Here is a 144,179-nt window from a genome sequence, read left to right as displayed (position 1 = left end):
CTATTACAGTGTCTAATTCATAAGAATTTATTGTGAGAGAGACAGAGACAGCATGAGCAAGGGAGGGGTAGAGAGAGGGGGAGATAGAGAATCCTAAGCAGGCTCTGCACTGTCAACACAGAGCCCAATTTGGGGGTAGAACTCTTGAAATCATGAAATCATGACCTGAGCTGAAACTGAGAGTCAGACGCTTAACTAACTGAGCCACCCAGGTGCCCCCATTCATACTTTTTAAAAATGTTTATTTATTTATTTTGAGAGAGAAAGCACAAGCAGGGTGGGGGCGGAAAGAGAGGGAGAGAGAGTGAGTCCCAATCAGGCTTCGTGCTACCAGTGCAGAGCCTGTTGCGGGGCTTGAACCCATGAACTATGAGTTCATGACTTGAGCTGAAACCAAGAGTCCGATTCTTAACTGACTGAGCCACCCAGGTGTCCCAAATGTTCATACTCTTTTTTTTTAATGTTTATTTATTTTAGAGAGAGAGAGAGGAGAGCAGTGAAAGTGAGAGACATAGAATCTGAAGCAGGCTTCAGGCTACAAGGTGTCAGCCTTGGCCATCGAGACCCTGATGCGAGCCCAAACCCATGAACCACGAGACCATTACCTGGGCAGAAGTCATATGCTCAACCAGTTGAGCCTGCCCCATGTTCATACTCTTAATAGAAGAAAATAGTTGTGGTTTTAAGCGATAGAGAAGGTCCTCTCTCTTTCTTAAGATCCTCTTTTCAGAGATTTTGCAAAACATTTAGCTCATTTTTCTCTGTAAGGAGGAGAAGAAGTCATAGTACATGAGAGCTTTAATGGATGTCTGAAATCATTTAAACTGCTCATTTTAGAAACAAAGCAACAGGGGCCGAGATTGGCTTTCATACTATTGGATTGGATCAGAGGTAATATCTGGACCTATGTTTCCTGATTCTTATCCTGACATTCAAATATGTGTTCTTTTATATAATTATAACATTAGTTATTCTAGAATATTTTTAAGATCTAGATAAGAATAAACACTGATAATCTCACCACTTAGAAGCAAATATGATTTATGTTAACATTTGGCTTATATTGTAATCATTTAAGATTAGTGTTAGAGTTTTTGTTGATGCAACAACAAAAGGGTAAAACATGGGAGCAGGTTGGGTATTAAAGAAGGATATAAAGAAAAATTAAGAGAGACTCTCATCATACCCTTCCTCAGTGATATCTTACCTGTTTGTAGTTGGGATATATTCCTTTCTATACCTTTTTCTATGCATCTGTGCATGTGTATGTGTTTATGGTTGGAGAAGATGGAGCAGACAGTCAGAAGCAAGCACAAAGCAAGCATATCCTAATGGTCCTGATTGAATACTGGCTTAGGCCATCTTGCTTACCAAGTTCAGATCAATCAAGTCTTCATCCTTGTCTGTTGGGAGCATGTACAGACCATTCCTAACACCTTCCTAACTGTTTATGGTGAAGTGAAGGTGAAGTGGAGGTGAATTAGACCTTCATTTGGATTTCTAGTAGGATTCTCGAATTTAATATATCTAAGACCCATCTCCTGATGGATTTTCCTGATCTCCATGAGTAACAGTTTCATTTGTTCACCTGCTTGGGCCTGAAAACTTGTATTTATCCCTGACTTGCCTACGTACTGCACACGCCACATAGAGTTTCTCAGTGAATCCTTTTGGCTTTATTTTCAAACTCTATGTAAAAAGTATCCATTTCTCATCATCTTTGCTTCTGTCCCTCTAATCCAAGCCCTCATCATTTTTCCTTGGATTATTGTACTACCATTCTAACTAATCCCTCATTTTCACTCTTACATCACTAATCTTTTCTCCACGAAGCAACTTGAGTGAAATGAAGTAATAATGATAGCACACACTTATGTAGCATTGCTATGTGCCAGGTGCTGATTAAACCCATCATGTATATTAATTTACTGAGTCCTAACATTCATTCCTTCCTTCCTTCATTCATTCTTCTCTAATGATTACTTATTTAAGTTTATTTACTTACTAAGTTATAAACTTAAGTTTTTTTTTTTTAATGTTTTATTTATTTCTAGGAGAGAGAGAGAGACAGTGTGAGCAGGGGAGGGTCAGAGAGACAGCAAGTCACAGACTGAAACAGGCTCCAGGCTCTGAGCTGGCTGTCAGCACAGAGCCCGACGCGGGGCTCGAACCCATGAACCGCGAGATCATGACCTAAGCGAAAGTCGGACGCTCAACCGACTAAGCCACCCAGGCACCCCAAAACTTAAGTTTTTAATTTATTACCTCATTTAGTCCTCACAATGATTTCTATTCTTCTTCTGAGGCTGTATCAATCACATACAAACCACATCCACCTCTTAATAAAAAGTAAAAAGAATTCTTTTTGCTTAGTAAAAAGTAAATTAGAAAAAAAGTTTATCACATCTTAGTAAAAAAAGAATTCTTTTATTATTTTCTAGCTTCTCTTTTGTTCTTTATATTTTTCAGAAATGTATATATATTAGCTGTCTTTCCAGAGAACCAACTTTTAATTTTTTTAACTCTAATGTTTTTCTTTTTAATACCTGCTTTTAGTGTGTGTGTGTGTGTGTGTGTGTGTGGTTTCTTGAGATGACTTCTTAATTGACTTATTTTCTTAGTCTACTATGCATGCCTGTAAAACTACTTAATTTTTTTCAAATGGATCTTTGGCCAAATGTCACAGGTTTTGATAAGTAACATTCTTTCATTTCTAGTACTGTGTAATTAAAACATTCATTGTCTCTTTAATGCATGCATCATTTAGAAAAAATTTTGGGGGGTGCCTGGGTGGCTCGGTTGGGCATCTGACTTTGGCTCAGGTCACGAACTCACAGTTGGTGGGTTTGAGCCCTGCATTGGACTCTGGGCTGACAGCTCAGAGCCTAGAACCTGCTTCGGATTCTGTGTCTCCCCCTCTCTACCCCTTCCCCACTTGTGCTCCTGTTCTGTCTCTCTCTCCCTCTCTCTGAAAACTTAAAAAGTTCTCTTAAAAAACTTAAAAAGTTTTTTGTTTTCAATGTTATGATTTATCTTACCCAATGTGATTAACTTCAAGTTTCATTTCATTGTTACCAGGATATATATATATATATTAAAAACACACATATGTGTGAATATATATTTTATCTGATATTAATAATGGGACACTTGCTTTCTTTGTGTAAGTTCACATTTGGTAAATATTTTTCTAGCTTTTAATTTCACATCTTGTATTTAGTTGTTTATTTTGCAAAAAGCCTGTAGCTTCCTTCCATCTTTCTACTCAGTCCTAGATTTTTAAAGAATCTAATTTTTAAGACATAATAAATTTAGTAGATAGGTCAGCCTATTCAGGTTTGTTGTAATTCATACTGGTTATATTTATTTATTCTTTCTCTCTTTATTGTTTAATTTTTATGTTTTTTTCCCTGCTTTTCCCTCATGTCTTCCACACTGTCGTTTTTTTCCCCTTTTTTTATTGATTGAGATCTTTGTATGGTGGTTATATCTTTTTTCCTTTACTGAATTTCAAGATTCACTTCCCATTGCTATTTTCCAGTGGCAACCCTTAAAATTTTATAAAATATATGTGTTCATATTTTATGTCAATGTCTAGATTTAATTGGTTAATACTAATACTTTCTCTTGCACAAACCTTCATCCTTAGGATATTTTCCCTTTCTGTATCCTCTCTTTATATATAATTGGGTGTTACATTGGGATTGTCATTATTTTCAAATGTTGCAGCAGGTACTTTTTAGGTGTAAACATACGTTGTCTGTTTTCTTTGCTTCCTCCTGTTTCATGTTGTCCATGTCTTTCTCAAGTTATTTTTAATTTTGTTTTGTTTTGGTGAATCAGTAATTTTTTTCAGGGAATGCCTGAAGTTCTTAAATTTGTGAGCAATTTGATATGCAGAAATGTCTTTTTACATTTGAATGATCTTTTGATAGGTTTAGAATGTAAAAATTTTAATGTTTTTCTATGGACCTGTGAAGAGTTTTGTTTTAGCACATAGCGTTAGTAAAGATGGGATATCAATAACAATCTAATTCCCATTTATTTGTAAGTACCTGATTTATGTCTCTGAGATATTTAAAAATTTGTTCCTTCTTGGAGTATTGAGATTTAATCACAATTTATCTAAGGGAAGGTCATGTTAGTCTTCTGTGCTCAAGAGGAATTTTCAGTCTAAAGATGTATGCCTTTTCCTTCAGCTTGAAAATGTACCTGTTCTCTTGTTTGAGTATTTCCTCTCATCAAATCCATTTTGTACTTTTTAATATATTAATAGACAAATGTTGAAATTCCTATGTGTGTCTTAACTTTTGTACTCTCCATTTATTTATCTATTCTATAATCCGGGACAATCTCGGGCACCAAAATTGTAGCTTATGAAGGCTTTTTTTCATTATTACAAAATTTTATTTAAATGTTTGAGAGAGTGAAAGTAGGGGAAAAGGAGAGGGAGGGAGGGAGGCAGTTGGAGGGGTAGGGGAGAGAGAGACTGAAACTCCCAAGCAGGCTCCACGCAGATCCCTCAGACCATGATCTGAGTCAAAATCAAGTAGGTTGCTGGGGCGCCTGGGTGGCTCAGTCGGTTAAGTATCTGGCTTCAGCTCAGGTCATGATCTCACGGTTTGTGGGTTTGAGCCCTGTGTCAGGCTCTGTGCTGACAGCCAGCTCAGAGCCCGGAGCCTGTTTCAGATTCTGTGTCTCCCTCTCTCTCTGACCCTCCCCAGCTCACGCCGTGTGTGTGTCTCTCAGAAATAAATAAAACATTAAAAAAAAAAAATCAAGTATATCGCTTAACTGACTGAGCCACCCAGGTGCCCCTCATGAAGTCTTTACCAGTCACTATCTACTACTTATTCTATTTATAATTTTATTTTATTTTTAGGGTGATTATATTTTTAATGTTTCTTCTTTTTTTTTTTTTTTTAAATACCAACCTCTTTTTCCTATGGATGTGGGATCTTACTGAATCCCTTAAGGTGGCTAATTGCTTCACTTTCAACATTTTCTTCTACTTCTTTTATTAATATGAGTGCTTTTTTTTTTCTGCTGTTGGGTTCGTGTGGCAGAGATAAGTCACGTGTCTTGAAACACCATTTCATTTCTCTGCTGCGGTCTATCCTGTAGTTGAATAGGCTGGACTGGATTTTGGCCAGTAAAATGAGAAAAAAAGTCATTTATACCATTTTTGGGCCTTACTCCTAAAATACTCTCCAGGGAGGATGTGAAGAAGAGACCGTGCGCCTTCGCCATGTTCCCATCACTTGATTTCTGGCAGGAGATGAAGACTCCAGTGGAAGACTCTGAGTCATAGATGTTGGCAGAGCTGGTAGGTGGAGGATACTGGATCTCTGAGTGACTGCGGACAAAATCTCGCATTCTGTCTCCCCTCCCACCAGCCTGCAATGGACTGTGGTGTATGTGAAAAAGAAACTTTACTAAGCCATTAATAGGTTTATGTTATGTGTTCTAAGAATTAGCGTATTCTGGGGCACCTGGGTGGCTCGGTGGGTTAGGTGTCTGATTTCAGCTCAGGGCATGATCTCGCACTTTGTGGGTTCGAGCCCTGGGTCAGGCTCTGTGCTGACAGCTCGGAGCCTGGAACCTGCTTCGCATTCTCTGTCTCCTTCTCTTTCTGCCTGTCCCCCATTTGTGTTCTCCCTTTCTCTCAACCATAATAAATATAAAAAAAAAAAAAAGATTTAGCCTATTCCGAGTAATATGTTTGTTTCCTTCACTTTCTTGCTATTATTATTAATCATCTATTTGTTGGTATATTGATTTCTGTTTATATTTGTTATTAAGGGTCTAAATAGCACTTTGTTTTTATTATTTTAATATTCCTACTTATGCATCTGCCTCTTGTGATTGAAGAGAATGGGCAGGAGATTTAGCCAGGTGATGTGTATAAAAAGCATGCCTTCAGGATTTGAGGGTGTTGAAATGCTCTACTTTCTTTAAATTTTTTAAAAATGTTTTATTTATTCTTGAGAGAGAGACGGAGAGAGAGAGACAGAGCATGAGCTAGAGAGGTGCAGAGCAAGAGAGAGGAACACAGAATCCATAGTAGACTCCAGGCTCCAAGCTGTCAGCACAGAGCCTGATGCGGAACTCAAACTCACAAACCGTGAGATCATGACCTGAGCCGAAGTCAGATGCCCAACCGACTGAGCCACCCAGGCACCCCTCTACTTTGTTTGTTGTTTTTTAATCTCACTGATCTTTTCTAGAATTTTCTGAAGTCAGAACTCTCCATCCACCACTTCTGCCTTTGACTTCAGCCTCATGACTCTAGCTGCCCATTTAGTACCATCCGGGTCATGACAGAGCCCAAACAGAACTCCTACCACAGGGCAGGTCTGCTCCCTTTCTTCAGACCTCATGTCAGAGATGATGATACCATTCATCTGTAGCTCATACTAATCTCACATTCATCTTTGTTCTTCCCTTTCTCCCACATTCTACACCCAGTGCAGGAGCATTTCTGCCACATCTTACCTCTACCTTCAGACAGGGTATGTGAGAACCTGTCACCAATCCCCAGTTCCATCCCTAACCCAGGTCACCATCATCATTCACCTTTCCTAGTGCAGTAGCCTCCAGAATGGTCTCCTACTTTCCATTCTTGCCACTATGTTTATTAACTCCTCAGCAGGCTGAGAGAATCCTTTAGAATATAAGTCGTGTCATTCCTGCAAAATGACACAACCAAACGATTCTAATATACTGATAGTAAAATCCAAACTCTTTAGCCTTACCAGAATGATTCTACATTGTCAAGCTGTCTTGATTTTCTGTCATTTCTGTTTTTGACCACAGTGTTCCAGTCATACTGGCCTTCTTGTTTTGGGAGGTTAAGTTCCCACCTCAGAGCTTTTATACTTTGTTGCTTCAGCCTCTGTCTTTAGGTATCACTTTCATTGGGTGTCACACCAAAGAGAGGAATTCCTCCTTATGGAATTATCATCCACTGTCACTCTTTTTCCTCTTTCCCATCCCTGTTGTTGTTATTTTTTTTTCATAGCACATAACACTGCCTGGTGTTCAGTATAGGCTGGTTTGTTTGTTTTCATTCTTCCTCACCAGAATGGAAACATGACTAGGGTAGGAACTTGACCACTTCCTCATCAGAGTATCTCCCGAGGAGGCTGAATCATATTTGTTAACCAGTGGGTGCAGAGGAAATACTTGTTGCATGAGGCAGTATATCTAAGGATTACATGAAGGTTTTGCTTTCCTGTGAATGTTGGCAACAGATAATTCTTTTCTTTATTTCTCCTCTGTTGTCTTTGGGAGACTCTGGACGTTTCAAGCTCTATGGTGACTCTCTCTCTATTCTGGCTAGGAGCCTTCCTGAGGCAGATGGTTGACTTTATTTAGAAAGTGGGTTTCAGGACTTTATTCTAGTGATGAATACTGTGGCTGCTAGTCACAGAATAAACAAAGGCATGGGAGAAGGCATCAAACTTCCCCAGCTGTTCATACCATAGTCCTTTCATAATTATCCTGGTCACTGCTTCTTGCGTCTGTGGATTGGTTGACTCTTAGAGAGGGATGTCTCTTGTAGAGCTTCATCTGGAGTTTCTTTAAAGAGATTTGATCTTTCTTATAGATTTCTCCTACCAAAGTTTGGGCTTTGATTTCCTCTGTTTCTTCATTATTTAATCTTATCTGCTTCAAGAATGCTTTTTTTTGGTTCAAATTTCTTACCTTCTGATGAAAATTTTCCAACAATGGTGGAAATGAACTTGTTACAAAACATGATTTTTCCTAATTTCCATGAGAGTTGGGAGAGGAGAGGAAATAGATGCATATGTTCAGTCTACCATTTAAATTCTGTCTCTTCTGGCTGTCCTGCATGTTATTGATCTCTTGTTTTGGGGGCGTTATAGTAAGCATAGCTAGAGACCCATCTCTTATTCAGTATTCTGATTTTACTGTATTTGTTCTATTCTGTCTTATATTTTATAGTATATGAGAAATGTGCACCATGGCCCTGATCAGAATATTATCATATGAATAGGTTTGAGGGTGGAATGAGTTTACCAAGAGAAGAGACTTTGCAATTTAACAAAAGAGCTATAAATGTTCTTAGTACTGAGATGACATACACATTAATTAGACTGCTAGGTAGTAGTCCTGATGGCCTGCTTTTCTTACCATATTAATCTATATTTTGAATAAGTACTTCAAACTGTGTGTTATTAGCAGGATCTAATATCCTTCTCTCCCTACAGCTATTTCTCTAAGCTCTGGTCATTTTTGCTACTTTGGAATCTAAAATTGTTTCATGACTTCCTAGATAGAAATAGATTATGTGGGAGCTTAGAGTATCACATACTCCCCATATATAACAGCTGTGAAATTTCAAGCTTGAGAATGGATTATAGGTTATTTTTGAACCTTGATAGAATGTAGGATTAGTCGCTTAAATATGGAGTATTAAAGATCGCAAATGTTTAAAAGGCTTGATCTTAGAATTCATGAGAAAAACAAAAATGAATACGGTTTTAGGGGTTAGTGTGCATGAAGGTCACCTGGAGGACTTTTAAAAATACAAATTGCTTAGAGTTTCTGATAGACTACGTCTGGGTGGAGCCTGAGAATCTATACTAAAAGTTGGATGACACTTGCAGAACTGCTGGACCAAGTGGTCTCCTGGTAGAGATTTCTAGGGACAGCTTAGTGATCCTTTCTTGCTCTGAAACCCGATTAGCCAGTTTGTGAAGTTTCCAGACTTTTATTTTCTCCTTCCCTCTCTTTCCCCCTCCCATATACTCTTTTCTTCCTCCCTTCTCTCCACCCCTTTTCCTTCCCTCCTTCATCTTTTTTTTCTGTTCTTTCTCACTCTTGGTGCCTTGCCTTTTAAGCATTGTACTGTTTCAGACTGTCAATTCGAGTTCAGAAGGAGAACAACGGGCAAGGTAGTGGAATGAAATCCAGACCTTAAGAGGCTGAAATTTGCCACTGAATTGGGCATAGCAATGATATATTTATCCGTGGTGCCATTACTTTGATTATCAAAAATTCTTGAAAATTAATAGAATAGCATGCTTATTTTCAAATTGGACAGGACCTTTGAGGTCAGCTGATATAAACTCTATTGATAAGGACTGAAGCAAGAACATGAAAAAGATCAGAACCTACTATTTCCTTCTCCAAGTTCTTTTCACTTTCTGCTGCCCACAGCTGTCCCTCATGGCTATACATTATGTTGTCATTTATATTTTGATTACTTCCATACATATTTGTCATCATTGTTTAAATTGTTGTTACTATACATTTTGCGTACAAGCATGTATGAGCATGGCCAGTTCTTCATAAGAATTAGAGGCTACCTTGTATTAAAACAGTATACACACTTTTTACTTCTCAATGAATGCTCTAAGTCACTCTGTATTACATGATTTTTATTTTTTTTTCGAAAAATTTTTTTTAATGTTTTATTTATTTCTAGGGGAGAGAGAGAGAGAGAGAGAGAGACAGCGTGAGCAGGGGAGGGTCAGAGAGAGAGGGAGTCACAAACTGAAACAGGCTCCAGGCTCTGAGCTGGCAGTCAGCACAGAGCCCGACGCGGGGCTCGAACCCATGAACCGCGAGATCATGACCTAAGCAAAAGTCGGATGCTTGACCGACTAAGCTACCCAGGCGCCCCATGATTTTTATTTTCTGACAAGAAACTGCTGTACATGATGAAAGAGTGTGTTGCCACTTTTATCACTGACTATGCTGCTGGGATTTGCCTAACTCCTTCAGCCCTGTTATTTCATTTAAATCTTACAGCAGTTCCTCAAATGAATGATCACCATTACTCCTCATCTCCCCTTTTATACATTAATAAACCGTTTCAGAGAGGTTGTCAGTTCCCAACGTTTACATACTGGTAAAAGGCAAAGTTTGGGTTTTGTACTCAGATCTTAATCTGAGAATGTTTTTAGCCTCATGGAGTTTTATATAAATGCAAATTGTAAAATGTATCTGGAGCTAATTAATATGGCCTGGAATATACCTGGCATGCACGTGGCCTTACCGAGCATCTGTGGACTCATTCTAGTTGTAGACATCTTCCTGACACAGTGATCCTACAGACTGTACTCTGTACTCGCTCTCTGCCCCCTCGCTGCATGGAGTAGAGTGCCCCCTCTCCCCCTGCCCATGTCTTGATTGTGGTGGGCAGCAGTAGTCAGATGGTCCCTCTCCAGCCCTGGTCCCTTTGCTGGCTGTTTGACCTTGGCAAAGTCACTAAAAGCTCTCCAGACCTCAGTTATTCAACTGTGAAAAAGCATTATTGGAAGGGAGAAACCAACCACTTTGTAGATCTGTAGGGAGAGCTAAATAATATAATCCATGTAAAAGCATGTAGCATAGTGTTTGGCACATAGTATGTATTCATTAAATATTAGCTATTAGAGTCAGATCAATGCATCCATCATAAAATATTTTGTTATTTTGAATGTTTATTAGGAATATTACATAGTAGTATTTAGCTCTGGCTGAGTTTTCCCTTATAATTAATAAATGATACCTTTGGGACAAGTATATACTGTGTTTCCTAAGTATTTCTTCTGTATTTAATGTTTCTATTTATTGGCAACGTTTCCTTTTTTAAAAAAATGTTTTTAACATTTATTTATTTTTGAGAGCACAAGTGGGACAGGGGCAGAGAGAGACAGACAGATAGACAGACAGAATCTAAAGCAGGCTCCAGGCTCTGAGCTGTCAGCATACAGCCAATGGAGGACTCAAACCCATGAATCATGGGATTCTGACCTGAGCCGGAGTTGGATGCTTAACCAACTGAGCCACCCAGGTGCCCCTATTGGCAACATTTCTTAAGGTCTATTTGCATGGGAGTAAAATTCACAATATAGTAGTTATCAACAGAGCCAATTTCTCCAGCTCTGCCCCTCTCAAACAGTACCCTCTGCAAGTCTCTTCTCTTGAATTATCCCTGGACCCCCAGATATTAAAAAAGAAAAGAAATTTTCCATTCTTCCTATCCTGGATCCTCATTTTCACATCTGCTGTGGAGGGTTTCATACCCTGGACTAGAGTACTCCTGTGCTTGATCTGGTTTTGATACCTGCAAAATGTGCATGTTTCGTTTTGATGCACTCATGCTACTACTTCCTGTTACTTTTGAAGCCTCAGTGCCTGTGATAGTTTGTGTTTAGTAAAGGAACAGCACCTGGTTTTATCTGTCATTCTGTAGCCCCCTTTCCCTCAGACTTAGGCTTGAGCACCTGCACCTGGGCCAACAGTGGGTCCCTCTATCAAGGGAACCACTTGTCCTTAGCCCTGGCTCCTTTTTTCTGTGTCACACTTCTTTGTCTCTATTTGCTCTTCTTGAGTGACCACCCTACTCACTGATCCTCCGTCACGACCAAGTTGCTAGAGTCCTAGCATCATTAATATTTAGATATTAAGATTAAATCTCTGTATTTCCTCCTCTCTTTCCCTCTCCTTATTAAGTACCTTTAGGAAAATAGAAAAGGTCTCAACTTAAAAAAAAAATTACGTACATAGGCATTTCTGTATTATAACCATAACCATAACTGAGGAGTCCTTACATGTTTTACATTTGTATCTTTCTCTAAAAGTTTTAAAAAAATAATATGGAACCTATTTGTCCTCTGTATCCTTACTTTGTGAACTAGACAAAGTGTGGTTATTAAAATTCTAAACTTTGGGAAGTTTAAATGATTTTCCCAAACCAAGACAGCTAATAAGGAGGAGAATCGGGACCAGAATTGGTGTCTTCTGGCTCTCTTTGACTTCCGAAGCTTGTAATGTTCAGCTAGGACATCCTAGGAAGAAATGCCAAACGAATGACGTTGCTGCTTCTGCCCCAAACACAAAGCTCTGTTAGGTGTTTCATTGACATTCTTCCTGACAGCTATAAAAATTCATATTTATTATTCACCTGCCGATGATTTGAATGTTATATAAATTAAGTCCCAAAAGGTAGAAGGTAAGTGATACATATATTTAATTAACTTTTTTCTGTGAAAAAATAAAAACACTAGATACAAAATCAGAATGTCCCTTGTTAGAAAATATTCTGTAAGAGCTACTTGTTATGTAGTTCTGTCTTTTGGGACGATGTATCTCTGAGCAGTGCTTGGATTAAGTCTCCTTCAAAGAAGACATTGCTTCCCCAAGTTTTTAAGAACGCGGCAAATGTTGTTGAACAAAATGAGGACAACGAAACTGTGGGAGGGATTCTGTGTTAGGGACGTGTAAGAATGTTCTCTGTAGCAACTCAGCACTTCCCCCTCCCCCTCAGGGAAACAAGACTTTTGTTGCCTTCTGTCATTCGCTGCTGTCTCACAAAGGCTTGTAATGGAGTGCTGGGCTGTGCTGTAGACATCAGAAGGTGAGTCAGTCAGTGGGTGATGGACCAGGCGCATTCTGCTGACATTACTGATTAGGAGGATGAGAAGAGCTTTGTTACATGCTCCTGGTTTTCTCCTAGCTTCTGAAATTAAAGAATCAGGCCCACTGGTAGGGTCACTAAGCTATCTCTTGTAATATTTATTACACATGCAAAATCAGAACATATGGAGAACATTTGCATTTGAATGAGGGAAAACATGCTGTTAGATAGATTAGAAAATCTTCTCTATATTTGCATTTTTTCTTTCCTTAAAAGAAATCAATATGTGATGTATGAGAGCCAGGAACATCCCTCGTGCCAGTTGATTCTTCATTCTTTGTTTAAATATCCTCAGAACGGAAGCTTGTGATGAAAAATGGAGCTAGTTTCCTAATACAAATAAAAACACTATGCATCCTTCAAGCAAAAAGTTAAGTTGCATTGTATGTAAATTTGACATGTTTTAAATTTGGATAAACTCATTTTCTTGAATATCAGTCTCATCATCTGAAATTCCTTTTGTAAGATATTGCAGAGAACACTTACATAAATCTTGTGTATTCATTCCTTAGAGAATCACCCTTATGCACAAATATGTAATATTTTTAATCAATTTCAGTAGACCTACTTCTTTCTTTTACACATCAGGTTGAAACATTTTTTGAGGGAGAGAGGTAATCTTACGGAAGGACCAATGATTTTAGTGTTACTGTTTTTGTGCCTACAAATAACTAATTCCCATGGATGCTACTAGAAAGGTATTTATCAAGCCTGTCTCAAAATAAAAAGCGCAAGGAGGGGGGAAGAAAAATAAAGAAACATAAGGTCAATTTGTATAAATTCTGAAGTCTACCCATGACATTGAGGAAGAGCACTCAATGTCAGCTTTGTAATTCACTAATTAGTACATATTTATAGCCAGGTGCTGGGTCAAGTTAAATTGGGATGATTTTTTTGACATGATTCATCTGATTTCATATTAAAACAATTTTTTCTATTTTAAGCTGTTTTCTGTCAAGTAGGCTTTATGGCTCTGTGCACCTACTATGTGAAGAAAGCAATACCCTAACATTTTATCTGCTATTATATGATCTGTATGTTATTAAATTTTTTGTCAGGAATTCTGTGATGATTTGTTTTTATTAAGTTTATTTATTTTGGGGGTGGGAAAGGGAGTCTATGTGTGCACAAGTGGGGGAGGGGCAGAGAAGAAGGGTGAGAGAGAGAATCTGTGTACCATTAGCACAGAGCCCAACATGGAGATCGATCCCATGAACTTGTGAGGTCGTGACCTGAACTAAAATCAAGAGCTGGAAGCTTAACCACTTTAAGCTACCCAGGTACCCTTCTGTGATGATTTAAATACAAAATAAAATCTATTAGATATTTCTGGAAAATGTGTTGTAACGTTTATTTAATGGCAGCTGAACTCCTAGGCTCAGGATAGTATAGGAGTTAAATGAAATAACTTGGCCTATACCTCCAATTTTGGATATGTGCTTTGTGCTTTTTCTTTAAAATAGTGTATATTTTAGATAATTTTCACTTTGCATTTATTATTGACCAGATCCTTCTAATGAAAGTAACTTCTTCCCCTGAGCTTTAGCCAGTTGTTCGTATTTTCAACGTCCTACATAATTGTTAGATCCTGAATTTGGCAGTGAGTTATCAATGAAAAAAACCTCACTGTATACAATGGCTAATTTCTTTCTTTTTTCTTTCAAATCTTAGTAATGTTTTTTAAAGAAAATGATAATAAATTAAGTGATTAGAACAAATTTCTTTCCTCTGACAATGGAAAAACTCAATCTAGCCTCATGAAAGCTGACATTTCCTAACGAGCCTCTTAACTGCTCTTGTGATACAGGGTTTAAATGACAGGATTGTTAGATAATAAAACCTATAGGAAAAACCTCAAGATCATACTGGATCCTTCACAGTTGCATGTAGTATTTTATCATTTTCAATTCCCTATCTCTACACCACTCTTAACCAGTTCTCTGCGACATGTCCAATAAACTGTGCTTTCAAGATAACTGGACAGGAAGGTGGAGATGCCTTTAGGAGCCATAAGTGATAGTTGATTTGTGTGATGAGTGGTGTTAAGTTTATATATGTTGTCATATGTTATTTTTTTAAGTTTGTTTGAGAGAGAAAGCACAAGCACATGTACACGAGCGGGGGAGGGGCAGAGAGAAAGCGAGAGGGAGAGACAGAATCCCAAGCAGGCTGCATGCCATCAGTGCAAAGTCTAATGCAGGGCTCAAACCCGTGAACCATGAGATCAGGACCTGAGCTGAGATCAAGAGTAGGAAGCTTAACCTCCTGAGTCACCCAGGTGCCCCTGTAGTCCTATGTTATTAGGAACTATGAGATTTCTGGATCACAGAATAGATTGTTGATTCCCCACAGAACATCTGAGTCCTTCTTCTCCAAGCCCCTGTTCCGGTGGAGTGATCTGATAAGAGGCCAGATGTGTAGCCATGTTGTATCACAAGAGAGGAATCCTAAAATTATGACCCTTGGTGCTTACATAAGGAAGCTGGCACTTCTGCCCTTCCTTACCTCCACAAAGAGAAAGACTTTTATTCTGGAATGTAAGCAAATTACTCTAGGGGAGAGTGGAAAGATATCTTTAGGATTTATTTCATGAGCAAATGGCTCCAGGGAAAATACATCTCTAAATCTTTCCAGGACAATTATCTGTTTCTAACTTTCAGGACTTATTTGCCTTTAGCCAAACTTGCAAAGCTCTTTGCTAAAAAAACCCCAGATCATACCAAAATATGAAAATAGTCCTATAGAATGGTCTCTCAGTAAATGGTACCTGGTATAGTATTACGTACTGTGTTACAAATGGTTGGTAGGGATCGAACTCATGACCTTGAATTATGAACATTTGGCACTGATGTAAACCAGTTAGCAGTGGAAAATTCATACACTTTATGAGAAAAATAAGTCTGTAGGTTAACGATTAGATGCAAGACATGAATATCCCAAGTCATTTGGGGTTTTTATATTTTGTGTAACTTAGAACATAGATTCTAGTTCATATTGTCTAGGTATACAAGTAGTCATTAGGCCTTCTAAAAGCAAAATCAAGCTCAATGTGAGAGAAGAGTAGTATGTGATGGTTTAACAAATATTTAATATTCCCATGTGATTGGATTTATACCTTTGTAATATGGTTGTGGTTCTCACCTCCTTAATGCAGTGAAAGATGTGCTGTGTAATTCCATGCCAGAGCTAGCTCTTTAACTCCAGGCTCTGGAATGAGAGCCACATTCTGATAATTTCTGATGACTGTCATGGAATTATAAGCATCATGGCTATTAGCAATTCCTGAATAGTTCTACTCCCACTATGGTGAAGTGAAGTCTATGGTGGAGTTTTAGGTCTTTTTTGTTGTTGTTGTTGTTGCTGTTTTTGTTTATCTAATTTTCAAAGACAGTTAAAGGAGCACTGGAAAAGCATATGCGAGGCATATACCAACTTAGCAGGAGCACTTTTGGGCCCTTTGTTCTTTTTGCAAGTTTTCTAAACTAATGCCCAGAATGGTTTTGCTTTTTTTAATACTTGTCTTATTCTCTCCTTACAGGAAAATGCAGTGCTTGTCAGGTTTTTCAGGGGGTAGTGTGATGAGTCTGATGTACTTGAAAAAATACTCAGCGGGAATCCAAATACACTTACGTCATTTTTATGTGTTAGAGAGAAACTAGGAAGCATGAATTGCCACTTTTCTTAAAGCCTTTGCAGTGTCAAAGGGATGTTGTTAAGAAGGGTTGTGGGGAATCTTTGTTTTGAAGTGCATCCAGAATTAGAAACTTGGCTTATGTGTGCTATCTTGCCTCCCAGTCTGAGCTGATTTTTTATATTTATTCCAAGTTTTTAAAAATTTCCTCTTCTATTTTATAAATCTGCAGTATATGCTTTGGCTGATGTGAAGCTTCATTTCCACTGACCAATGGGGGGGAATTTCCATTACTTTTAATGAGACTTGGGGCATAATGTGTTCTTTCAAGCCTCCGATTGGACATGTTAAGCAGAGCTTGAACCAGATCATGATCATCTAAAATATTCCCAAGCAACTTTCCCTTGTAAGAGAATATTGTATCGAATATTTACCCGAACTCTGATTACCCTGGATTGGGTATAACTCATCAGAACTTCCTGTTACAAGAGCTAAGAGCACAGAAGACACAGGGTAATTATTGCAGTTACATTTGGCTCTCTTTAAATGTATGCTCAAATACATTTTTTTCCCTCTAACCAACAAGTTCTCACTTTGTTGAGTGTTTGGCGAAATGGTTACATTAATGAACATATATTGTGATTTGAAGGCTCCTCGTACCCCTCCTCTCACGTCCCTGTTCCAGATGTGACACTGCTATGGTTATTGATCTACATGCAGAGACTTAGCTGTGGAATTGGAAGGATCCCAGGAAGGAAAGGAAATCCCATTAACCCATCAACTCAAATTTGTTCATAAGTTTAATTCATCAATACACAAAGGGGAGTTTGGATGCAGACAGAGACCGTGGACATTGGGTACATAAAGTACTTCTAAGGAAGGAAGAGGCCTTTGGACTTCAACCTATAGCTCTAAGGCCCTAGGCCTTCAATGGGGGTGAAGGTGGCCTCACAGAAATGTGACTTACAAATAGGTACAGTCTTAGAGACTAAAACATACAGATATGTTAGTATTAGAATACAAAATGATCAATTATTTGTTATCTTTAGCTTTGGAGGCATAACATAATTATTCAGATTAAAATAGAGAAGATTAGATTTTTGGCTAACAGTGCCTTTGGGATCACTTATTAAATCCTTGTTTCTTTGTGGAATGATTTTGATTCTATTTTTGATTCTATTTTTTTTTTCCTAGGTAGAGATCTTTGGAGAGGATGTTAACAGATCTCTGTTTAAAGGAACTATTATAGAGCCCTTATTTAATAACTATATTGAACTTAAAGGAAGCCAGGCATTATGCATTGCTTCATTGATTCTTTGTAAGAAAACTAGTACCCCATTCGATAGATGAGGAAGATAGGAGTTAAGGAAATTGTCCAAGGTCACACAGGGAAGTGAAAGTCAGTACCTCGACTTACATTACTTGAATAGAGAGCCTTAATTTTTTTTTTACTGTTTTTTTTAAATTTATTTCTGAGAGAGAGAGAGAGAGAGAGAGAGAGAGAGAGAGAGAGAGAGCGTGAGCAGTGGAGGATCAGAGAGAGAGGGAGGCACAGAATCTGAAGCAGGCTCCAGGCTCTGAGCTAGCCATCAGCACAGATCCCTATGCGGGGCTCGAATCCACAAACCGTGAGATCATGAACTGAGCTGAAGAGCCAACCAGGGGCCCCAATATATTTTCCTTAATTATGTGCAAGTTTTGATAGGCTAGGTTTTGGCTGTGGTAACAAATGTCCTTCACATCTCAGTGGCTTGCACAAATAAAGAATTCTCTGAGTCCATTGGGCATCATCTAGCTTTGCCTCTTGTGAACTGCACTCTGAGACCCAGCCTGGCTTAGTGTTCGTGATCTTAAACACTGCTGGCCTTGTGTCAGAGGAAGAGATGGTCACTGCGAGAGTCCTGAAGCTTCTATCCAGAAGTGACATGGGCCACTGCTCCCATTCTGTTGACCTAAACAACTCCATTGGCAAACAACAACAACAACAGCAACAACTTGACGTCTATAGGTTGAGGAAATAGAACTCTTCCCTAGGGAGGGGTAGTGAATATTTGTGAACAGTAATATGAAAATAGCCTCTGTCCTGCCAATCATATTAGAGCTTTCTGAAAGGCAAAGGATTTTTCGTTCATTTTATGTAAGAGGTTGGCATTTAAAGCAAAAGACAGGCCCTGCTTTCACGGACATGAAATAATAATTTCATATTGGAACCAAAAACAAACTCAGAATTCTACATTCTTGTTCCTATAGTTTTATTTTGGAAGTCTGGATTTCGGTTTTATCCGCAGACGCGTTTGAAGAAGGTGTCTTGTTTTGCAAATAGAAACCATCTCAGGAGACAAAGAACAATGGCATGAGAAATTTATGAAGTTTATTTTTAGTAGCAATCTCAGGCAAGGTTTTACTGTCAATATTTTCCTTGGTACCCAAGAAGCCAACAGAGGGGGCCATGTTTTATGAATTGATGCAGCTACAAATATTAGCCCTGACATTTTAAAGTGAACAATTGCAAAAAAGATATAGAAACAAATAAATGTAGAGTCTCTGACAACCAGGAAAGATGAAACCCTTTCTAACAATTATGACCAAAGGTGTTTCATGGCAGCTTTGTTTACATTTGTTTGACTGCTTGCTTTCCTTCTCTCTCTCTCTTTCTCTTTCCTAGCTTTAACACCAAGTGACTGATTGCTTCCTCCAAAACAATGCCAGCAGGATAAGGATGTATTGGCAGAGTCTCCTTTAATTCAGTACCCCATACTGATCCTTGACCTAATTAACAGTCTGCTATAGGTATCTTGCAGTTTACTGCTAATGCTACCCCCAAATCGTAAAATCTTGGTTACAGGAAATTTAAGGGGTGTCCCATGCAATTCATTACAAATTCAATTTTATTATAATAAAATTGTATACACTATAGCTGACTAGCAGCCTGAATACTACATTGTTTTATTTTGTGAAACTTTTACTGGAAAATTTGGTTTGTTTTTAAACTAATTTCAGCACTGCTAGTCTTGTGGCATATTTAACATCTTGTCAGGGCAGTTCAGTCATTGGAAATGTGTTAATTTTGGAAAAGTGTAGAGCAGATTTTGTCATTTGCCTTTGGATATAAGGATACACCATTGTCCACAATAAATGTAACTAACCTGAAGAAAAAAATCCTCAAAAAAGCAGAACAAAAACCAAAACAAAACAAACTTTCCTAGTCCTTTGAAGACTATAGCATAATGACCAAATGTATACCATAATTGTACTTTCTACTGATGCAAAGAAAAATAATTTGTGGTTATTGCAATTAGGGCCAGGAATTTTCACTTCTTTTATCTGATACGTAATTTTCATGAAAATCTTCATGTGGTGGCTTATCATGATTCCCATTTTAAATTGGGGAACAGAGGAGCAAAACATGAAAAAACTTCAAGACCATCTGGAGAAGGCAGAATCTCCGAATACAACATCCATCTAATTCCAGAAACAATTCCTTCAAGACCTTGTGCTGTAGACATTGTGTGTAGTTGCAAGGGTTTTAGTGGTTTCTCTTTTACCTCTAGAAAAGATGCAGAAACTGCTTTGAATTCCTGACAGGCCTTTGAGGTAAAAGAAATACACTGGAAATAACTTTTATCATTTCCAAATGGCTTTTCTGGATCAGATGTGGAAGTGGTCTCTTCGTGTCTGTGCCTGATGCATTATATCAGTGGCAACTTACTGCCAGGTAAGTCATGATCAATAAATCCCAGCAGTTTAAAACAACAAAAAAAGTGACTTTACATGTCTTATTTCCTGATTCCTGTTGGATGTTTTCTCAAGAGATGACTAAAGTAAATTTATCTGTTTCTGTAGATGTGTGTAAAGCAAATTGCTTTTATTAAGAAAATAATTAATGAAGGGGAATTATGTTCAATAAGGGGCCAGGAAGGATACCACTAGCTAAATATTAGTGTCAGGCAGTTGTTGAGCTTGTGGTGAGTTTCAGTGCACACACATGCACACACCATATGTGAACATCAGGGAGATTGATTTTTTCAAGATCCCTTTCTACCTCACATAAATATTTTTTTACTGAGGGTCAGTGATGCGCAGAAGAAAAAATAAACACTAACCACATGAAAGGAAAAAAAAATAAATTTACTTAATACTGTATATTTTATGTGTTCATTATTTTTATTAAGTGCAGCCATGTAGATAAAAGTCACTTGATTTAAAAATTAATAGCTGGGGTGCAGACTGTCAGTGCATACAACAAATGGTTTTCTCCCAATGTTCCCCACTTATTTTCTCATAGCTGCTAATATAAGGGAGGTAAAAATAAATTGAAAGAACAGGGAAGGGAGAGTAGCTGAGCAGAGGAATTAAAAAAATACCTAACACCATATTAACACATCTATCCTCACAACAACCTTAGGTCAAGGCTATTGTTATCCCCATCTTCTGGATGAAGAAGTTAAGGCACAGAGTAGTTAAGTAACTCGTCCAGGATATGAAAGAGATAGAAAGAAACTGTCACAAAAAGGTAAGAAACATGAAAAGAGAGAGGAGATAAGACACACACATATACATACACACATGCAAGGGGAGAGGGAGAGACTGAGCTAGCATTTTGGAGGGCAAGTCAACTTCTATATTTTTGAGATTCAAGTTACCCTATAACTATCTTTGCTACATTTAGAGGCATCCTCTCTGACATAGAACCATAGAATGATGGTTCACTCTCACTATCCCCCCTCTGTGTTTTTTCTAGAAACAGAATTCTCAGGGTATCTGGGTGGCTCATTTGGCTCAGCTTCCAACTTTGGCTCAGGTTATGATATAGTGGTTTGTTGGTTCAAGCCCTGCATTGGGCTCTGTGCTCACAGCTCAGAGCCTGAGCCTGGTTCGGATTCTGTGTCTCCATCTCTCTCTGCCCCTACCCCACTCAGACTCTGTCTCTCTCTCAAAAAACTAAATTAAAAAAAAAATTATTTGTTTTAATTGTGTCCCCTGCCACATGGGATAAAAGGCTACCTGGTCTATTCTTATAGCCAGGTAAAACCGTGGAAGTGTTCAATGAGTAGGATGTTTCTCTGGGTCTTCAGGGATATCTCCCTGGGTGGGGGGGAGCGGTAACTGGAAACTGGAATGCGGTGCAGTTTGCCTGTCTACCTTTTCTCCATCTGGCTTGATAGAACCTTCTGGTTATTGCATCCCTTTCAGTGGAGGTTCAGCGACAGTTTAGGGCCATACGGCAGCCCTGAGGACGGAAGCCAGCGCTTGGGTGTGGAGTAGGAAAATGGAAGGGGCTTGAGACCCTGCTGATATGGTGGTCCCATAGTAGCCTTGGACCCCCTCTGCCTGGATGTCTTTCATATGAAACACTGTCAATCATGCTTCAGTTACGTTCCCCTCGCCCCCCAGTTACATGATGCTAAACCTAATCCTAACCAATACATCCTCTAAATAGGATAATTTTAGAAACACACTGGAAGGAAAATTGCTCCCCAGCTGCAGCAGTGACCTGAAAGCTAGGTGAAACGGAGCCACGGAAGCCATTGGCCTGTGCATTTGCTGGCTCCGTGCAAGAATCATGTTTTGGTTCTTCTGGTTCAGAGTATCACAATAGGAAGTGGGAATTTGCATTTTTCATGGTACTAATTGCTTTTGTAATTTAAATATCTTGCTAGTGAACACAGCAGGGCTGTACAGCGGCTTTCGTGTTTTTGGTGTTGCAGATATTTTACATGAAAATAAGAAAGGCATGGGGGAGTTTTCCCTGATATTTGGGTAGTCTTGGTTCAAACTGCTGCAAGTATGCAAGCCACTTGTCACAAAAGAGTAATGGCCCTATGAGTAAGACTTTCCATATGGTATTCCACAGTCGCTGGGAGAAAATGGGCCCGTATTTTTTCTTCTTCTTTGAGGTGATCTTCTTTCTTCACAAAATAACATGGAGTTTGGTATGAATTTTAATGAATGAATAATAGTAGTACGTTTGTATAACCAGTTGGACAAGATAAACATAAGCAACATAGTTAAAAATCTTTACATCAAAGGCTGGGTTGCTGTAGTATGATTTTTAGGTGCCGAACTACCAAGAAGTTGGATTTGAATGCCAGCTATCTTAAATATCATCTTTCTTTGGTAACTGTTGGGTAGGCTTCCTAGGCAGATTTCACTCAACAAAAAAATAAATTATTTCCTCTTCCATTTTTAGTTTCATTCCTCTTCTCCCCTTTTCATTTTGATTGTTTGCTTTGATAGGGTGGCTTTCATTGCTTCTTTACCCACAATCACGTATCCTTTCCCAAAGAGATTGCATGTTTGTGGTCAGCTGTGTAGACATCCTTCTGCATAAGCTGGTCTACATTTTAGCATACCAAGGACATAGCTTTATATCCATTGAATCTGGCCAGGAAATTAGTCTTAGTTTAGGGCTTAAAGAAATTAGGTGATGTCCCAAAGGAATCTGTGGGCAGCAGGAAATTTAATTTTAAAAACTTGAAGAATATAAAATAATCTAAGCATAGAATGATTTGAGCCTGTAAAGGCTGCTTCTGCCAAATGCATTGTCAGAGAGTTGGTAAGGCCAGGAAAAGTCCAAATTTTATTTGAATTCTTGGATATTTTGGAAGACTCCTGCAGGTGTTTTTGATATGGTTCCATTTCAGAATCCCGTTGTATGTGATGTGTATTTATGACCTTCCATACTTGATATGTTCTATGGAATTTCCATGACAAAAACTACTCTCGCCAATAATCGATGATGAGTGTTCATCTTTGCAAAATAGCCGTGGCTGCTTGTTGCTTTGTTACTTGCTTCAGTATAATTCCTGCTCTTTGATGACAATTGACTGAGCTGGCGCCTGCAAAAGTAACTGTAGTTGATTTAGTTACATTAAAGGGTCAAAATTATGGCTGCATGGAGCTAAGGTCATGACAGGACCAAAGAGCTTTGGGCACAAATCTTCCTTTCATGCTTGGCTGGGTCCAATAATCCCCCGAGGCTCAGGTCTCTGATTGCGTTTCCAGATGGTCTCCTCTGGTGTAAACACCACTTGTGCTCTGTCCAACAGCATCAGCTGCCCTGGCAGTAAGCAAAACAGCAGGTCAACTGGGAATTACATAGTGGGTGGCACCTGTTGCCAGATTTTGACCTCCCCCACCCCGTACGTTATTTACCCATGCTATTTTCAACTTACTCCTTTGCCTTTGTACTTGTAGGTCAAACTCTCTAGTTGTGTGTGTGTGTGTGTGTGTGTGTGTGTGTGTGTGTGTGTGTGTTTAGCGTGAACTCAGCTTCACCAACACCCTTTACTTTCAGCATGTATTCTTAGAGCCAGTACCTGGATTTCCTGACAGTCTTGCCGATGAATTCTGAGTCTACTAGTCAGTAGAATTTGCTATTTACTTATTCATTGATTCAGCAAATGCCTATTGACCATTAGTCATTTATGTGACATTTACTGAATAATTAAGTAACAGTTACTATGTTTGTTACTGGACATAGTGGTGAGCCAAAAGAGACAGGGTCTCTCTGAAGATGTAGTCTTTCCTCTCCATGAATGCTATTCTTAGGCTTTCCAGCCAAACCCTTCTACTTTGAGGAAACAATGGAAAGCTCATCTCCTTCACTGAAAACAGTTCTCTGATTAACCCCTCTCACCTCTGAGTGTTGTTCTTTTCTAGAATCGTCTTAACATATATATTTGTAGTCACCTGTAGCCCTGTTCACCTGATCTTCTTTCATGTAGGTGTTTTGAATTTTTCATGGTCTTTTTTTGGTTTGTCTCTCATAGGGAAACCCCTCGAGCGAGATGTCACTGTTCTTGGCACCTTTAGTTTTGCTGCTCACTTCTTCCAGTACACTGCTGGGCACATAATTTGGGTTCAGTAAACTTGGTGAATTCATTCATTCAACCCCAATTTTTTGCACCTGTTATACTCTCAAGCTGTAAGTGGAGAGCACTATCCTAACCACGCATCACATGGCAGTGCAGAATAGCAAACCAACAGACCGTATCTGTGACGTACCATGGGTGAAACTGATAATTTTCATTAAAATTTCATCCATTGCCTAATGTTGTATGGCTGTAGCTTAACTTATAAATTTGGATATTTCCATAATTAATTTTGGAATTTTGTTTGTTAAAAAGGTAGGAGCAGTGTTCTTTGAAGCTTTTTGAAGGGCATTTGATAAGATGGGAAACCATGGTGGTCCTAGAATTTGTGACTGCTGAGGACGGGGGGGATGTTGCCTGTCAGCCAGTGGAGCACCCCTGCACAATCGGATGTGTCTGTGCACATCTGTATGTATCTGCCTGCTTCGCTGTAGATGTGGCTCTTTTTTAAATGGAAACTGGCCAGACTAGCAGGTGACAAGGTCATAGATGGGGTGGCCACAGGATGCAGCTAGGGCAGCATGAGATGTGGCCCCATCATATTCTTGTCTAGTGAATATCTTCTGTAAACTGGATCGAATACTGTTGCATACCTCCATTTGTCACTAGATACTGAGAAGGTGTGTTCCGGCACAGTTCAGTCCAAATCCGACAAATCCAAGGGGTGCCTGGATGACTGGCTCAGTCAGTAGAGCATGCATCTCTTGATTTCAGTGTCATGGATTCAAGCCTCACACTGGGCATGGAGCCTACTTAAAAAAAAAATCTGATAGATCCAAACTTATCTTTCTGATAGTTTGACCCTTTTCAGGATTTCCATCTCGTATAAGAATATCATAATCTCAATCTTTTCTAAGATAAAGTGAATGGCAGTTACCAAAACATCAAAATCAAAATCAAAAGTGTAGTTACTAAGGCAGGGAAGAAAGATTTCTTGGCTTGTCCCCATTGAGTCATTTAAAAAAACTTTAATTTTTGAACCGGTGCATTTATTTCCTTATTACCTTCCTACCAATCCGGTCTTGGTTTCAGTTCATTATTAAATGCTGGGATTAGCTGGGACACGTTCAGTTGCAGGTTACAGAAAAATGCCAAATGGACCTAACCAGTGAAGATGAATGGTCCATGAAGGTGGAGCTAATGTGTTAAGGCTTGCTTTGGCAGTTGCAGTGTTGGGGTCAAGATCTGCTTTCTTTCCATTCCAGTCTCGTTCCTTGGCTTTGGTTCTGTACTCAGCACATTTTGTCTTCATGCTCTTAAACTGGCTGTTATCTCATTCCTTATTCAAATACAACAGGGAAGGATATACTTCTTCCTCTAATCTTTGAAAATAATTTCTGGGGCTCAATCTGATTGGGCCATCTGAGATCCTGTGTCTGTTACTGCACTGATCACTATGGCTAGTGATGAGATTGTGCTGGTTAGTTCCCGCCTAAGCACCAGACTCCCACCCCTTAGGCTCCCATCCCTTACAGCTGGAGTTTGAGTCTACTTCCCCTGAAACACCGTGGGGAAGTTCATGCTAAATGATGACTTGGGTGTCATTACTGAGAGAAAGGGGGACTAAATGCAAGACAGTCAAAAACTCAACCGTCCTCGGGGCACCTGGGTGGCTTAGTCGGTTAAGCGTCCGACTTTGGCTTAGGTCATGATCTCGCGGTTCGTGGGTTTGAGCCCCACGTCGGGCTCTGTGCTGACTGCCAGCTCAGAGCCTGGAGCCTGTTTCAGTCTGTGACTCCCTCTCTCTCTGACCCTCCCCTGCTCACGCTGTCTCTCTCTCTCTCTTTCTCCTAGAAATAAATAAAAAGCGTTAAAAAAAATAAAAAGCTCAACCGTCCTCTATAAGGATTCATTTTAAAAATAGTTTATAGTTTGCACATTATTCTCAGAAATTGAGATTTCCAGGGAAGTTACAGAGCACTTAGCTTTGTGCTGTATTCAGAATGTCATAGAGCTTCAAACAGTTCTCAAGGCAGATGTGGAACAGTTTTAAGATTTCTGAGAAATGATTGATTTATCATTATAATAACGTGTGAAACCTTGCCTGCTAATGACATGAAGGAACACATAGGACTAGTGACAGGGTTAATTTTGAGCCTCTTCTCTGTAGAAAGGACCAGTTCTTCTGAGATTGATGCTGGCAGTTTGGAATCTTTTCTAGGCGGGAAGGAAGACTCCCAAATAGTAGCTGGGATTGCCTCTTCGCTGATAAGAAAGCTTCAGCTTTATCACAGCTCTCCGTGGCAAGGTCATTTTGAGATCTGTATACAAACTCTGTGCTTTAGTAATGGTTCCACTCAGAGGACACATGTACACTGACCAGTGTCATGTAGGAGGTGGCTCTTACCTGAGTACTCTCTGCTGATACGGTTTACAAAGGGTGACAATGATGATCATATTTTTAATCTGTTGTTTAAGATTAATCGTATTTTGAATCTGTTGCAAATCACCTCTCCTCTTACTTGCTCTTCTCCCTAACACATCTCTAATGACTTGTCTCTGTTAGAGCTTTAACGACAGCCCTGAGATGCGGCTTCAGATGTGATTTACTGCATATCCCATTGCAAATAAGGTCTAAGGATTATTTTTTAGTGAGATTTTGCTTTCAATTTAAAAATAAGTTTGTGGTGGGGGGCACCTGTGTGGCTCAGTGGGTTAAGAGTCTGACTCTTGAACCCAGCTCAGATCATGACATCATGATCTCATGGTTTGTGAGTTCGAGCCCCATGTTGGGCTCTGCGCTGATGGCTTGGGGCCTTTTGATTCTGTCTTTCCTTCTCTTTGCCCCTCCCCTGGTGGTGCATGTGCACGCTCCCTTGCTCTCGCTCCCTTGCTGTCTCCAAAGTAAGAGTAAAAGTAAGTTGTGATGGGAGATAAACTAGCCATGAAATGCCCTAGATTTTATTTATGATATCAGAGAATGGCTTCCATTTTATGTTTTTTATTAGTTCCTGACTCACCCATTTCTTGCATAAACTTTTGTACCTTATGTTAGGTAATGTCATCTTACTTCCTCCCAGAATAAAAATTAGAGAGATTAGAGATTCCTGAGTGGGCCCTCTTTATTAGAATGAAATCTTGGCCGTGCTCCACATGTGAACAATTAAGTTGTAGTTCCCTATTGTTTTGTAACTTTTTAAATTAAAATTGCCAACAGTCCAAATTGTATCATTTCTTATGCACTTTTTCTGGGAATCAATTTACCTCTTTTAGATGTTATCAGAGAGATTTGACTGCAAATGAGCATTCTTTAAAATGCTGGCTTTGCAAAGCTGTGGCACAAGCATCTTCTAATAAAGGTTAAAAACCACCTGGAAACCCCACTGTAACTTACCTCCCACCTATTACCTTTAGAAGCAGATAACTTAGCCAGTGACTGGTGAGAACATTGTTGGAAACAACATTATAATGAAAGGCACATGGTGCAGAAGGGTAGGAGATTAGCAAAGGTAAAAGGAGGTTTTGTTTTGTTTTGCTGGTTTATACACTGGCTATGCATATATTCATATTCAACAGATCAGTTTCTTCTGTTCAGGCTTGGCTCAGAAAAGCATATGATCATCTTTCTTAAAGCAGCTGATGCCTAACACTTAGGGATCCCATGGTGAAACCCTAACACTGGCTGTGGAAATTTCATAGCCTGAAGTGATTGTGACTTCCAGAAAGAACATCTTTGGCAAATTGATTTTTAGGGTAGGCCCACAGAACTGTGAATTCACTCAGGGAGTTATATCATTGGATAGCCTACTCAGATGCTTTGTTCCTTGAATATCAATAATTGCTCAATATATTTTTTACTAAAATGAAAAAGGAAAGAAACTTATCATTGGCTAAAGTTACCAAGTAATTATTGGCTTGGGCATACTCTCTGTTGTTTGAGTTCTTCAGTGTCCTCCATAACAGAAAATGTTGTGCCATTTAAAATTTTTTTAAATTTTAATTCGAGTATAGTTAACATACTGGGTTATATTAATTTAAGGTGTGCAATATAGTGATTCAACAGTTGTGTGATCATCAAGATGAGTGTGCTTTTAATCCCCTCACCTATCTCACTCATCCCCTCAACTACCTCCCCTGGGTAATCATCAGTTTGCTCTCTATTGTTATAAGTTTGTGTTTGGTTTGTCTCTTTTGTTCTTTGTTCATTTGTTTCTTAACTTCAATATATGAGTGAAATCATATGGTATTTGTCTTTCTCTGATGGATTTATTTCACTTAGCATTTTACTGTCTAGATCCATCCATGTTGTTGCAAATGGTAAGACGTCATTCTTTTTTTCTGGATGAATAATATATATACTGCATCTTCTTTATCCATGGACACTTGGGCTGTTGCCATCATTTGGCTGTTGGAAGCAGTCCTGCAGTAAACATACGAGTGGATATGTCTTTTCGAATTAGAGTTTTCATATTGCTTGGGTAAATACTCACCAGTGTGATTACTGGATCATCCGGTAGTTCTGTTTTAATTTTGTGAGGAACCTGCAAATGCTGCATCAGTTTGCATACAGACCAACTAAAAATTTTCATGGTTCTCTTTCCTAAATTGTGCTCCATGACTATGTGTGAATATAAGAAATTTGATAAAACCCTATGGCTCATGCCATAACAAGTACATGTGGATTAACTCTATAAGGAAACTAACTTAGATATTAGGAGAGGTTTCTCTATGCTTCAAGGCAAAGACTTTCCCAGCAGTGGAGAATTTAGACATTTTTGGCAAGTCAGTAGGGGAGAGATTTTCAACCAGCATGACTCTATTTGGCTCAGGTAAAAGTAAGCCCTCCCGGGCTGGCTTGCAGGTGGGTTCTTGAAATCTGGACATATTTCAGAAACTCTTGCCTGTTCTTAATAAGTGCATTGACGTGAGGCGCCATAGGCAAGCATGATTTAAACCTGTCCTAGCAGTAATTTTACTCATGAGCTCTTGGCAAATATGTTTGTTGTCTGCTATCTCCCTCTTAAGGTTGCCAGTTAGCTAAACATCAGCCAACCATATGACACTGGGTCTACAACATTAATCTGATTTGGTAGAGCCATTCATTTTCAGAAGAAACTGGAAAAAGAAAATCACACATACAAACACAACACCCAGCAGGTTTATCTTTTAATGAAATGGGGGCAGAACCCAGCTGTCTTGCCTGAAGAGTTAATCTGTAGAAGATAGTACATATATTTTACATATATAAACCAGAAACCAAAATTGTTTAATATCCCCAGTAGATCTTATTGTTCGGTGGTTTGAGGATTCTTTCTTTGTTTTAGCCACACCCATTGCCAGTGCTTGTACCAGATTTGTTTCCAGGAGCACGCTGTCTACTCAGGCGTATGTCATTGTATATTTAGCTTTTTTAGCACCTGCCTGACCTTCCCCCCCAGCCTTTGAAGGTGTCACAGAGTGTGTTTTCTATCTTGTAAATTGTCTAAAGTTAACATTAATAGCATGCTACTATTAGTAATTGATGTTGATGCCATGAGGGTCAGAGAACCATTTAAAAGAACACATTTTATGGAATTTTTAAATAGTACCATTTAATGAGTACTTACTATATGCCACTGCACTAATTCTTAAATATATTTATCTCTTTTCCCCCAGATCTGTGAGGTAGGAACTATTAATACATTTTATAAAACACACTCTGGTTACATCACTTGCCAAGTCACAGAGGTATTGAGTAGTAGAATCAGAATTTGAATTCAGGGGTACCTAACCCCAGTGTCTACAGCTGATGGTTATGGCTTATGTAAAATACGTGTGCCCTCTAGAATCTCATCATTTAGAAAAGAACACCCTTTTGATGATTAGTTGGCATGTTCCCTGGTTTGATAATATGTAGTTTATCTATGTCCTAGACTAATAATCACAGTTAGCCTTATAATATTTGGTAAGCTAAAAGTAACAGGATATGGCTATAGTGTAGAAGGGGTTTGATATTTCAGTGCTGATAATGATGGATAATAATGCAGTTTCACAGCGTGGGTTATCAGACCCAGGTGAGTGGATAAGTGGATTCGGATTTATCAAAGTCACCAGGCCTAGCTTGTGGTCTTTGTTTCACAAACCCCCTAGGCTTTATGTTGCCCTTTAATAGCATATTTTTCCCATTATAGTTGCCCTTGATATTCATTTCAACCACATTTACCGGCATACAAATGCACCAGGAGGAGGGCAGGTGCCCTTCCCTTCTGTGTAACTCTCTTGTATCAAATAATATTATGTATTAAACTATTATCTCAATTTATAAAGTCTAGAACAGCACTGCCCAATGGAAATTTCCGTGATGATGGAAATGTTCCATGTCTGCTCTGTCTAGTGTGGGGGCCACCAGCCACATGTGGTTATTGAGCACTTGAAATGTAGCAAGCAAAACGGAGCAATAGATTGTTTTAGTTTACTTAATTTTAATCAACTTAAATTTTAAATAGCCACATTGCTAGAGGTGACCTTCTAGGACAGCACAGGTCTAGAACATTAGCCCTGAATGGAAAGTTAGAGTTCATCGCCTGCAACATGTTCATTTTATTTTAGAGGAATCCAGGGTGACAACATGGAAAGTGGTAAACTTAATCCTGGAACCCTCACCTCTCAACCTCTAATCCATTGTTCCTTCCATTAAAATTTTTAAAAGTTTTTCTGTAATGTGTTCATTAGTGTTTTTAAGACTATTTTGGTAGGGTCGTTTTGATGTATTTATTTTCAAATTTTAAATTCTGAAATAGGTCATATATACCAGGATCAAAAGGTTTAAAGTAAAGTTTTCTTCCCATTCTTGTTTCCTAGCCATCAACTTTCCTCTCCAAAAGGAATGGTCAGTTTCTTCATGTATCTTCTCAGGTATAAAACTATATCTTTTTCTGTCTTCTTTTTAAACAAATAGTAGGATATCATGTATAGAGCTCTGAACATTATATTTTTTTCTTTCACTAAACAATGTATCTTGGAGATCTTTCCACATGAGAACAAAAAGTTTACTATTAAACAGATACATAGAATTTTGTTGCATATCTCAACCTGTTTATTTATGAATACCCTACATACGGGCATTTACCTCCTTTCCAATGTTTTCTCTTAAAAGCAATGCTACAGTAATAACCATGCAAGTTTATAATTTATTTTTTAAAATGTTTATTTATTTTGAGAGAGATAGTATAAGCAGGGGAGGGGCAGAAAGAGAAAGGGGGGGGAGAAAGAGAGAGGGGATACAGAGAATCTCACACAGGTTCTGCGTTGTTAACACAGAGCCGGATGTGGGGCTTGATCTCACTTTATGAGATCATGACCTGAGCTGAAATCAAGAATCAGATGCTTAACTGACTGAGCCACCCACATTCCCTACATTTATGATTGCTATGTGTACAAATACATCCCTAGGACAATCCCTAGAAATAAATGCACTAGGGCAAATTGTATGTATGTATTTGGAGTTTTGATAGTGGAAGTAGCTGTTCACAGAGGCCACATGACCGTATCTTCTCACTAGCACTCTATAATCCCTATTATAACACATCCTTATTATAATCCCTCTATAACACATCAACCCAGTGTGTTATCAAACTGGTCAGTCCTTACCGTTTTTACAGGTGAAAAAAATATTAGAGTAGTTTTAATCTACATTTTTAAAATTATGAACATTAACATGTTCTTTATGCATAAAGCTGTATTTTATTTTATTTAAAATTATGAACGTTATCATGTTCTACATGCGTAAAGCTATATTTTATTTATTGTACTTTATTTTCTGTGAAATGTGTTTGTATATTTTGCCCCATTTTCCATCAGTTTCCTTTTTGTTAGTGATTTATAGGAAACTTTACATAGTAGGAAATATGAAACTTGTCACACACAGAATGCAAATATTTTCTTCAGTTTGTTGTTTGTCTTTTTCACTTTGCTTTTAGTGGGGTTTACCACAGAGAATTTTACATTTTTATGTAAATAATTCCGTCAATATAGCTTCTGGTTTTGAGTCATAACTTAAAAGACCTTCCTTATTCTGAGAGTAGACAATAACAATTTTAATTTGAAATTTATCCTAGAGATGTAAGGTATGACTTAGTTTTTGTTTCTTAAATGACAGCCAGTTGTCTCAATATCTGTGTATTAAGTAATCCATTTTTCTCCACTTATTTGATCTCTACTTTTATTGCATACCAAATGTCAATTCATATTTGAATCTATATCTTACTTTTAATCTGTCCCATGGAATCTATTCTTGTGAGTACCACTTGTTTTAATTATATTATAATTTTGCTATGTTTTAATAGATTCTATTTTCACTTCATTACATTTCTGTGTCAGATTCTTCCTCACCATTCCTGTTTATTTTTCCTTATAAAATTGAGACTTGACTCATCTATTTGCGAAACAAATTTCTCTTGGTATTTTTATTAAGACGACATTAAAGATTGGAGATATCTAAATGGTGTTGAGTATTTCTATCTGAGAATCTGGTATGCCTTTCCATTTAAGTATTCTTTTGGATCCTCAGTGTTTTATAGTTTCCCCCCAATAGATCTTCCACAATTGATTGTTTAGTTTATTCCCACATTATACTTTTTATGCCCTTGAAGTGGGGTCTTTGCTTGTACATATGAAAGCTATTGACTTGTGTATATTAACTTTGGACCTTGCTGGATTATCTCACTTTTATGACATTTTAACAATTGATCATTTTGCTTTCTAAGGATCCCAGCATAAATCTATAAATGATGTTAATTTTATTTCTTTTCAATTTTTATATCTTTGTCTGGCCTAAGTGCATTTAATATTTTCTATAAGACCAGTTAAACTATAGAAGAAAGTTTGGGCAATTTTTTACTTCTTATTTCGGTTGGAAAGAGTTCATACTTTTCCCTTGAAACATAATGCTGGTGGGGCGCCTGAGTGGCTTAGTCAGTTAAGCGTCCGACTTTCGCTTAGGTCATGATCTCGTGGTTCGTGGGTTCGAGCCCCGCGTCGGGCTCTGTGCTGACTGCCAGCTCAGAGCCTGGAGCCTGTTTCAGTCTGTGACTCCCTCTCTCTCTGACCCTCCTCTGCTCACGCTGTCTCTCTCTCTCTCTCTCCTAAAAATAAATAAAACATTAAAAAAATTAAAAAAGAAACATAATTCTGGCTTTGAGATTGAGATAGAAATATTTTATTAAATGTTTTTTTTTATCAAGAGTCAGTTTGAATTTTACCAAGTGACGTTTCAACCTCTATGATAATGATTTTATGATCTCCATGGGGTTATTAATAGGATAAGTTAAGTACATTACTTTATCTTTATAATTTTAATAGCTTTATCATTTTTAAGTTTTATTGCCTGTTCATCCTTTGTTCACTCTTCCTGCCCTGTTCTTGTTCTGTGCCACAATCCCAGGGGTCCCTGTTGTGAATTCAGTGGTAATTGCTTCTTTTCCCTGAGTCAAAGCAAATGTGCACATCAAAAGAGCAAAGTGTCAAATGATAATAGTTGGAAATTCAGACAAAAAGAAATAAAAAAATTTTTTCTTTGTTGCTATTTGTATGTTTGTGCTTCTTTTTCAAAATATTGGACCATTATTCCTCATTTTGGTGGGATTCTCTATTGTGGGATTCTCTTGTGATGGAAAAGAAGAATAATGTCTAGCCATATAAAATGCTTAAACCTGCTGGCATGCAAGTCAAGGATATCTTTTTCTGTGCCCAAACAGGAAAGCGTTTTCCCTTCAAACTCTCTTATTTTTGAGCAAGATGTTTTATGTTACAGACTAGCCTACTCTCTCTTTTCAACTGTTTATGCCCAAATTACATTTTATATTCCAGTCAGTCATAAAATGCAAACACAAAATGTATTTCAGGAAAGGCAAAAAATGTCAGTGTCTAAAACATAGAAACACTTAGTAAAACACTTTCAACTTTCTTCTTAGCTCTGCCTCTGGCTAGTCATTGTCACTTGCTGTGCTTGGGTCTCTCTCGTGAGCAAAGCGGGGGTGACTGGGCGTATCCTGAGAAGTTGCAGGCATGGGATTGTGGCCCTCTGCAGAGGGGACTGAGAGGATTGGGTACCCAAGAGTTGATTTCCAGGATGGGAGCAAATTCCTAAGGCCAATGTGAAGAACTCCGAAGCCAAATGTCCTGAGTGCCCCTGTAAGCAGAGCAAATGAGCACATACTGTGTTCATGTGGGAAAGGACGTATGGCTATACAAATGGAGTAATAAACAGTTTAAGAAAATATATGTGGCCTAAATTTAGTATCAAGGTGATGGGAAAAATGACTTATGCCAATTTGTGATGGCCCTGTTGCAAATGCGATGACAAAGCCAGCCAGTAAACTGTGGTCACAACATATTGCAGACGCATCAACGGAGATGGCCCAAGTGCCGGGTATTTAAGTAAGATAAATCATCTGTGAAGAAGGAGAAGGTCAAATGTGATATCCTCTCTTTCTTTATTTGAATAAAATGGAAACATTACAGTTCCTTCCAAGAAAAGAAATATCAGCACATAAAACAATGCAGTCTGCTCCTTACCCAGCCAACTCTGACTACATTCCACCTGAGCGGTGCCTTGGTCTTTCTTGTTTTCATCCGAGTACAATTTGGCTACTTTGTAGCAAATGGGAATTCTTATTCTGACTTCACACCATTTAGTCATGCTTGGTACTTGATCCTTTATCTTATGCCCCAATGGCATAGAAGATTGGTTTTCTCAAATGTCAAATAGAAAAGCATGCGTGCACATCTCTCTCTCTCTCTCTCTCTCTCTCTCTCTCTCAAATATTTTTACTGATCCACTTTTGTTAACATTAAGGTGGTTGCTTACTTGATGTCAGTAGGCATCCTTCATTTATTGATGTCTGTGGAGTGCCTTACACGTTTGTATCTCTCTAAGTTTGTTCACTTGATGCTGTGTAGGTTATAAGCAGGAAGAGAGCAGAGGACCCTGTAGTCTTGTTGAGAGATGGCCTTTCAGTTTACACATGGCTATGTTTCTTTGAAGTTTGATCTGTGATTATTTTTTTTTTACAATTTGGTTTAGTATTTATTTATTCATTCATATTGATACTTGTATTCATATTGATACTTGTATTCATTCATATTGATACTTATGCGCCCCATAAGTTGGCTATTTTAAGAGTACAGTTAACCCCCAGATATAAGGCAGACCTGGAGAGTAGACCAGAAAAGAAAGGCAACTTATGATTTGGGTAACATTTAAGGAAAAATGGACCTTCACCAGTAATAAATTAAGAAGCTGGCCCTGGGGCGCCTGGGTGGCTTAGTCGGTTAAGCGTCCGACTTTTGCTTAGGTCATGATCTCACGGTTTGAGGGTTCGACCCCGCGTCGGGCTCTGTGCTGGCTTCCAGCTCAGAGCCTTGAGCCTGTTTCAGTCTGTGACTCCCTCTCTCTCTGACCCTCCCCTGCTTATGCTGTCTCTTTCTCTCTCTCTCTCCTAGAAATAAATAAAAAACATTAAAAAAAAAAAGAAGCTGGCCCTACATCTTTTTAATTTCATGAATGAAAGGAATATTTTATTTTACCAAATATATCAACTCCTGATGTAAAAAAAAAAATATGCTAATACCAAATGCCAAATTCCAGGAATCATTACTTTTATTTGTAAGATTTAGAGAGCAGCCTGTATGCCTAGATGATACCAGAGCTTCAGAGGATTTCAGAGACCATGTACTCAGTGATTTTTAAGAAAAGCTTGCTCTCCGTGTCCTTCGGCAAAGGTTCCCTAACATCTCTGGTGTGATATCAAGAGACACAGGTGGACCTGGGGCCACACCCCTGCTCTTCCTCCTCCCTCCCTGTCAGCTCTGGATTACAGTTGAGCAGTTTGAAAACCTCCCCATTTCAGAGTGGGTATAGTGAGGCTTGCACACCTGGAAGTGATTGATTTACCCAAAGACACATGACTAAACAGCTGGTTAAAGGTAGAAAAAGGGTTCCCATGGCCCCTGACAATTAGACAAATGCTATTACCAGTTTTGAGTAACCTGAATTTTATCTGGCATCTCAATAAAGATTATTCTTTCATAGGATCACTTGGGGATGTACAGCTACTTGTACGTTCATGTATGTCTACCATGGCTCCTTGACTTAAGTGTTCTATAGAAAAACCTGTTTTAGGTTAATGTGGTCATTACCTACTATTGCTGTTGCAAAGTGCTTGTTTTCTTCCTCCCTCTGAATCTAAATTAATATGCAACTGACTTGATGGCTTCAGATTATTATACCTACTGCTGTCATTTCTTCCCTTATACACATCTTTCCCTTTGAGCCTTGAGTGGTTTAGTTCAGTTGAATTTAAGCCTCAAGACTATGGATTGGTAATCTCTTTCAAGGATCATCCTTTGACCATTAGGTTCCAGCTACCCCTGCGCACACCCACTCCTTTGTGTACCTTTATCCTAATACATGTGACTTTATGTGATAAATTCTAGTTTGTTGTCTTCCTCAATTAAACAGAGTGCTTCCTGAGGCTAGGAAACACACCTTTTTATTCATAGCACTAAGGATAATACCCGATACGAAGTAGATACTTAATAAAGTTTGCTTAATGAATAATTTGATACATTGATAAAGATACGCCTGTAATCTTGTCAAGAAGACAAAAGGCATGAATAAATTTTCTCTTTTTTGTTTGGTTTCTCTTTCTGCAAGGCAAGTCAGGGCAAGTTTACCCTCTAACTATGAGTGGGCAAGTAGCTGCCTTCGGTGACAATCTCCCCAAACCCTGGACTTCTTAGGATGTTTCAGACAATGAGAAAAGGCTTCAAGATGAAAAATTATATATTAAAACAATCTACTAATCATACATATTAACACAGCTATAGCAAACTCTGAAAGCTATTTATTTCTAAATAAGCATTCAGAAATAGACTTTGGACATGGCATGGTATCTCTGTTCTTGCTGCCATTAAGAATGAAACAAACCAAAAAACCCTTTTATACTAAATTTCAGCAAACCTTGCAGCCGATTTCTATCCCTTTAGTTTTCATATACATGAACAATGTGGCATGATTACTGGCCAGCAACAGAGGCAGCAATTTTATAAATCTTCTGTCATAGTGGCTGCGAGGGACAGAGTTCTGTTTTCACTGTTGTGAGTTCTCTTTCCCGACTTCACCTCTGCAGTGGGTGGTTTGCTTTCTCAGCTCCCAAGTGAACACAGAAATATATGTAGCGTCACTAAATGTTATGTGGGTTCATATTTCTCCAAATCTCAGAAACCCTGCTAAGAAATTATTTATTTTTTCTTACACTGTCATGGCTTATACCTTCCCTAAGACTGTCTTTAATGAGAGAAGTTGACCACACTTCGTTATTTGTAGAGATGTACCGATGCCTGTGTTTTGGGCTGAGGTGGCTGTTGAATCCTCCTGTTTGGTTTGGGGGAGGGGGTGACCAAGTCTCATAAACAAGAGTCAGATCAAATTGTTAATAACCGGATTGTGTGTACAACATTAATTAAGGATCTGTTACTGACCTCCAGTTTCTCTGCCTGTTTTCCTTCTGTTGATACCATTGCGATATGGTTTAAATTTTTATTCTAAAAGGAAACATCTACTCTTGCTTGGTGTGTGTCTGAACAGCCTATGGGGAGGAGGTTTTCTTATTTTGGTTTTGGTTTTAGTTCTGTACTTCTTATAGGTCACTGTCAATGTGGCAGATGTACTCTGTTGTTGAATGATCAAATAGTAGGGCTTCATATTCAGTATCTTTTACAGAAACAATAAACATCAGTAATAATTAATATTTAGAGCACTCACTGGTCAGGTAGTGTTGGAAAAAATTTTACGTGTATTAACTATTAGATGCTCTCGACTGTATGAGGCCAGTGTTGTTATTTCCGATGGAGCCACTTGGGCACAAAGAGATGAGGTACCTTGCTCAGTGTTACAGAGTCAGGAGGTGGCAACCAGGACAGAAGCCTGTCAGTCTGGCTCCCTGTGTCAGGCTCTGCTCCATGATGGTGTGCTGCCCATGGGTGGAATGAGATGGGTGCTAAGCTGGCGCTGTTGGTACTGTTTTGAAACCTGCTCATCTCAGAAACTAGGAGAGCAGCATTGTGCTAACGGGCTCAGTCAGCAGTCTTCTTGGTGTGGAATCTCCTTTGACCTGACCTTATGCCTGTGATGGGTGGCTTCTGAGTTTTCTGATGTCTCTTACTGGATGAGGGGGAAGATGGAAGAGTCATCCCCCCCCCCCAATCTGCTGTTTTCATATATGATCCCCATTTCCATTTTGCTTGTAGGCGTAAGGTTTTGGAACTCAAATGGTAGGTGATGATGGTAAGATTTTCCTGCCAAAAATGAGGTATGCAAGCAAGATGAAATAGTTGTGTTTGGCATGGAAAGTGTCTTTAAAGCGAGCTTCATGGAATACATTACCTAGGATTTACTTCCATCTTCACTATTTTTCTGCTACTCCTTTGAGCTTCAACGTAATAATCGGTAAGTGGAGATAATAACACCTACCTTGTAAAGGTTGTAGAGAGGATTAAACGATCGAATATTTTTTTAAAAAGTTTATTTATTTTGTGAAAGAAAGAATTGAGCAGGGGAGGAGCAGAGAGAGAAGGAGAGAGAGCATCCCAAGCAGGCTCCTCACTGTCAACACAGAGCCCATCATGGGTCCTGATCTCACCAAGCGTGAGATCAATGCCTGAGCCGAAATCAGGAGTTGGACGTTTAACCTTTATATTCCTCAAGACTACAACTGAGCCTTCTAGGTGTCCCCAAATGATAGAATATTTTGTAAAAGGACATCTGTAGGGTCTGAAACATTTTGGGGGACTAATGAATGTATTTTTCCTTTTCCTTTCCTTAAGGGGTTTCTGAAAAAAAAAGGGAGTTTTAGAGATCTTCAAGAAGGTTAAAAAAAGCAATGCTTAGGTTCTCCCCTTAGGTTCTCTGGAAGTCTTTTATTCAGGGCTACTTTTATTTTATAGTTGTATAAACGTATTAAACACTGGCATGTTAGACTATAAGATGGTTAGATGGTATATTAGATGCAGTTCATCAATATCGCCAGGGCTCACAAGCTGTTAGGGAAAATCCTCACCTACAGAGGCTCCTTTTATCTGTTCTTTTTCAACTTATTTCCCTGGTGAATCATTAAAATGGATCCTCTTTCCATTATAGGTTGTCTTCTAAGTGAGGGATGTTTTAGTAATCATTGTTACAGTTCAGTTCATCCTAACTGTTTGGGATTTCATTGATGATTTCATGTTTCTAAATCCTGAAATTTTAGAGTAGGTTTTTGAAAGCAGTTGTAGCTTGGTTTTAAAGAAAGGAGAAAATGGTCAATTTGATGACCCCAGATCAGCAGAGGTGAATAGAGTCTGATAGAGATTGATATTTTTTTCCTTTTGCCAAGCAGATCACTTTGCTCCTAATTAGAACATTAGACTCTGCTTAATTGCATTCTGACCAAAGACTTTGGGGGTCCATGTACGCAAGTCACCGTATGTTGCGTTTGAATTAATACATTTGAGAAAGCAATTTCCTTAACAGTGCTAATATTGATGGAGCAGAAAAGACACAGACTTGAGTATACTTTTTATTTCCTTATTTTACTGTCAAACTTCTCTTCTCAAATTGATTTTGTATGCAACAATATTCATTTAATTTATTATCTGTGTATAAGACCTCATTGTACCATGTTGTCTGTAGAGCAGAGTTCACAATAAGGGAAATCTATCTTGGATCTCATTCCAATGAGTGTTGTTTTTTTTTTTTAATCCTGATGTATCACAAAGGGTTTATTATACTATGCTGACTTCCACAGCCGAGAGTCCCAGATTCATCCTCATGGCAAGGCTTTAAACATGAGGTTTGAACCCCATAAAGGTCTTGTACAGTGAGCAACCCCTTCAACTGACAGTGCCTTCTCACGAATGTTCACTCATCTCCACCTAGACATGGGCAGGCCATTCTCAAGCAGGTCACTTCTAAACTTCTAACTAGATTTCAATATACGGTAATACAGAGTGAGCAGAAGTCACTGAAGATGCTGTTTGGCCCTTGGCTAAATTGACAAAATGATGAATTTCCTTTAAGCTGAATTCAGGCTAGACACCAGGAGGCAGTTCATTCCAGCATTATTCTCGCTATTTGTATTTTGGTTCATTACCAACACTCCTCTTAGTATTTACATTTGTACCATGTTGTGCTTAGTTTATATTAACTGTCTTAGAACTTGAACATTGGACAAATATTTGTTAATACTTAATGTGTGCAAAGCAATATGAGATATGTTTCTTTGGGTTTTAAAGAGAACTCACCTTGCAGTTTTGGACTGAAGGGGCTTCCAGGGAAATAGACAAATCTTGTTTGCACATTAACTGTAACATAAGGTAAAAGGACACGTGTCAGAAAGGGGATGCATGGGAGTTCTGAGGATTAACTGTTGTCTTATAGTCACTCTTATTTGCCTCTCTCTGAAAATAAATCAAAGACTATAAAAATTCCACAACTGTTGGAAAAATGATGACTGTGGAACAGTACACACGAGAATTGGTGAGGCTGGAAAAGTTGCATCCATGTTTTCATGAAGTGAATATTTATTGTCTGCCTTTTCAGTGTCAGGCACCGAGGGCAGATATGTTGTACCTATCCCAAGAAGTTCACAGACTAGGAATAAAGGAGTGTCTCTATATTTCACAAATATTTGCTGAATGAATGAACTTACTACATTTTATTCCTTTAGGGGAATCCTAGGTAAATTGTACTACCTAAAAGAAGGCACTCATGGAGTCTGAGGTTTGGGATGGGACCCAAGCCAATGCATTAGTGGGTCTCCTTTTCCTTTGCTTTTTTAAAAACACAAATATATTTTTACCTATCCTTAATAATTTGCATTTTGTTGGTTTTTATACCACATTTCTGGATCTTCAAGATGACTTTTAACATATACCAACCAACATATTAAATATCTTTTCTAACTATGGGACATATCACATATTTTTTTTTTTTTTTTACAAATAGTTTATTGTCAAATTAGTTTCCACATAACACTCAGTGCTCATCCCCACAAGTGTCCTCCTCCATGCCCGTCCCCCCCTCCCCCCCACATCCATCAGTCCTCAGTTTTTGTCAGCATTCAAGAGTCTCTCATGGTTTGCCTCTCTCCCTTTCCCCCACCATTTCCCCCCTTCTTCTCCCCCTTGTTCCTCAGTTAAGTTCCTCCTAATCCTCCTATACGTGCAAACATATGATATTTGTCCTTCTCTGCCTGACTTATTTCGCTCAGCATAACACCCTCAAGGTCCATCCATGTTGCTACACATGGCCAGATTTCATTGTTTCTCATTGCCATGTAGTATTCCATGGTACAGATAAACCACATCTTCTTGATCCATTCATCTGTTGATGGACTCTTAGGCTCTTTCCATGTTTTAGCTATTGTGGAGAGTGCTGCTATGAACATTGGGGTTCATGTGCTCCTATGCCTCAGCATTTCTGTATCCCTTGGGTAAATTCCTAGCAGTGCTATTGCTGGGTCATAAGGGAGTTCTATTGTTAGTTTCCTGAGGAACCTCCACACTGTTTTCCAGAGGGGCTGTACCCGTTTACATTCCCACCAACAGTGTAGGAGGGTGCCCATTTCTCCACATCCTCGCCAGCATCTAGAGTTCTCTGATTTGCTCATTTTAGCCACTCTGACTGGCGTGAGGTGGTATCTCAGTGTGGTTTTGATTTGTATTTCCCTGATGAGGAGGGATGCTGAGCATCGTTTCATGTGTCTGTTGGCCATCTGGATGTCCTCTTTGGTGAAGTGTCTGTTCATATCTTCTGCCCATTTCTTCTCTGAGTTGTTTGTTTTTCGGGCGACATATCACATATTCTACAGAGCCAAAAACAGAGCTTCTGTTTCCCCACCTTGACATTTGCCCGCTAATTAACACACTTTCATTCATTCAACAGATATTTATTGAGCAAAAAACCATAATCATTGTCATTGTCACAGCATTAGGATGAGCCATGCAAGGTGCTGGACATTAGTCACACAATGATGAATGAAAGCCCCTCAGGGAGTTTACTGTCTACAAAATAGAGTGAATGTGTAGTAGTTCAATCGGCGAAGAATCTTTGTAACCACTCTACTACTCAACATGAATGTCTTCCTCAAATTGGTCCCATCTTCTCCTGCCAGTGTTTTCCTTAGGCTACTTCTTGGAATAAACTCTCTGTTTTCGTCTTATACATTTGCGGGAGACCACATGTGTTATCAGTCCAACAAGTCTGGTCCCCGTCCATGAATTTCATTAACATGTGACACTATGTTAAGTTGCTCATCACTCACTGATTTCCACTGTCTTTGTTTGTGAACCTCTCTTATTTCCCTATAAGTTCATGCTCTCCTTTCAAACACAAATGAGGCCTTTCACATCTTTGTATCAACCTATACCATTGAGTATAATTTCCTATTCAGTGAGAGTGACTAGACCTTTTCTGTACTAAAATAAGAAAGATATTTGGTAAGAGTAAATAAAGGCTTTACATTCCTTGGGAACTGGTTAGCATCAGGGAGACATGAACGTGACTTCAAGCTTCCTAAATACTTTGAAACTTCCAGGAGTGCTTTTGTTTTGTTTTAAATTTATTTTTTGTTTTATTTTATTTTATTTTTTTTGAGCTTCCCCTTGTAGACAGTTTTAACATTGGATACACTGGAGAACATAAATATACTCAATTATAAATGAGATTTGGGGCATCTGCCTAGTAATTCATGAAATTGTCAGATCTGAATAATGAAATGTAAGATAGTTCTCATCTATTTGTATACTCTGATTTCTAGCATTCTGGGAGATAACCCTTCAGATTCCTAAACACTGGTTAGGCCTTTCAAGGGTTCAAAGATACGTAACTGGATGACTATTCTAAAATCACAAAAGGTTTTCTGGAATGCATAATAATGTTTTTTTTCCTCTTGAAGGGAAAGTCACATGGCTGGCCAACATTTTCACTCCCTAAGGATCCATGGAACTATGATAGATTAGCCTCATCAGTCACCCAGGTTCATATCCCTGTGAATCAGGTAATGTTGATCACAGAGCAAATGTACTTCCTTTAGAAATCCCAGGGCAGAGTCTTCCAGTGTGATTAATATGTAAACCTTTCCTTTTAAAACAGGATCCATAGAGATGGAAGGGAGGGAATTGATGGCAGTGTGAGGGCCCATTTCATGCCAGGCAGGCATAGAGCTGTGTACGTCACATATATCATCACATTTAGCCAACAGGTCTGCATGCTGTAGCTAATACACACTGAATTGAGAAGAGCTAAGCCACTTGCCAAGATCACATAGTTAGTAAGCGACAGAAACTGGATTCACATGCAGGGTTTCGATCCTTAAACTGGCCCTCAGTCCTCTACAGCACAGTGAATTTATTTATGTGAATGTATTTATGAAAATGTCGAGGTATCATGAGGAGATACCTGTATCTGAAGCTTCTCTGATAAAACTCTGTTACTCTTGGTCAACTTCATGTCCACTAGATAGGCATTACGTAGTATTTTGTCTCTTTGTCTTATTTCTTCTGAGAAAATCACAGTAGACCTCTTTTTCTTCCTAAAATTTCATCCCTAAGGGGAAATATAGTGCCTCAAAAGGGTCTTGTCCTATCTTTGACATTTCCATCACAGGATGACAGTGGGATATTTGTTCTTTCACACCTACCTGTGCTTTTACAGATGTTTTCCTGAAGTGCAGGAATGTGAATTCCCTGTTTAGGAACACTTTGCTTTTCCCCCACAAATAATGTGGTAGTTATGTCATCTATTGCTAATGTACTTCTGTCAATTTTCTTTTGAACTTCTTGTTTGAGAAACCTAGCAGAGGGACATTTTGGTTGAATGTGTTTTCAAAAAGATGAGAAAATAATAAAGAATAATGATGCTGAGATAACCTAATAGAAAAGTGAGTACAGAATTGTTCCAAAATTTCTGTTCTCCCTGTATGACTTTTGTTTCCCTAACAGGTGTTTTATTAGACTTATTTCCCCACATCCATTGAACTCCGCTTTTCCCCTGCTGATCACTTTTCCTTACCTTTCCCTTCTGCCCACGGTTAATGGAAAACCAGAGCGGGGCAGAAATTAAAGCAGGAGAAAGATTTTATTCACTATGATCACAATAGGGAAGTAGAGACCTCAGTATAAATCTGGACTCCATTCTGAATACATGGCCATATTGGGGATTTACAGCCAAGGAGCGAGGTGACAGTCGGTGGGTGGAAACTTATTGAGAGGACACATCGGGTTAAGAGAGTTTCTGGTTACACAGATCCGACAGGGTTCTAGCTTAAAGCAGGGAGGGGGACCAGATTTCAAGAGTGGGGGTTGGTGAAGAATTTGATCAGATGTTAAAGACGTGGAGCTCTCTTTGAACTGACTTATAGCAAGGTTATTGCTACAACTGGGTAATGCAGGCCCGACATGAATGGACACAAAGGTCGAGGCTTAGAGGGTGTAGGGGAGCCTGACTAAAGTCTGGCCAAGCAGGGTGTCTTATCACTACTGTCTTGCCTTCTGGCCCCTCTTGCCTCCCTTCTCAGCCAGGACTCACAGGGATGTATTTCGTTGTTTCTTCTCAATTGTTTCTGGACTAATATCCAGGCTTAAGTTCCCTGGTTACCTCCCTCTCTTCCCTGACAATCCATCTTCCTCGCAGCTTCGTGACCAAAGGTTTTTAAAGAGAGCGTGCACCTTTTGTCACCTATTTTACTGTTACCTGCTCTCTTTTTCACCACCTATGCCTGTTCAGTTCAACAGAAGCTGCTTTATCAGGGACCCACATGCAACTCCTAGTCACAAAATCAGATCATCACTTATTATTTTCCATTGGATTTGCCGTTGCAGACACCCCTTCCCCTCCCCAGCCTGTAGGCACTCTACCAAACTTGGTTGTGGTATTGTCCACACTACAGGATATGTGAGTAGAAATGGAATGTTTCAAAAATGGAGTGATTCAGAGAGAGGTAGGCCAGACCATGCTGGGTCAGTTTCTGAGAATGAGTAAACTTGGTGCTTTATCACTTATTATGTTGACAAAGGAGAGGAAAGGAAACACCAAAATCTTTAGTCCAAACTGCTAATTAATAGATAGATTACTCTTTTTAACTTGTTAAAGGATTTTAGTCAATGTGTGTGACACTGCCTTGAGAGCAGCCCTACACTCAGAGTGTCTGCCTTTGGGAAGGTGGTTGCCATTGTTCAGTGTTATTAAGAGTAAAAATTGGACACCATTTCTTAAAAGGATTATGTGAGTATTCTGGATGCCTCCTTGGCGAAAGCCATCTTACCTTGAACTATTTGAAATTAATTTAAAAATGTTTTCAATTGTATCCTCTCTATTTGGATATAACCAGAAGTGTCAACTTTGGAAATGTATTGAATGACAAATACTTTGTTATTAATATTGTTTCATTTGAAAAGCAAATTGCAAAATTGCAAAGAGAAGGCCCATATTAACCGAAATAAAGATATCAGATGCATTTTGGTACTCAGCCAAGTACTATGAAGCTATGAAACAGAAAGCAACAAGCTGCACTAACATCGATTTCATTTCATTATTATTATAGCTCCTAGGTCCATCATAATCGTGTTCTTCTTTTCCAGCAGAGTGTGCGATGCACTTTTTTTTTTTTTTTTTTTGTGAAGGCTGTTATTTTTATAATGGTGCAGTCCACATCAAATGATTTACTGCCACTTCTGAAACTCATCCACAAACCATTGGTCTAATTAACATAGAAAATATTGAAGACACTTGGTAACTGAATAGCTATAATGGTGTCTTAAATTATAAATTACTTTTTACAATTTGCTTTATTACAGATGGTTTATACATAACTGTCAGAGAATTTAACATCCACAATGGCACAAGGTGAGAAATATCCTCACACAGAGGGCTCGAGCAGTGACAGAAGGCATGGTTGATAATCTGTTGTGCATTCTACTATTAAAAAATGGTTCTCTAAGGTCACCTGAACTTTATTGGGTTCTTGTTTTATCTTTCAGCAAATGAAGATGCCACTTATCTTTAATCTGACCTTTTATAGCATGACCTTAGCTCTTTAAAGTCAGAAGGAATCTGGGCATTTTAACTTTAGCTTCATTGCAAATTTTTTTCCCTTGGCCATTTCCCCTATGATAGGTGGTTATGTGTCTAAATTTGGGCTGTATACCCATGTGCTTAATTCTTTCTCCAGATCAATACTTAGAAATGGAAATAACATTTCCTCCTCCTCCCCGCTAAACTGTGCCTAGGAAAGCAAAGTATTCAGCTAGCTAGCTTTCAGGGTTATTCATGAGCAAGACGTGGATAGCTGTGTTGTGGCAGGGAGATAAATAAATAGATCAGAGTGAATCCCAATTTGTTCACAAAGGAAAGAACATTGGATGAGAGGGAGCTTTGATAAACAGTCAAAGGCATTCCCAAGTTTTCTTTGTGGTAAAGGCTCAAAATACATATTATAATGATTAATTTTAAGTTCTATAAATGCTATAACAATGACAGGGTGCAGTTCAAAGTCAAAGATGTGTATGGTGATGTTTTTAACTGTAAAACTCATAATGCTGAAGCATAGTAAGGGACATTTTGAATAGAGCACTCTTGTGCAGTAAAATAGTTGTGGGGAGCAGAATTAGATCAAGAAAAGATTGTATGGTGGGCATTTATCATGAAAATACAAATCATTGCTCTGAATGATTGCTGTGAATCAGCTTTGAAACATGTTAGATGTGTCATTTAACCAGGCAGCATATGCCTGTTGTTTTTTTATCATGAAAAACAATTGCCATATGTTCCATAGTTACTGAATTGTGACTAGCAGGTGTGTGGCACAATAATAATAATGATGACAATAATATCTTCAGCTTTGACCCTTTCTCCATAAGTTAGGGCAAAGAGGAAAAGAAAACATCAATGATTATTCTGTGTAGTTGAGTAAAGCAAAAGCCTGGGCTAGGTAATTTAAAAGAGATCATTTTATTCAATAGCCAGAGTTATCCTTTTTTTTTTTCTGTCATTCACATAATTGTCTCAGAGTTCCATTTTGCTCCACCTACATTAACCAAATGAGATTTCAGCTCACTTTAAAATTTTTTTTTTTTAATTTATTTCTGAGAGAGAGAGACAGCATGAGCACGGGGAGGGTCGGAGAGAGGGAGACACAGAATCTGAAACAGGCTCCAGGCTCTGAGCTGTCAGCACAGAGCCCGACGTGGGGCTCGAACCCACTAACTGTGAGATCATGACCTGAGCCGAAGTCGGACGCTTAACCGACTGACCTACCCAGGTGCCCCTCAGTTCACTTTAATGGTTCTGTTCCTGTGTATTGATGACGGGGTCCTGAAAAAGTTTCAAAAATGCTTTCACTTATTTTATTGCTTGACCTCCCCATAACAACTGTTTTGAGTTGGTAGGATAGAAACATTGTTTCCTGTTTTCTGTTTAAAACACTGAGAGGCAGAGGGGTGAAGTGACTTTCCACTCTACAGAAAGAAGAATCTCTTGACTTTTTCTCTGATAATCCTAGAACCTTAATGATATTAAAATGATCATTTTTAATGTAAAAATATTTTTAATGTTTATTTATTGTGAGGGAGGCAGAGAGAGAGAGAAAGAGAGAGAGAGAGAGAGAGAGAGAGAGAGAGAGATCGATCATGAGTAGAGTAGTAGCAGAGAGAAGACAGAGAATCCCAAGCATGCTCCATGCTGTCAGCACAGAGCCTGAAACTGGGCTCCAACTTGCAAATCTTGAGATCATGATCTGAGTTGAAACCTAGAGTCAGATGCTTAAGCAACTGAGCCACCCAGGTGCCCTGACCATTCTAATATAGTGTTACATTTGTATCATTGTCAATTATTACTATGTTGGAAAATATATTGTGACTGGAGATCAAGGGGAGGAAGAGAAAGACACAGATTAACTAAATAATGGTTGTGCTACCAAAAGAACACACAGAATCATGGCCATCAGAGTCTAGAACATTCCTTTCCTCCTTAGCTCGGTACCTCAATGCTGTGTGGATTACAGTGCTCATGTGGAAAGAAGACTAGTGCTATCCTATTCATTTAAAATAAAAAGTTGTTGGTATGATACAGATGGGTTTGCATAATTAATATCATGTTCTCTTCCTGCCAACAAGGGAATACATATACTTTTCTAGTGGAGACAGTGGTCAAGATTGATAACCAGCTTTTTAAAAAAAATTTTATTGTTTATTGTTGATAGAGAGGGACACAGTGTGAGTGTGGGAGGGTCAGAGAGAGAGACACACACAGAACGTGAAGCAGGCTCCAGGTTCTGAGCTGTCAGCACAGAGCCTGATGCAGGGCTCAAACTCACGGACTGTGAGTTGATGATCTGAGCTGAAGTCGGACACTTAATTGACTGAGCCACCCAAGTGCCCCATATAACCAGCTTTTTTAATGATACAAAAAAGTTTTCCCTAGTTAGAACCTACACTAACTGTATATGGTTTAAAAAAATTAAAGTTGAAGAGCAAAAATCCAAATAATGAAATAACAGAATTCTTTTCTAATTCTCTCGGGAATTGTTGCCTCCCACATGGCAACCTTTGCAACTGTGCAACCACTGCAGTGCAGTCGGTGACGATCGGAGTTTTCTATGAATATGAGGATATGATGTTAGACAGGAGGCACAGGCAAGGCCTGGGTTTAAGAGAAACCTCAAATGAGACATTTGAGACCCAGAGCCTTCTTGCCTTCCTCTTCACTTGATGGATCAAAGCTTTTTCCAAATCATCTTTGTAAAAAAGTCCTATACCCATGTTGAGTCTGCAAGGAGTACATCACCTCATCTACTACTTCTTCTTCTGCTATTAATGGGGTAATCATTTCAGGTGATAGATTTTACCAGAAGAGTCTGACGATTGACCCTGCCATTTGAAGAAGAAAAATCCAGTACCTTTTGTTTTGTAAGGATGTGAGAGCCAGGATGACAGCAGTCAGTTATCAGACTTGGCATTTCTGAAGCTGAGTAGAGCCCACATGATCACCATAATGTCATGCTGGAATTGTGTTTCAGTTCGTGATTAAGTTTAGAATGTAAACAACCTTAATATGGTGCTTTAGAGGGATAGAAATCTTTGGAAATGTTTAGTTTTTGAAATATAGGTTTAATGTTTTTTCTTTTTAATTTAATGTTTGTTTATTTTTGGGAGAGAGACACAGACAGAAAGACAAAGAAACAGAGACAGAGTGTGAGCACGGGAGGAGCAGAGAGAGAGGGAGATACAGAATCCAAAGCAGGCTCCAGGCTCTGAGCTGCTAACACAGAGCCCAGTGCCGACCTTGAACTCACAAACTGAGATCATGACCTGAGCTGAAGTCAGACACTTAACTGACTGAGCCACCCAGGCACCCTAATATATAGATTTCAGAACGCAAACATATGTTCTAATTTACAACAGATAGAAACATTAGCCATAAGCTGTCACTTTGTGTAAAGAGAAAAGTTGTGAGAGGGGTAAGGAAATGTTTTAAATTGTATATCCATTTATTTTTAGGCCAGATAAAATCTCCCAAGGTTTCTTTTAAACTGCAAAATACTTGTAAAACTTCGGTTTGATAATTATTGCAAAGAAAGGGAAGATATGAAAATATTCGTTCTGATAATGTAGTGGGTGACATTCTGTATGGCCTCATACTAGATGGTGGCAGATTCTCTAACATTCAGCCTTAGGTTTTGATATTTGTACTTTTTCTTGTAAACTATTTGTTTAGAGGCAAAAGTCATTGGTTTTGAACTTAAGTTGATTTAGGGAACTAAATGATATACCTAAACACATGCGTTAGCCCTACCATGACTTTTTAATGACTTTTCCGTTTAATTTGGTTTTGGGAATTGATTTGCCCTTTAAGAATAATATCAGCATTTAGAGTAATTTTACTTGCTTTTTGTCTGCACAGTAACTGATTTTTCTCCCTAAGAGAATGACTGTACAAAATGTGAAAACTGCTGTGTGTCAGCTAGAAATGGCAACTCTGATAACAAGAATGAGTGAATGCGGTCCTGAGCTGAGACTGAAAGAAAGAGTCCACCGAAAGTCAACTTTGTCATCTAGATTTGCAGGTGCTGTTGGGGTATAGGGAATGATCTATTGCCTTCCACATTCTGCTGAGCTCTGTTGGCTATAAAGTTGCCTATTATTTCTGCAGGGTTGTTCCTTGGCTCCTTTGTTCTTGCCTTCATATCTCCTTCCATGTGGTCAGTATCAGCTCCGGCCATAGGGGTTTGGGTAGAAGTGGAGTTGAAGGGTTTAAAAGTGGGACTCCAGAGTTCATTGGTCTCTCTCATCTTTTCATTGGTTCTTATTCTATCAATCTGCTCATAAGCACATTCATCCCACTCAGTGTCTTTGGTCCGTCCAACCACAGTGATGATACTGAAATATGTGCTCAGATTAATAACTTGAAGCATATAAATGAGCTTTCAGACTTCTTAGGAACTTAAAGTGGTGAACGTTCTCATGGCTATAGCATTAATTTTTTTGAAGATGTTGGCAGGTGTCTGTCCCTGACTCCAGTTGTTCATCTTTAAAATAGAACCACAGTTCTTCAAAGTTTCTGTGAAAATAGCAGTAAAGTTTTATTTTATTTTATTATTTTATATTTTATTGGTGTCTCAATTTTTCATTTAATGATAAAAAACATTTATATAAGCCCGAAGTAAAATCTTTCAAGATCGTATACTCAGAGGAGGCTCCAATGAATTCCTGCCCACTTCCCCTCCCTCCATAGATTACCTTTTTTTTTTTTTAGTATAGTTTATTGTCAAGTTGGTTTCCATATAACACCCAGTGCTCATTCCCACAAGTGCCCTCCTCCATGCCCATCACGCATTTTCCCCTCTCCCCCACACCCCATCAACCCTCAATTTGTTCTTCGTATTTAAGAGTCTCTTATGGTTTGTCTCCCTTCCTCTCCTTAACTATTTTTCCCCTTCCCCTCCCCTATGGTCCTCTGTTAAGTTTCTCCTGTTCCACAGATGAGTGAAAACATATGGTATCTGACTTATTTCACTCAGCATAATACCCTTGAGTTCCACCCACATTCCTGCAAATGGCCAGATTTCATTCTTTCTCATTGCCATGTAGTATTCCATTATATATATAAACCACATCTTCTTGATCCACTTGTCAGTTGATGGACATTTAGGCCCTTTCCATGATTTGGCTATTGTTGAGAGTGCTGCTATGAACACTAGGGTACATGTGCCCCTATGCATCCGCACCCCTGTATCCCTTGGGTAAGTTCCTAGCAGTGCATCCACTCTGGAGAATAGTGTCAAGGTTCCTTGAAAAGCAGTAAGTTTTATAGGGAGAAGGAGAATGATCATAATCATCTAAATTATTGTTTTCATTATTTTTTAATTTTTTTCAATGTTTATTTTTGAGACAGAGACAGAGCATGAGCAGAGGAAAGGCAGAGAGAGAGAGGGAGATATAGAATCCAGAGCAGACTTCAGAGCCTGATGCAGGGCTTGAACTCACGGAGCGTGAGATCATGACCTGAGCTGAAGTTGGTTGCTCATCCAATTGAGCCACCCAGGCATCCCCTAAAATTGTTGTTTTTAATGTCACTTGCCACAATATGTATCTAATTGCGTGCCATGGCTGCCACCAGCCCTGACCTTTGAGCATCGCTGCATCTGTGTCCTAGTGTTAATGATAGACGTGTCATGGCTTCAGATCCTTCAGATGCATCAGGCTGGCAAAGGTTAGATCCAAGAGGGATAAGAAACACCTGTGGGTTTATCAGCTGGGCTAAACTGCTTGAATCCAGCTACATGCATCTACTGGCACTATTTGGAAAATAAAAAAATCCCCCTTTACCTCCTTACATAGTGCATCAGGTCTTAGAAAGCCCTTCCAACTCCCCTGAAGCCTGAAACCTCCTCCAGAGTTCCTGACCGCAGATGAGAGGAGTTTGAGGGGAGATGTCGCCCATCTGTAGGGATTGTGCAGACTCCGTCATTGCTGTCTGAGTTAAAAAATAAAGGAAATGATTTATTAAAGGTTAGGCAGCAAGAGAGTGCCAAAGCCAGAAAACAGATCTTTACTGATGTTTTTGCTATTAAAAGCTCTTTGAGGAGGAAGGGTAGGGATACTACTTGTTGGCTTTCATTGGTCCATTTGGGCAAAGAAAGAGAAGCAGAGAATAAGGACTGATTAGGAGCCTAAATGCTACTTATTTTCCCATGTAACAGTGGAAGTTGAAAATGCTCTCATAATATGCTATAAATGCAGGTTTATTGGAGAATTTATTTTGTATATTTTATGAATATAGTGTAATTTCTTATGTAATGGTAGTACAATTCTTGGCTCTTGTTCTGTGTGAGAGCTAAAACGATCTGATGTTGATGTTATCAAGATGGGAGCAAACTTCATAAAATATAGCAGTATCTATGCATACATAGGAGAGTAGCTTTTAAAATATTAGTTCATTCCATTTTTCAACTTGTAATGTGAAGTGATTTTTTAAAGTATAGTAGAAGTGAATTTTTATGTTTCATTTGCAGTTATTGAATTGTGTAGGTAATGCATTTTTGGTGGGTACAGTTCCTAAACTTAGAAAAGCAGTTTTTCAGTGACACGGTAGTTTTTACCTTTTTGTTTTTATTACGTAACAATCTTAAGATGTCAGGTTTTGGGTGTCTACTTTAAACTTGTTTGGTTGAATTGACATTTAAATTCAGTCCCATCCCAGTGTTATATGAATGGACCTAGTCTTCTAACACTTCTTTTCTTCTTGTTCATTGGAGACTAGCACAGAGAACACCATCACTTAATAAGAAAGACGTTTCCTACTTTGTTTCCTTTTATCCAACTCAGAACTGCCTGCGGGAAAATATTGCTTTCTTTTTGAATGTGGTAAGCCAAAAAATGGAAAATGTACACATGAACATTTGTGCCTCTGTCCTATTAACCTTGAGAAGAGAGGGCAAGAATGTGTGAATAATATTGTTAGATATTTAAATACACTTATTAAGTTGGTTTAAGGGTTTCACCTAACAGGTAACTTAATTTATATATTTCAAAACTGTTTGAATTTTTTTTCTCCAAAATGTATTCATCTTTCTGAAATCCTTTTTGAGATTTACATTATTCTAGTTTCAATTTTGGTCATTTTTGTGTCTGCCAGTCATGAGTGGTTTAATCTATGATAAGTTTATCCTATAAAACCACATGATACAAGATGAGCCCTTTAGTATAATTCCTTTGTACTTTTTGGAAACTTAAACTATAAGCAGTAATTCACATCCTGAATTAGGAATGTTCAGATATTACCAAGTATTAGATTGTCAGAAAAATATTCATTGGAATAATTTTGTAAATTTTATATATATTATAGAATATTTCATATTAAAAATACATTCTATATTTTTATAAAAACAAATTAGAAGCTGAAACAGGTAAATTTTGCTGGTTTCAGATCACTTAGGGGAATGACTTTTGTTTCTAATTCCTAGCTTAATAAGTATATTTGACTTCAATAGGAGGATAAATTCAAATTTTCAGTTTTAAACTAAGGCTTTAGGCAAGTTAGGGAATTGAGAAATCCAGATTTGTATCTGATAGCTATCTATCAAAATACATATGTCACTGAGTGTGTATTATAAAAAATAATTTCACCAATTGTATTGGACCAACTGCTCTTGAACTCTTTAAGTGCATTGGTTGAAGGTATAGCCTGGAATGATGGTTGGCTTGTGGTCTCTTCCTTTCAGGGTCGAGATGACAGTGTGCTGAATGGTGATTCAGCCAGCCAGTTCTACATGGCTCTGAGCAGTTGTAAACCACCATCCTGGAAACATGTGCACAGAGTTTTGAGCTAGGCCTTAGACACTGATGGTAGGAGATCTGGAATTTAGAACCAGGAACCCCTAAGGCACCTGGTTTTATATCAGGGGTCAGTAAATAGGCATGAAGTCATCAGCTCAGGGAAATTCTCTAGGGAAACGACTAATGGAAATGGTAGTCCAACCTTCTCAGATATTTATTTTTACCGTTACAGACCAATCATGAGTTTGACTGGATAAAACAAGTAAGCCCAACTGTGATTGTATGTTAATTCACCCATTCTTCTCCATTCAGAGGATCTATGCCAAACACAAGACCTGCATTCGCCAGTGAATTGACAGTCTTATTGCCCCACACAAGCGTGTAATCAGGCCAGTCTGTGTACACTCCTTGTGACCTTGTCATTATGCTTTGGTCTTTATTCTCTTTCAAATTTATTCCTCTTTCTTTATCATCCTGAAGCTATAGCTCTTTTAGTAACCTCACCTTCCACTAACACCCGCTAATCTTAAGTGATCTCTTACCATGCACTGTCCTTTACCTTACTGAGTCCTCACATTAATTCCATGACATAAGTGTTATTAGCATCGTTGACATTTTATACATAAGGGAACCAAGGTTTAGAGGGATTATGTTCCTTGCTGAAGGTCACACTGCTAATTACCAGTAAAGACAGGAGTCAACTAAGCCCTGGGTGATTTTGTGGTCTGTACTTAGCTGTGATGCATGCGTGACACCTCTAAAATGGGTATTAGTTCATAGGTATTTTTGAGTCTTGAAAGAGGGCAAGGGAAACTCCTGTGAAATGAGCTAAAACTTGAGTTTTTAGTATTATGTGGTGATTGTGGTGAAGCAGTTATCAACTCCTGTTACATGAGCTGAAAGTGATGGGAACAAATATGCACCTTTGATGATAAGGCTGTGATGGAGGTCTCATTAATGTTGGGTCAGCCTTAGATGTTTAACCTTATCCTGAAGGCTTATGCTGCTTGTGAAGTCTGCATCTGACACTCTAATCTCTTCCCAGCAGATACAGGTGTCCTTCTCTGCCCAACATCAAAGCAAGCCGAGGCGGATAGTTCCCGGAGAACATTGTGTCTCTGTAGACTCACTGACTTTATAGACATTAGTTTTTACCCCTGCCACTGGTGCCCGTACATGAGCTTCTGTCTTGGTGCAACCACATAGGTATCTATTTCTAGATTTGGAGCTGTCCCAAACAGACTTGAAGTTCACCACCAGCATGACACTCTCTGAACTGGGGAATAAGAGTGGATCATACATTGACATATATTCTGTCCAACTTACTTCATATTAGGACCTCATTCTTTAAATAATCCTTGGTTAAAGAGAGGCTTTGTTATCTACTCCATAGTCTCTATGGAAAGAGAAGTCTGGTCTACATTAATTGCCTGTTTTGTTTTTGTCTTTCTGGTATTATTTCTGCTCTGCATTAGATTTGAATTTTAGATTAGGTGCATGGGAAGAATCTACCTGAAGATCTCTGATTTTCAGCCAGTTTGAAACATAAATCTAAAAGCTAAAGTGTTCATTAAAGGACAGGTATCTTAAACCCTCATAGGGTGTTACCCAAATCCCATGAAGGTAGCACTGAAATCTAAATACCTTTAAGGATGAACGGAACATGTGAGTCTACTGGAAAACAGTATGATTCAAAGTGCAAGGAGTGACTTTATTGGATTCATAGTACCTTTGGGAATTTTCAAATTAGGATAAGTGTCCAGGAATCACTAGTTAGCAGTAATACGATCAAGAAAAATAACCAGAGAGTTTCAGTATTTTGCTGCCACAAATTAGTAAGAAAACAATGTGTGACAAAATAATTTAAGATTCCAGGAATTCTGTTGTTTTGAGCTGAGGGCAAGGAGACAAAATTTTTTTTAAGTTGTAGAAAAAAGCGGGGTATTATATTGTGGTTACTGGTTTTTCCTTAGTTTCTAAGAACAAAGGAGGATGTTTTAGAAAGAAAACTGAGGCCTGTTTGCAGAGGCAAGATAAGAGGACAGAAGGGTTGGGAAGATCATGGTGAAGTGAAAATATTAGAATTTAGTCGGTTGGTAAATTGAGGATAATTATATTCAGGGACAGTGTAAAGTAATTAGGGGGTAAGGAGCCCAATTATGAGATAGTCTTGATAATATAGATGGCTCAATAAAATACAACAATAGAAAGATAAAAATAGAATACTTTTATATAAATTCTGGAGGAGTTTAAAAATGAGTGTTTAAGATAAAAACTTAGAAGGAAAGTCACTAAAATTTGATGAGGTATGTTTTGAAGGAAATAAAAGCCTCATTTTCTGTACTGAGTTAAGAAATATCTCTTTCTCTGATTTAACACCATTTTATAAGTGCTGCTGGATTTTAGAATTCTGACTGTCGAGAAGGGGTTTTGGGAAAAAGCAAAAATTCTATAAAACCAATCATTTAGCTGTGGTTGGATTGTTCCTTTTATTTTACTTTGTTTCCTAAAGGCCATTTTTGGAGTTATTTGAAAGAGAAGCTTGAAGGTTAAAATGTTTTTCTGGTTAAAGTTAGTGATTTGTTTGTTGGAAACCTTTGTTAAGGGTTGTCAGGCCTTTTTCTAAGAATTTTAGATGCCCCTGCTGTGCAAAGGGCTGCTTGAGTCCGTTCCTACAGAAACAGTGTTCGGCTCAGTGGTTAAATTCTACATCTCCTGTGCGATGCCCAGTACTGACAGGAGATGAAAATTAAAGTCCATTCTCTGGGTGGGATGATCGTTTGGGAGTTAAGACTCAAAAAAGGAGTGCTTCTTTGACTTCCTTGTGTTCTCAGCTCCAGGCTCACATTTTTCGTTCATGAAGAACGCAAAAAAAAAAAAAAATCCCCGTGCATTTTTTTGGCAAGTTCAAGGGCATGGTAGATATAGAAGGGCTTGGACTCAATCCCAGCCCTGGTGCTTCGTTCTGTGGAGGTAGAAAGAAAGCATTTCGTAAAATGGGGTGTCCTGCTATTGTCCAGTATTCCCAGGAAATAACTCCCAGCAAGGAGCATATTGCATTGAACTTTGCTCAGTGCTTCCTGATTTCAGGGCTTCTCATTTCCTGTGAGCATGTCACTCTACTGTATGACATTCTCCTAGGAGGGTAAGAAAGGTGTCAAGAGTCAGCCGTGAACTGTCAGCGTTTTCTTTATTCTTGAAACTTCCACTAAGAAATTGTGATTCTTACTTAAAAAACAGAATAAAACAAATGAAAACCTTACAATAAAAGCAAAACCACTAAACAAACACTCTTAACTCTTAAGAACTTCTCCCCTTTCCACGCACATCCAGTTCCTTAAAACAAAAACAAAAATCAAAAACAGGGAATTAATTTGATTGTATTCCTATTGGCTCTGGATACACTATGATTAATTCTTTTTCCTCTGTGAAAAATGAGTTGCTTTTACTCTGGGAAACTATGGCAGAAAAGAGTCTATTCAAGAGGAAGAGGAAGGTGAATTCAAAAGGCTAATGATGTTTTTTTTTACCTGATCCTGTTTTATGCATTGTTAACTGAGGACAACATTTGTCCGGTCATTGACGATTAAGGCCACCGTTAAGGACGCATTGAACATCAAGCAGATGTCCTTGCTCTCCCTGGATGGCAGATCAAGATTGAAGCATGTTTAAAAATGGCCCTGTGCACAGGGCATAATGTCCACCATTGTGGGCTCTCATTCAGTAGCTCTGAGCACTTACATTTGCAGAAATTCTTGAATACAGTGGGAATGGGGAATGAGCTTTTTAATTACATGCCTGTTGTTTTCTATCACCAGGAACTAAATTAATGGAAAATTAATTCACAAGGTTACTTACACATTTCCCTATTTACGAGAGGACTCTTTCCCATAACCTTTTCATTTATGTCCTTTCAGCATTTTTTCTCCTCGGTGCTGAAATACCCTCTCTCTTATTTAAATGACATTGGCAACATTCAGTAGACCTAGCGCCCTGTGGAAGTCTGACAATTACTTCCTTATGGCTGCTTTGTTTCAAAACTAAGTCCAGAATAAATAAGAATTTTTCATGTCTCAGTCATTTTTCCTGGTGACATCTGTTAGTTTTCAACATTGCCCAGAAAAAGCAGTATTATTACTATCTTATATTACTGCGGGATATAGGAAAACACCAACCATTATATGTTCTTTTAGGGGAGACATGAAATAAATGGCTATCGAGGACTCTCTTAATAAGCTCTTTCTATCTGCACCTGAAAAGTCAACTATTAAGAAAGAAGATGGCAGAGGTGGGGAATGCATAGTGGATCAGCTCAATTTACTCAGTCTTCTACTCTTGTTCACTATAAGGGTAATAATGCAGAGACTGGAAAACAATGTTCATCTTACTAAACACCAGTTAATATGAAAGCATTTTGAAAACAATGCTGCAGAAACACTGGATGATAATAATAAAGTTAACACTTCTCATTGGTTGTGCATTTTCACATGTGTGAATGTGTTTAAGCAAGGCCATTCGTTGGTCTGTAAACCAAAGCCAGATCTTTGAGTTCTCCTGCTTTCCTGTCCCCAGGTACAGGTATGTGTACTTTTATATAAACATCGCATATGTAATTTTGAATTTTCAGAACTGATCACGAAAGAATAGGTTTTCAAATTTTTGTTTTTTACTTTTCAGGACCAGAGACTTCAGGCTTAAGATTTTACATCAGGTTTAGCAAAGAGTGCAGCTGCAGTTAACCTCAATTATACACTGTAAATATTTAGACTAGAGGCAGGAAAGTAGTTTGGGGAGCTTTAAGAATGGTATAGAAAGGATTCTTTTTGTATAGACATTTAGTTGGGGTTTATGGATTGGCATTTCACTGATAGAAGGAAAAGTTAAAATCAGGATGAGAAAAAGGAGAGAAATCAGAGGGGATTTCAATAGAAAGAGAAGCTGAGAAGGACCTCAAGAATGCTTACATTTCTTTTGTGACATGTAGGCATGACTGTCCACAGAAGACCAGCATGTACACATACATGCATACTATTACCGCTTGGCAGCGAAAGTGTGGGGACAGGATGGTGTTAAATTTGTGAAGGTGTTGATTAGAAAAGTAGTCCAGTGAGTCCAGGAGATTGTGTGTTTCAAAACAGGCTCAATGTAGCACAGTATTACTGAAGTCCTGTTCGTTTTTTTTTTTTTTTTCTGAGTTTATTTACTTTTGAGAGAGTTAGCGAGAAAGAGGGAAGGAGCAGAGAGAGAGAGACAGAGGATCCCAGGCAGGCTTCATGCTCTCAGTGCTGAACCTGACACGGGGCTCCATCTCATGAATCTGAATGGAAATCAAGAGTCGGATGTTTAATAGACTGAGCCACCCAGGTGCCTCTATTGAAGCAGCTTTCAAGCAGGTTTAAAACAATAGGATGGTCTACATATGTTAAGATGATCATTTCCATTTAAAATTACATTCTTTAAATAAGAGTTTTGTTCTTTTGTTAAGGCAGAGGGAATTTGCTTTGTATTTTACTGCCACTTACAGGTGCTCTTTGAACCATTAAAGTGTGATTTCCTTTTGGAGTTCTTGATAAACATATAAAGCTTTTTCATTGGATCATTAGGCTGAAAGGGACATTGGATGGTCATATTGTTTAATTGAATCATGCCTGTGTTTTTGGCACAAATATCATTTTATGAAAGAAACACGAGATTTCTCATGATCTTTCACAGTTCTACAAATCCAGGTGAGCAAATGAGTCCTTAGAGTCTGGTTGGGGGATTTAAGTGGCTTGATATTTGTTCAGCAAAGACATGTAACAAATAAGAGACCTAATCAATTGGCATGTTCTTTCTTTATGTTAATGCTGATGTTTAATGTGATGGGTGAACTAGATTTTATCTACATGCCTTGACTTTTGAGAAATCAGGAGATTAGAGACACAGTGTTTCATAGCAGAAATGTCATTGATTTTTCTAAAGTGTCTCCCCTGTTTCAGCACAAAAGTGACTCACTGGAGGAACAAAGAGGGAAATCCTTTGTGATGAATCAGATGTCACTCTGAGTCAGGGTTCCTTAAACTTTTGTGTCTCTTTAAGACCATTGTTGCCCTTCTAAATCAATACCAAGCAAACAATAATCAAAAATCAACACACATAAAAGTGACAGGGAGTCCCAGAGTTATAGTTGTCATTTTCATGGTTCCCAGCACCTTTTTCCAGGACAACAAAGAGCTTAGCCAGTGGCCACGTAAGTGATGCCCCTGAGGGGTGAAATGGAATTGGAAACTCTGCTCTCCCCTGCCCCGTTTTTGGAGAGCCTAATGCTTGGGGAGAACTCCTGTCTCTGGGAATCCAGTGTTGGAAGCCCTATACCCCTTCCCTGCTGTTTCTTTAGGTGATGAAATGTACAAAAGCAACACTGTTGCCAAAAGACATGTCTGGAGTCTCTTTGCCTCAGCCTGGGCATCTGTGTTCTCAGAATTGAGTCCATTCACATTTTCTTCTTCAAGAAGTACTACCTTTATCTAGATTGGAGAGATCGGCTCTCGGGAGAAGTAGCACTCTTAAGAAGGAAATCATATGTCCTCCTCTAATAAACAGGGGCCACTTCATAATGCATTTTTTTTTTTTACCATCATGAACACTTTTAAGATCTAGACTGTTGCCTTGTACTTAAGAGCTGAGAAACCTTCTTGATGAATTACTGAGGCTTAAGCACAGCAAAACACAGGTCATCCTTGTCACCTCAAAGCGAGGTGATGTCAGAATGCCCCTTGTGGGCTTTCCTCCTTTCCCTTTGTACCACGATCTTGTTGCCAGAGTAGGGGCCTTTGTAGGAGGAGTTTTAGCAAGAACCAGAGATTGATATCCCCTGATTTCTGGATTGTGTTTGTGCAACTTCTAATCTTTCCTATGACTTTGGGATGATAATTCCTGCTGCTGTTTTGCTACTGTTATCCTTTCTTTCTCTAGGTTTTAATCCGAGGGCAAGTAACTCATGTCTCTACAATGAAATTCCCTTGAGGAATTAGGGATAAGCATGCATTCTCAATAAAACTATCCTAGAAGAAATTTCTGAGCTTCCAGGGGAAGCAGATGGCAGTTCATCTATTGTTAGAGACCTAAATTTGTGCTCTAGGCATCTGCAATTCATGGTAGTAGGGGGACACATTCAGATCTGCCAGAGGTAGGAAGCTGACTTTCTGAGAACTCTATCCTAAACAAAGCCATACCGAAAGCAAATCTTGACAATAATGAATTGATCACAGAAACATCTAGAACCAGGGATAATGAAAAATGAGTTTGTTCATATACCCTATTTGAAGATTTCTCCACAATCTGGACCTATTGCTTAAGACTCCCAAGTTTGTAGTGAAACAAGCATGGATTAGGATCTACCTTAAAAATACTTACTAGGTAGGGGCACCTGGGTGGCTCAGTAGGTTAAGCATCAGACTCTGAATAAGCATCAGACTCTGGAATCTCAGCTCGGATCATGATCTCTAGGTTCTTGAGTTTGAGCCCCATATTGGGCTCTCTGCTGATGGCAAGGAGGCTGCTTGGGATTCTGTGTCTGCCTCTCCCCATCATTTTCACATGCTTTCTCTCAAAATAAATAAGCTTAAAAAAAGAATACTAAATGTTTAGGCTTGTTAAAGTTACTTGAAATTTCTGAACCTTCATTTCTCCAACTAAAAATGTGGAGGGCAACAATTTCAGTTATGCAATTGGTTATAATAAGCATTCAGTAAGTTAAGCAGTTACTGTTTGGGAGAGGGAACTCTTTCCAAAGCTTTTTCTTCATCTGAGGAATAAGCAAAACATTCTGATTTAATGCTTTCATATGTTTGAGCCTTTTTGATTTATAATAGTCAATATTTAACCTATAATAGTGAATAAAAATTTTCCAGTTGAAAGGGTGAAATGAATGGGTGAATGGAAGAGTAAACAAATGATGTCAACAACCCTCTTAGTTATTGGTTGGATATTTACAAGGACAGTGGGTCTGAGAAAATTTAAAAAGAATTCAAGAGGGAAGAGTTTTTCTACATTAGAAATATTGCTTGGCAGGCTGATGATTATAAAGACAGATGTTTTGCATTCAGTATTGGTGCCCCATAATTCACTTCTCTCTGCATTCTCCCACTCTTTTAAAGGACAGTATGTTAATGATGCTGGACAATTCTCATAGAAGCAGCTAGGGCTTGACAAGAGTGTAGTTCTGACACTTGATTAAAAATATATATACAAAGTCAACAGTCTAACTGCATTACCCTCTCTAATAAAAATGAAAGTGTATGCATGCTTTCTTAACCACAGGCTGAAACAACATATATTAAGTTTCTGTTCCATACATTGACATTCTTGTAATTTCTAATGGTTTGGAGAATGGCAAGAGCAAAGGAAAGAACAGCCTAATACTATTCAAGAGACCTGGTCAAATTCCATGAAGAAATGAAGACTTTGGTCTTGTATTGTTTGTGAGAAAAGAATATCAAATACGAATGTAACGTCAATGATCACACTGTTATCTTTAATCACCTGCTTGGGGGCGCCTAGTTGGTTAAGGTGGCTCAGTTGGTTAAGCGTCCGACTTCGGCTCAGGTCATGATCTCATGGTTCGTGGGTTTGAGCCCTGCATCGGGCTCTGTGCTGACAGCTAGTTCAGAGCCTGGAGCCTGCTTCAGATTCTGTGTCTCCCTCTCTCCCTCCCCTGCTCCTGCTGTGTGTCTGTCTGTCTGTCTCTCTCAGAAATAAATAAATAAATAAGTAAGTAAGTAAAAATTACCTGCTTTGTAGAAAAACAAAGAAGGCATGAGTTAAAAGTTGATGATGGCCTTGTCATAGATGTAAACAAATTAAGTCTTAAAATTTTTTTAAGTTTATTTATCTTGAGAGAGAGAAGGAGGGAGAATCTTAAGCAGGCTCCATACTGTCAGCCAAGAGTCCAATGCAGAGCTTGAACTCACCAACTGTGAGATCATGCCCTGAGTCAAAACCAAGAGTCAGATGCTTAACCAAGTGAGCTACCCAGGTGGCCCAGAAACTAAATCTTTTTAGAAACCCATGTTAAACTTTAAAGATAACAGCAACATTTTTATTGATGAATTGTTTAGTACTATAACAAGCAACTAATTTTTATGTCATATTTATAATCTGTTATAGACTGGCAGGTATATAATCTGTATGATATAGATAGATAGATAAGAGATATACCTATATCTTAGGCATGGAAAGAAACTTAAAAGTTATCTACAGACTATCTGAAATGTGTTTATTGTTTTTTTTGTATCAAATAGATCACCAGGCTTCTTTTGGTTATCTGTATCATATTTTCCCTTTTTCTACAAATGTGTGTGTGTGTGTGTGTGTGTGTGTGTGTGTGTGTTTGTGTGTGTATAAGTTGACTTGTAATGAAAGTTTACTATTATGGAGCATTCTAGAGGTTTAAATCTGTAGCTTGTTTTGTGATATGGTCAATCATATGTATATTTTTTTAATTAAATCTTGGTTAGGAGCCTGCTTACACTTTGAGTACTTGGTATTCCTTAACAGGGGTAATGTTCCATCCTAGAAGTTTTATATTTGTTTCAAGATTTGATTTTATTCTGACAATGATTGGCAAAGGCAGGGATGCTAGATTCTCTGCAGTGCACTGGAAAGTCTTGTCCAGGAAAGAATCATCTTGCCTCTCAAAAAGTATACAGTGTGTGTGTGTGTATGTGTGTGTGATTTCAGCAAAGAATTAATTTCATCTTACTTATAAGCACAAGGCACTAGTCCCACAATTTTAACATACTCTCAATGTTCCAGGAAGACAATTAAGGTAAATTGACAATATTTTACTTCATTTATTCAGAACTTTTATAAGAGATGCTCAACATTTAATAAAATGATAGGTTCCGGAACAATACTGCTTATGGTGTGTGAGTTAAGAATATAAGGGGTGCCTGCGTGGCTCAGTTGGTTAAGCGTCTGACTTCGGCTCATGTCATGATCTCACGGTTCATGGGTTCAAGCCCCACATCAGGCTCTTTGCTGACAGGTATCTCATAGCCTGGAGTCTGTTTCAGATTCTGTATCTCCCTCTCTCTCTGACCCTCCCCTGCTCACACTGTCTCTCTCTCTCTCAGAAATAAATAAAACATTAAAAAAATTTTTTTAATTAAAAAAAGAATATAAAGCAGACTAAAATCCTTCATGTAAGCTGTAGCAGTTGCCATTACCATGATCCTAAATGGATACAAGAATCCAGGTACTTTATGGGATTGTGTGTGTGTGTGTGTGTGTGTGTGTCTAATGATTTAAGTGATACTCTCTTAGCAAATTCCAATTACACAATGCAGTATTATCAGCTGTTATTGTCACTATTAGATCCTCAGACCTTATTCATCTTATAATTGAAAGTTTGCACTTTCTACCAACCTCTCCATATTTCCCCTGCCCTCTAGACTCTGGCAATCACTTTTCCACTTTTTGTCTCTGTGAGTTCAACTGTTTTTACATTCCACATATAAGTGATGCCATACAGTATTTGTCTCTCTGTGTCTGGCTTATTTCACTTAGCATAATGCTCTCCAGGTCCATTTATATTGTTGCAAATGACATAATTTTCTTCTTTTTTAAAAGGCTGACTAATATTCTTGTGTGTGTGTGTATGTGTGTGTTATATGTATATATCACATCTAATAAACATCCAAACAGGTGTAAGGTGATGTCTTCTTGTGTTTTTTGATTTGCATATCTCTGAAGATTAGTGATGTTAAGAACCTTCCATGTACTTGTTGGCCATTTGTATGTTTTTGGAAAAATATTTATTCAGATACTTTGCCCACTTAAAAAAATTATATATTTTTGCTATTGAGTTGTATAACTTCCTTAAATATTTTGGATATTTGATGTGTGGATTGAAAATATTTTCTCCCATTCCATAGGTTGTCTTTTCATTTTGTTGATGGTTTTCTTTTTAGTTTGATGTCGTACCACTTGTTTATTTATTATTATTATTATCATTATTATTTTTGCCTTTGCTTTTGTCAGATAAAAAAAAAAAAACTCATTGTCAAGACCAATGCCAAGGAGCTTTTTCCCTATGTTTTCTTCTAGGAGTTTATGGTTTCAGATCTTGTGTTCACGTTTTAATTTCTTTTGAGTTGATTTTTGTGTGCCATGTTAGACAGGGGTCCAGTTTGATTCATTTTCATTTGGCTCTATAGTTTTCCCAGCATCACTTATGAAAGACACTATCCTTCACCCAGTGTATACTCTTGACTTAATTTGTAGTAAGTTATTTGATCTTACATGAGCAAGTTTCATTTTGGACTCTCATTCTGTTCCATTGACTCTGTGTCTGTTTTCATGCTAATATCATACTGTCTTGATTAGTATAGCTTTGTAGTACAGTTTGAAATCAGGAAATATGTCTCAAGCTGGATTCTTTTTCCTCAAGATCATTTTCACTATTGGGGGTCTTTTGTGACTTCATACAAATTTGAAATCTTTTTCTGTGTCTGTGGAAATGCCATTAGGAGTTTGATAGGGAGTATATAGAATCTGTAGGTCGCACCAGTTAGTATGGGCTTTTTAACCTATTAACCCTTTCAATTCATGGGTATAGAATATCGTTTCCATTTGCATCTTCTTCAATTTTTTTTTCATCAAAATCTTACAGTTTTCGGTATATAGGTCCTTTATCTCCTTGTTAAAATGCATTTTTGAGTATTTTCTTGATGCCATTATAAATTGGCTGTTTTCTTAATTTCAGTTTCTGATAGTGTATGGAAAAGCAACTGATTTTTGTATATTGATTTTATGTTCTATATTTTTACTGAAATTGTTTATTAGTTCCAACAGTTTTTGGTGAAATCTTTAGGGTTTTCTATATATAGTATCCTGTCACCTGTAAAAAGAGGCAATTTTACTTTTTCCTTTCAATTTAGGTCCTCTTTTTCTTTTTTTTGCCTAATTGTTCTGGCTGGGACTTCCAGTACTCTGTTCGATAAAAGTGGTGAGAGTGGTTATTCTTATTTTGTTCCTGATCTTAGACGAAAAGCTTTCACCTTTTCATTGGTTTTTGATGTTTTGTTGTTGTTGTTGTTGGGAGGTTTTTGATTACTGATTCAGTCTCCTTATTGGTCTGTTAAGAGTTTATATTTCTGGGGTGTCTGGGTGGCTCCATTGGTTGAGTGTCTGACTCTTGATTGCGGCTCAGGTCATGATATCATGGTTCCTGGGTTTGAGCTGCGTATTGGGCTCTGTGCTGATGGTGTGGAGCCTGCTTGGGATTCTCCTCTCTTCTTCTCTCTGTGCCCATCCCCAGTTGTGTGCTCTCTTTCTCTTTCTCTCAAAATAAATACACATTAAAAATGTATACTTCTTCATGACTTACTCTTTGTAGGTTGTATGTTTCTAGGAATTTATTTCCTCTAGGTTGTCTAATTTCTTGGGATATAATTGTTTGGAATAGTCTTTTATGATCCTTTGTATTTTGTGGTGTCAATGGTAATGTCTCCTCTTTCATTTATTTGAGTCCTTTCCCTTTTTTTCTTGGCAAGTCTAGCAAACAATTTGTCTATTTTGTTTCTTTTCAAAACACAGCTCTTAGTTCTTTTGATTTTTTCTATTGTCTTTTTAGTCTCTATTTCTCTGATCTTTGATATTCCTTCTTTCTGTTAAATTTGTGCTTAATTTGTTCCTTTTCTAGTTCTTTTTTTTATTTTTTAAATGTTTATTTATTTTTGAGGGAGACACAGTGCGAGCAGGGAAGGGCAGAGAGAGACAGACAGACAGACAGAATCTGAAGCAGGCTCCAGGCCCTGAGCTGTCAGCACAGACCCTGACATGGGCTTGAACTCACAAACTGCAAGATCATGACTTGAGCCACAATTGAATGCTTAATGAACTGAGCCACCCAGGCACCCCTCAAGTTCTTTGAGGTATCAAGTTAGTTTGAGACCTTTCATATTTCTTAATATATGCATTTATTACTGTCAACTGCGTATAATTGCTTTTGCAGCAACCCCTAAATTTTGGTATGTTTATTTCCTTTTTCATTTGTCTCGTGCTATTTTTTTTTTTTTTTCTATTTTGATTTCTTTGGTGCATTGGTGGTTGAGGAGCATGCTGTTTAATCTCCATATACTTGTGAGTTTTCCAGTTTTGTTCTTGTAATTGATTTCTAGTATCATACCATTATGGTCAGAAAAGATATTTGATAGGATTTCATTCTTTAAAAAATTTTTAAGACTTATTTGAGACCTTACATATGATCTATTCTGGAGAATGTTCCATTACCACTTGAGAAGAACATGTATTCTGCTGCCGTTGGATGAAATGTTCTGTATATTTCTATTAGGTCCATTTGATCTAAAATGTAGTTCAAGTTCAATGTTTCCTTATTGGTTTTCTGTCTGGATGATCTATCTATTGTTGCAGTCCCCAGCTATTATTGTGTTGCTGTCTCTTTCTCCCTCCATATTTGTTAATATCTGCTTTAAATATTTAGGTGCTTCTAGGGGCGCCTGGGTGGCTTAGTCATGATCTCGTGTTTCGTGGGTTCGAGCCCCGCGTCGGGCTCTGTGCTGACTGCCAGCTCAGAGCCTGGAGCCTATTTCGGTGTCTGTGTCTCCCTCTCTCTCTGACTCTCCCCTGCTCACGCTGTCTCTCTTTCTCTCTCTCTCCTAGAAATAAATAAAAATATTAAAAAAAAATATTTAGGTGCTTCTATACTGGATGCATAAATACTTAAAATTGTTCTCTCTTGATGAAGTTTGCCTTCTAATATAGTTTTATACATTTATATATTGAAATGAACATAATTTTATTTTGAGTTAATATCCCTTTGTATCCCTATATTATATCTAGGGCATTATATTGATCTTTAAATTACTTATATAAGCAGGTGATACTATATATAAACTTTAATTCAGAGACTGTATAATTTATTTTAGCTTATGATAATGAGAGGAGTATTAAAAGTCTATATTTGGGGTACCTGGGTGGCTCAGTTTGGTAAGTGTCTGACTTTGGCTAGGGTCATCATCTCACTATTTGTGAATTTGAGCTCCACATCGTGCTCTGTGCTGGCAGTTCTGAAGCTGGAGCCTGCTTCATATTTTGAGTCTCCCTCTCTCTCTCTGCCTCTTCCTACTCGCGCTCAGTCTCTCTCTCTTAAAAAAATAAAGCATTAAAAAAATCTGTATTAATAAAATAGAGAGTTGGGTCTAATAAGGCTAAGAAGCTCTGAAGTAGAGCTCAGTCTACCTGTGGGAACTCACCACGCTTTCTCACACAGTTAGATTTATGGAGTATTGTAGTTATGTATTGTTGCATCTATTAGTTCTCTATTGTCATATAACAATATTATCACAAAGTTAGTGGATTAAACCAGCACACATTTATCATCTTGCAGTTTTAGTGGGTCAGGGGTTTGGACATGGCTTACCTGGGTTGTTTGCAAGAATATAGTGCAGGTGTTGGCTGGGGCTTCACTTTGATCTCACCATGTGTTTGTAGAAGGATCTGCTTCCTGCCTCGTGTGATCATTGTGAGAATTCAGTTTCTTAATGTCTTTTGGAATAAGGATCTCAGTTTGTTGCTGGTTATTGGCTGAAGGCCACCTTTACTTTTTTCCTGTGTGGGCCTCTTCAGTATGACCATTTGCTTTCTTGAAGCCACTAGGGGAGACGGTCTGTAACCGAGAGAGACAGTGCAGTTTTACATAATCATGAGAGTGACAGCACATCAATTGTCCTGTATTCTCCTGGTAAGAAGCAAGTTATAGATCCTACCCATACTCATGGGGAAGGTATTACACAAGAGCATGACTAATAGGACACAGGGTAAATTGGGGAATGTTTTAGGATTCTTTTTGCTATAGCCAGCTTCCCATGGCAGCACTGGGGAAGAGGATGAATTCTTGGGATTAAAGTGGCTGTCATTGTATTTTATAGTATTTGCTTTATTTTATTATTTTTTAATGAAAAGTTATTTAATCCATTGATTTGAAGCTCATTGTTCTCAGAGAAGAGGAAACACTGATTACTAGAACAGGGTTCTAGTTTTCTTATTCTAGAATTTATTCTAGAAATTATACCAAAATTTCTTAAATTTTCTTATACTAGAAAGGCCTGGCTAATTAGATGTGTATTAATCTGATGGGAAGTAGCTAATTTCTGTAGAGATATAATGCAGTGATATGGGAGTAGATTAGCCACATTTTATGCAACTTAAAAAGAGTTTTCATTCAGGTGATTCAACTAGCTCTCAGGTCATTCGGGGTTTGAACGAGGGTTAGATCCAGAAGGGAGAGAAAGCATTTAAAGAGCCTAATTTATTCATTATAGAAATGTTTATTAAGTAACTGCTATTCTTGTCAATATTTTAGAGGGAGGGAGAGAGACAGAGAATCTGCCCTTGTGAAGCTTATAGTAGATGCTAAACAACATTTTAATCATGGGATGAGGGTTGTTCTTCCTTTAAGCAAGGTTGAGTTGTCCATGGGGGAAGAACATGGGTCTTGGAAGCACACATCCATGGATTAAAATGATAAGTATCCTTCCCAGCTTTGTGATCTTAGCTTACAAATGATACCCTCTGATCCTTTATGTCTTCTAGTGAAGAAATGGGTCTGATAATACCTACCTGATAGGATTTTTGTGAAGATTTTGTGAGATTGCGTATATAAAGCATGCAGTATACAGAGGTTTCTCACTGAATGCTAAATCTCTCCTCCTTTTCTCACCTTGCGGTAAAATAGACTGTTACAAATTAGCTGTAAAGACAGACTTTGAGGGGTGCCTGGGTGGCTCAGTCAGTTGAGCATCTGACTTAGGCTCAGGTCATGATCTCACCAACCATGAGTTCAAGCTCCACATTGGGCTCTGTGCTGACAGCTCAGAGCCTGGAGCCTGCTTCTGATTCTCTGTCTCCCTGTCTCTCTGCCCCTTCCCCACTCACACTCTGTCTCTCTCTCCTTCAAAAATAAATAAACATTAAAAAAAAAAAGACAGACTTTGATACTGAGCCTCCTTCACAATATTCTACAAAAGTCATAAGTAAGAAATATTTAAACAGTCATCCAGAACAAAATCTCTTTGGTTACATACAGTTCTTTTTTTTAACATAAGATCTCGCAATAATTCTCAGAGTTGCTTCTTTGTTATTTTACTATGGCTAGTGCATCCTAATTGCCTAATTACACAAAAGACATGAATGGCTCAAAGGTATATTTCTGCTTGATTACATAAATACTATTCTCTTTGAAAATGCATGGATATAGATATAAATCAATAGACAAGAACATATGCATTTATCTATTTTGAAATAATCCGGTTTATCAACTCACAGATTTTATTTTGTTGGTGGGAATTGGGGATGAAGAGTGGACTCCCACAGCCATGTATCAACATGACATTCCTTGATTTATATTTTCAACATTCATTTCTTTCATTCATTCAACATTGTTTTTATTTCAGGTTCTCAGTATTGAAAAATAACTATCTATGGGGCACCTGGTTGGCTCAGTTGGTTAAGCGTCAGACTTAGACACAGGTCATGATATCATTGTTCGTGGATTTGAGCCCTGTATTGGGGTTTGTGCTGACAGCTCAGAGCCTGGAGCCTGCTTCAGATTCTGTTTCTCTCGCTCTCTGCGCTCCCCCCACTCACGCTCTAGGTCTCTCTCTCAAAAATAAAAATAAAAATATAAGAAAATACTTTATAAAAAGAAAGAGCTATCTATTTGGTGTGTAATGAATGACAAAGCCAGAAAATAAATTTCTTTTGGAGAAGTTGAGCTCTGTCAAAAATCTTTTTATTGAACTACAAGCAGAGTAGCCTAATTAAGTAATTTTATTCATTTAGAACTCAAATAATACTTTCCAGGTTTTCTTTTCAGTAGGTAATGAAGTGGGCTAATCTGAAGTGAAATGTTAGATTAGATCCTGCTGTTCTTTAGTGGGAGTTACTTAACATCTCTGTTGTTTTGAAATTCCCATTTTCTGTGACATAAATTCTATGAAATAACAGAATCCTAGTCATCATGGGGAAGTATTTATCATTATTTACTTGCTTTAAAATTTATTTTTGACAGGATGTAACTCAGATAGAATTTTGATGGTTTTGTGATTCTGTAATTTCTTTGGTTGTCACTTAAAATATTCTCCCAGAGGTTTAATTTGTGTGTATACTGTGTCTCCCTTAATAGCTTATAGCCCCTTAAGAACAGGAGAGCTGTTTTGTACATTGCAATTGATCAGCGAATGTGTTAATAGTTATTATTTAGATAATGAAAATAAGTAGTCTCCTATCCATTTCCTATGGGGGATCAGATAATTTTTTACTCAAAAAGTAATGGTATATTACCTTGGTTTCAGTTTCTTTGAAATATGGGAAATGCTTTACTGTAAATATCTAGGGCATCATATTTGGCACTAGTATTTATGTATTTTAAGGCCCTGTGTAAAATAAGCTTCATAGTTTGTCATACTTTGGGCTCTTGAGGGAGTAATACATAATGAAAACCTGAACTCCGAGAAATCATGAAAAGCCTTTTTAGGAATAAATGTGGAAATTATAGTTACTGAAGTGTTGTAATTGAAGAGTCAACAGCCAGCTGTAATCTCTGATAGCCATAGTGGGCCCCAGAAGACTGAGGTCCATGTGACAGTAGAGCTAGCCTGTTGTTAGCAGCAACCCCTCCTCTGAAGCATCTGTAAGAAACCTGGGGAGAGGTGCAGTCATTGTGACCCCCTCCCTTCTCTCTGCCTTCCCTTTCTGTCTTTATCGGCTAGTTAATGTATGAAATACATAGCAAAGTACAAAGGATCATAAGCTCATCTGAAACACCCATCGTCTGGAGGTAGTCACGTTTCTTTCTTAATTTTCCAGTGTGTAGATTAATGTTTATGTCATTTACATTTCTAATGGAATACGTAAGTTGGACATTAAATTTATTCACTGGTATACACATTTGGAGGAATGCAGTCGACATTTTTTGGGGGGAATTCCTAGAAAAGTTAATGAGGACTCTGAAGAGACCCAAGAGGAGAAATGGGAACTAAAATTGTAGCATAAATGGCTAAAAGAGGAACTATAGCAAAGTGGAGTAAAGGGAATTTTATGAAGTAATTTTAGAATACCTCTGGCTCTGTGAAGATGCATATCAGTTTATCAGTTTTATAACCCAATGCTTAGAGGATATGGAGTTTTTCAGTGATCTAATCTTGAGTAAATAAGGAACAAATAAAAAGAAATTATGTGTTTCTCTCTAGAATGCGTAGTCAGCTCCTGAATTTAATGCTACACATAGATGCAGGCTCATGCAGCACAGTTTGATTTTGATAAAGCCTAAATAATCATCAAATCTGAATTGATATCTCCTGCTATAAAATTATGTATTTTAAGGAAGTGTTTTTAAGATAATTGGCTCTTACAGTAGTTCTGTCTCAGAGGGGATGGTTGTGGGAGTTAACACTGGAGTAATGAATATTGACCAGGGAACATAATAGTTGAAAGAATCCAAAAGTATAAGGAGATAATGTCCCATTGTTCATAAAAATTTTAAATATAAAGGATCTTGTTGTGTGGAAAACCTTTAGAATCACTGTTGAGACAAAAGATGCCCCCTGCCCAATTTCAAGCTCAAGTAGGATTATTTTTTTTTAATAAACAGATGTGACTGATAAATTCCTCTTAAGAATTGTCAGTGCAAATAAAATGCCCATGAGAGATTCTACTCTCCACAAAAGTACTTGTCTCACACATATATATTTTCAAGTAGGTAAGGATAGAGGTGCTTAGAACAAGCAAGAGACAGTTTTTGCCATCAACATCTGTAGTCATGCCATTCAGCAGATATATCTGGTGTACTCATTATGTCTTGGACCTATGCCAGATCATGAGGAAAATGAATCTTATGCAGTTGTTTTTCACAATTTAAATGTATTGGAGTAAATATAGGAAACTTATTTTAGATAGTAATACTCAATGTTCTTGAACTTTTTGAAGTGTGAAAATTGATTAAAATTAGGTATAAAGTCATACCCACCATGTAATCATGTTGAGTTGAAGATGGTACATTTACCAATGGAAGTGTACATGTGTTCAGAGAAATGCTACCATTTATTGGAAATACAAGAAACATAAAAAATGGTTGTTTTGGCTAATAAATATAACTCTTATTTAGGCCATGAATAGTAGTAAGTGAAGGACTAAATGCATGACCAAGAGGGCAGCTATTAAAGTATATTTCTCAGTAAGAAAGAATATTAAAAATTTATCCCTCTATCAGTTCTCCATGTCCAGAATTAATTGAACAGCTGTGCTAACCTCAATTTAGCATCACTTGGTGACTACTAAAAATAATAGTGTGGAAGAATGTTTTAAAGTTTTGTTTTCTAGTAGAAGAAATATATTCTCATTATTAACAGTATGGAAATAGAAATGTAGAAGGAAGAAAATAATCGCTCATAATTCTATCATCAGAGATCATCATTATTAATGTTTTAGTACATGTTTACAGCTTTATTGCTTTGCTTAACTTTGTAAACTTATCAGTTTCTCTAATATATACAAAACGGTACATATAATTATTTTACATTTTTGATAACAAAATAAATATGTGTTCAGTTTTTGAGAAAATGAATTAATTATGAGAATAGCATAAAGAGTGGATTTGATTTTTAGAAAGCAGCAAAAGTAATTTAGAGCTACTTTTGACGACAAGAGGCAATCAAGCTTGGTAAAATGAGTTGGAAAATCAGTTCCAACCACAAATGAATTAAGCTCTTTTGAATGCATATGTTTGTGTGCATTCCACACCTGACTCTGAAGTAAGTTTTTAAAGACATATATTCGGAATGGGAGCAGCATTAGTAGAATATGGTTATTTTGAAACAGGCATATCAGTGATATGAATGTATGCTCTGGACCCAGGTCCCTAAGTTGGAGAAATAACACATTGAGAAACCTATCACCACGCTGTTAGTGGTTTCTTTATGGAAGAGGACTGTTAACAATAAGCAGTAAACTCAGGCTGTAGTTGATTTTCTTTCCATCAAAGATTCCGTGGAGATATTATCTTGGTCTAGTGAATTGCAAACCCGCCTCCTGGCTTTAGCATTGTCTCCAATGCTTTTCTTGACATGGTTTCCTCCTTTTCCTATCATGTTAATTACTCAGGAGATATATCTATAGGTTTTCTTGTGGTTAGATCAGTTTAGCAAAGGAAAGAAAACTTAATCATTGAACAGATTTCTTTGATATTTTCTCTGTAATATTGGGATTCCTGTTTGTTGGTCTTGTCCTCTTTCCTGTTGTAGCAAAGGCTGAAAATCAGCACACAGATAAATGAAATAGTGGACATTTCCCCCATGATATAGCTCAACAATTTGTGAGATGAGATTTATAATAACTGTACATTAGGGAAAAGGCACCTGATGCAATGCAACAAGATCATTTTAGATTTTCAGTTATCGCTGTTTGGATTTTATTCCCAAAATCTACGATGCAGATTTAGCAGCAGCCTGAATACTCCTATAATGATGTTTGTTGAAGTCTTAGGTTAAAGCTACTCAGTCTTGTGTTGGCCCCATAAGACCACTCGTAGGGAAGATCACTATCATACGTGCTAGTGAGGAGGGAAGAGATAGAGATGCTTGAGAGGAAACAGAGACGCACAGAACTTGGAGCACTCCCAAGGTGGAACTTCAGAATGATTCAAGTCTGAGGAAATATGATCTCTAGGAAGGAGTTAGGGCTTTAGGGTCATTTTGCCTGAGGAAGGATGGCTGTGAGGGTCTTTAAAGATGAGAGTCAAATACATGAGAGATTATTTGGATGGAGGATGCTGACCAGCTGTTCTGCAACCCTCCTGGGAATAGAAATAGATTTAAATTACAATGTATGGGATTTAGATCAGATGAAGGAAGTATGTTCTGCTTGTAAGAGTTATTAAATGTTAGAATACGTTTCCTAAGTAGGTTAGGAAATACTTTTGCTGAAATTATTTTAGTTATTTGTGTTTACATAATGCAGAATTTAAAAATGTATATAAAATATTAATATCCATGATATATGTTACGTGTGTGCATATATATTGTGTATGTGTACATGTACACTATTTACCTCAACAGCCTTACTCACCTTATAAATTCTATTATTTGGGGACTCACAATCAGTGCCTTTCAGATACTGTTCTAGAAGGACCTCATATGTGGATATCCTAAACTAGACAATGTTAGCAATGAATTTCACAGTGTCAGTACAGGAAGCTGTTAAAATTTCACAGAAGGAAAGATAAACCTTCTTTTTTTCATTTTCTGCATTAGGACAGTGAGGAAGTTTAACACTGCCAATTCTTTTTCTTTTGTTGACTGCAAAGAAAGTCAAGGCAGCAATGCGTTTCTGGGAGAGCAGTGATGCATTGCACAACACTGACAACTGTCCGTTCAGACTTTCGAGGCTTCCAGGATTCTGAATTGCCTTTTCTTGAATAGGTCAATGTATTATTGTTTCCTTCAGGTTTCCTCCTTAAGCAGCTAAACAGACCATCTACCCTTAAAATATTTACAGCTTACAAGTGGATAAACCCCCCAAATCTATTTTTTCCATGAAAAGAAAAACAACAAGCAACAGCAATCTCCATTCAGATACTTTTGACATAAAGTTATTAAATACCCTCAGATCTTCTTGTGGTAGATTTTATATATTCTCATCATTAATAAATCTGTTATCAGCAGATATCTTTCTCTCTCCCTCTATTGATAATTATTTTTAGACTAACATGTTCATATTTCTGATGAGAAACATTAAAACCTGGAAAGAGTGTATGAGGTAAGTCTAAAGCTCTGTATTTACACAAAGGTGACTCATAAATACTAGTTTATCAGAGTGAAGCATTTTATACTACCCCATTTTGTATCATAGGGAAAGCTTAAATTGTTTTCATTAAAAGATGGTATAATTTAGGGCACCAGGGTGGCTCAGTCAAATGACTGACTTTAGCTCAGGTCATGATCTCATGGACTGTGGGTTTGAGCCCTGCATTGGGCTCTTTGCTGACAGCTCAGAGCCTGGAGCCTGCTTCGGATTCTGTGACTCCTTCTCTTTTCCTCCATCCCCCCTTGTGTTCTATCAAAAACAAATAAACATTAAAAAAAGATGGTATGGTTAAATATTAGTGGGAAAATTATAGTCTTATTCTAAATACTGGTCTTCATTTTATACTAGAAATAGAACTAGGTTATTTGGGTCATCTTCTCAATGAAAACATGAAGCCTAGGTTTAGAAAAGTGACATCATTTTCCAAATGTTACAAATCCATTGTTTCTCAACATCATCCTAAATTGTTTAGGAGTTTCCACAATGGCATATATGGCTGCCACCTATATATCTAAAATTGTTTTGGAGGAATATCCTTTTGTAAGAGAACCTCATAAACAAACATATTTGATTTGAAAACAAATGGGAAGCGTTGGTGGGTTGTAGTTTGTGGACTAGCTAAACATGAGTCTCCTCCCTTCCCAAGTCCCATTTGAATCGGCAGCAAAGACAGATAAAAAAGAACGTGTTTCTGAGCGTGATGAGGAGTCTGCTCCTGAGAGCAGGAAGAGCTTCTGATGAAGCTGGGGGAGCTTTTATGGAGGAGCACGCCTGGGTTCTGGGTTCAGTGCCCCGGGTACAGAGAACAGCATACAAAGCAGAAGAACAGAAATTGAGGTCACTGGTCACAAGGCTGAAGAATGAGGTTTGCACTTTCTGTCCCTGTGTGTGTAACTAGTTACAGCAGTTACAAGCAGTAGAACTCTTCAGAGGGGTTCAGACAGTCCCTGTGTGAGAGCTGAGGTCCTGTGCTGTGTGGACTGGTGACCAGGAATAGCACAACATTCTATCTAGTTCTGGCACTTGCAGAGGCCCTACCTGGTCTCTATGTTCCATGTGCCAGACCTAAAGCAAAGCCCCTACTAATCAGTCTAATCATTTATAAAAAGAAATAGATAACAGAAATGAGTGATATAAAACAAAGTATAAAAAAGGCGGGGGGATCACTCTAGAACAGAACTTTTCAACTTCTGCACTACTGATATTTTGTGCTGGATATTTTTCTTGTTATGGAGAGGGTTCTGTACATTGTATGATATTCAGCAACATTCCTGACTGCTATAGTAGTAGGAGATTATATATAATCTATAGATTATAGTAACAGCAACTCTTCCTCTCTAGCCATTGTGAACAACATTGTCTCAGTACCTGGACAACTATATTGTCAAATCCACTGGAGGACAAAGTCAGTCTTGGTTGAGAACCACTACCTCAGAGGAAATAAGTGATTTAGAGAAAAGATATTTTAAAGATATCTATTTAGTATCCTCAGAGGAAAAATATATAATCCCTAAATTAAGAATTTTTTCTTATTTGGAGAAACCAAAACACAGAAATAATGCATGAAATTTTACCGTATAACTACTAACATTAAAAAAGGGGATTATTGGTGCACCTGGGTGGCTCACTTGGTTAAGCATCTGACTTTATCTCAGGTCATGATCTCATGGTTCATGGGTTCGAGCCCTGCATGAAACTATGCTGACAGCTTGGAACTTGCTTCAGATTCTGTGTCTTCCTCTCTCTCTGTACCTCTCCCACTCACACTCTGTCTCTGTCTTTCGCTCAAAAATAAATAAATATTAATTTTTTTTTTAGAAAAACAATAAAACGGTTTATAAGCAAATTTCAAGAAAATCTTCCTGAAGGAAAGAAGAAAAAAGATGTAAAATATGAGAAAAGTAAAGAGACAGAATCAATTTACACAGCTCAGTGTTTGTCCAGTAAGAGCTCTAAAACCGGAGAAAAAGAACAACAAATGAGATAAAATAATCCTGATATTGTCTCACGTTGAAGAAAGACCCATGTCTTCAGAATGAAAGGGTCAAACTAATGCTGAGAACGATGAATTTTAACAGACCTACACCAGACACATGCTAATGAAATTTTAGAGCTCCAAGACCAAAGAGAAGATTCCAACAGTTTCGAAAAAGAAAAACATAAATGTTCTATCATAGGAATGAACATCCTACTAAAGTTTTTAGTCAGCAGCTCAACATGCCAAAAGCTAGTGGAACCACCATGACCCCAACGTTTGGATAGAAAACAAACCTAACTCTAGATTTATATACCCAGGAAAATTAAATCAAGACCAAATAGAATAATTGTTATGATATGGAGAGATTAAGAAAGTTTAAGTCCCAAACTTTCTTTGTGGAAAAAAAAATTAGTTTGTATTCCAGCAAGACAAATTCCAAATTCATTGGACTCTAATGAAAATAGACAAGCAATGAAGAGTATTCCTTGAATGACAGGTGGATGATAAGCAACAGACCAGCTCTTGTGCTTTGGGACAGTTAAATGGCCTCATGAAGAAACTGGGTGATATGTGCATCATGGCATAAGCTAATGGTAGCTGGGAGGAAGTGAGGTTGAAGACAAGTGTAGTTTATTCAGCTCACATGGTGAGAGTTGAAGGTAGACTGAACAGAGATGTGAGTTCATTTCCCAAAGTTTATAGCAAATAATGGAGCATTATAAAAGGGAAAAGCAATAAAGTTTGAGAAGAGAAGGAAGAAAAAAGAAACTGCTAATAAGAAAGCTAAATGCCAGGAAACTAACAATAGAACTCCCCTATGACCCAGCAATAGCACTGCTAGGAATTTACCCAAAGGATACAGAAATGCTGATGCATAGGAGCACATGTATCCCAATATTCATAGCAGCACTCTCAACAATAGCTAAAACATGGAAAGAGCCTAAGTGTCCATCAATGGACGAATGGATCAAGAAGATGTGGTTTATCTCTACCTTGGAATACTACATGGCAATGAGAAAGAATGACATCTGGCCATGTGTAGCAACATGGATGGACCTTGAGGGTGTTATGCTGAGCGAAATAAGTCAGGCAGAGAAGGACAAATATCATATGTTTGCACGTATAGGAGGATTAGGAGGAACTTAACTGAGGAACAAGGGGGAGAAGAAGGGGGGAAATGGTGGGGGAAAGGGAGAGAGGCAAACCATGAGAGACTCTTGAATCCTGACAAAAACTGAGGACTGATGGATGTGTGTGTTGGGGGGAGGATGGGCACGGAGGAGGGCACTTGTGGGGATGAGCACTGGGTGTTATGTGGAAACTAATTTGACAATAAACTATTTGTAAAAAAAAAAAATAATAATCCCACTGTTAAAAAAGTAATAAAACCAAGAAAAAAAAAGAAAACTTAATGCCTTATCTTTACTAAAAAAAGAAAAAAAAAAGTCAATGCTCCTTAAAGTTAAAAAAAAAAAAGTACATTGAGGGGCGCCTGGGTGGCTTAGTCGGTTAAGCGTCCGACTTTCACTTAGGTCATGATCTCACGGTTCGTGGGTTCGAGCCCCGCGTCGGGCTCTGTGCTGACTGCCAGCTCAGAGCCTGGAGCCCATTTTGGAGTCTGTGTCTCCCTCTCTCTCTGACCCTCCCCTGCTCACGCTGTCTCTCTCTTTCTCTCCTAGAAATAAATAAAAAAATATTAAAAAAAAAAAAAAGTACATTGAGACATAGCGGTATAAGCATTCAGTGTAGATTTATGGAGGTTTCCCTCTGGAACCACGAAATAGGTGATCTCAGGTGTCTGAGTGGGCATATAGTGTTGGGAGGGCAGATGAGGAGGAGACTTGGTTTGGTCCTTTTCTATGATTTGACTTTGCTTTATGTGTCAGAGAAAGGATGGAGTAGAACAAAGTACGGAAAAGTACAGAACATGGGCACACAGAGCAACATTTGCTTTTTTATTCCTACGAAAGTATGTGCCACAGGATCCCTTTCTTTGTGACACATACTCTTTAGATACAGTTTAAGAATTTACTTAGGGGTGCCTGGGTGGCTTAGTCGGTTAAGCGTCTGACTTTGGCTTAGGTCATGATCTCATGGTTCGTGGGTTTGAGCCCCGCGTCGGGCTCTGTGCTGACTGCCAGCTCAGAGCCTGGAGCCTGTTTCAGAGTTTGTCACTCCCTCTCTCTCTGACCCTCCCCTGCTCACGCTGTCTCTCTCTTTCTCTCCTAGAAATAAATAAAACATTAAAAAAAAATTTACTTAAAATTTATTCACATGCAAAATCCCCCCCCCTCAATTTGTTGATAGACTAAAATACAGCATTTACTTTGAGTTTTGTTTTTATTACTGTAGTAACTTTAAACTGTCTTTCCCTTAAAGAAAAAAGGACAAATAGACAAGAACACACTTGCTTTTAGAACACAGAAGGAAGCACTCAAACCTTATGCAGAGTATATTTCCTGTTTTTGTCATCAATCTGAAAAAGAAACCATGCTACGTTTTTAAAAATTTTTTTTAAATTTTTTTAAGTTTATTTTTGAGAGAGAGAAAGACAGTACAGAGAGAGGGAGGGTCAGAGAGAGAGGGAGATACAGAACCCAAAAACAGGCTCCAGGCTCTGAGGAAGCTGTCAGCACAGAGCCCAACACGGGGCTTGAACCCACAAACCATGAGATCATGACCTGAGCTGAAGTCAGACGCCTAACAGACTGAGCCACCCAGGCACCCTGAAACCATGCTGTTTTTATTTCCTTTTCTAGTATTCTGCAATTTGCCACTTGATGTTTATTATAATAGTTATAAAGCCTATATTCTTAAAATTGATACCACTTGGTTTATGTATACTATTTTTGAATGCATATTTTTGATAGCATTTTTAGTGGTTGCTGTAAGAATTATGTTAAATATACATAACTTATCAAAAATCTACCAACTAGTGTAACCATTCCATCAATTAAAGTGAAGAGTAGCAGGGCGCCTGGGTGGCTCAGTTGGTTAAATGTCTGACTTCAGCCCAGGTCATAATCTCATAATCCGTGGGTTTGAGCCCCTCGTCGGGCTCTGTGCTGACAGCTCAGAGCCTGGAGCCTACTTCAGCTTCTGTGTCTCCCTCTTTCTCTGCCCCTCCCCTCCTGCTCTCTGTCTCTGTCTCTCAAAATAAAATAAAGACATAATAAAATTAAAAAAAGAAAAGAATTCTCTCCTTTATATTCTTTACCTTCCCCATTTATAATTGCCTTAAATATTTCCTCTATATCAAACAGAACCACATCAGACAGTGTTATAATTTTTACTTATACTATCAAGCTTAATTTATAGAACTCAAGAGAAGAGGAAAATATATTGCATTGATGCCTTTTTCCAGTTACCATCTTTATTCCTTCTCGATATTAAAGTTCCTTCTTTCATTGTTACTTTTCTGTTCAGAGAACTGCCTTCAGCCATTCTTCTGCATAGGTCTACTGGTGACATATTATCTTCATGTTCCTTCCTGTGAATTTATTTCCCCTTAATTACTGAAGGGTATTTGCACTGGGGATAGGATTCTGGGTTGACAGTTCCTTTCTTTAATTGCTTGAACAATGTTGATACCACTTCATTCTCGCCTCTATAGGTTTTGATGAGAAATCTACCATCACTTGATTTGTTTATCTTTATGGGCGGGTATCATTCCTCTTTCAGGATTTTTTTTTTCTTTCTTGTCTTCAGAAGTTTCACTTTGATGTGTTAGAGTGACTTTCTTTAGGTATCTCCTGTTTAGAATTTATTTAGCTGCTTGCATCTGTAGATTTATGTCATTTATCAGTCTGAGAAGCCTGGAGCCATTATTTCTTTGAATATTTTCTCAGCTCTGCACTTTTTCTTTTATTTTTCTTTTTCATTTTCTGTTTATTTTTGAGAGAGAGAAAGAGAAAGGGAGAGGGAGAAACAGTGTGAGCAAGGGAGGGTCAGAGAGAGAGGGAGATACAAAATCCAAAACAGGCTCCAGACTCTGAGCTAGCTGTCACCTCAGAGCCCGATGCAGGGCTCGAACCCACGAATCGTGAGATCATGACCTGAGCTGACGTCAGTTGCTCAACCAACTGAGCCACCCAGGGGCCCCATCAGATCGGCTGTTTTTTGGATTCTCCTTCCAGGATTCTTATGACACAAATATTAGGTATTTTATTATAGTTGTACAGGTTCCTGAGACTTGGTTATTATGTTCTTAATCCATGTTTTCTCTTGTTCAGAACGGTTAATTTCTATTTTCTTATCTTTCAGTTCACTGATTGTTCTGGCCCCTCATTCTTCATGAAATTTTTCGTCACTTCTAAAATTTAAATTTGATTTTTTTCTATATATCTTCTATCTCTGTTGAATATCCCCCCTAAGACTTTGTATTTCTTCGTTTGTTTCAAGCACATTCATGGTAGCATTTTGAAATATTTTCTGGTTGCTTTTAAAATCTTTGTCAGATAATTCTAACAGTCTTTTGGTTCTTGTATGCAGTTAATCATAACCTAGTTATTTTGATTATTAAGGTAGAGACTTTGAATCTTATTTACACTTTCTGTTTTAACTTTCTATCTCTGACAGTTCCAGCAGAGGTAGTTGGGGAAGGTTGGCACCCTCTTTTTCCCAGTTGGGGGTAGGAGTCCAAGTTTCTCATTCAGCCACATTGATTCCCAATGTCCTACATTGACATTCAACCATTCCTTATTATGGCTGGAATGGGAGTCTCATCTCCCCACTAGGCCCCCACTGATACATCTCTGGCTGGATGGCTGTGCCATATTACTGCTTCCTGCTTGGCCTTCAATAACAGGATAAGGAGGAGAGTGGCCTGGTTACTACTGTTTGGTAGAGAAAGTCTTGATTCCCCAGGAGGCTTCTTTTTCTACCATGTTAACTAGAGGGGAGGAGTGTTTCCTTACTGCCGGGTGGAGGGTGGAGGGCAAAGCATCTCCACAGGGTCTCCATGATACTGTGGTGGGAGGGGTTTGTTACTCCCTCCCAGGGATAAAATTCCAGTCTTCTTACTCAGCCCTCTTAATCACAGCATTGATGGAATTGGGTGTCCTGTCTCCTTACAGCTTAGAAGAAGTGCTAGTGGAAGTGATAAAAGGATGGGCTTGGGGGAGCACACTTTTTTTCCCCTTTGGTATTTGTAGAGTGGTTACTCTGTAATACTTTTTTTTTTTTTTTTTTTTTTAATCTTGCCAGGCAGCCTCTTTCCTGGTGCTTTGAGTGGAGCCATTGGGCTTTGGCTGGAGCTTTTTCAAAGCTATCTGTCTGTCTATCTAATCTACCTATCTACCTACTTACCTACCTACCTGTTTATATGTTGTCTAATCTGTGTTTGTTGGAGTTTTGGTTTGTTGGATTTTTCAGCCTTCAATGTGGAATATAAGAGGTAAGAAGGAAACCCCGGAAACTTACCACTGTATTATTCTTTGGGTTCCAAGATTCCCAGCAGGTCTGCCTTCTTGTCACCTTTCAGAATCTGCTTATGTTTGTTTCATATATAAGGTCCAGGAATTTTATATTTTGTGGGCAAAATAGGGAAAAGTACATCTACTCCATTTTTTTCTTTTGAAGAGAGGAAGAATGTTCAAATAACCCATAGGAGGACAGGAAAAAGAAAAAAAAAATGAAAAACAGAACAACAACAACAACAAAAAACCCAAAATAGTGTAGTGGACATCAGCTTTAAAGAATTAATCACTTTGGGCCACCTTGGTGGCTCAGTTGATTAAGCAGCCGACTTTGGCTTGGGTTAATCTCGCAGTTTGTGGTTTCCAGCCCTGTGTCAGGCTCTGTGCTGACAGCTCAGAGCCTGGAACTTGCTTCCATTTCTGTGTCTCCTTCTCTCTCTGCACCTCCCCTGCTCACCCTCTGTCTCTCAAAAATAAATAAACATTAAAAAAAATTTAAAAAAAGAAAACAAAAAAAAGAATCTCTTTAAAGGTAAATGATCTAATTACACCAATTAATGACAAAAATGCTTTGGGTGGTTTATAAAAAACATGAGCCAACTACATGCTATTAATAAAAAACTCAGTTCAAATGAATTGTATTGGCAGATTGGTAGTCGAAGAATGATTTATATATACATATAATGTATTATATATGTATATAGTATATAATGTATATATATTATACATATGTATATATATCTCCTACAAGCACTAGTCAAAAGAAATCAGGAGTTTTTGGAGCAAAGAAAATTACCAGTTAGGGACATTATATAATAATAAAAGGGTCAGGTGTCCAAGAAGACATAACAATCCTAAATATATATGCATCAAACAATAGAGCTATAAACATATGAAGCAAAAGCTGATAAAACTGAAAGGAGAAATGGACAAAAACAACAATTAAAGTTAGAGACATCAATACCCTTCTCTCAAACTATAGAATGACTAGATTGAATGAGCAAGAGTATGAAAGACCTCAGCTCAGCTACTGCATCAACCAATAGGATGTAACTGATATTTATAGATTATAGAGCGTAAAGCAACAGCAGAATATATATTTTCTGTTTCGAATGGAACATAAACCAAGATGGATCATATTCTGGCCCATAAAGGAAATCTGACCAATCTTAAAAGGATAGATATCATATGGAGTGCATTCATCACCCACAATAGAATCAAACAAGAAATAACAGAAATACTACAGAGAATCTCTAAACACTTGAAAACTAAGGAACACACTTCTAAATAACCTGTGGGTCAAAGAGGAAGTCTCAAGGGAAATAAAAATGCACTGAACTGAATGAAAATGAAAATACTACATACCAAAATGTGAGGGACACAGCTAAAGCAGGGATGAGAGGCAGTTCCTAGCACTAGATTCATGCATCACAAAGGATAAAGTCTCAATAACCTAAGCTCCCACTCCAACAATCTAGAAAAAGGAGAGAGAAGGAAGCCCAAAAGAAGCAGAAGAGCTAAGAGCAGAAAGCAATGAAATTGAAAAGAAAAACTATTGAGAAAATTATAGCTGGCTCTTTGAAGAGATTAATAAAATTTACAAACCTCTTGAAAGAAGGACTAAAAATTTCTATTATCAAATTTCTAATTAGAAATCCAAATTTCAAATATCAGAAATTAAAAAGGGAATATCACTACAGACCATGCAGATATGACAAAAATATTAAAGGAATATTAGAAACAATTGTATACAAAAAATTTACAACTTAGAAGAAATGAACAAGTTCCTTGACAAATGTAAGATACTACAATTCATCCCATATGAAATAGGTCAATTGAAAACTTTATCATTAAGGAAACTGAGTTCATAATTGGACAACTGCCCAAAAAGAAATCCTAGTGTTACAGTGAAGAATTGTAAGAAACAAATAAGTGAGAATTAACACCAGTTCTATTCAGTCCTTTCTAGAAAATGGAGTAGGGAACATTTTTCAATTTATTTTATGAAGCTAATATTATCCTAATATCTAAACTAGATAAAGGCAGTAGAAGAAAAGAAACTACAAACCAATATCCCTCCCTCATGAACATAAATTCAAATACCTTTAACAAAATGTTAATAAGTCGAATTAAGTAATATATAAAAAGAATTGTATACTGTGATCAAGTGGAGTTTATTCCAGGGATACAAGTCTGGTTTAGTATTTGAAATCAGTTAATATGATCTACTACCTTAACAGGCTATAAAAAACTTCACTTGGTGCAAAAAAAAACATTAAAAAAATTCACTACTCATGATAGAAACTCTTAGAATGAATAGGAAGAGTAGGAAACTTCTTCAACATGATAAAGAACATCTACCAAAAACCCTACAACTAACATTATACTTAATAAATACTGAAAGCTTTTCCCTAAGATCGGGAATAAGACAAGGAAATAAACTAAGTGCTCTTCTTTAATATCATACTGGAAAATCTAGACACTAGAAAAAGATAAAGAGAAATAAAAGAATAGAAATCAGAAAGGAAAAATAAAACTGTCCTTCTTTCCAGGTGTCAAAGTTGCCTACTTAGGAAATTCCAAGGAATCTATAAAGAGACCCAAAAAACAAAAACCCAGACTTTTCGAACTAACATGTAAGTTCAGCCTGGTCAAAGGATACAAGATAAACTTAAAAAAAAAAACAAAAAAAAAAACTTTTGTATTTCTTTATACTGGTGAAAGATATGTGGACAGTAAAATTAAAAATATGATAGCACTTACCATCACCAAGAAAAGAAATAGGTGTATATTTAACAAAATACATATAACTTGTATGCTGAAAATTACAAAATGATGAAAAAAATCAAACTAGATATAAATAAGTGATATACAGTGTTTATAGATTAGAAGAGTCAACATAATAAAGATAATGATTTCCCCCGTTTGACATGCATTTTAACACAATTCCTATCAAAGTATAAGCAGAATTTTTGTACATAAGATTATAATAAAATAAATGTAGAAAGGCAGAGGAATTAGAACAGCTAACAACCATATAGAGGGAGGAATCAGTCTATCTGATGGTAAGTCTTATTATATAGCTACAGTAACCAAGACAGTATTGGTGAAAGAATGGATGTATCAATCAATGGAATAAATAGAGAAGTCAGAAATAGAACCCTATAAATATGCTCAAATGATTTTCGACAAAGGTACAGAAACCATGCAGTGGAGGAAATGTGGCCTTTCAATAAGTCATGTTGGACATCCAAAGGCAAAAATGTGAGTATCCACCTCTCACTTGACACAAAGTAAACTCCAAATGGACCACAGATTTAAATATTAACATGAAGGGTGCCCGGGTGACTGAGTTGGTTAAGCATTCAGCTCTTGGTTTCAGTTGAGGTCATGGTCTCACAGTTATGTGACTCAGAATGGAGCCTGCATGGGATTTTCTCCCCTCTCTCTCTGCCACTCCCTCACTCATGGTCTCTCTCTTGAAAAATTAAATAAACATTTAAAACAAAAACAAAAAAAATAAACCTGAAACTAAACACCTTTAGAAAACAGGAGAGGGAGGCAAGATAGGGGTGAAGTAGGGAGCTCCATATACTTTGCTTGCCCCCATCTCTCAGAGAAGGCTTGAAGCCATAGGACACTGAACTGCAGGAGTCTGGGAGGAAAAGAGACAGAGTCTGATAAGAAGATGCCTCATAGGTGCCTGAGTGTGAACTAGGGAAGATAAAAATGGGCCCTGACACGGAGGGAGGTAGGGAACCCCCTTCGTGGGGAGCTGTGGAGAGTCGAGACGAAGAGAAAGAGTGGCTGGGAAAGAGAAAGACACTGCTCAGAGAACTGTCCCTGGAGAAGAGAACCTCCCACCCTCCCCCCGGCTTGGGACAGAAAGTGATCGTGTTTCTAGCTGTGGTGCTGACTTTGGGCTGGGTGCCCCAGACCCAAGCAGTGCCAGGAGAAACTGCTCTGCTGCTGTAGGATCATATTTCGGGCGTATCAATAAAGTGTGAGGACTAAGACCTGGAAACGAGGTGGGGCTTGGGACATAGAACTCGGCCCACCTTGGCTACGCCCATGGCTCAGGGAGATCAGACCAAAAAGAGTGATTTGCAGCTCTTGGTTCGAGAAGGGACTGGGGCACTGCCAGTTTTTCCCCCACAACCACCAAGATGGGACCTTAGGGAGCAGCCCGCGGGACCACAGTGGAGGCAAGACCTGCCTACACCAAACGACGCCCATCCCCACTAGACAGCTGCTTTTCTTTTATAGGAGCCTGGGGCAAGACCAACATGGATGCACTGCTGTGATTAATTCTAGATCACTTCTTTCTATTCCAATCTATTTTCCCTTGTCTCATTCGTGTCCTTCCCCTTTGCTGGACTGGGCACTCTGGTCATTGGTTGGCTTAAACAGTTACGTTTAATCCATTCTCTTGATGTATAGTCTACACCTCCACTGCTACCTTTCTATATCTCTCTGGAGTAATCAGACTATATGGTTTCCCTGAGTAACATTATCTTCATTTCTTTTTCCTCACCTCTTAGCATATTCTCCCCTCTCTCTCTGAATTAAGCCTCTTAGTCTCTCTGCCTGGTCATTGTCCAATTTTGCTTTCTCCCCACTGCTGTCACTTCTCTTTGTATATACTCATCCATCAGCACGGCATACACCCTGCTCTTTATTTGTAGCTGGGAGTTCTGCTTTTATGCTTTTAGTCTGTCCTTTGTCTTTTTTTTTTTTTTCTTTTTCCATTTCTGTTTGCTTGTTTGTTGCATTTATCTGTGCGTTTGCGTGCCTTTGTCCCCTGTGTGTTTGTCTCTCTGTTTTCCTTTCAAGGACTACCTCAAGAAACAAGCCAAAGTACACATGGTGGAGAGTCCCATTACCACTACAAGTAGGGAAATAAAATAACCAAAGTCTCAACAAGAGAGGCCAAGAGACACCATTACAAGAACAGGAGTGCTGCTGCATAGGGACACATGTACCCCAGTGTTCATAGCACTCTCAACAATAGCCAAATCATGGAAAGAGCTAAGTGCCCATTAACCGATGAATAGATTAAGAAGATGTGGTTTATCTATATGATGGAATACTACATGGCAATGAGAAAGAATGAAATCTGGCCATGTGTAGCAACATGGATGGAATTTGAGGGTGTTATGCTGAGTGAAATTAGGCAGAGAACAGATGCCATATGTTTGCACGTATAGGAGGATGAGGAAGAACTTAAAGGAGGACCATGGGGGAGGAGGGGAAAAATAGTGGGGGAGAGGGAGGGAGGCAAACCATGAGAGGGTCTTGAATGCTGAGAAGAAATTGAGGGCTAATGGGGGTGGGATAGAGGGGAAGGGGGGTGATGGGCATGGAGGAGGGCACTTATAGGGATGAGCACTGGGTGTTATATGGAAACCAACTTCACAATAAACTATTCAAAAAAAAAAAAAAAAAAAATGAACAAAACGGACAGGCCCTGGGTAGTCAAAAAGCCTTCTTTAATACAGCAGTACTTGCAGGTGAAGAGTGCATAACAAGCTTTTAAAACTGACAAGAGACAGAAACCAAGCCAAAATGACGAAACGGAAGAACTCTCCTCTAAAGAAATTCCAGGAAGAAATGATAGCTAAAGAACTGCTCAAAACAGATATAAGCAACGTAACTGAACAAGAATTTAGAACAATAGTCATAAAATTAATCGCTGGGCTTGAAAAAGGCATGGAAGACATCAGAGAAACTATTGCTACAAAGACTATGGAGCTTAAAAAGATGAATTTAAAAATGCTATAAATGAGATGCATAATAAAATGGAGGCATCCAATGCACGGATTGAAGAGGCAGAGAGGAGAATAGGTGAATTAGAAGACACAATTAGAGAAAAAGAGGAAGCCGAGAGAGAGAGAAACTGACCCAGGAGCAGGAAAGGAGAGTGCGAGAACTGATTGATACAATCAAACAGAACAATAGCCATATCATAGGAATTCCAGAAGAGAAAGAAAGAGGGAAAGGTGCTGAAGAAGTCCTTGAACAAATTATAGTTGAGAACTTCCCCAATCTGGGGAAGGAAATAGACATTGAAATCCAAGAGGCACAGAGAACTCTCCTCAGACGTAACTTGAGTCGATCTTTTGCATGACATATCATAGGGAAACTGGCAAAATATAAGGACAAGGACATAATTCTGAAAGAAGCTAGGGATAAAAGGGCCCTAACATACAAAGGGAGACCTATCAGAATGGTGACAGACCTATCTACTGAAAGTTGGCAGGCCAGAAAGGAATGTCAGGAAATGTTCAATGTGATGAACAGAAAAAATATGCAGCCAAGAATCCTCTATCCAGCAAGCCTGTCATTCAGAATAGAAGGAGAGATAAAGGTCTTCCCAAATTAAAAAAAAAAAAAAAAAAATTGAAAGAATTCAATTACCTCTAAACCAGCCCTTCAAGAAATCCTGAAAGGGACTCTATGAGGGAAATGTTGCAAGAAACGCAAGATACCAGAGACACCACCACTACAAGCATGAATCCTACAAAGAACACAATGACTCTAAACCCATATTTTTCAATAATAACACTGAATGTAAATGGACTAAATGCTCCAAAAGACATGGGATAGCAGAATGGATAAAAAACCAAAATCCATCTACTTGCTGTCTACAAGAGATTCATTTTAGACCTGAGGACACCTTCAGATTGAAAGGGGATGGGAAATATCTATCATGCTACTGAAAGTCAAAAGAAAGCTGGAGTAACCATACTTATATCAGACAAACTGGACTTTAAAGTAAAGGCAGTAACAAGGGATGAAGAAGGAGTTATATAATAATTGCAGGGTCTATCCATCAGGAAGAGCTAATGATTATAAATGTCTATGCACCAAATACGGAAGCACTCAAATACATAAAACAATCACAAACAGAAACAATCTTATGGACAAGAATGTGCTAATAGCAGGGAGCTTTAATACTCCATGTATAGCAATAGATAAATCAACTAGACAGAAAATCACTAAAGAAACAATGGACTTGAATGACACATTGTATCAGATGGATTTGACAGATATATTTAGAACTCTACACCCTGAGGCCATGATACTCACTTTCTTCTCAAGTGCGCATGGCACATTCTCCAAGATAGATCACATACTGGGACATCAAGCAGCCCTCAATAAGTATAAAAGAATTGAGATTATACCATGCACACTTTCAGATCACAATGCTATGAAACTTGAAATCAATCACAGTTTCAAGTTTGTGAAAAAGGAAAAAATCTGGAAAATCTCCAAAAACTTGGAAGTTAAGGAACACCCTACTAAAGAACAAATGGGCCAATCAGGCAATTGAAGAAGAAATTTAACAAATATATGGAAACAAAGGAAAATGAAAATACAACAATGCAAACTCTGTGGGATGCGGCTAAGGCAGTCCTAAGAGGAAAGTACATTGCACTCCAGGCCTGTTTCAAGAAATTAGAAAAAGCACAAATATAAAATCCGACAGCTCACATAAAGGAATGAGAAGGAGAGCAACAAGAGCACCCCAAACCCAGTAGAAGAGAAATAATAAATACCAGGACCGAAATAAACAATATAGAATAAAAAAAAAAAAAACAGTTGAACAGATCAGTGAAACCAAGAGTTGGCTTTTTGAAAGAAATAAAATTGACAAACCTCTAGCCAGGCTTCTCAAAAAGAAAAGAGAGCACTCAAATAGACAAAATCATGAATGAAAATGGATTTATTACAACCAATCCCTCAGAAATACAAGCAATTATCAGAGAATACTATGAAAAATTATATACCAACAAACTGGACAACTCAGAAGAAATGGACAAATTCCTAAACATACACACACTACCAAAATTCACATGGGAAGAGATAGAAAATCTGAACAGACCCATATCTAGTGAAAAAATTGAATCAGTTATCAAAAAACTCCCAACAGATAAGAGCCCTGGACCTAATGCTACCCTGGGGAATTCTACCAGACATTTAAAACAGAATTAATCCCATTTCTTCTCAAGCTATTCCAAAAAATAGAAATGGAAGGAAAACTTCTGGACTTATTCTGTGAAGCCAGCATCACTTTGATTCTCAAGCCAGACAGAGATCCAGCAAAAAAAGAGAACGACGGGCCAATATTCTTGATGAATACAGATACAAAAGTCCTCAACAAGATACTTGCAAATTGAATGCAACAGCACATAAAAAGAATTATCCACCATGATCAAGTGGGATTCATTCCTGGGTTACAAAACTGGTTCAACATTCGCAAATCCATCACATCAACAAAAGAAAAGATAAAAACCATATGATCCTGTCGATAGATGCAGAAAAAGCATTTGACAAAATACAGAATCCCTTCTTAATAAAGACCATAGAGAAAGTCGGAATAGAAGGAACTTACTTAAACATCATGAAAGCCATCTATGAGAAGCCCTCAGCTAACATCATCCTCAACGGCGAAAAACTGAGAGCTCTCTCCCTGAGATCAGGAACACGACAGGGATGTCCAGTCTCACCACTATTGTTTAACATAGTGCTAGAAGTCCTAGCATCAGCCATCAGACAACAAAAGGAAATCAAATGCATCAGAACTGGCAAAGAAGAAGTCAAACTTTCACTTTTCACAGACGACATGATACTCTACATAGAAAACCCAACAGACTCCACCAGAAGCCTACTAAAACTGATCCATGAATTCAGCAAAGTTGCAGGATACAAAGTCAATGTGTCGAAATCGGTTGCATTAAAAAAAATTGTTTAATGTTTTATTTATTTGTGAGAGAGAGACAGACAGACAGGATGAGCAGGGGAGGGTCAGAGAGAGAGGGAGACACAGAATCTGATGCAGGCTCCAAGCCTCTGAGCTGTCAGCAGAGAGCCTGACATGGGGCTCGAACCCACGAACTGTGAGATCATCACCTGAGCCGAAGTCAGTTGCTTAACCAACTGAGCCACCCAGGCGCCCCTTGGTTGCATTTTTGTAACCAATAATGAAGCAACAGAAAGAGAAATCAAGAAATTGATCTCATCCACAATTGCGCAAAAAAACATAAAATACCTAGGAATAAACCTGATCAAAGATATAAGAGATCTGTATGATGAAAAGTATAGAAATCTTATTAAAGAAATTTAAGAAGACACAGAGAAATGGAAAAACATTCCATGCTCATGGATCAGAAGAATAAATACTGTTTAAATGTCATTACTACCCAAAGCAATCTACACATTCAATGGAATCCCAATCAAAATTGCACCAGCATTCTTCTCAAAGCTAGAACAAACTATCCTAGAATTTGTATGGAACCACAAAAGACCCCGAATAGCCAAAGTAAAATTGAAGAAGAAAACCAAAACGGGAGGCATCACCATCCCAAACTTTAGGCTCTACTATAAAGCTGTAATCATGAAGACAGTATGATATTGGCACAAAAAGAGATACATAGACCAATGGAATAGAATAGAGAACTCAGAAGTGGACCCACAAATGTATGGTCAACTAATCTTTGACAAAGTAGGAAAGAGTATCCAATGGAACAAAGTCAGCCTCTTTAACAGATGGTATTGGGAGAACTGGACAGCAACATGCAGAAGAATGAAACTAGATCATTTTCTCACATCATACACAAAAATAAACTCAAAATGGATAAAGGACCTGAATGTGAGATAGGGAACCATCAAAACCCTAGAGAAGAAAGCAGGAAACAACCTCCTTGACCTCAACTGCATCAATTTCTTATTTGACAAATCCTCAAAGGCAAAGGGAACAAGAGCAGAAATGAACTATTGGAACCTCATCAAGATTAAAAGCTTCTGCTCGGTAGAGGAAACAATCCATAAAACTAATAGGCAACTGATGGAAAAGATAGTTGCAAATGACATATCAGATAAAGGGCTAGTATCGAATATCTATAAGGAACTCCCCAAACTCCACACCCGAGAAACAATCCAGTGAAGAAATGGGCGGAAGATATGAACAGACACTTCTCCAAAGAGGACATCCAGATGGCCGCTAGACACCTGAAACAATGCTCAGCATCCCTCCTCATCAGGGAAATAGAAATCAAAACCACACTGAGATACCACCTCACACCGATCAGAGTGGCAAAAATGAACAAATCAGGAGACTCTAGATGCTGGCGAGGATGTGGAGAAACGGGCACCCTCCTACACTGTTGGTGGGAATGTCAACTGGTGCAGCCTCTCTGGAAAACAGCGTGGAGGTTCCTCAAAATATTAACAATAGAACTCCCCTATGACCCAGCAATAGTACTGCTAGGAATTTACCCAAGAGATACAGGAGTGCTGCTGCATAGGGGCACATGTGCCCCAATGTTCATAGCACTCTCAACAATAGCCAAATCATAGAAAGAGCCTAAGTGCCCATCAACTGACAAATGGATCAAGAAGATGTGGTTTATCTATACGATGGAATACTACATAGCAATGAGAAAGAATAAAATCTGGCCATGTGCAGCATCATGGATAGAACTTGAAGGTGTTATGCTGAGTGAAATAAGTCAGGCAGAGAAGGACAGATACCATGTGTTTTCATGAATAGGTGGATTAGGAGAAACTTAATGGAGGTCCATGGGGGAGAAGAAGGGGAAAAATAGTTGGGGAGAGGGAGGGAGGTAAACCATGTGAGACTCTTGAATACTGAGAACAAACTGAGAGCTGATGGCGGTTGGGGTGAGGGGAAGGGGAGTGATGGTCATGGAGGAGGGCACTTGTTGGGATGATCATTGGGTGTTATATGGAAACCAACTTGACAATAAACTATGAAAGGAAAAAAAAGATAAAAGCAGGAGACAACCTTGCAGATCTAGGATTAAGCAGAGAGTTCTTAGAATTGACAGTGATTGATTGCATATCTAGAAATGGGAAAAAGTGATATATTGGACTTTCTAAAATAAAAAATTTTGCTTACACAGGTCCTTTTTTTATGTTTGTTTATTTTCGAAATGGAGAGAAATAGAGTGTGAGTGCAGGAGGGGGAGAAAGAGAGGGAGACACAGAATCTGAAACAGGCTCCAGGCTCTGAGCTGCCAGCACAGAGCCCTACACAGGGCTTGAACCCATGAGCTGCAAGATCATGACCTGAGCAGAAGTCACTTAACCACCTGAGCCACCCAGATGCCTCCACAGTACCCTTTTAAAAGGATAAAGAGACAAGTTACAGATTGGGAGAAAATAATTAGAAACCGCATAGTTGGCTGAAGACTAGTATGTCCCAAAATTCAGCAGTAAAAAAATAAACATTTTTAGAAAATGGATAAAGACATGAAGAAAGGCCACTGAAGAGGATATACAGATGGCAAAAAGCACATGAAAAGGTGTTCAAAATCCCTAGCCATTAGGGAAATGCAAATTAAAACAGCAACCAGATATCACTACATGCTAATTACAGTGGGTCAAATAAAAATTTGCTATCCCACCAAATGCTGGCAACGACATACATTGTTAGTGGGAATGTAAAATGGTACAGCTACTCCAGAACACAGTTTGGTAACTTCAGAAAAAACTAAATCTGGAACTGTCACGTGACCCAGCAATTACATTGCTATGTGTTTATCTGAGAGAAGTGAAAACTTGTTTTCCCACAAACATCTGTACACAAGTGTTCATAGCAGCTTTATTTGCAATTGCCACAAACTGAAAACAAATGAGCCCTTCACGGCGTGAATGGTTACCCACATCATGATGCCACCATGCCATGCAGTACTGCTCAGCAAAAGGAACAGATTCATGCAAAAGCCTGGATGGGTTTCAATCTGAGAAAGGCCAATCCCAAATAGCGACATAATATCATTTAAGTTTTAAAATAATGAAATTGAAGAAATGGAGAACTGATTAGTGGTTGCCTCGGACTAAGTAAGGGATGGCGGTGGAGGGGAAGGGGTTGTGGCTATAAAAGTACAACATGAGAGATGCCTGTGATGATAGGATTATTTGTTTCTTGACTCTCTGTGTATCTATTGTGATCATGTACCGTAGCCTTTTTAGATGTTTCCATTAGGGCAACTAGGTAAAGGGCTTGTGGGATCTGTGTTATTTCTTGCAACTGCCTGTGAATCCATAATTATCCCAAAATTAAAAGTTTAATTTAAAAAATTGAAACTGTGTGATCTCATCATTTGAGAGGCTTCTCTTAGCTTAAAAATTTGCAGAACAAGCTACATAATGAATAAGCAACCATTAAAATCTCTCAGTTATCTGTCTTGTCTTCCCTTCCAATTTTGTTTGGGTTCTATTTTAATGGCCTCTTAGTATAAAAACAATACTCAAGTAGGTCTGGATTGCTTTTAACAATTTAGGGTAACTTCAGTGTGTACGCAGATGCTTCAATAGCTGCGTACATATAAAATAGTGTGAAAATTTTGCATCTGGGTAGTTTACTGGGAAAGTCGTTAATACAAGTAAAGTAGTGCCCGGTTCAAATTACTTGTTGAATTGAGATTAAAAACAGATTAAACTTTATATTTGTTTTAAAAATTTTAAATGCTCTTTCTGTTTCTCGTTGGATATTAGATAATCCCCCTTTATTGCTCTCTTATTTTGCTTTATTCCAGTAATTAAATACTCTTTAGCAGGGTGGCTCTAGAAAGTCTTCAAAGGTAAACTTCTAACAAATTGTACGGTGTATCATTTTCTCTCTGGGAAACATGACTGGGTAAAAGAAAGCAGTTTCTTTTAAATGAATGTGTTTTTCCAATGTGATTATGATTTCAGGGAAACTCCTGGCAAGCATATTTGTTACAGATTTTTAAAATTGAGATTTTGAAAAAAAGATATAATTCATCTCAAATAAATGAATGAAGATAAGCTAATTTTCTGGTGAAATAGAATATTATGTGGGATTATTACTACAAGATTTGAAAATATAGTCAAAAGTTCAATATTTGGAGTAGTAGTATGGTGAAAAAAGAATGTAGGAGGGGAAATTAAGAGTATTAAAAGACCAGAAAGAGACTCTTCTGTGTATGAAAGTCTGTGTTTAAGATGCTATATTAATTTATGTGTTAATATAACATATTTTGACACATAATATAGCATAGACTATTCCATGTTATTACATATTACAGGAAATAAGAGACATTAGAGCAATTGAATAACTATAAATTTGGGCCTTTTTATGGCACTATGTACCAAAATAGATTTATTTTAGAATTAAGGGTTAAATTCAAAAAAACCCCAGAAACCAAAGAGATGTCTGGAAGTAAATATAAATATTTTCCACATAATAAAGGGAACATTTAAAGATAAATATTAATAGATTTTTCTATATAAATGGTAAACTTTTTGGATGTTAAACATCACCCATATATATTAGTGAAAAGTCATGTGTAATGGATAATTAACATACTAATATATAACATGCCCTTATATATAAAATAGTAAACATCTTGAGAGAAGAAAAACAGACTTTACATAGACAATTCGTTAAATAATTACAAACAATAAGAATTTTTAAAATCCCACTTATTAATGAAAGAAATGCAAACTGAAAGAAAATACTGTGCTAGAATGGCTAATGTGTTCGTAAGGACTAATATCTAACCTATGGTTTGCAAAGGATAGTTTAAAAATGGCTTGTAGGAGGGGCGCCTGGGTGGCTTAGTCGGTTAGGCGTCCGACTTTCCCTTAGGTCATCATCTCGGGGTTCGTGGGTTCGGGCCCCGCGTCGGGCTCTGTGCTGACTGCCAGCTCAGAGCCTGGAGCCAATTTCAGAGTCTGTATCTCCCCCTCTCTCTGACCCTCCCCTGCTCACACTGTCTCTCTCTCTCTCTCCTAGAAATAAATAAAAAAATATTAAAAAAAAAATGGCTTGTAGGAATCTGTAACATTTTTGGGCAGCATTTTTAGAAAAAGGTATTTTGCTGTCTTAATAACATGGATTCTCTTTATGCACATAAGAAATGAATAAAAAAACATGAATCCTAGGCAGTCTATTACAGTATTATTTTTTTAATGTTTATTTTATGAAGGGGAGAGAGAGAGAGAGTACACTCCCATGGGGGAGGGTCAGAGAGAGAGACACACACACAGAAATCTGAAACAGTCTCCACAGCTCAGAGCCTGACTTAGAACTCGAGCTCAGGAACCACAAGACATTGACCTGAGCCAACATCAGATGCTAAGCTGACTGAACCACACAGGCGCCCCTATTTCAGCATTATTTATATTGGTGCCAAGTTCCTACTAACCCACTTAACCAATATTAAAAATTTTGTTATTTACATACTTTTTATGCCTAAGGTGCAGTGCAGTACCGTTCAGTCATTCAGAATTGTTGTTTCTACAACCTAAATGTGCTCAGTGTATATATTTACATGTACATAATGGAATATTATTTAATCTAGAAAAGAAGGAAATCCTGTCACTTCCAACAACATAGAAAGACCTGGAGAGCCTTGTGCTAAGTGACATAATCCAGAGAGAGACAAATAATGCGTGGCATCACTTATATATGGAACATAAAAGAAAAGTTGAACTCAGAGCAACAGAGAGTAGAAATGCAGTTGCCAGGGGCTGGTGGGTGGGGGAAATGGGGAGGGGTTGCTAGAAAGTACAAATTTTTAGTTATAAGATGAATATAATGTGAGGATCTAGTGGTGACCGTAGTTGATAACAGAGCATTGTATAATTGAGATTTGCTAAGAGAGTGAACTTTAAGGTTCTCATAAAAAAAGGTACAAAAATGTGTTTTCAAAAATAATCAGTGTTTAGGGAAAGTGCTAAAATTATACTAAATGAAAGATTCAGATAAAAATAATATACGTAATTTTGACAGAATTTGACAGATTGTGATATAGAGAAATAGAAAAAATGAGCATATGATAACATAATTTATCCTTATATGTGAAAAAAAGATTTGAAGGCAATGAAACAAAATATTAAAGGCTTTGTTGTAGTTGTAATGCTGCATCAACTGTTTAGATGTACTTTCTGAATGCAAACTATTGTTTATTCACAAAGAAATTAATCACCACCTTTTTAATAATGGTGAAAATTAAATGTTTATCAGTGGGGAAATTTTAAATTACATCATCACATACTCATGATAGAATTCCATGCAGTCATTGTAATCACATCTTTGAAGAGTTTTTGTGTTAATAATATGGAAAAGTACTTATGGAGTAATGCTCAGTGATTAAACAATATCAATATACGTAAAGAAGCTGTAGAGAAATATGGTAAATTGTTAGCAGCCATTAACACTGAGTGGTAGAGTCCTAATTGTAACTTCCTCATTACTTTTCTGAATATTCCAAATTTTTATCTGTAAGCCTCCAACCTTTGTAATGAGAAAACAAATGTTTTTGAAATCTCTGAGGAATTATATATGTAGTGCCAGAAGCATTTATAAATTTATTTAGCTAAAGTAGTTAATAAAACAACCATAGTCTTTTAACAGCATCTCTGTTTTGTCCTGATCTGTAGTTCTTTGGCACTGCATGGATTTGCCATCATTAACTGCTACAAGTAATGTAACAGTAAGGTGCAGTTATACAAAGGAAGAAAGGAGAGATTAAGGTCCCCTGTTACCACTAGGGAGTCTGACAGGTTCTGATATGTTTTGTGCACTGTATCTGTGTTTTCATTTGCATTGATTTTTCCAAGGCTTTTACTGATAAAGCTAGGTCCCCAAAGAAGATGGGGGTTTTTGTGTTACCCACAACTTGGCGGGAGGCGGAATGTCTGCGATTACTCCTTCTGCTTTAAACTGACTTTGAATCCTGTCCTTTTGGCTTGTGCACCTGGCTTTCACCCAGGAGAAGGCAAAAAAAAAAAAAAAAAAAAAAAAGCTATCTGTTGGTTTTCAAATGTCATTTCCCCTTTGGCTTTGTTGATGGTAAAATTCTGTTTTTGCATCTGAAATTGGAAACTCTTCTAATCCTGGAGTCTGCATGTAATTCATTGGAAGGCTTTCTCTTATCTATGTCTAGCATCAGCATTTAGCCTGATGTTCATTTATGTCCAGGTGCAAAACATGAGGACTTTTACCTTTAGCTTAGTGGCCCAAATTTTGTCCCTTCTTGTACTGTCATTAGCTGTCCATTCTTAATTACATCCACATATGAATTCTGGCTAGAGGCAACAGAATCTGGATATTCTCTCTACTTCTGAGTGCCTGACCCTTACACATTTCTTCCTTCTGCTCATTTTGGTAGATTCTGAATTTGGATTTGCAGCCTTGCCCAGTCTAGACATTGTTTACATAGAAAAAATAGTAACTCTTTCTGATGTGCCCCTCTCAGTAGTTGGAATACCCTTTTTATAAGTTTATTTGTTCTTGCTCCACAGGAAGAATTCAAAGAAGTGTTAAATGACATAATTAACAAGAGTATCTTGCAGTGCACGTGCCTTAAAGTTCTCAAGTGACTTTGACATGCTTCTCCTATTTAATTCTCATAACGCGTCATGGTTGTGATTTTCTATACTAGAAAACTGAAATTCAGTGAAGTTCAATGGTTCTTCCTCAGACATCTCAGCTAGAAATCACTATGTCTTCTTTCTCCATGCCCAGGAATCACCTAGACCAGAGCTGTCTTTGAATGACATTAGTATATGGAGAATGTTGTTGATGTGGTGCTCAAGCATTTCTAAGAGGACTTTTCCATCTTAATTCATAGTATATATGTGTGCTACCCACTTTCTGTTCAGATGTGTTTTTTTTTTTTTTAAGATTTTTATTTATTTCTAGGAGAGAGAGAGAAAGACAGCGTGAGCAGGTGGAAGGTCAGAGAGAGAGGGAGTCACAGACTGAAACAGGCTCCAGGCTCTGAGCTGGCAGTCAGCACAGAGCCCGACGCGGGACTCGAACCCACGAACCGCTAGATCGTGACCAAAGCGAAAGTCGGACGCTTAACCGACTAAGCCACCCAGGCACCTCTTTCTGTTCAGATGTTTGAAGGGAAAAGAAATTAGGCTCTCTGTAATACTTGTAACTCCCATGGCTTAGATGATAAAGTCCAAACTCTTTAACATGGTGTATAAACTTTAAGTCTGGCCGGAGGCTACTGAAACTTTTTCCTCCATTGTCCTTCCCCTTCATGCATGAGCCAAATGGAATTTTCCTTCGTTGTCTGAACATGTTGTTTCATGCCTGAAATCCTTATGTACTTGGTGAACTTCTACTTCATGGTTCTCATACTTTACATCAGAATCACTTGGAAGATTTATTAAATCCTACATTGCTGAACTCCACCTCCAGGGTTTCTGATGTAATTGGTCCCAAAAGTTGTGTTTGCAGAAGTTCCCAAGTAATTCTGAGGCTGCTGGTCTTGTACCATACTTCACTTAGCATTATATCTACATATTCTTGAAGACCTAGAGTAAATTGATCTGCAAAATTTTTCTGACTACGGACATACTTAATTGCTTTCCTCTATGTTCTTATACTTTGTTACACAACGTTTTATTTTGATAACTATTTGTCTTCCTTACTTAACTGCCTTCTTCTTGCGGCGCCTGGGTGGCTCAGTCTGTTAAGCGTCCCACTTTGGCTCAGGTCATGATCTCACGGTTCCTGGGTGCGAGCCCCGCGTCGGGCTCTGTGCTGACAGCCAGCTCAGAGCCTGGAGCCTGTTTCAGATTCTGTGTCTCCCTCTTTCTCTGACCCTCCCCTGCTCCTGCTGTCTCTCTCTCTCTCTCTCTCTCTCTCAGAAATAAATAAAACATTAAAAAAATTTTTTTTAACTGCCTTCCTCTTTCAAAAGGGACAGAGTTGTTCTACCTGTTTAGATCCTCATGGTCTAACAGATTTTTGGCACTTGTGGGGACTTCAAGAATTTGAGTCACTGTATGATGTGCCTGGAAACATTTATTTAAAATTGTTTGTGGAAGATGAATTCTTTGCTTTCCTGGTTTTCCTTTTTATTGTGTCTTTGTTCCCAGATCACACTTTTCTGTTTTTAGAACTAGAAAACTATTATGAGTTTTAAAATAACTACTCTTTGCCGCGTACTGTGCTTTACATATATTATTATAAGTCCCCTTTGGGTAACTCCTATGGTATAACTATATTGTTCCCATTTTAAAGATAAACTGAGAAAAAAAGAGATTAAAGAAGGCAGGTGTGGGCGCCTGGATGGCTCAGTCAGTTAAGCATCCGACTTCGCCTCAGGTCACGATATCATTAGTTCATGAGTTCAAACCCTGTGTTGGCTCTGTGCTGACAGCTCAGAGCAATGGCCCGCTTAGGATTCTGTGTCTCCCTCTCCCTCTGCCCCTCCCCTGTTTGTGCTCCATCTCTCTCTCTCAAAAACAAATAAACATTAAATAACTTAAAGATAAACTGAGGCTCACAAAGATTAAGAAATTTTGTTAAGTATCATGTGCAGGAAAATGGTATCAAATAAGATTTGAATTTAGTATCTTTTTATTTCAGAACTCATTTCACTCAGCTGTCTTCAAAAGTGATTTTCATTTGTCTCCTGGCATATTAAGATTATAGAACAGTTTTGGGGCGCCTGGGTGGCTTAGTTGGTTAAGCGTCTGACTTTCACTTAGGTCATGATCTCGCAGTTTGTGGGTTCGAGCCTCGCGTCGGGCTCTGTGCTGACTGCCAGCTCAGAGCCTGGAGCCCATTTTGGAGTCTGTGACTCCCTCTCTCTCTGACCCTCCCCTGCTCACGCTGTCTCTCTCTCTCTCTCCTAGAAATAAATAAAACATTAAAAAAAATTAAAAAACATTATAGAACAGTTTTTTTTAAGCCTCCAGATAAAATAAGAGATGATCTCTATGTTAGCATTATTAGTGATGGTTCTCATTCCTCTTTCCCTTTGTCCTTTGCATCCAGGTTCAATTCCTAGATTACCTTCTGTGTCCCAATAATTTCTACTGTGTCTCTCCTTCCTTCTCTGTAGATCGTAGAAATAACTCCAAATGCCTTGACTTCCAAAGCTTTATGAAGAAAACTTACTTTGACTGGCTTCATTTGTATATCAAATACAGTTTGTGTTCTTCCTCAATCAAATAGAAGAATTAAGCAGAGACATTTACACGGTGTTAAACCTGAGCACTCATTTGTAATTTCTAGTAAATGGTTTTGTTCTGTGCAGGTGAAGAAAAAATGGAATTCATTTTCTTAAGGGCTCAACATTGAAAGCTTATTTTTTTGAATCTTTTTAAAAGTGTGTATATCATAGTATTGTTTTAATTCTTACTTTACAAGCATTCTTTTCTTCCTTCCCATGAAAAATAAAATCTCTTAGGGAATAACATTTTTTTTCTTTCCTTAAGTTATAAACATAGATATATTCTGGAAGGTCAGGTATTCTTTCTTCTACTTATTAAAATTATTCTCTCCTTAGGAATGCCAGTAGATGACCACTTTTAAGTAAGGAACAAATGTGAACCTGTGCAACCAATTCATTTAGTTAATAATTCACAAAATGTAAAGTTCATACTGCATATCATAGTGATGTAAAGCTGAAAATGTTGTCTTCTATCAAAGGTTGCCACAAACTTTTATCCTGATCTTTGGCATATATCCATGTGTTTCAACTATTTCGTAAAGAAAACATATAATTTGTCATTTAAAAGAAATATTGCATTTTATTTTTTCTTTAATAATGTATTTTTGGGTGTTTTCATCCATCCCTGAGGAATAGGCTATTAGTAGAGGGAAATAGATATGGGACTTCTTCTTAATCAAGATTGATACAATTCGCCTTTATTTACTGGTCAAGGTTGGTAGTCTGCATTCATGAACAATCTGTTAGGCCATCTGGTAGTCATGGCTACAGTTAGGGGGAAAAAATATTGAAGAGTGTACCCTGGGAATCCTTCTTATTGTTCATTGGCTGGCCTCCTGGCTGAATTAGAATACCAGAGATTGATTATTTATTAGATTTACTCTACATTTCCATTGTGCAAACCTCTAGCTACACCTGGCAATATTCATTTGTAGAATTTTCCAAGCTTAAATTTGAGTTGCAGAAGAAAAATATAAACCACGTCCATCATAATTAGCTTTTTTTGGGGGGGGGGGCACTCAACAAAGCTTCAGCCTCATTTTCTGAAAACAAATGTAGTGGTTTTAAAGTTATTACCCCAGGGCCAGTAGTGAATTGATCCACAATGAGGAAAAGAAAATTAAGAGGGTGATGAGGTGAATTGAGGATCATATTCTTTTTGCTGACTAATCTTTGCCTTGGTTTTTCCAAATCTTGTATCTGCATTGGATCTTTGATGTCAAACATATGTTAGTCACTTCATAAATATTTGTTGTTTATACACATTTTGTGTTTTATTGTTTTTCTGTGTATATCAGATCCATGAAGCTTAGAATATTTGGAGCCACAAATGTAAATGTAGGTACAATGAGAAAACAGTGAAGAATGCTGCTTGATGAAGAAGAAAGAAAAAATTGGAAGGGGCAAGCCAGTTTACTAGTATTGGCTTTATATACAGCCCATTATGTGAATGTAGTTAAGTCAGTTAACACTAACATTGACCTTCTCATCCATTGGCAGCAATAGGATACTGGCTACACCACACAAAAATGAGGTAAATTTCTATGTCTATAAAATCTGAACACAATCCAAGATAACAAAACAAACAAAAACAAAACCATAAAATATAATGGAATCAACCATAAGGTCACCCCTGAGAGCCCAAGAATTAAAATCCCTTTATTACAAGCTGAAGTTTTTACCATATATTTTTACTAGAATCTCCTTGTGTAGGCTTCTAGGATACCATTATATTAAGACAGCAGAGAAGTATAAAAATGAGAGAACCTCCAGAAATCAAATCATCCTTGTAGTTGTCATGAATTCTAGGATAGAGTTTTTATCAGTTATGATCAAATAAGTTGGACAGGTCATATAACAAGTTAGAACTTGCCAAAAAATTTTTTATAGAAGAAACAGATGTCATCTTCTGTTGTAAACTATATCCTGAGAATATCCCACCCTGACTACTTTATAGCATATATGAACTCCCACTCCACCCCCTTTTCCCCTTCTCAAGTAAGCCAACCTACCAGGCTGTGTATTTTTAATAGCTTTCTATAGCAATCAGGAATTTGCCATCAGAGAAACTGTTTCACTGCTTCTTATCTTTGGATGCCTGTTCTTGTCAAACAGATTTTAGATAAGAACAACTGGCAGTAAGTGCCCTTCCTGAAAACAAAGGTCAAAAGCCTTGATATCTAAGCCCAAGTGCATTGTTCTGGAAAGCCTTTCAAATCTTAGTCATATTCAGATTCCAAATACAATGTTTCCTTTTTTTCTGGAAGTTTCAAAGTTTTTAGAAATAGTTCTAATGGAAAAACTATTTCAATCCTATATAAATCTATGAACCAATGACTAAAATGTACCTCGTTTTTTTTTTTTTTTAATGTTAGTCATGAGAAACAGCATTTTCAACTGAAAAGGAAACTAAGGAAAAGACCTTTGAGGTTAGGGCCTTGTTTGTGAAAGGACTATGGAAGAAAAAGTTTAGGGCTCACTTTCTGATCATATTTGCAATAGCAGAGGATGAACCATCTATATGACCTGTCAGAATGGCTTCAGATCAGTTCTTCCTGATTTTAAATGGAATTCTACATTAGATGTTGCTGAGGAAGACTGTCACGCCATTTTTAGGTGATTATTTTGTTTCTGTATTACACCAAACTTATTGGAAAGTATGACCTAGAATGTGCCAAGGAAGATTTGGAAGGTGACATGACTGACTGTGTCAGTCCCCGAGTATGAAATAGAAAAGGGCTGTTGACTGGGTTAACCAGACTCTGCCCTTGGTTAAACTGCATGGTATCACATCAAAGGCCACAGATCCATTTGAACAGGTGCTTTTAAAAATTGTATTGAATAACCTCTGTGCCACTTTAGGTTTTGAATGGTCTACGTAACTGCACAAAATGAGTGAATGTAAGAAAAATGAACTGACAGGTGAAGCCTGTCTGGTAAGGAATCCATGATCCTGAAGTGATTGTAGCTTTTCAAAAGATTTAGTGGCTGCTTTACATTAAATGTTCTATGTGGCCGAACGAAGTTCCATGAAGATTCTGTCCGCTTTCTTCTCAATATCAGATCCTGCTTGTTGTGATAATGTTTTCATTAGATGTTTTCAGAGTTATTTTCCTTCTCAAATGAATTTTTAATTTATTTGTTTACCAGTGACTATTTCATAAGGATAAGGGCATTATCTGTTCTCGTCTTCTCTTTCCTACTCCATGAAATAATTTTTTTCCTTCCAATTGTGTATGACACAGCTACAATTAGGGAAGATGTCAGTTATAGGATATTGTCTTATATTCAGAGCCCTACTAGTAAAAGTGTGTGATTGGGAGGGGAAAAAAAAAAAAAAGGAGGTTGGGGAGATATGACTCTTCCTCCCCCTCACCAGGATGCTAAGAATTTAGATAAGGAACAAACCCAGAAAATAATTAAACAGATAGGAGTTAAATAAGCTCTGTGACGTTGAAGTAAAAGGGAATAAAACATGTAGAGCAGGGCTGAGCTCTTCAGTCTAGTGAAGGATGCCTTAAGTAGGAAGTAGGACTTAAAAATGGGCAGGGTTTAGAAATAAGGAGCGTCTTTCCAGAAATGAGAATGGATGGACACTGGCATAATCTAACAAGACTAGGTTCATTATATGAGGATCTCCTACCAACTTTGATTGCAACGTAACCAGTATGTGTTGCCATATATGCTACGGGGCAACCATTCAGTATGTAAAAATGTTTGGTGAAAATTTTGTCTTAGTTTCAAAAGTTAACTACCTGCCAGGTGATTATTGCCAGAGAAAATGCAGAAGATGAGACATTACCATGAAATGAATGAGTACAAAAAGTCATTTGAAGACGAGAATTAAAAAGTACTAAATAAAATACATTTCTTTTATAGTTTACTCTACAAGGGTTGTAATTACTTGGCCAGAATGCAGAAAGATATGTTTTGTGTGGATTTTACCAGACTTACTTTTTAATAATACACCAATAATTGCCATCCATGTCACTTTCTTACAATCTGATGTTGACGTTCCTCTTTTGAGAGCTGGCATCTTTCTTCCTTTCCCTAGGTTATGGTCCAACCTTAGTGAGTTGCTTCAATCCAATGGAATGCAACAGAAATAACCTAGAAGTCTAGGTCATAAGAGGAGATAGAACTTTTTCTCTTACGACACCTGATCTCGGAACTCAGCCACCATGCTGGGAGATAGGGCAACCTAGCCTGTGTAGAGAAATCACATGGAGAGGCTCACACAGAGAGGAGCTGGAGATCTAGTTAACATTTAGCATCAGTCCCCAAATGTGGGGCTGAAGGAGTCTCGGAATGATTCTAGCCCAGAGCCTGCAGCTTGAGTCTTCCTCCTGAGGCCCCAGTCGTCATGGAGAACAGACTAGCCATTCCCTCTGTGCTTCATCTGAATTCCTGACCCACAGAATCCAACAGCAGAACACCACTAATTTATTAAGTTGTCACATAGCCATAGTAACTGAAAAATATGCCAATCAGGTTTTCGTATCTTAATTTATACTGACTCCAGCTATTCACTTAAGCGTTTCTCTTTAATATATGAATAACTTCACTTATTTTTTTTGGACATTACAAAAGATAACTTTCTTTTTATTTTGTTATTTTTTTTCTTAAATAGTTTATTGTCAAGTTGGTTTCCCTGTAACACCCAGTGCTCATCCCCACAAGTGCCCTCCTCCATGCCCATCACCCCCTTTCCCCTCCCCCCAACCCCCATCAGCCCTTAGTTTGTTCTCGGTATTCAAGAGTCTCTCATGGTTTGCCTCCCTCCCTCTCCCCAACTATTTTTCCCCTTCTTCTCCCCCATGGACCTCTGTTAAGTTCCTCCTAATCCACCTATACGTGAAAACGTATTGTATTTGTCCTTCTCTGCCCGACTTATTTCGCTCCTCATAACACCCACAAGTTCCATCCATGTTGCTACACATGGCCAGATTTCATTCTTTCTCATTGCCATGTAGTATTCCATTGTATAAAGATACCACATCTTCTTGATCCATTTGTCAGTTGATGGACACTTAGGTTCTTTCTATGATTTGGCTATTGTTGAGAGTGCTGCTGTGAACATTGGGGTACATGTGCCCCTATGCAGCAGCACTCCTGTATCCCTTGGGTAAATTCCTAGCAGTGCTATTGCTGGGTCATAGGGGAGTTCTATTGTTAATATTTTGAGGAACCTCCACACTGTGTTCCAGAGGGGCTGCATCAGTTGACATTCCCACCAACAGTGTAGGAGGGTGCCCGTTTCTCCACATCCTCGCCAGCATCTAGAGTCTCCTGATTTGTTCATTTTTGCCACCCTGATCGGCGTGAGGTGGTATCTCAGTGTGGTTTTGATTTGTATTTCCCTGATGAGGAGAGATGCTGAGCATCTTTTCATGTGTCTATTGGCCATCTGGATGTCCTCTTTGGAGAAGCGTCTGTTCATGTCTTTTGCCCATTTCTTCACTGGATTATTTGTTTTTCTGGTGTGGAGTGTGAGGAGTCCCTTATAGATTTTGGTTACTAGCCCTTTATTTGATATGTCATTTGCAAGTATCTTGTCCCATCCCGTCAGTTGCTTATTAGTTTTATGGATTGTTTCCTTTGCCGTGCAGAAGCTTTTTATCTTGATGAGGTCCCAATCATTTATTTTTGCTCTTGATTCCCTTGCTTTTGGGGATGTGTCAAGTAAGAAGTTGCTGCGGTGGAGGTCAAGGAGGTTGTTTCCTGCTTTCTTGTCTAGGGTTTTGATGGTTCCTTGTCTCACATTCAAGTCCTTATCCATTTTGACTTTATTTTTGTGTATGGTGTGATCTAGTTTCATTCTTCTGCATGTTGTTGTCCAGTTCTCCCAGCATCATCTGTTAAAGAGGCTGTCTTTTTTCCATTAGATACTCTTTTCCAGCTTTTTCAAAGATCAGTTGGCCATACATTTGTGGGTCCAATTCTGAGTTCTCTATTCTATTCCATTGGTCTATGTGTCTGTTTTTGTGCCAGAATAACCTCACTTTCAAAATATCTGTCTACACTTCTAAAAACTCATTTTTCAAAATAGTGAGCTAATCATTTTGTCAAATTTAAGAAAAATTTTAAAACTCACCTGTGTCTCCAGTATGTGGCATAATTTCTTTGATTTTGTTAAGTACTCAAAAAAAAAAGTAAATGAATTAATCAGTCTTCTCAGAGTCTGCTGACTAGAGACCTTTTTTCTCCATTTCTAGCACCAAAGTTTCCATAAGCGTTAGCAGAAAATGGAGGTACTGCCTAAAATTAAAAAAAATTATTTTGTGAGGGAGAGTCTCATTATCCCATTCAGTGACTGCACTATAAAATAAATAAAGTTTTTATCTATTGGTGAAGATTATACGTATATAATTTTTAATATAGGTGATTACATTTTCTATCACTGAATCTGTCCATGGTGTATGTTACTGTTATTGAGGACCTAATGGGAAAGTATATCATGATAGAATCTCTGAAAAAAATCTTTTAAAATGTTTTCCTATTGAAGTTTATTTTATGAGTTTGAAAATTGATAAAGATTAATTAAGCTGTTGAACACTATCCAGGAGAAACTTACATGTTTATAACAGCCCAATGGAAACAAATATATTTCTACCTCCATAGGAAATCAGACCAAGAAGGAGTATCCTAAATATTTCCTACTTCATTTGAACAATGTTCACTATTTTAAATACACAATTTTACTTTTATTTTAAAAAATTTGTTGTAGAAAAGCCTTGACATCCTCAGCATGTCTATAAAATGATAGGGACACTCTGTGGGGCTATAAGGAAGAATGACCTAGGTTGTAACATACATGTGAAGACAAGAGATCAAATCATCTATGTGTGACATGATATCTAGGCTCCTGATATCAAGTTATTTACTATATTGTTTACATGACTCCGTGGAATGATCAGAGCAAACCATCACTGTATCCATTCCTCCAGTATTTTTCCCTCTTTTCTTCATCCTTCTCATTATTAACCCAGACAGAAATTTGTCAAGAATATGTTCGTTGCAAGATAATCAAATGCCTCACTGAAAAATGTTAATTCTTGTTTGGGCAACATTTATTCATTCCAGCAAATATCTGTGCTCTTTTAAAGAGGAATAAAGAGAGTTCTTACTTTGAAAAGTATAAAGTGTAGAAGACAAAGACATGAACTGAGTTTAGAACAGGGAGCTTCAGGAGCCAATACAGGAAAATTAAATTCAATGGAGATCACAGAGAGAGTTAACTTGTGATATAAGTCTTGAAGGAAGATGAGAAGTTTGTGATATGAAGTGGAGACCTGGGGGTTATTTGTATTAAGATGCCTTTCATTGCTTCCACACTGCATTGCCTTTTAAGAATGCTGTGACCTTGCTCAAGGTCCTATTAGTGCCCTGTGATTCTGGAACCTTGACCGCAGCCACCTCAAACACAGTAAATAGTTTACAGAGACGCAGTCTGGTTTCAGCTACTAATCAGAGTCTCTTTGGTAAGATTTTGAAGTAGGAGACACAGAGATTAAGAGTTATAGAGCAGTTATATGCTGAAGCTTTTAAGATCATGTACACTTGGGGTTGTTAGCCATTGTGGACTTCATACAAGAAGGAGAAGTGGGTCTACAGAGAAGAATAATGGGACAGTGCTATTATTTTTTAATGTTTATTTATTTTTGCGAAAGAGTAGTGGTGGGAGTGGGGTAGGGAGAGAATCCCAAGCAGGCTCTGTGAGGGCAGAATGGAACCTGACTCAGGGTTTGATCCCATGAATCATGAGATCATGATCTGAACCAAAATCAAGAGTCAGCCACTTAACCTACTAAGCTTCCCCAGGCACCCTTGGACAGTCTTTTTTTAAGAGAACACATGGCCCCAGGGAGTGACAGCCAAGTTCCCACAGCCTTGACTATCTGTCTTGCTCTTTATTGCCCTCTGAATCCTTCCCTTTACAGAGAACTAGTTTGACTGGCTTCTCAATCTTAAAACCAAAGAATTTCTAAGGCTGCAGTAAGGGAAAATGTACGGAATGAAATAGTGACTCGACAGGCTGGTAGGTCTGGGGAACTCTTAAGTTCATTTACCTACAAGAAAGTATTGGTTCCTACCATGGGCTATACAGTGTGCTAGATGGTAAAGCTACCATAATGCATGTCAGAATCTTTGACTTCGAAGAGGCCAAATTGGGTCATAGACAAGTACAGTCAGTGTTACGGTGGGAAGAAATGACATATGGACATAAGTTTGGTTTTACCCTCTGGGCTAAGGAATTTAGACTTATTTCTGTAGTCCGTGCATTTTCACTGGGGGCATATCATGGCCAAGAGGCTGAAAATGGACACTTAATGGAGGAAATCATGATGTCCTAGATGTTACAGTGGTTAATCAACATGTCTAACATCAACCCTACCTGACCAAATATTTTTTTCATAATACTGATTTTTCTCCTGTACATAGTTTTCCTGTATCCGGATGATTCATTTTAGTAGAGTTAATTTTGGGAGCTGTGGCTATGGTTGTGACAGAACTGATAGCCTGTTCTGGTGGCTGCTGTCATGTACAAGCAAATCACTGTAACATGTTAAGGCCTTTCAGTACATGGCAGGATAGGAGCATTTCATCGCAGTAGAAAGGATCCAGCCTTTTTAGAGATACTTAAGCTAAACTTTGTTAGTTGTAGACCTCATCTATGAAAATGTCTCTATAGCTTCCTCTTTTCTTAGGGTATGATTACCTCTTTAAGAGTATTTCTCTAAACCAGAAATGTCATGGTGAAATAATGTATTTCCCCCAGATTTATTCTTTTTGTCTAGAAAAACCAGTAGATTAAGTTGTTAGTGAAACAGTTTGAAGTAGCTGATGGTTTATCACCTAAAAACACACATATTCCAGGAAGAGAGAAAGGAGACATTAAGCTTAATTTTGATTTGATCTTTTCCTTTGTGTGACAGCAACTTGAAAATCTTTCTTGTTTGCAGGATCAAATATCCTATGTTTCTAGAGACACAACTTCCCCTTCTGAGGAAATCAAGCTATCGTATTTGTTTTTGTCACTTAGTTAAGGCACATTTATGCATCATTTTTTAAAAGTTTGTGGCAGTTATATTTGCCAGCGATAGTATATTAGCCATTGCTCATTAGAGGGCAGGTATTTTAGCAATAGGCAGTTCAATTCTGCTCTTCAATTTTGTTCCTGAAGTTTTAGAAAAACCACCCATTGTTTTTGTCAACAAAATGCCTGTCAGTATACTGCACCATAAACTCGGTTGGAGTATATTGGGTTGTTTATTGAGCTGGGACCTCCTTTGTCTCATATAAATGAGCACTCTTTTTATTTTTTATAGATTATTAGTAAGCACTGTGTAAGTTTAAAATGTGTGACATTAGGGGCGCCTGGGTGGATCAGTCCATTGAATGTCTGACTTCAGCTCAGGTTAATGTCTTGCGGTTCGTGGGTTCAAGCCCCACATTGGGCTCTGTGCCAACAGCTTGGACCCTGGAGCCTGCTTTGGAGTCTTTCTCCCTCTCTCTTTGCCCCTCCCATGCCTATACTCTGTCTCTCTCTCAAAAATGAAAATAAATATAAAAAATTAAAATGTTTGACATTAAAGTATCAACATTTTTAGACACAAAAAAATAGTGCATAGTAGCCACTCAAAATTTCAGCTCATAGATCAACTAAGCAAAATATCTTTACCCTTCAACAAATGGTTAAAAATCATAAAAATTTATGGTTATTCGTAGCATACATGTTCTAAAATTTGCAGAGAAAATGGAATTCATGTCTAGTTCCACATATTATTAAATGGTTTAAATGATGAATAAGATGGATAATGAATTGTCATACTGTATCCTTGAAGCGAAGACTACCTGGCTACTTCTCTTAAACTTTGGTCCATGGTACCTCACTGCTTTGAGGAAACTGGAAAAAAATATACCATATTCTTGGAAACCAAAATGTTAACATTGTTTTCCCATTTCTAGGTTGAGACTGCACAGAAAAATATCATGGCTTTTTGTGTGAAGTACTTTATACAGAAGCAGACCAAAGATTAAATTGCATTGGTAACCATACTCCCAGATGCTCCAGAGAGGCCTGGTGCAGTGAGCCCAACTCAATTCTTCCATAAATGGTCACATGAGTTACTTTTTCCCTCCGTTGTGACATCAGTTTGTGCCTGACTGACACAGTACTTATAGGGAGTTCTTTGTGAGGAGATTGTGAAGGTATAGATGAAAATCTGTTAGGCCCTGCTGGGTCTAGACTCTGTAGAAGAGAAGATGCCAATGAAGACGATTCCGATTGCACATTGATTCTGTCTTCTGATTAACTCCAAACCTGACTTTGGCCTCTTGACAAAGCTTCAGTAGATGTTACCCACTGGGGTCTTGTCTTCATTGGCACCCCTGATACCAATTCAACCAATCCCATATGCAGTGTGTTAGTGGGGCCCTTTAGAGAGTTGAAGTAGGACCTGACTTTGGACATAACCTCCACACTTACTAACTGTGACTTGCGCCAACTTAATTTGATTTTTCCCAGCCTTATTTTTCTCATTTTCATCCCAAATGTTCATATGAAAATTAAACGAGATAGTATAGATGGTGTGCCTCTCACATGGCCTGGTATATAGTAAGAATTAAATAGGCATTAGCTATGATTCCGGTGATTATTATCACCATATTATTTACTATCATCATTATCCTCATTAACTAGAACACTTGTTCATCTCACCCTTTAGTCCCGTGCCGGTAAGGGAGCTGATTAAGCTCCCATTTGTGCCAGTGTCCCTACGTCTTGCCACACCCATTAACTGGTAGGCTACTGTATTAACTATCTATTGCCTTTTATAAAGCTTCTCATCCCTCAAACTTTTCAGCTTTAGATAACGAAGATTATCTTGCACAGTTTCTGAGGGTCAAGATCCAACAGCTTCATGGGTAATTCCTATTTTAGGTCTCCCATGAGGCTGTAGTCATGCTGTTGGACCAGGCTAGTCTTTGAAGACTTGTCTCTGATTGAGACAAGATGATGCACTTCTAAGCTCACTCATGTGGCTAGTGGCCGATGCCTTCGCTTCCTTCCCACAAGGGACTATCTATGGGGCTCATGGCCTGGCTTCCCTCAGAACAAGTGGTAAGAGAGACCTAGTTGTATAATCTAATCTCAGAAGCCACAAGCCACCACTTTCGCCCTATCAACCCTGGTACCATGTAGGAGGGAACAGTACAAGGTGTGGAAGCCACGATATGGAGGTCATTGGGAGCCCTCTTGGAAGTTGCTACCCTAGCTACATTTCTTTCTAAAGTTTCTATTTTTGCAGCTTGCCATTGCCTTACCTACGATTGAACAATCGTTGCTAGATTTAAAATGTCCCAGTATATTCTTTTTCATGTGCACTCACTCTTTATACCTTGATTTTCATAGTGAGCGGTTCTTTTAAGAAAAAATTACCTTCCCTTTTAATGTGAGGGGAAAAGTCGCCCGTGTATTAAAAAATAATCATTCACCATCTCTTTCTAATGTGTGCCATGCAGTGTGATTTAACTTCATTGCTCTGTTGGAAAATTCTATTCTCTGTAGAGGGCCATTTTTGTTTGTTTTTGTTTTTTGTTTTTGCATCAGTCTCTCAGCTTCTGCCACAAAAATAAAAACCTCTCTCTGTGACCGTTTTTCAAGTGGAATGGACCCAAAAACAGCACAAAGACTAGAGGGGAAAAAAACCCAAAACTACAATCTCAGTCTGTGAAAAAGAGATAAGTTAGAGTAAAACTATAGTAAAAATGCTGAGAAAAAAAATGTGTTACTTTTTTAGGAGGGAGATGAGGAAAAAAGTCAGAAGATAAAATACAAAGCAAAAACGTTAATGATCCCAGTAGGGAAACAAGACACTAACCTCACAGCATTTGTATGCAAAATATTTTCAATGTTTGGGGCCAAATGCAAGGAAAACCAGGTCTACTCAGAGCTTTAGGGCACTGTGGAGACAGTTTTCGAAATGTGCTCTCCAGAGTCTCATAAACAGAAACATTCTCCGACCTAAGTGACAAAGAGAGAATATGAGCTCCTGATGGGAAATGCCACAGGAAAGATCAAGGCTGATTTTTTTTTTCTCAGCCATTTCCTCAAGGAAAAAACAAAAACAAAAAATCCCTGGGAATTGATAATACTAACTTGACAAGTCCAAATAAGTCTTTAGGCAAAGCAGATGGTATATGTATTTTTTTCTTTACGTATACACAAACTAATCTCAGATTTCAACTGGGAAGCATATGTGTTACTTTGCAGGTATTTACAAATCCTAAACAAAATCATGTAGTTTGAGTTCTACAAAACCAGTTTCAAATCTTGGATCTGATACCTACTGTGACCTCTTAGAAAGCCTCCTTGGCATCTCAAAGCCTCATTTTTTTCATATGTGAAATGCAAGGAAACCCTGATACATAGTAGGTGCTTTGTAAATTGTTGGTGTTGTTAATAGCAAACATTGTATTTTTGCGATGGATTTTGTTGCCCTTATTTTCAGGAGTTTAAAATTCTGAGTGAATTGGAGAGCTCTACCATAAACTTACACATTGTTAGGGTGGAATGAAAAATAATTAAACCCTCTCCTCTTTAACTGCAATGCTATAGTCAAAGCCCAATAAATTCCTCTAGACGGATCAATTTCTCTTAAACATGATATGCTAATTACATGTATACCCATGGACCTGTGATGTAAGTGTCTCAAATTGCAAAGTACTTGAAGACCAGAACTGTCTACTGTTCACTACTTTATCCCTAGTTCTTTTTAGCACAGTACTTTGCTTTTAGGAAACGCTCAACAAATGTCTTTTAATTTACATTGAAGTATCTGTAGAGAGTTACTACAGTATAATTCTGGAATTCACATTCCATTTTCCTTCCTCTTGTCTCATACCACCCCCATTTTAGCCATTCATTTGCATATTTGGAGGCTGTATCATCCAAAAATGTTGCAAAGACCTAATTTAGCAAATAATGGATTATTTAGTTTTCCAATCTTGATAACTGTCTAGACTCCATATCTTTTCCTGCTCATTAGCGTCTCTCCATGAAAGGGGAGAGGAAAAGTGTTGAAATGTGGATCTGTGAATTTATAAGTCAGTACAAATCCTTCAGCCCAGGGAAAGTCATGAAATTATAAGTTGCATGAAATTTGATCAAAAGAGCTGGATTTCCTTATCTGCATCACCTGTTTCCAGGAATATTTTATAGCCGTGGCTTGACACTACACCTATTCTTTGGGAGAAGTATTGTTAGAGCTCCTGTTGTTCATATAGGAGGCAACCCTGTAACAGATGTGGAGATGAGGGGCTTTCAGCTCTGGGTAGTGGCTTTATCACTGTGAGTGGACTCCAACAATAAACATATATTTTTAAAATGCCAAAATCAGTCTTCCAGAAAAGATGACAAATGAGGTCACATAGTGAGTCTTCATTCATTTGAATAATTTAGAATTTATGATTGAGTAAAATCAGAAATGTGCTGGTCTTTTCAAACCCTGTAGATGACTTCAACTGTAGGTCATCCCACCTGACTTAGTATAAGTTTGTTGTTCTGGAGAGGTAAAAAGCTGGCTTTCATGCATTCCATCATAGCAAATACCTGTGTTATTTGCTTTGAGCATCTCAAATAGGGGTGTGTCTATACTTAATTCTAGTATAGAATATAGAATATAATCATAGTAGAAAATAATCATATGACATTATAAAATGTATCTCTACATTCAGCTAATCAAGAAAATATGCTCAGTTTTCATTAGTAAGTATTTGGGAGAAATAAAGCAATAATATTACCTTACCATTGTAGGACATGTTCCAGTTTTCAAGGGCATTCAACTATATTTTGTTGTTGTTTTCTTTCTTTCTTTTTTTCTTTCTTCTTGAACTTCCTAACAACTGTGTACATGAGGCAGGGACATTTTACAGATGAAGACAGTGAGGCTCATGTTTCAGATTCTGTGTCTCCCTCTCTCTCCGACCCTCCCCTGCTCACGCTGTCTTTCTCAGAAATAAATACACTTAAAAAAAAAAAAAAAAAGTGAGGCTCGGAGATGTTAATTGACTCCCAGCTGGCAAGTAGTAGACACCTTCACCAGATTCTCTAATTTGACCTTCAAAGCTCTTCTACACTAATGTACTAGCATTGCCCAAGCAAAGAGTCTGTATATAAAACAGCTTTGAAAATGAGTGGACTCTAATGATGCCTTGGTGACTCAGTCGGTCAAATGTCTGAGTTCGGCCCAGGTTGTGATCTCACAGTATGTGAGTTCAAGCCCCACATCAGGCTCTCTGCTGTCAGTGAAGAGCCTGGTTCCGATCCTCCGTCTCCTCTCTCTTCCCACCCTCCTTCTGAAAAATAAATAAACATTTTCAAAAAATAAAGAAAATAAAAGTTGACTCTAGTACTTTCTGTCAAGTTTGGTCAACATTTATGTAGACAGGTAGTTAGAAATTGCTCACTCCAGTTCAATATTATGACTCTGCATGGGAATTAGTTGATTCTCTGTAATATTTGTAGCTGAATGTTTTTGCATTGTTCCATATCCCTCCTCTTTACATATATACAGGCGATGACCGTGACAAAGTGTGACCATTACTATAAACATTGAAAACAGACCTGCAGCTAACACAGATGGTTATGAGTGGCAGTAGATTTTAGATTTTAGAAACTTTGATGAAACTTTTCATGACAATGTTTTTTGTCGAACAGCACATTGTACACATAAAAAGGAAGATCCTTGCCAGCATGTTGCTCTTGTTGGAATGACCTTAATAGTTATTCTCAGCAGTGTTTTGTGAAGCTTCTCTCATTCATCTATTTCTTTTTTTTTATTTTATTTTTTAGTTTATCCATTTATTTTTGAGAGAGATAAAGAGAGCACAAGCAGGAAAGGGGCAGAAGAGGGAGACACAGAATCCAAAGCAGGCTCTGAGCTATCAGCTTGAACTCATGAACTGTGAGATCATGACCTGAGCCGAAGTCGGACACTCAACCGAGTCACCCAGGCACCCCTCTCAGTCATCTATTAAATAAACCTAATCCACTTGAGGCACTGTTCTTGGTGTTGAGAATAAGGTCCTGAACAAGGTCTCTGCCCTCATAGAGATGACATTCTGGTGCAAAAAGAATGGGGGGGGGGCATTAAAATGCACACCAAATACGAATTGTCTAATAAATTGCCAGATTCTGGTCATTGTTAAGAAAGAAACAGAATGCCATAATAAAAACAGAAAAGGCTGGCATATTTTGATAGGGTGGCTAGGAAGAGCCTCTCCATGGAGGAGATAATGTTTAAACCGAGAACACAAGGATGACCGTGACTCATCTGAATCAGCGCTCCAGAACCAACTAGAACAAATCTCATGAGGCAGGGGCCAGATTATGCCAGACATTGAGGCCTCTATAAGGTATCTGACTTACCTTCTAAGTGCAAGGAGAGCCTGTTTGGAGGGTTTTAAGCAGGGTCATCAATTAATCTGACGTATGTTCATATTTGATATGGGTGAAGAAAGGAAAGAGGCCACAATGACAGTCCAACAGAGAGATCATGGTCATAGGCACTCAGGGGTAGGACTGGGGATGGAGAGAAGAGAAGGAAAATAAAACATGATTTTGAAGTAGAAGTGATAGAACTTGGTGATGGACTAGATGTGAGGAGTGCAGGTTGAAAAGGAGAAAGGAGAAGATTATGACTCCCACATTTCTTGCTTTAGAAATCGAAGGGAAAGGGATCCCATTTACTACTAAAGAAAAGATAGAAAAGATAGGATAAGAAGTAAGTTGCTATTGGTGGTGGGATTTATTAAGATTTCCACTTTGGAGGGTCACCTGGTTGGCTCACTTAGTTAAGCGACGAGCTCTTGATCTCATGGTGGTTTGTGAGATCGAGCCCTGTGTTGGGCTCTGTGTTCAATGTATGGAGCTCTCATGGGATTATCTCTCTCCCTCTCTCTCTGCCCCTCCCATGAACATATGCTTTCTCTGTCTTTCTGTCTCTCTCTCTCTTTCTCTCTCAAATAAATAAACACTTAAAAAGAGTTCCACTTAGGAAGTGTTATGTTTGAGATGTCCAAGAGACATGTAAGTGAAAGATTTCAGGTATCCATTGTGTATCAAATCTGGAGCTCAGATGGGAAGCCTAGGAAACATTTAGACATTTTGAAGTTTTGAGCATATATGTGATCCACAGATTTCTGGGGATCTACATTAAGATGAGCCAGGATCAAACCCAGAGGAACTCCCAATTTTCAAGATAAGGTATGGTGCAAGAGAGCACAAAGTAAAGCTGTGAAGGAAAGTCAGTGATGTGGAGGTGAATCAGGAGAAAGTGGAGTTGTCACAGAGAAGAGGATTTTGTCAGCAGAAGGAAGTGGGTGGCTGGCTTGAGTGCTGCTGGCTGAGAAGTCTGTAGGGAAGGCGGGTTTACTGACGGGGCTCACATCACACTCATTACATCATTCGACGATCCTGAAGTACTTTCTTCACTGACTTTTGATAATTTTTATCTTCCTTTACTCCATTTCACGAGCAGTCTTTGTTTGTTTTGTGTGCTATGATAATGAGACAGGCTGATGCTCAAAGAGTAACTGAAGTTCCATATTTAAACATGGGGTAGGACTTCTAGTCAAACAACAAGCTGAAGAGTCTCGATTTCTAAAGATGTATGTTACGTGTCAGTCATTGATTTGTCACTTCCTAGTTTCTAGTGAAGGAGAAGGAATATTCAACTAAGAACTAGAGACCTGGTTTGAAACCCTAGTTGCAGTGGTTACTGGTTGCTCAAACCTGGGCGCACCACTCAACCACCCTTGAGGCCCACTTTCCTTATCTGAAAAGATAAAAATCTGACCTACCTGACAGCCTTGTTGTAAAGGTTAAACTGGCTTGGCTTAAGCCATATAAGAGGTACTCAGTGCACGACATTTTATTTTTATTATTAGTAGTGTATTGGGTGTAAGCACAGGGCCAAATGCAATCATGTATAGAAGAGTGCTTCTTTAATCGTAAACACTATAAATAAAATGTGCTAATGTGTTTATGATTGATAACCCTTTTTTGTCAGCTTTTTAATTTTAGATGCACCACCCTACTTTTGGGTACAAATCTATTTACTATCTAGGAGTTGTGGGTGCGTTGGTGGGCGGCCAGGAAAGGTGACAGCTAGCAGAGCTTAGGCAGAGAAGCAGATGGAAAGTGCAGGCGGCTGTTGGTGTGGAAACTGAGAAGGAGGCAGCTGCTTGGGGAATAAAATCCAGAGGAGGACCAGGCAGGGTGAGGAAGCACCCCCCGGCAAAAGGGGGTGACCTGTCTCACAGAAGTTGGACATACAGTGCAGCAGGATGACTCAGAAAAGCCTGCAGAGCTTTAGAAATTGTTCATTTCTTGGTTTGGAACATGGTAAAAAACTAGAATGAGGTTTGTTATTTGGGAGATGTTTTTTGTAAGAGAAGAAAGAGAAAAAAAAAAGATTCCGAATATTTCAGTGGGCATTGGAGAGTTCTCTCTCCTCCTCCCTCCTCTATATTCCACCTCCAGGAAGAAAAACAAATATCCCTGAAACCAAAAAGCCTGCATTTTTGTCATGTCTGCAAAAGGGATGCCACCAATCAAACCAATTTTGCATTATTTTAATTACGCCTTTTAAGCCTCACATGTGTTGATATTTATTTTTCTTTTAAAAAATATTTCTGGTTTATGTCTCCGTAGGTTATAGGAAACTCACAGTTTTGCTGTTGTATTTTGATGCTAGGTGGTGAGCTAGGTTTAGCCACCATTTATTGGACACTTAAAACTAATCTCTGTAATAGGTCTATTCAGGCATTTTATTAATTTCATACAAATTCTTTTGAAAGTAATATTATTCCTCTGCTAATTGGGACACTGAGATTTTAAGGGGGCTCACTTACTTTCCCAATTTCCAACAGTTAGAATGAGACAAAGCCATGATTTCAACCTAGGTATGTGTACTTTAGAAGCCTTTGCTTGAGCCACTGTGGTACAAAAGTCTCCTTTCCTTAGAAAGATCAATGCATCTATCCTCTATGTCCTATTTGTAACTGAACAGGGGCTCACTGCTCTGTTTATTGAGGTATTTTTCCAGAGGAGGAGAAAGGGAGGGAAGTACATTTACTGGCCACATACCATCTGCCATATTACTTTGTAGATCTTTTCTCATGATCTTCAGAAAAAAATCTGACATTGGTATTTTATCCCTATTTTTCTTGGGGGGGGGGTTGTTCCTTTCTTGAGGAAACTCCTTAGAGGGGAATAGCTTGCCCTAGTTCATCATGTTAATTTACTTTTCATCCAACGTTTATACATTTCCAGAATTTCTAGTAATTTCCAGAAGCCAGGGAACCCAGTGTTAAAAAGAAAAATAAGATATGGTCTCTGTTCTTAAGGGCCTTAAAGCTTATTGAGGAAAATAAACACATAAACAGATAATTATAATAAATTATCAGTAGAAAGGTAGGAGTGTGGTGAACACTGCATGTGATCACAAAAGGGACCAGAAGCTGACCTGAAAAGAATCAAAGAAGGCAGGCTTCCTTCCCACTTGGGCTTTTCTCCTTTTGAAATGTAATTTTCTCCCATCTTTCTACCATGGTGCCTTCTAGACTTAGTGAAGTCTGCATACTGAAAGAATCTGAAGGATTGTCAGAAACCCAGATTGCACAGGAAATTAGGTTCAGTTTTTAAAATCATCCATTAACTGTTAGGAACACCATTTTAACTGGGTTTCCATTTTCCCTGAATTCCAAAGCTACACTGGGTTGGAAGATAATGGGGTTTTGTTAGCAAAGGTTGAAGAGCAAACAAGGATACAAGTCAAATTGGAGTAGAAGGTGGTAACAACCTACTAATTTGACTTTTGACTGAAATACCTCTTTCCATTTTTAAGTGTGAATTTGTTTTGCCAAAGTGGGTATGACCTCTACCACCTTGACTTTTCTCCCCAAATGGGAATCTTATTTAAAGTGGACATCCTTCTTGGAGAATTGCATTCTCATTTCAGATGTTTAGATGTTGGTACTTGTAGGTATAGAACTCTATTATGACTTTCTAGCCACTATTTCTCAGATATAATTAAATTCCTTTTAATAGGTAAAGCTCCAGTAAACACTATTAGCATTATTATATATCACTTTTTCTCTGTGGTTTATTTTTATTTATTTTGAAAAATGTTTATTCGTTTTTGAGACACAGAGAGCAAGCGAAAGAGAGAGAGAGAGAGAGAGAGAGAGGATCCCAAGCAGACTCCACATGGTGAGCATAGAGCCTGACACGAGACTCAATCCCATGAACTGTGGGATCATGACTTGAGCTGAAATCAGGTTAGATGCTTAACTGACTGAGCCACCCAGGCATCCCTCTCTCTCAGTTTTACACAAGTTTTACTCTTTCAAATCCCCTTCATTTTTTAGATTCACACTAAAAAACATTAAATTTCCAGAAAAAGAAATTTCCTGACCAATATTTTAAAGGCGACTACTCTTAAGTTTTCAACATTTGAAAGGACGTATATGTAATTGTTGAAGGTTACTAGCTGTAGCAGTGTGTGTCATGCCAGATTGAGATATCTAGTCTCTGTGACATTTTGACTTTGAGTGCACTCTGGATCATCTGATAGTACGTGGTGTATGTGGAGTGGTAAATTCTCGAGGGATTGGGAAAACTAAGAGCGAGATTTTAAGGGACCCAGACATAGTGTTGAGTTCATGATCATGAAAATATTAACAACTAATAAAATAACATAATTGAAATAAGACCAGTTTATCCCAATCTAGGTAGTTACCATTTCATCAAATAATTTTTTCAGGATTTTTGGATATATATCATCTTTTGGGGAAGGACTAGTGTCTCCGAGCTTTCTTTTCTTTTTTTTTTAATTTTATTTATTTATCTATTTATTTATTCAATCATTCATTTATTTATTTATTTTAATATAGTTTATTGTCAAGTTGGTTTTCATATAACACCCAGTGCTTATCCTAACCAGTGCCCTCCTCCATGCCCATCACCCATTTTCCCCTCTCCCCCACTTCCCATCGACCCTCAGTTTGTTCTCAGTATTTAAGAGTCTCATGGTTTGCCTCCCTCCCTTTCAGAGTTTTATTTTCTATTGCAGTTCAATTGTTTGACCAAAACCTATTCAGGACTTCAGCATAATGAAATACATTTAATTGCTTGACTGATTATCGTTTCTTTTTAGCATTATTTGCTTCTTTCAATGGTCATTGTATGGTATCAACTAAAACTTTCCACAATTTTCAGTGATCTATATTTTAATAATATGAAAATACTTTCCTTAATTATTTTTCATACTTTGTTGAATTTTCAAAGCAATTGATTTTATTCAGATTGTTCCTTTATGAAGTAGTTTACAGTCATTTCAAAATCAAGAGCATTATATATTTTAATTTATTGCTAGAGAGTTGTAATATTTGTCATTCATCTGAAGGCTAGTGATTCAGAACTCTCCTTTTCTGTTAATTTTAATTAAAAACACTTCTATTCAAAATACTGCTCAATACCCAAGTAATTGCTTACATAGCATATAGGGTTTTGGGTTGTGTTTTTTTTTTTTTTTCTTTTTTTTTTTTTTTTTGGTAAGGGCAAACATCTAGGACCGTAAATTATCATGGCAGGCACATGGTTTGCTGACAGAACTATATAAAATATTGTTTTCATCTTCATGTCATCCCTGGTACATTCATCTCTGCATTAATTCCTTGGGGGATCTCGTATAAGTTATAGTTCTGAAAAACATCCCCCTCATGTTGAGCTCTGTCAGCTTACCTTTTCCTTACTGACCATATCATTCCTCTGAAAGAACAGATAGAAACTGAGTTATGTCTTAGCTGCTCTTGGGTAAGCAATGCCAAAATAGTTACAGGGAACCTAAATATTAATAGCCATGAACCATCTTAGTTTAAATTGGATATTTCACAATTTTACACCTGCAGTATTGCAAAGTAGTTATAAAAAGTACACAGAATTCATCTCTATAAATATATGCTCATTTTATGTCTTTTACAAGCTGTTTCATAGATGCCTCATCCAAAAAGGCCATTAGTACCAATGACATGATTGATAAGATAGGTTATAATGTTTAGCAGTTCCTTGGAGCTGACATATTTTTGCCAGTTTAATTTATATTTTCTTAATATTTATATTATGCACATATTTCTAAGATTATGGGTTTTGATCTCACCTTACTACTCCTTTCTTTTGTGAAATATTTCTTTTTAGAAAACACGTGAAATGGTAAAGATGTTTTAAATAAGGATTTTTAAAATGCATGGTCCTCACTAGCAAACATATTCTGAAATTGGAGCTTTATTTTTGCTTACTTCCAGCCCAGGAAATGGAAGTGTCCAAGAAAACAGGAGGGCATTAATTGATTGTTTTCTTCTACCAGTTTAGCTATATCCCAAATGGAAAATAGTTCAGGAAATAGAATATACTAGAAGGATTTGGCTATATTATCTAAAAGCATACACTCCTGGAAAATTACATAATAGGCCCAGTAAAGTCCAATTTAAAAAATTTTTTCCTAAATATTCATTTTATTATTTGAAGAGGGGCACAGGATCTAGTTGTGGTTTCTTTGATTCATTTTACTTAGACTCTCCAAGCAAATAAAATGAAGAAAGAAAGGAGTTGTCATCTTGTTTGTATTTTTTCTACAATTTTGTATTGAAACATTAGATCCAAGAAAATTCAGCAGTCTTTAGTATGAGATTCTAGATTTTGAAAACGTGCATGTGTATGCATTTTATAACAGTGACCGTTTATGTGTGACAATTTATTATGTATAAACGGTGCTCCGAACAGATTTTAAGGAGGTAGCTCTTAAAATTTGACATATGATAGAAACTTACCCAATTAATAATATCAAAATATTTCAGAGGACACAGGAATGACTTAGTTTTAATTTGATTTTACCCTTCAGTTCACAGCTTTCTGGACAACATTGAGCACTTCTTGGTACAGGGCACACTGCTATTTACTTCAGGGGCGAGGGGGATGAGTCAGACAGTTCTTGCTCTCAGTGAGCTTAAAATTCGGTAGAAGAAACAAGATAAATATATGATCCCACGATATATAAGATGGGATAGGGCAATGTCTTATGATCAGTACTAAATATCATGGGGTAGAGAAAAAATATATTAAATGTGATTTGAAATTGAGAAATTTTGTGTTGCTCTGCATTATACATAAAATAGGCATAAAAAATCTAAATGCAGAGACCTACAAATTCTTTGTCTCATGGCTGCTGCTAGCTTGGGGAAGACTATTTAGGTCATTCAATACAGGTGCTTAATTATTTTTGAGTTAAATATAGCCTTTTTTTTAAGGCTCACTCAACAAAATATTTTAGTAATCAAAGATATGGGAAATATCATGGAGATGATTTTGAAATTTAAAAAAAAGAATATGACGTGATATTTTGCTTTATTTTGCTTAGTGAAGATTGCAAGAATTGTGATTCACTGTTAGCACTCTTTCAGAATATACCAGTATTTTGAATTACTGTCACTGGAGCTACCTTTGTGCTTTAAATTTTTCAAGACTGATGTGTACATGTGTTCTAAATAAATTAAAAAAAAACTCTTTGAATGCTTTAATTCTGCAAGAGTATGTCAATAGATATTTTCTAGAAATGATCATTATTAATGAGTGCATTGTATGTTTCATTCAGCAGTACCCAAATCCAAAACACATGGAGATGTCTGGCATTGCTCTGTTGCCAAAAACTGTGATGTGACTCTGATGTAACCTGGTTTGTTCTGAATGACTCCAGATAGTTCTGCAGACTTGCTTCGGGCCCATCTGGCTCCTGAGAAGCCTTCTGTCACCATGGCTATGATCCCAGGCTCTGGTGACAGACTGCCTGGGTTCAAATCCAGGCTCCTCTACTCGCTGTCTTTATGACCTTGGGCAAGTTGCTTTGCCTGTTTCTCATTTGTAAAACACTGAACATCCTATTGCATATCTCAGGATTATTGTGAGGATATCCTAGATAATACAGGTACAAATGTGCTGTTACTGGTTTTGATAAGCAGTAAAGACTCAATTATTGACTATTTAAAAATAATATATATAGATAGGAATAAAAATCATGAGCCTGAAAGCTTTCTTCCTACAGTTGCAAAAGCTTTTCTCAGGTTTTTGTACATTGTAAAAGTATATGACATCTTGGTCCTGCTAAGCTTGTAGGATAATATTTAAATAATTACTGGGAAATCAAACTATGGGGGCTTTTCTGGTATGAAGTTATATAATACCTCCCCACAAAGGCATATGGCGATGATTTCTAATGATTCATTACTAAATATTGTCTTCCTTTTATATGCAACATACATTAATTCTCAAAATATGGAGGGATAACTAATTGAAGCACAAACCACACCATTTCTTGAAAGTCACCACAATAAATTGTTTAACAAACCAAATTGGCCTAGCTTACAATGTCTGTCAGCCAAAGTGATGTGGATGGGCAACTGTGTTCTCCCCTATTTGCCTCAGTGGGTGGTGCCAGTTTATTGAAGTGCTCCAGCTGTTTCTTCAACCCATTCTTGTAGGATCCCAAGGAGGTTCCTTTTCATGATCACACACAGGGACTATGACAAAAACCTCAGGCAATAGAATTTGCTTGCCTATAATACCCACCAAATAAGATCTTGGTTATTTTAATTTGGGCAACTGAAAGAGCATGCTAGGTAGACCATTGACATCATAAACAGTCCTTCCTTTTGACCTCTGCATGGATCAGCAGACTGTGATCTCCGCAGAATTTAGGATTAATTGCACCAAGAAAGAACATCTCTGAAATCTAAAATGTAGGCTTGGTCATTAGTTCATTTTGCATGCTGTGAAAACTATATTTGGCATCATTAACAGCTGCTTGCACAAAGTGTTCAGCACTAAAATATGATTGGTGAACACTCAGAATTTTATTTCGTGGTATTGCCTGCAATTATGGAGATGTTGATAGATCAATTTCCATCTCATCTAAATCCTAAACTAAGAAATAAAGTGGTCTATGATATGCATGTCCCTTTTATTTGAGACTTTGCCAATTTTCTTGGTTTTTAATTTTTTTTTTATTCTATCAGGGCAAAGAAATCTCATAGCTGATGTTTCCCTGAATACACATCATGATCACTTACCATCTCCTAAGTGATTCAAGCAGCAATCTTGTTTTTAGAATATTTCCACTAAAATGCAGGCCCCAGAATTTCAGTGATGATTGGAAAAAGGCATTCTAATGACCTCTTGACAATATTTAAAACTCATGGGCAGGTGAACCTGACAGTATGGGAATCGAAAGCTTGTCTCCAAAATGTTAACTTATAATCACTTTGTTATTACCTTGGCTGTTTTCATGGGAGTCATTGTAGTCAATAAACATAGGCAATGGAATGAGCTGTGATAGCCACCAGAAAGTCTCAGTGGGTCTGGTATGCTATACGACTAAACTTACAGCCATTGGTGCTAAATAATTAATAACCAGCCTGAAGGAAGTGAAGGAAGGAGGGAAGGAGGAAAGAAATTCTGGCTTGTAGGATTTGCCATGGTATAAATACTCTCACCATGACTGTTTCATGCTCTAACATGGTGTTACTGAGTTTGCAGTTGGGAAAAAAATGCACACATAGAACAGTCCTATTTAACTTTCTGCTCAATGTGCTATAGGGTTAAATAGTTTTTACTTACCTCTCTCCCATCATAGGAATAGACTTTATGGTATAATATGTACCATATAGTCATTGATAGATCATTACTCTTGTTAGAATAAAACCTAAGACCTCTGGGCTTTATCATTTATTATTTTAACTAATATGTGGAAGAAATGAGCCAGAACAACAGAGAGGACAGAAGTAGTGGGTTGTGCCATTAGGTAGGTGGCTAACTGGAGTAGACAGGAGTAAAGAGATGACGTTCTAGTCCAATTGCCAGTAAATATCTAGAAGATTTGGGACAGTTTACTCAATATTTCAGCATTCATCGAACCATTTTTGAATGCCTGCTAGGTTCCAGGTATTGGAAGATAAGAAGGTAATGAGCACTGGATCATGTATGGAAATGTTGAATCACTCTGTTGTGCACCTTAAACTAATGTAACACTCTATGTTAACTAAGTATAATTGAATTAAAAACTTAAAAAATACAAACAAGTAGATATTCTGTCTTAAAAGAGCTTGTAGCTTAGTGAGAAAGAGGAAAACTGGTAATAATCACAGAGTGAGATAAAGGCTTGCAGAGAGCTGAGGAGGCATGGAGGAGGGAAATGGAACATGATCTTGCAGGGTTCTAGAAGTGTCTGAGAAGATACGATTGTGTAACAGAATCTGGGACACTGTGTAAAAAGTAGACAAACAAATATGGGAAGTGGTTTTGTTTGATTTCGTATCTCAGGTGACAGTATTTTACCATTAAACATGATGTTTGTCATAAGCTTTCTCTTCTTTTTTTGGAAACTCTTTACTATATTAAAAACAATTTCACCCATTCCACATCTGTGAAGGTTTATCATAAATGAATGTTGAATTATGTCAACATTTTTCTGCATCTATTGAAATAATTGTGTGTTTTTTCTTTTATATTTTAGTAAGCTGAATTAGAATGGTGCATTTTCAAATGCTAGATCAACACAGTATTTCTGGAAAATTATATATACACATGTATTTACATATAAATACATGTGTGTTCTTGTGATGTTTGAGTCTATTTTAATGAGACAGATTGTCCTATAATTTCCTTACTATAATACTTCTTGTTAGGTTTTGATATCAAGGTTATAATGGCCACGTAAAATGCATTAGTAAGTCATTCCTTCCTTTTACACTTTCTTGGAAGAGGTTGAGTGACATTACTATAATTTTTTCCTTACATATTTGGGAGAATTCATCAGTGAAGCCATCTCGGCCTGCATTCCTATTGTGAAAATGTTTTGAATTCCTGATTGTGTTTACTTAAAAGATTGGATTTTCATTCTTCTAATGTTAGTTTTATTTATTGTTTATCTTTAAAAAAATTTTTAGTGTAGTTGACAAAATATTATGTTACTTTCAGGCGTAAAGCATAATGATTCAACATGTCTGTACATTATGCCGTGCTCACCACAAGTATAGCTGCTGTCACCCTGTAATGCTATTACAGTATCATTGCCTGTATTTCCTAAGATCTGCCTTTTGTTCCCATGAGTTATTCTTTTCGTAATTGGGATCCTGTATCTCCCACTCGCCTTTATGAATTTTCCCCATTCTTCTACTTCCCTTCCTCCTGGCAGCCATCAGTTAGCTTTTTGTGTTTATAGGTCTGATTTTGCTTTTGGTTTGTTAATTTGTTTGTTTTGTTAGATTCCATATGTGAGTTAAATCGTATGGTATCTGTCTTTCTTAATCTGATTTATTTCACTTAGCATTAATCCATCTAGGTCCATCCATGTGTCACAGATGGCAAGATCACATCCTTTTTATTTTTTTTATTTTTTTTTAAATGTTTTTATTTATTTCTAGGAGAGAGAGAGAGAGAGACAGCGTGAGCAGGGGAGGGTCAGAGAGAGAGGGAGTCACAGACTGAAACAGGCTCCAGGCTCTGAGCTGGCAGTCAGCACAGAGCCCGACGCGGGGCTCGAACCCACAAACCGCGAGATCATGACCTAAGCGAAAGTCGGACGCTCAACCGACTAAGCCACCCAGGTGCCCCGATCACATCCTTTTTAATGATTGTGTTAATATTCCATTATATACCATATCTTCTTTATCCTTTCATCTATCAATGGACACTTAGGTTGCTTCCTTATCTTGGCTATTATAACTAATGCTGAAAGCCTGTTAGGTGTTTTTTTAATGTTTGTTTGTTTGTTTGTTTATTTATTTATTTATTTTGAAAGAGAGAGTGCATGCATAGGCAGAGGAGAGGCTGAGAGAGAGAGAGGAAGGGATGGTGTGGAGCCCAGCATGGAGCTTGAATTCACGAACCATGAGCTGAAATCAAGAGTTGCACGTTTAACTGAGCCACCCAGGTGCTCCAGCAGCTTGTTAGTTTTAATTTGGGGTTTTTCAAGAAATTTATTTATCTATTTTATTCAAATTGTAAAATTTATCGACGTGAAGTTATTTCTTGTGTTATCTTTTTGACACCTGTGGGATCTCTCTCTATGTCCCTTTTGTTTTGTACATCTGATATTGACCATTTATTTGTGCTATAATTTTTTACTTAATCGAGCGTGTGAGAGGTTTATTAGTTACAGTATTTTCCAAGAACGAATTACGGGCTTTGTTTATTTTCTGTTGTATTGATTTATGCTCTGTTCTTTTTTCCCTTTTTTACTTTCTTTGAGTTTGATTTTCCAATCTTTTTCTAACTTCTTGAGTTGGAAGCTTAAATTATTGATATTCAGTCTTCATCCTTTTCTCATATATGCAGATAATGCTATAAATATATTGTGTAGATATATATTTACATATATATATATATTTACACACAGACTATGTCTTCTTTGTCCATTCATCTATCAGTGGACACTTGGATTGCTTCCTTATCTTGGCTATTGTAAAAAATGCTGCAGTAAACAGAGAGGTGCATGTGTCTTTTCAGATTACTGTGTCTGTTTTCTTTCCATAAATACCAGTAGTGGAATTACTAGATCATATGGCATTTCTATTTTTAATTTTTTGAGAAATCTTCATACCATTATCCACAGTGTTTGCACCAATTTATATTTCCATCCACAGTGCACGGGGGTTCCCTTTTCTATATCCTCACCAACATTTGTCTTTTTGATATTAGCCTTACTGACTGTTGTGAGGTAGTATCTTATTGTGGTTTTGATTTCCATTTCCCTAATGATTAGTAATGTTGAGCATATTTTCACATGTCTTTTGGTATCGGTAAGTTATCTTTGGAAAAATGTCTATTCAGGTCCTCTACCCATTTTTTAACTGGGTTGTTTTGTTTCTTTTGGTGTTAAGTTGTATAAATAAGTTGTATTTTGAATATTAAATCCTCATCAGATAATCATTTGCATCTATCTTCTCCCATTTACTAGGTTGCCTTTTTATTTTGTTGATGATTCTCTTTGTTGTGCAAAAGTTTTTATTTGAGGGTAGTTTCAATAGTTCAATGTTGCTTTTGTTTCCCTTGTCTGGGAAGGCGTGTTTATAAATATATTGCCGAGGCTGATGTGCAAGTGATTACCACTCATGTTGTCTTTTAGTTTTATGGTTTCAGTTCTCACATTTAGATGTTTAATCCATTTTGAATTTATTATTGTGTATGGTATGAGAAGTGGTCCAGTTCCAGTTTTTTGCTTGTAACTGTCCAGTTTTCCAATTAGCATTTACTGAGAAGACTATTTCCCCCCATTGTATATTTGCCTTTGTCATTGATTTATTCACCATGTAAGCATCAGTTTATTTCTGGACTCTCTATTCTGTTCTGTCATTCTATGTGTTTGTTTTTGTGCCAGTACCATACTGTTTTGATTGCTGTAGCTTTATAGTATATCTTGAAATCGAAGACTATGATACTTTCAGCTTTGTTCTTCATTCTCAAAATAGCTATAGATATAGAAAAAGCATTTGACAAAAAACATCTGTTCATGATAAAAACTCTAAACTATGTGGGTTATGAGGGAACACACCTCAACATAATAAAAGGCATATATTGCAAACCCACAGCTAGCATCATTCTCAGTGGTGAAAAACTGAAAGCTTTTCCTCTAGGATCAGGAACAAGGCAAGGCTGTTCACTCTTAGCTCTTTAATTCAGTATAGTATTGGAAGACCTGGCTGCAGCAGTCAGACAAGAAAAGGAAATCAGAGAAATCCAGACTGGTAAAATGGAAGTAAAATGGAAGTAAAACTGTCACTATTTGAAGATGACATTGATACCATATAAAGAAAACTCTAAAAATTCCACCGAAAACCTTAGAACTAATAAATGAATTCAATACAGTTGCAGGATACAAAGTTAATATACAAAATCTGTTTCATTCCTAAACACTAAGAATGAAGTAGCAGAAAGAAAACCTTAGAAAATATCCCCATTTACAATTGTACCAAAGATACCAAGGAAGAAATTTAACCAAGGAAGTGAAAGATCTGTACTCTGAAAACTGTAAGACATATGGATACAAACAAATGGAAGACATTCTGTGCTCATGGGCTGGAAGAATTAATATTGTTGAAATGTCTATACTACCCAAAACAATCTAACGATTCAGTCAGAATACCAACAAAACATCGTTCACACCACCAGAACAAATCATTCTAAATTATTTTTGGGACCACAAAAAATCTTGGCTGTTATTTATTTCACTGTTTATGTATAACTGCTCTATTTAAGCCACCTGATAGTTCATTTCTACTGTCTTATCTCCTAGTTTTCAGAGATTTGCTCTTATCTGTTATATGGTTGGTAATTTTGAATATCAGGCATTGTGTATACAAATATCTTTATGGCTGTGGATGGTCTCAGGAAGGATTGTCTTTTCTTATGGAAGGTACTAAAATAGGGATAAATCAGCTTGATTCAAAGAGGAACTGAAATGATTCCGTTGTTTATCACCTTTGGTGATTTTGTGATTGTTGCTTTCTCAACAACTTTACTGAGGAGCTACAAATAGCCAGTTACTCTAAATCCTTTAGTTAGAGTCTGGGATCAGTAGATGTTAAGTGGATAAAGTTATTTTGATGTTTTGAGGCAGAACAACTGAGAAATTGCTATCTGTTTTAGAGCCAACATACTCTATGATCTTTTATAATTTTATGTTTTCTTAAGTGTATAGCAATAATAGCATAAAACCACCACTAGCTTTTTTCAAGGCATCTTACTGGCTAAGTTTATAAAATCTGAACCACAATAGATATGAATGAAGAATCATTTGTGACTATTACTCTTTTCCAAATGTTTCTTTGCTTTGAATGCCATATCTGAGTATTTGATTGTTTCTCCAGATGTCATGGGTTCATATTTCCTTCTGGCAAATTTAATTGTTGGTTCCTACCCATGTTTCTCAGGATTTGTATTATTTCTCTGTCCTAGGTAAGATTTTTATAAATGCTGTATGTTTTGCATTTGGATTCCATTCACAGAGAGGATATTTCCAATGGACATTTGCTCATCCACTTCCTCTCCTGAGAATGGTAAAAAACAGCTCTCTCTCCCATTCTCTGATAGGGTAAGGGCTACTATGGGTTTTTTCCCTCCTAATATATTGAACATGCTGACCCCTCACCTAAACCTTAGGTCAAAGGGAAAAGCAATGATTTTAATTGGCTGATTGCTACCATATGCTTCTCTTTTGGACGGATCCAAAGAAAGAAAGAATAGCTCCTCCAAAAAAATAGGACTGAAAGAAAGGCTTGTGGATCCTGTCATGAAGTTTGACATCCACATCCACTTTGACCTTTGACGACAGCATGCCATGATGTGAGTTTTAGCTCTTTCACCTACAAGTGGTGTAAACTAAAGTAAGCCATTTAATTCAACAGGTCCTCAGGTTTGTAGCCTGTGAAATTATTTTGATCATTATTTTTATGATAGATGAGAGTAAGTGGATTATTATTTTGTTGTAAAAATCCCTTGTGATAATTGTCCTAAAGCATTTGGAATGGTGCCTGGCACATATTATGTACTTAATGAATATTAGCTTAAAAATTAACATATTAAAATACCCCAAGAGTGAAGGAACAAATGCTGTGCTCCAATTTATGAAAGATTAAATCTCTTGGATCTCCAGGATTCCTAATGACTTATCTCAGAACATTTGCTCTGGAGAAATGAGCTCTGTCCCTAGGATAGATTTGAGGGGACGTTCTATCATTGGTGTCTGAGGGCAGCCTTACTTAGAGTCCTGTCACCTGCTCATTTGCTCTTGTGAAAGCTTAGGTATTCACTGTAATGCCTGTATTGCATTTAATGAGCTTGTACCATAAGCCTTTCCCATCAAGTGGCATCGCTCTAAAAGCAAGCCCAGAAAGTGGAGGTGGTTGCCAGAGCTCTCCTTCTGTGGAGTCAGGGAGGACATAGCAATTCATTCACCATAGGAGATGCAGCCTTTATACCTGCAGCTGAATGGGTCATGGAGCTAAATAGAAAACAGATTTGGAATACTTGCATCCATTCCTCCACCCCCACTCTTTTCACCTCTTGCCTTGTTTAGGAACAGTCTTTTGGTAGCTAATTTTATCTGTTGATTTAAGTTTACCAATCATGACAGGTGTTGCAAATCATAGATAAAAATGTGCTTTGTAAGTATTATTGGCGTTTTTCACTGTGAGCAGTCCTCGATCTTGGATCCTTTCAGTATGTTTCATTTAACACATTTTACTTTTAGAGAGACTTGGAAACATAAGTTTTAGGCAAGTGTCTGAGGCATTTTATAGAGCCAGCTACCTGACAGTGTTGTGAGAAGGAGAACCAACACTGTGGGAAGATATAGGTATAGAACCACGCCAAGTAGTTGGGTAAATTGTTCTTGTGGCCGCCTTTTGAGATCGCCTTGTTCTGGGATTCCAAGGGAGTTGAAATGTTTCTCTTTGGATGTATTTCTCTGAAGATCGCTTTAAAAAATATTCAGGAGTGACATTTATTAGTCTTGTATTTTCTCTGGTCTTCACTTGAAAAATTTTCCTCATCAAATGTGAGTACTTTGAGAGAATATATTCTACAGAAATGCTGTGTTTTGCTCTATGAAAATCCTTGTTTTTCACATGAAAGTGTATGCTCAGATAAAACAAACCTCATGGAGAATACATGATCTTCGGATCACGCTACCTCGTTGCCTGGTCGAGATTTGCATTTATCTGAAAATCTGAGTGCTGAACCTTCTCAGCTTTGAAGTTGCTTTGGGTGCTCCAGAGGGAGTGTGTGTGTGTGTGTGTGTGTGTAACTCTGAATTACTTGTTTAAATGTTCTACTTCCATAATTGTATGCTTCAGAAAGTAGTTACCTTTTATGTAAAATACAGTTTCACACATAACCTTGCTTTTTGAAATTGTTTCACTTTTGTTTTTATTCAAAGAATTTACAAAAATCATTTCACGTTTTGAAAACTGGTTTTTATTTCATATAAAATTTTGTATGTTTGAAAATCAGGATTTTAGCTAATAAGTAGTGACTTAATTTAACAAGTAAAATGTTTGTTTTCAACAGTTTAGTTTGTTTATGACAATGTACTTTTCTTTGTTAAAGGATAATAATATTTAACATTTATATAGATCTCACAGTAGTGCTTTATGTATATTAACTCATTTGATCCTCATGATAACCCTGTGGGGTATTATAATCCCCATTTAAGAGATGAAGAAACTGAGCTAATGTAAATTGTCTAAGATCACAAAGCTAGAAAGTGTAAGAACTAAGATTCAAAACAATCTAGTTCTGGTCTCTGTGTTCTTAAATACTAGAATAAGCCTTCTTATTTGTAACTTGTATGGTGTAACTGGTCTAAACATTAATAATATTGGTTTTATATTCCATTTACATATACAGTAAAACCTTGGATAGTGAGTAACTTGTTCTGCAAGTGTTCCATTAGATGAGCAACTATTTCTAAAGTATTTTAACCTGATAAATGAGCAATGTCTTGCAATACGAGTAGTATGTGAGGCCGAATGTCACATGATCACAGCTGAGCCAACGGTTCTTGAAATTCACTTTGATACACCAGGGCTTTGGATTACAAGCATGTTTCTGGAATGAATTATGGTCGCAAACCAAGGTTTTACTCTAGTTTCTGTCATGTACAGTTAATAGTTGTTGCTATCTAAAATGTACTTGCAGTCAATCGTAACCATGTATATTTCTAATTTGTTTAAAAATGTTTTGAGAGAGAGAGAGAGGGAGAGCACACTCACGTACACACATGAGAGCTAGTGGGGGGAGGGGCAGAAAGAAGAGAGAGAAGCTGAAACAGGTTCCTAGGTGTCAGTGCAGAGCCAGGAATGGGTGCTTGATCTCACAAACTGAGATCATGACCTTAGCCGAAATCAAGAAAGAGTTGGATGCTTCACCGACTGAATCATCCAGGTGCCCCATTTCTAATTTTTATTGTTTAACACCAGCATCAGAATCTGCCTGCCTCAAAGTGCCTGTAAGAGGAAGAATGCAGTCATGAACCCAAGCGTATGCAGTGAGGTATCATCATGGCTAGAATACATCTCACCATATTTTATAAAATACCAAGTCACAGCTACAGAATTACAGTTGCCACAGTCCGAAATTTACTCACATATACACACTTTTACATATATATATGTGGATACCTCTGTGTATAAATACCATCTTATAAGCTGAGAATTAATACTTTTGTCTGGGACGTTAGAATTTTAACACATCTTTTTATAGGTAGATATTAATTAAGTTGCAAGGTTAGGTGCATTCCCTGCCCTCATGTGGCTTAACCCTGTTTATGAGCAAGGAACTTGATTATTAAAAATACACGTAGATTAGGTAGATAGGAGTTTCATTAGTTTCGTTCACTGATGTACCAAGTACTTAAAATGGCACTTACTATGGGCACTCAGAATGTGTTTTCAAAATTGAATCATAATATCTTTTATAAGGTAGCTCTCATTATCTTCAATGTGACAAAAGAGAAAACTGAGGCCCATTGAACATGGATAGTTGCTCCATTGTCAACTGTTGAAGTGGCAGAGGCAGGTCTAGAGCCTTTCTTCAGCTGGTTCCATGGTCTGTACTCATCATATGTGGTGCTGTCTCTAAGGAGTCCCTCGGCCCATTGAAGTGGGGGGAGCATGCGGTCTGAAGGAACACAGGTGTTCCTGTGAAATCAGAGTTCTGGGTGTTTTCTCCTCTTATGTTGAACAGTTGGGTGAGGATCCATGAGATTCTGGACTGTTGTATTATGGGATCCTTCACAAGACATTTTGCTTAGTTTTCTGAAGTCTTGTGTGCTCTTTAAATTAGGAGAATATGGCCTAGCCCTAGAGAGCAGAGGGGGCAATGCAGAGGACATGAAGTACGTAGAGTAAATGAAGAGGAATGGCAAAGTGGTTGGAGAAATAGGCTACAGAAGATTCAAAGGCAACAGTCAAAGGTTCCAAAAGAAGTAGGAGAAACTAATACCTGAAATGTATAAGAGTTTTAATTCCTTATAGTTAAACTTTAATTGATCGCAAAATATGTTCCTCTGTAGGGAAAAGGCAGCGGCACAAACCCTCTTTAAATGTGATTTTGCTACTTGTATTTAAGTATTAGGTATATTGTAGTGCACAGCAAATGTTTATTGATTTCAACTGAGTAACCAGCATGTTCTAAAAACTTAAATACATAAAACTCTTTTGTGGACTAAAACCTAAAAGGTAGTCATACATATTTTGTAAGTTTTTGAAAATATTCAGTATTTTATGATTTCATAGTTGGGAGGCTTCTCAGAAGCTGGTCTATAGCCAAATATAAGCTTTCAACTTTATGTTCCTTTTTGCAAGCCCCACGATTTTTAAAATCTTTGAGTATTTCTTGTCTTTTCACTTTGCTTGGAATATTTGTGTTTAAACTTCCATATTCTTGATTTATGAAGAGTGAAGCAACACCTCCCAAAAGGCACCCAGGTTTCAACAACCTTGTAATACATTTTTGATTTACATAAGTATGTTCCACCTCAGAAAAGTTGGCCAAATGACAAAACTCACTCATTTTATTTCAGTGCCCTAAAGGAGAGCCCAGATAAATGGGAACTGACTAGATTTGAGGCCTGAGTAATAATGCATTTTAGGATGCAAACAGCCATTGCAGTATGTTTTGAGTGTTCATTCTATGGAGAGTGCAGTTTTGGGCACTTTAACGACATACTAATTATCTTTCAAGCCGTTGGATAAATACAAATAAGCACGTAAACCCAATCACTAGAGTTTAGATCACTAAGCTCGTGATCTGAAATGGATGTAAATGGACCCCGGTGCGGATATCTGAATTATAGTGAGAGATGTCAGAAGAACTTTAATCTTGTGCAAATGTCCTTATCACCACAAAAGTGTAATCAGTAGAACTTACCTTTTATGTTAGACATTTTACAGATGTCATATTTAGGATAAATTTAAGAATCCTATTTAAAATAATTACAATTTTTAAAAAATGTTTATTTACTTTTGAGAGGGAGACAGAGTACAAGCAGGGGAGGGGCTGAGAGGGGAGGGAGACACAGAATCTGAGGCAGGCTCTAGGCTCTGAGGTGTCAGCACAGAGCCTGACACAGGGTTGGAACCCATAAACTGTGACATCATGACCCAAGCCGAAATCGGATGCTCAACCAACTGAGCCACCCAGGTGCCTCGTATTTAAAATAATTTTAAAAATTAAAAAAAGTTACTTCTGTGAACATTTTGGTCACTTGGTTCAAATTATTTTTCACTGACATTGTAGAAAGGATCATGCCTGATCTTCCACAAGCTCCTGAAACTGCACACCACACTGTGCATTCCCTTCTCTTGCAGTGGTAACTTATGTTCCCATCTAGGTCAGCCTCTCTGCTTGTCACCGATTCTTATCACATCTTGTCCACTCACTTTTTTTTCTGCTGGAAGAAAATAAGATGGCCCAAAACAGATATATGTAAATGCTAGGAACTTCACTCTGTTGGTTGGATTAAACAGAGCTGAAAGGGGTTGGCGACAGAAAGTGTAATGGAAAGGATGACATTTTTAATAGTATTTGAAGAGAAAAGGAAGAAAGACACTTTGGGGTTGCAGAACACATAAAAGGCAATTTAGATATTAAGGATGACATGTGAAAATCCAGAGGTTAAGAGAAATTGGACCACAAATAGGTTGAACTAAATTGAAAAGAATGTAACAAAACTATCTGGTGAGGAAGCAAGAGAAGTAAGATGACTTAGTAAGAAATCGAAGAAAGGGTCAGTGAGACGGCGGTGACATGAACACGTGTCATCTAGTTCATCATTTTTATAGTGTGTATAAACAGAGTCAGATAGTTTATTCAGGTAACTGGATTCCGCCAAAATGTGCAATCATTTTTCTGGCTGAATGTGAGGTGAAAGAATATCGAATTGGATTAGAACCTTGAGGAGAAGACATTCATAAGGAAGCAGAGAGTTTTTCCAATTGCCTGATGCTCTATGTTCACATACTGTTCTTACCTTAATGTCCTCACAATTTGGTTTCAGTCCCCTTGCATTTCTCAGGGAGGTGGTTTTTTTTTTTTTTTTTTTTTTTTTTTTTTAACTGATATTGGGTCTAAAACAGGCTCAAGACTGTTTTTGAAACTAATAGCCATTTTTCACTTCCAGCTCCACAGGCATTCTCTATCTGTTCTTATTAGCATTGATTTCTTTTTCTCTTATTTGGCACATGAAACTAGTGCTACATGGAGTAACATTTATTTTTTTTCTCTTCTTTCATGCATGTTAATTTTCTCTCTCTAGCCTAATCAGAAGTTCTCAGTTCAAAGAATAACCATGAATGCAGAACTCAAGGTTGACATTGATATTACAGAGCCTTTCTTTTATACAAAAAAGGGAGCTTTGTAAAATGGAGTTACAGTGATAGTGAGTGCATACTATTTGTTAGACAATTGTAACATTTTAATACATATCACTCATTTAATTGTCCTAAAGATTATATACAGCATACTGTTACGGTCACCCCCTTACAGATGAGAAAACTGAAAAGCAGAGGACTTGCCAAGAACACATAGCTAGTAAGAATCAGGGCTGGGATTTCATTCCAGACCTTCAGGCTCCATCTTTTAACTTCCCAAGTCAATGACCGGTAGAACAAGAAGCTGCAACTCCTCTCTCTGTTTCAGGGCTCTAGATTGTTCTAAGTACTTTGCACCAGGGTACTTCCTACACCAGTGCTATAGACCAGATGTTTGTGCCCCCAAATTCATATGCTCAAGCATTATCCCCACAATCTGATGGAATTCGGAGGTGGAGCTTTGGGGAAGTAATTCGAATCAAATGAGGTCAAGCGCTCACAGCAGTCTTCTTGCTGTGTTCTCACATAGCAAAAAGGGCGAGAGTGCTCTCTGGATCTCTTTTATTGTATTTTTACTTTTCCAGCTTTACTGAGATCTACCTGGCATATAGCACTGCGTAAGTTAAAGGTGCATAGTGTGTTGATTTAATCCACTTATATACTGCAAAATGATTACCGCCATAGCATTAACTAATACCTCCATCATGTTACATAATTACTATTTGTTTTTTTGTGTGTGTGGTGAGGCCACTTAAGATTTACTCTTATTAACTTTCAAATATGTAATACACTTAACTATACATTTGACCTCCAGAACATATTCATCTTATAACTCAGTTTGTACCCTTTGACAAACATACCTTAATTTACAATGAACACTCTCTGTTTACATTTGTTTATATATTCTACTCTCTTTTATATTTGTATATATGAACAAATATGTATATGTGTGTGTGTGTGTGTGTGTGTGTGTGTGCATATAATCTTTATTCATTTCTCTGTAGGAAAAGACAATTAGGTTGTTTCCATACCTTGGCTATTGTGAATAATGCTACTACTATTGTGGGAATGCAGATAACTTTTGGAGATCCCATTTCACTTCCTTTGGATATATACTCAGAAGTGGAATTGTTGGATCATATGGTAGTTCTATTTTTAATTTTTGGTGGAACCCCCATACTGTTTTCCATAGGGGCTGCACCAATTTACATTCCCATCAACAGTGTGCAAGTTTTCCCTTTTCTGTACATCTTCACCAAAGATGTCTTACTAGGTCTTATTTTTGTTGATGATAGCGCTTCCAGCCGGTATGAAGTGATGCCTTGCTATTTTGATTTGCATCTTCCTGATGACTAGTGATGCTGAGCACTTTTTCATGTACCTGTTGGCCATTTGTCTGTCTTCCTTGGAAAAAAAAATTGTGTTAAGTTCCTCTGTCAATTTTTTAATTGCGTGGTTTGGTTTTTTGCTGTTGAGTTTTTTGGTTGTTGGGTCTGTTTGTTTTTGGTTTCATTTATTTTTGAGACAGAGAAAGACAGCATGAGTGGGGGAGGGGCAGAGAGAAAGAAGGAGATACAGAATCTGAAACAGGCTCCAGGCTCTGAGCTGTCAGCACAGAACCCGATGTGAGGCTTGAATTCACGAACTGTGATATCATGACCTGAGCCGAAGTCACTCAACCGACTGAGCCACCCAGGCGCCCCTGCTGTTGAGTTTTTTGCAGGAGTTCTCTATGTATTCTGGATATTAACTCTTTATTGGGTGATTTGGATATATTCTCCCATTACATAGGCTGAACTTTTCATTTTAATAATTTTTTTTTACTACATGGAACCCTTTTCATTTGTTGTAGTCCTACTTATTAATTTTTACTTTTGTTGCTTGTGTTTTAGTGTGATATCCAAAAAGCCTTTCCCAAGACCAATGACAAGAAATTTTCCCTGATGTTTTTCCTCTGAGAGTTTATGATTTCAGACCTGTTTTTCAGTCTTTCATCCATTTCAAGTTAATTTTTGTGAGTGGTGAGTAGTTATGTACTTAACTCTTATTCTTTCCATTGAGAAACAGATGTGTATAGTGTTTAATTGAATGGTTTGGGGTCACAGAGTGATTTAGAATCAAAGCAACTAGATTTCCTGATGTTTCACGTAGAAAGCTAACTTATCAAAAGCTCTCTATTGCCAGGTTCTCTTCCAACATACTCCTTATCTTCAATTCTTTGGAAGTAGTGTGCATTATAATTTATCAGGAATGATTTACATGTATTCCTGTCTAGAGACATAGAGATGGATTTGATAAAATTCTCTGAGGTCCTATTTGCCTCAGAGTAAATGCTCTTTATCATTCTAAGCTTCTTAGACTGAGCAATAGTTGAACTTGATCCTGTGGATTCCCCAGAACAATTCATGATACTGTTTCCATAGCTGATGTATTTGGAAATGTTTCCTATGAGGCAGGCTGTATTATCTCTTTAACTTAGTATGTTCTTTTCCACTCTGCTACTTTGACTTTTACCATTGTGTTTCCCTTTTTATTTCCAGAGTTTATGGACAGTCACCAGAATTTCCTCTACGTCCTTTAGCCAAGTCATCCATACTTTGCTGTTCCAATCTGTTTTAACAGGCTTCCTGTTACTTATATCTCTGCTCCTATACTTCCAGTTTGTTCCAGATTTTTTGGTGGAGATTCCTCTACGCCAAAAGTAGTATTCCAGGTGCAGCCACTTGAGAATTTAGTAGAAAGAAATACATGCACCCATTTTTGCTGTGATGTCTTTCCATCTGCAGTTCAATGTAATTCTTCTACTTGGGCCGCCATTTTGAAGCACAAACTCACCTGGATGGTAACTGCCATCTAGCTTCAGCTCTCTGTCACTGGGTTCTTCTCAGAAGACCTCTTTTCCACATTTTTCTCCCTTGTGAATATCTGTGTTTTTATTCATTTTCCCCTAGCTGGCCTTTTCCCAACCTGACTTTCATTTTGCTATTTGATCTCAAGATCTGTAACTTCTCTCAGACCATCTGTATTATTTCTTTGTCCTTGCTGATGTTTTGCAATGTTCCCTAGCTTAGTCAATCTGCAGATTTCATTACATACTGTTTACCACATTCTAAAGATTATTAATGCAGATGAATAAACAGAAGGGGGGACCTTACTGAGACAGCTGTGGAATTTCTCTAGACTGCCCCCACAGCTCGATGGCCACTATTTTATTTGACCGTTTTGGTTTTCTGCCCAGTGTTCCATCTAGTTCCCTCTGTGAGGAAGGACCCTTTTCTTATAACCAAGTGACTGAATGTAATGTGTGCTTTTTTCCTGCACCACATTATAATTACGTAGACAATTCATCAGATTTGCTGATAGCATTTGTCTTTTATTAAATCCAAGTTTTAGTGACAGTTTGCATTATCCTCTGGATTGAGGAAGCTCTGTGTCACAGTGTACGTGACCACTCAGCTTTCTCCTCAATTTATGATTGTTGTAAAACCTTGAATGCATATGGAGGCCCCAAAAGATCCACATAGGTCTGTGCACTTAACAGGAATTAACAACGATCTTTCGAAGTGTTCAGCAGTTGTCTCTAATTTTGAATGATGATGATTTATGTCTAACGTATATTGTAAAATCAAATGAATAGATTTTTCAGATTGAATAACAACCGTAGCGATATTTAGAAATGATCGGTCATGTGCTGGCAATGTTATGTGATGTGGTGTGTTTTACTCTTTGTGATCACAAGAACCCTGACGACCAAATGTTTTCAGGCATACTACTAACCCAAAGGTGCTTTCATGAGAATTAGAAAAAGGTTCCCCCTCCAGAAGGATGCACACCATACCCGAGCATGTGGCTTAGAGGGCAGAACACAAGCTGGATTTAAGGACCCTGTGACTCTTTAGACCAGATTTACTTGTGTGCAGCACAAACTGCTCAGGTGCATATAAATGGCAGCCCTGATGTTTCTCTTCTTCATTTCAATAAGGAGGAATAAGACACCTATAATTCATAGATTTGGGTTTGAAACCAATCAGGTTTCATGGATGTCATGTTACTCTTCCAAAAGTGGTAAATATGAATCTAACTTCTAACTCTGTAATTGTATACTAAATTCAAAGAATATTTTGTATTTATTTTTTAAATGTCAGATGTTGTAATTTTTTTTAATGTTTATTGTTGAGAGAGAGAGCGAGAGAGAGCGCACAAGTGGGGCAGGGGCAGAGAGAGAGAAAGAGAGAGAGAGGGAGACATAGAATCTGAAGGAGGCTCCAGGCACCAAGCTGTTAGCACAGAGCCCAATGTGAGGCTCGAACATACAAACCATGAGATCATGACCAGAGCCGAAAGTCAGATGCTTAACCAACTGAGCTACCCAGGTACCCTAAAACTTGGTACTTTTGTTTACAAAAGAATGGATATAATTTAGTTCATAACCTTTTCCTAGTATTCAGCTACAATATTGTTTTTTCTTCCAGTCTTCGGACATATTGTTTTTATTATTATCATTATTATTCTCTCTTATAGAATCTAAAAATAGGTCATGGAGAAGGAGCTACATTCCTCTGGTTTAGAGTTTCTTTTCACTGTACTCAGACTGTCTCAACTATGTTCATCTACTCTCCTGTTTGCCTGTTTGTCCATCAACACTATACAAACACATACATTCATGATATTAAATAATTTTTTAAAATTTATTTATTTATTTTGAGAGAGAGCGAGAGAGCGAGTGAGTGAGAGAGCTTGTGAACAAGAGAGGGGCAAAGAGAGAGAGAGAATCTCAAGCAGGCAACACACTGTCAGCACAGAGTCTTACATGGGCCTTGATCTTACAAACCATGAGATCATGACCTGAGCCAAAATCAAGAATCAGACACTTAACTGACAGAGCCACTCAGGTGCCCTTCATGATACTAAATACTGATCAGTTCAGCCACATGCCACTCCAGCATAAGAATGTGACTTAACAGGGGCACCTGGGTGGCCTAGTCAGTTAAGGTCCGACTTTGGCTCTGGTTCTGATCTCACTGCTCATGGGTTCGAGCCCCGCCTTGAGGACTTTGCTGACAGCTCAGAGCCTGGAGCCTGCTTCTGATTCTGTGTCTCCCTCTCTCTCTCCCCCCCTCCCCCACATGCACTCTATCTCTCTCTCTCAAAAACAAATAAATGTTAAAAAATTTTTTAATGTCACTTAATATTTTGAATCCTTTGACTCTGACTTAAATTACTAGATGTACTTAAAAGGGGGTTGAGGTTTTGGGAACTGGAATGTGAATGCACACACACCCATTATACATAAATGTGTGTAAAGTATATATTTCTATGAAGCAAATATAGTGTCAAGAAAAGTATTTACCAAAGCGTCATATCTTTTACCTTTTTCCTTTTCTTTCCGTTTTCGTTTTTCTCGAGCCCTGCTTTTATTGAAATGTGTCTCCCACTTTAGCTGTAGAGCTTTTCCTTGTTGAACAATGTAGTTTTCTTGCTCAACAACTCTGACATTCAGGTAAATGGAAAGAAAATGGATATGGGAGTTGTGTGTTTATAATGCCACTTTGCCACCCTGAAATCTATGCAGATAATCTACTTGGAAGGCTTTGAGCCCCAGTGGAATACAGAACCATGTAAGTATCCTGCATTGATTTACAGCACCTGCTACAGCTGCTTGGCTCTTGGCAGGCGTTTTCTCTGCTGCCAAATGCTGTTGCAATTGCCGGGCAAATCTAGATGGAGGTCAT

At 37.8% G+C, this 144,179-nt stretch overlaps 1 long non-coding RNA gene across 2 annotated transcripts; it reads right to left on the bottom strand.

The window, feature by feature from the left end:
• Positions 1-40,211: 40,211 nt before the first annotated feature.
• On the bottom strand, positions 40,212-106,027 carry LOC120249021. Of its 2 annotated transcripts, none has more exons than XR_005532743.1 (3): positions 105,916-106,027; positions 68,154-68,399; positions 40,212-40,258 (listed from the first exon to the last, which is right to left on the bottom strand). It is a non-coding gene; the product is annotated as an uncharacterized LOC120249021 (long non-coding RNA). The 2 variants fall into 2 exon arrangements; XR_005532742.1 differs by lacking the exon at positions 40,212-40,258 and adding an exon at positions 51,785-51,926.
• Positions 106,028-144,179: the final 38,152 nt, after the last annotated feature.

The sequence above is a fragment of the Hyaena hyaena genome, unplaced genomic scaffold (assembly GCF_003009895.1).
Source record: "Hyaena hyaena isolate Hyena2069 unplaced genomic scaffold, ASM300989v1 scaffold_620, whole genome shotgun sequence".
Classification (NCBI taxonomy): Eukaryota; Metazoa; Chordata; class Mammalia; order Carnivora; family Hyaenidae; genus Hyaena; species Hyaena hyaena.
The sequence above is the reverse complement of the archived record's forward strand: the minus strand, read 5'-3'. Positions and strand labels throughout refer to the sequence as shown.